Raw genomic sequence first — 141648 nt, 5'->3', positions numbered from 1 at the left:
GTGCCGCGGCAAGCGTTCGCCTTCTCCCGCTCCCTCGCCTGCCGTTTCTGCCGGATGAGGGAGCTGGCGATAGCCGCTGCCCGAGACATGATCCCCCGGTGGAACGAAACAAGGCTGTGTCCCGGGGGTGAGGGTTTGGGGAGTGCGGGGGTGTGGGGCGGGGGGTCTACACCACCCACGGCTCAGTTCGCATCACACACCGGCCGCTGCAGTCTCGCAGATGTCCACGAATGTAAAAACCGACCAGAATCCTCCATCGTTGCGCCCTGGCGCTTCATTTAAGTCGTTAAACAAAATCCCTTAATGTGCCAGTGATGAGCTGTTAACGACACCGCCTCACATTTCTAAAAGAGGGGCTCAACAGCAGCCCGTTTCCCAATTAGGAGAGTCTGATCGTCCCGGGAGAGGGAGATAGGTGGTGCGTAATGGTCCGATCCGGTCCGGGTCCGATCGGTGGATCAACAGCTTAGTTGGGGCGAGCGGGACCGGGGCTTGTTGTTGATCACTGCAGCTGCTGCCTCTTCTTCTGCTGCTGCTCCTGCTGCTGCTGTTGCCACTCTGCACCGCTCCACCGGAGATGCTCTCCTCGATGCTGTCCGTGAGAGAAATGCAGCAAGCGGGGTGTTTGTCAATGAAACAGCTCGGGGCTGGTTCAGTGGGAAAGGGATCATGATGCAGCCGTGCCGTTCATAAAACTGCTGCAGCCCTGCCCGCCCCGAGGAAGAAGAACGGGGAGAGCAAGGATAGAGGGGAGGTGGAGGTGGAAGAGGAGAAGAAAGGGGGGTGGGGGGGCAAGAGCATCTCTTTTCTCCTCATAGGGCACCTGTAGCCCCGAACCCCACGTGGCATGATATTTACATGTTATGCTGAATACTGATGCTTAGTGGGCACAGAGAGAGGGAGAGAGAGAGAGAGAAACAGAGATAGAGGGAGAGAGAGCGTGAGAGAGAGAGAGACACACACAGAGAGAGAGAGAGAGAGAGAGAGAAACAGAGAGAGAGAGACAGAGAGAGAGAGAGAGAGAGAGAGAGAAAGAGAGATTAAATGGGGTGCAAGCACAGGAATAAGAGAAAACCAGAAAGACAGGTGGATAAATGAGAAAAGGAACAATGGAGGGGGAGGAGGAGAGAAAATGACATATTGAGTGTAAGAGAGAGGGGGAGAGAGAGCTTATTAAAAAGGAGGAGGCGTGAGGAAAATACATAAAGATAAATAAAAAAGAGAGAAATATGGATGATTGAATGTGAGAATAATGGGAAAGAGGCAAAACACAGTGAGAGACATATTGAATGTGAGAAAAAGAGGGAGGAGGTGCAAGAGAGAGAGAGGGGCAGAGAGAGATTGGGTGTGAGAACAATAAACAAAGAGGAATAAGATAAAGAGGGACAGAGAGACAGGTGAGTGAATGAGAAAGGCAATGATGGAAAAGGGATGTAAGAGAGAGACATATTAAGTGTGTGAGAGAGAGGGAGAGCAAGGGAGAGAGGAGGGGCTCTCATCTTATTTTGGTGCAGAGGTTCACCACTGCTGAAGAGCTGCAGCATGCAAGGAGGAGGAGAGAGGGGAGACAGCTCTCTGTCTAGATGAGCTCTATACAGTACTATCTCTAGATGTTGCCTATATATGAACTGGTGCCAGAGCTGAGGCACACAGAGCCTCTAGTGATGTGAACACTTCATGCATGTTGGCCTGTGCCTTCTGCCTCCCAGTCCCAAGGGAGAACAGATGCACAGCTGGCAGGGCAAGATACAGCTGCAGCGGCGCATGGCAACTGCAAGTCCAACCAGCATATACCAGGACGCAGCGGTGAAGGAAGCAACATCTGACTGGCACATGCACCTGAGGTCGACCTGCAGCACCTGGCACAGCACAGCAGGCAGCGGCAGAGCATGCTGCTGCTCCCACATGACAGCATTGGTTGGAGCAGGTAGGCAGTAAAATCGATGACTGGAGAGGAGGAGGAGGATGTGGTGAGCAGTAAATTACAAGGCTGAAGAGGAGTCCTGTGTAACTTGGTTTGCCCTCAGCAAACACAGAGAGCTGTGTAGTCCAACATAAGAATGAGCCAGTGGGAGAAAGAGGAGGTGACGGACTGTTTTCAGCCCCGGCACCGACGAGTCCAAAAGCAATACCTGGTCACTGTGTAGTTGTAAGTGGAACCTGCAACTTGGCCACAAGTGAAAGAGCTGAAGTTGCATCTGTACAGCAAGGCCTTCTTGCAAGGTAAGACGCTTACAGGTTGATTAACTGGTAATAATAGTCAAAAAGAGATGGTTATGGCTGCTTTATAACAGAAATGATGTTGATCTTCACATAATTTTTACTTTAATATGATTAATCATGATACATGCATTTACTTTGCTCAGAGGGAAACATATCAAGCATGAGACAAAGACAGAACCAGCAAACAGACAAACCAGCAAAATAATTTTTGGAAGAAAAAAATACGACTGAGCTATTCTATTCTATTCTATTCTATTCAAGTCAAGTCAAATGGAGTTGGCTTTTACTCACTGGGTCAGATTAAGACATGGAAAAAGTCTATTCTAATCTATTCTGTTCTGTCCTATTCCATTCTGCTCCATTCTATTTTATAGTCCAGTCTGGTTCAGTCATGTTTATTTAAATAGCCCTCATTCACATCTGAGACTACCCAAATAGGTAAAACAATAGCCTAAATGAAGCATGAAAAACGAAAAAAAAGAAAAGAAAAGAAACACTGTCCATCAACAACTGAGGAAAAAGAAAAAAAAACCTATCCTATTCTTTTCTATTCTATTCTATTCCATAGTGTTTGGGCTTCCCATTGCATCGCTTCCATGTCTTTAAGTTTGATGTGAAAAGAGAACAGACTTTTGCCAAAACATGAGCAGGCCTATTTGATCTGACTTACAGTATGAAAAATTACATTCCTGAGGTTTGCCTGGGGGTAGATGGCGCCCCCAGCCGCGCTTAGGGACTTGGAGAGGAGAATAAAAGATAATTGAGTGGAGTAACATAGATATATATCTACAGCAATTACGATGCAGTAAATACAACAGCAAATAAAACAGTGTCCTGATATGCTTCTCTCAGAGTATCCTCGACTCCGCACAAGAGCAAGAGAGTCCCAGCAGCAGAGAACTGTGTGAGTGGAAGTGGGCAAATCACAAGAGGGTTAAACACTTTTCAACAAGCCACTGAGGCTTTTAGTTGGTGCAGGCATCCCGTCAAAAGCATTAGTGCTGGGACACTGCGCTAAAGTGTCTCGTTTCCTCTTTTTTTTGCGCGTGTTGACTCATCTACAGTGGAGACTGATATGGATTTCATACTTCAGAGATGAAGCCAACTCACAAGAGGAGACTTAGCTTTTGATTCTGGGTCTCAAAGGCCGTTAGTGTTAAATAATGTTAAACTGATACAGCTCAACAGTGTCATCTACCAAAAAAGAAAAAAAATGCTGTCAACTATTCAGATACGCTTTTGACTGTTTGCATTTTGCAATACTTGAAGAGTTTGTTTGCAAAGACAGATACATCCAATTGTATTAGTTTCCATATGTTTTCTTCTCATATAATATCAAACAAAAAGTACTAGGAGGCTAACACAGGTGATACTGACTTTTGATTTTGAATTCAGAAAGTATGTTGGGGCAGGCTATATGAAGCACTGCATACAACAGGAACGGCATTTATCTTTATTTAATTTCTATTTATTTATCTTTATTGATTTGTTTGTTTGTAGTTGTTGATTTAAATTCACTTTTTAAAAATTCATTTCTGTGTTCACTGGGCAGATTTTCTATGCAAATCTATACATGAAAGTCTGAGGACATGAGTTTGATTACAACCCAGGAAAGATCAGGATCCCAATTCCTGAAATGCTTATGGGGCAATTTCTTTGAAGGCTCCGCTGGATGCAGCACAAAACCATTCCTATGCTGCAAGGCACTTGCACTAGAAACTTATCTGGACTGACATAAGCAGCAAGTTACAGCTGAGAAGTTGTCTATTAAAACTATTTTGTGCCGACTGTGTGGGCTTCTTTTCCCCCTGCCGAGGCAGTTCCTACGAAGGGCGCGTCCTGTGCCCGTTTCAGCACCGCGGACAGCACCCCAAGGGTTTGGATTGTTGACACTGTGAAACGGCAAACTTTATATTCATACAAAAAGATAGCATTATATTTTTCGAGGTTCATGGCATGGAAAGTTAAACATCTAAATATTATAGTGCTGGAAACTAAATGCAGGCCTGTGCACCACAAAAAACATCCCAATAATCCAATAATATCCCATTAGAAACTCTGAAACGAGCGTCTTTGGTGCTACCTGAGTGAGTACAGTCCTGTCACCGGCTACTGAGCATCAATGATTTGACAGCCCAGCTGGTAAAACTGTTGCGTAGGCTATTTTCTCTCTGATTAAATATTTAACTAAGGATCTAAAAAAGTTACACCACACATGCACCATGCATGGGCGAATGACTCAAGTATGATTAGAAATAATAATGGCAATCATAAAAGTCACGTAGACTGAACTAATTACAGTTGCAAGCTCATCATCCCCGGTCCTACCTGAGGCTGATCGGCGGAGAGGGAAACTCATGTTGCGCTCGCTGAGCTCCAGAGCCTTTTGCTCATGGTTTTCTCACTTCCCGTTGTGTGATGCTCAGTGAAAAGAAGGAATTATCGAAGTTCAAACCGAGACAATTCTCTAAGGCACTGGATCCATTAAGGCTGTGCACGTGGCGTTGGCGGGAGATCATTACAGAACATTAGAGGCCATTAAGCCGTTAGAACCGGTCATTAATGATTCATCTCGAGGCCCCGCTGATCTGGCACAATCCGCCGTCACTGACAGGGAGCGAGGAGCCTATTCCCACATCCAGGGATCTGGTGAGGAGGCCAGGAGCCTGTGAGTGATCTGCTGAAGCTGATCCTGCTCTAAGTGTGAGGAGGCCACGCAACTGCTATCACCTAATCCCCCCTTCATCCCTATAGATCAGAGATCAGTAGCAGGGGCAGACGACATTTGTATTACTGTATTACTTTCCTTTTTTTTTTTTTTTCTTGTATCACTTTCCGTCGACTATATTCATACCCTAAACACAAATTCTAGCCCTAAAATAGCCCTACTCTTAACAATTTAACTAATTTCTAATCTTAATCTTGAAGCCAAGGCTTTACCTTAAACTAACTTTAACCTTAACTATCATCCTAATTCTAATCCTAATCCTAATCTTAACCCTTAAACCAAGAACTAACTGTAACTAGGCTCTTGAAAAAGAAAAGTGAGGACCGACAAAGTATTTTCATACTCTTTCTGCCCTTGTGAGGACCACAAACACACACACAGACCTAATGGCTTTGCAGCATTTCTCTCTGTGGGTCTGTGGGCTATCCTCAAAGCACATCATCACATTATAAAAGTAACCAGTCTGAGAGCAAGCCTGAGCCGCCAGTCCAGGATTACACACAGACGGTAGACAGCAACCCATAATTGTATATTATCAGCCCATTACACTATTGTGCTGTTACAGTACTTCCTGTGAAGTAGCCTTACTATACAACAGCAGCCGTGTACGAGGACTATACAAAAGATATTGCTGTTTGCCAGAGCGTTGCCGCAAATAGTAAAGTAGTCAATTAAAAATGTTGTAAATTGTAGTGCAGGATGTGGCTGATGAAGAGAATGCATTCTCAGCAAATGGATAAGGTGAAGAAGAAATGCATCAAAGTTTTGTGAGGAAAAACTTCTAAGAAAATGATGTGGTGGTCAACGTGATTTTCTAAATCTCACAGGGAAATCACAGAAGAAATCTCCAGACAGACAAATTTGCTGTAATTTTGTCCATTGCATCTGTGCTGTGGCCTCCTGTGATCAGAAAATCTATTTTTTAGACCAGACAGAGGAATTGAATGGGTCACAATATCCCCATCTTTGGCTTCTTTCTTTATGTCTTTCTTTGTTCAGTTGACTCATTAGAATTAAATAGCTGCCACATTGCAGTTTCCTTGGTAATGGTGTTGCTGAGACATGATTGCATGGCATATATGCGTGGAAAAATCAGAAGTCATGGATACCAAAAAAGAAAAGATGGCATGAAAAGCAATGCTCTTTGACTGTACCGACAGTTCTGCTCGAAATAGCATCGTAGCCATGGCCTGAAATAGCCAACCAGGAGAAAAGAAACTGTACATTTTGGCAAAGGTTCTCAACTCTGTGATTCTACCATCCTGGGCAGGTAGCCAGCTTGCATCGATCATTTTAGTCTATTCTGAAAACCTCTGTGGCAGTTACGAGTGTCTGGTGATAATATGTAGCCACCAGCCACGACAGCCACTTTTTCATCTCCGCCAAGTAGCAGCCTGGAAGAGATCATGTGTTCGGCCCTGTGTGTCTGGCCGTGGCTAATCTCACAAACTACTGGAACAAAACACTATAAAAAGTGTAAGAGCGAAGGTTAAAATAGGTTACAACATCAGTGCCTCAGGTAACTTTGGTCTGGTGGGAATGCACTGAAGCAAAAAGCATACAGATAATTTTACGCAATTAGAAGAAAAGTTTACAAAACAGACATACCAATTACAATTTGGACAAAAATATTTGACATACGTCATACTAGATGGGACAAGAATCTCACAGAGACCTTGCATGCAGAATTCTGTAGATCCATGTTAAATATCCAAAGAAAAACATCAACCACTCAACCACGACATGCAGAGCAGAATTAGCATTATTATTATTATTATTATTAACATTTAATTAATTGCACCGTACATACTGGATTTTGTTGTGTATTACTGTCTACTTGTTGCTTTTGTTTCGGTAGTATTGTATTGGTTGTCTCTCTTTTAGTGTCATTGTCTGCCGGTTTCTGTTTCCCACATGGATATATTGTATTCTTACTCTAAATTTTATGTTTCCTGTGTTTCTGTTTTTATGTATTGTGACCCTTGGGTCCTTTTTTGTATATTTTAATGGCTCTTTAACATCATGCCAAAGGACTGCGGTTGTAAACTAGCCTCTGGCTAACACTGGCACATTTACAGGAATGTTAATCAATGTGCACTGTTCTCTCTAAATAAATAAACATTAAAAGAAAGAAAGAAAGAAAGAAAGAAAGAAAGAAAGAAAGAACTGCAAAATTTTAGTTACACCTCAAATCATCCCAAGACACAATGTAATTTCAGCAACTACAAACCCAAGAGCTAAACACACCCATAGTCTCTTCAGCTGGTCCTAAGACTTACTGACCAAATAACACCCAATACTGTTCAACCTCAGACCAGCACTGCTTCCCAACAGCTGATCACAGTAAACCAAATTATTAAACTAACACAAGATGTCTGTCTGGAACACTGGACGAATCAAACCAAAACTCACAACAAACCTAATTACTATTTGGCCCTAAACCATGAATATAAATTGGCAGAGCATCTCGTTCCTGACAGAGATACAGAGCAGAGACAGATCCTGACCACATACAGACTGAGTGACCACAGTCTGGCCACAGACAAAGGATGACACCAGAAGTCCTGGCTACCGACAGAGAAAAGAGTCTGTGGTCAGTGCACGACAGTCTGTCACGACAAACTGAGGGACGCATAATTAAAACAACATCACTGACTGTGACAAATAATTATTAACATAACCTATTATACATATGAATAGAGAAGTAAATACTCTATTAACACACACACACACACACACACACTCTCTCTCTCTCTCTCTCTCTCTCTCTCTCTCTCTCTCTCTCTCTCACAAACACACACACATCCACACGGACACTCACACACACACTCACTCACTCACACAATATGGGTAATATGTTGAAATGTAATTGGAGGGTCCGTTTTGGGCCAAGAAAAGGACAAACTATAACCAATCATCTTCCCCTAAACATTAGCCCCTCATCAGCACACACACACACACACACACACACACACACACACACACACACACACACACACACACACAAAGATACATCGAAACACACATTTGGATGGTTTTGCTTGCTGACAGACTGTATCTTAGCTAATGCTGAGTTATTGTTAATCTTGAGTTTGTGTACTATCAAAATATTCGATCAATCTGTATTAATTTGTACTGCATCATACTCTACAAATGATGCTTTGGCAAAATTGATTTAGAAAATTGCATGCCAATAAATCCGTTGAATTGAATTGACCTGAGAGACTTTTAGAGGTAATTTTGAATTTTCTATTTTGATTGAAGCTCTTTGCTCTGTCTAAAGCCATATGACTTCTGACAAAGAGCCACAAATCCAGACCACACTAAAATGTGTGTAATGAACAGAAACAGATACATAAAGAACAACAAAAGCCAAGCACATAGGGTAGCCTGTTGTCCAGAAAAGGGGAAATACACCTGGTGGAGATCTATGCACTCTCCTAGTTTTTTTTTTTTTTTTTTTTTTTTTTTTTAATTTAATGCCCAGATTAAAATGTAGGTTATGATGTGTGCTCTTTAAATATGGATGATGTGTCAGACCAGCTGCTACTGCAAATAAAATTCAGCCCCAGAGGTCATCTGCTCTCAGCACATTTGTTGGCTTCATTACAGCCTCCTTGGGAGGGATTCATGTTGTTCCCTCCTGGCTCACCGCTCTTCTTCCCTTGCAGCAAATCATAATATTGGCCACTGGGTGGCGCCACATTACCAGATTACAGAAAAACTCAGGCAGTCAGAGTGACGTCTTTGCCTAACCTGTGTAAATGGTCTTTGTTTAAATTAATGGCATGTGCTTGTGTCCATTAGAGTTAGTGTATTTAAATGGGTGAATGGGCCATATTAGACCCAGGAAGACCATTGGGTATCTCTGAGGAGGAAGTTCATTGTTGTCAGGTTGCCAGATGCTCAGTGTGAAGGCTTTCACATCAGCAGCAACATTGAAACTGGACGAGCATTACATGTGGCTGTGCATCAGCCTAGTAGCATATTAATCTCATTGTCTCTTCACTCTGATGCCTCTCAACCTTTTCAACCTCAGAGCCAGTGGTGCTCACTTCACCCTAATCCTATAACCCTTTTGCTTTGTGGCCAGTGTCTTCCTTGTAGCCAGTGTTGACCTGTGGCAGGCGCTTTCAGCCTAGCAGCAAGCATGTTCAACACTCTGCCTGTTCCCCTCACATCCCATTTGCCTTGCAGTCTGCTGTCCTTGATATCTAAATACAGACTCCACTCTTCTTAATGGTCCAGCTGGCTTTCTGCACTGCATAGCCCTTCATCACAGCAATTTAGAGTTAGCTTAAAGACATGACTGATGTTAACGGTGATCATTGGAGTTGTATTGGACATCCAGCAGTGTATTATTGGCTGCAAAGTCCTGCACTAGGCTGGAGTCCAGCCCAAAGGATGCATCACGTACAAACAGCTGCTGCTGACATGGATATAGAGCACAGGATTGTGTTCTATAATTGCAATCCTAGTAATGATATAAATGCTACTACCTATCATACTACCACTACAGCTTCTAATGTCAGGATTAGCATTAGCATTAGTAGAATGATTAGCATCATTATATTAATTTTTCCAACAAGAATCACAAGAAAATGAAGAAAAAAATAACAGTGATGGTAAAACAAACAAACAAAACGCTATGAGTAGCAATGATGCAAACAAAGAATAATAAGTGGCATTTGAGTTGCCTAATGTCCTGTCTTAATCACTATAATTTACTTATGCTAATTAAGTCACTGCTTAAGTTAATTAATGCATTAATTAGCAAATATTTCTACCTCAGCTTGCCTTCACCTAACACATCAGCAGTATTAATATGCACTCTGTATCTTTAGCCATTAAGGAGTTCAAACATTTTCAAGAAAACTGTCTTTCTGTTCATCTGTAAAGTTATACAACAAGGAGCTCCAAAGTCTAGTGAGATCATCTCTGTCTAGGGAAGCTGCAGTGTAAGTGTTCAGTTTCTGTCAGCACTGTTCTTGAGTTACTGTGTTCACAAGATTGTGTCCAGACACATAAGTGTGTCTATGACAACATAATGTCCTGCATACCATGTACTGTGGTGGCAGGTCATAAAAATGTTCAAAACTGGGTCTTGGTTATGTGTGACCTTATGTTCAGCGGAGGGCTGGCTGCACAGTCAAAAGGCTATCATGGCAAAACCTCAGTCACATCTCTATTTTTATCTGGACTCTAAAACATCTAGGAGTGCCAGTTTATGACAGGGTAGATCTACGTTTTGATCTAGAGGGCAGGACGGAGCGCGGACAGGAGCGTCACCAGCGGCCAGAACCCTGGTACAACACATTCATCATGAAAATCCCCAATACACTGGTCATTTTTTCTCTTCCATACATTTGTCAGATCCCCTGTTCTTTATTAACTTGGTGTCCTGTGATGGCACCCATCCACTCGCCTGTCTTTTTGGACTATGATTCACAGTATTATGTACAGTGTAATCTCACCCTATGTTTCACAGCCAGAGGCAGTAAAACATAGAAATGGATCTGTCAGCCAGAGACATTCTGTTCTCTTAGTTATTATTAGGGGTCACAAGATGGATGGCAGGTGGGGGAAATACGGGGTGTCAATACCTGAAATATTGGAAAACTATCTCTCAGATTTTGCTCTGTAATTGAGATGCGCTATTGTGATTCAAGTATTTACTGTACTTTGACTCACTCTAACAATTATAGTATTATGTAATGATTATGTAAATCATAATGATGGCACTCTCAAAACCTAAACAAAAAAACATTCAAAAACACAATGGTACACTTTCTGAAGTCTATACTAAACATAAAAGCATGTCATTAATTCAATTTCACCAGTGCATTATTGGCACTACATAAATATGCCAGTACTGCTATATGTGTGAGAAGTCAGTGCTGAATCACCAATATATTGCGCAGGCTCTAGTTATTTAATTATTTCAGTGCTGACCTGTTGCTGTTTCAAGATCAGGGTTAATTAACAACAGTGTCTTTTATCTATGATGAATCCTGCCCTTCTGCTTATTTAATCCATCATGAACAAGCAAACACATGCAGGGGAGTAAACACATACTCGTACATGCCCATAAACACATACACACAAACACACACACACACACACACAGATATAAGCCTGATATAAGCCTCCCTGTTTCTTCTCTGCCTAACCTCATAAGAACAAGATGTTAATGGCCTCCTGTCCCTCCCCAACTTAATCCTGGAAACTATACAGAGCAGCACAAGGTCACATTTAACCCCGCAGGTTTATCCACCACAGAGACACAGAGATAGAGACAGCGAGATAGTGTCATCGCTGAAGATTTTGAAACCAAAGATGTAGCCCTGAGCTTTGTCTAGTGGCAGCTGCGGCAAACTTTGGGGATGTCTCGTGTCTCTCTGTGTTATGCTGATGAGCACGTTCATGGCGGCCAACCTGCCGATACACTGTAACTGCACTGCATTTCCAAGTAGCACATTTAGCCTTGATATTTGCTCAGTCACAGAATCAAACACCTGAAGCCGATAAAATATTCAACCTTTTTTGTCCTCTTGTGGGCCGAGATAACTTCTGAGCACCACAATCAATAGCACAATCAATTCAGCTCAAACTGTAGTTGTAACCGGTTGTAAAAGAAAAAGTGAATTAAGATTTCACACTGATGATCATAACCACCAGTGTAAACAAAAATATGAATTTATTATTCCTTCTTATAAAAGAAGGGATCATATTACATCCCTTAAATCAATTTATTGTTATGTAATAAAATAAGCCTGTACTTAAATTGTATGATGCCTTCTGTGAATTTAGGGCATGAATATTTATGTCAGATTAAACCCACCTAAACTGCATTTAGGTGGGTTTAATATTCCATTAAATCCCTGGTTGTATTATTTAACATACAGGCCTATTCATGTCTGTGGTTCTTATTTCTATTTTTTTTTTTTTTTTTTTTTTTTTTTTTTTTTTTAAATTATGTATTCAGAGTTGATATGGGACAACTGTCTTAATCTCACAGCACTTTAACGAAAATCCCTACAGGCAGCATCTAATCCCTCCTTCCTCATATCATATTATGAATGAGCCTGGGTCTCTAATGTATGCATGGTCACAGCTTGCGGGCAACTCCCTTTTTTGTCTCCATGGCAATGTAGTTTCCCAGTTTCCATTGCGGTGTATCACGCGTCGATTTTATTGCTGTCCAGAGGCGGAAAAATGAATGTGTGTGTGCACACTGGAATAAAATCTGAGAGCCAGAAAAGCCATTAGTAGGCAACAACAACCCAACAATATCACAAGATCGACATATGTGAGGTGCTTATTCCAGGACAGATAGTGAGATAAACACACACACAAACGCACGCACGCACACACACGCACACACACGCACACACACACACACACACACACACACACACACCATGCAGGCTTTACACTCTGCTCTCCTCCCATCTCTTACTGATACAGCCCGCAAGCTGCAAGACCCACATGAAGGGAGGAAATGATTTCATGTTAACACAGGTGTAACAACAAAGGTGTCTAGAGGCATATTCCAATTCAGAGCAAGCCACTTGTAGGCCTACAACTTTTGAGCTTTTTTGTGAAATTTGAACACATATTCCACTGCCCATGTGTGTTTTTGTGCCGTGGGGACAATGGGAATAAGTGGCCAAAGCATGCTGATGTCAGCATCATGACGCTGTAGCCACATATCGCCAAATATCACTTTTTTATTATTTTTTCCGCATAATTAATCTCTAAATAAACTACATGTAATATTGCAAAGACACGTCTACATCTGCCCCACTGGATCATCAGCCTATCACTCACCTTTGGCGGCATGGTCTTTATCCTCCTTGGGTTTGGCCGTTTTTCCGCTCATGGAGCACTACTGGCGCTGGTTGTTGAGTATCAAACTTAGGTAAGATGCAGCAAAGAATATGATTTTACTTTTTCATTATCTTCGTTCTTTCCCACCCGCTGTGGAAGCAGTCCAACTCCCGCTCTCTTTCTCTCTCTGTCTCTCCCCCTCTCCGTCTCTCTCTCTCTCTCTCTCTCTCTCTCTCTCTGAGCAGCCGGACTCAGTCTGAGCTCCCAGCGCTTCTGGAGGAAACTACCCAGTAAGGAGGGCTCCCAAACGTGCAAGCGCAAAATCTGCACATGCACACGCACAGACACACACACACACACACACACGTGCACAGACTCAGACACAGAGAGAAAGAGGGACCAGAAATGCGCAAACGCAAGGAAATTAAAATTAACCAAACATTAACCGCCCATACGAAAAACAACTACTGTTCAACTAGAGAGGTGTAACTGCACGGTACGACAGGAGATTAAAGCCTGGGATTACCATATTCACAAGGATGTTCTGAGCTGATACATGCATGTGCTGCTGCTAACTCAGCAGTTAACACCATGCAAATGTGTCAGTCTATTGATCAATCAATCAATATGAAAAAAAAAAAAAAAAAAAAAATCCAATCCAGGCAGAGTGAATTCACATTTTCTAAATTTTACCAAAGCAGTGACAACAGTCTGTGCAGGAAATTACCAGACCCAGAGTACAGCATACTGTACCAAATCTACTTCTGTGGGGTAAAATGTCTCATAGTCCACATCCCTGATATTGTTTAAGTGACCCTTATGTGATATGTTTGTGAAAAGTAATTTTAAGCAAGCATGCTTTTTTTAGTGCATTGGTGTCAGTTGTGAGAAAGAAAACAAGACTACTTTGTTTGACTGTGGATGATTGGTGCATGGTATTTATCATTTTATTTTATTTTATTTTACTTTACTTTATATTAATATCCAATCAAAGTCTGCGTTCACTCATTTCATCGTTTTAATCTTATTTGGCCTATTTACATCTGCTCTTTATTCTTCTCTGTGTTGTATTTTTCAAATTTTCTGTTTAGAAATGTTAAGCTCATCTGAGCTCTGATAATTCTATTTTGCCTCTCTTCTCTTCTCTTCTCTTCTCTTCTCTTCTCTTCTCTTCTCTTCTCTTCTCTTCCCTTCTCCCTCCAGCATCATTTGGTTCAAGTCCATTTGACAAGACTATCCTAAAGGCTTCTGTTTAGTGTGACAGTCTTGGGTCAGAGATAAATTTAGTTTGTTCTATTAACCCACATCAAGCAGCAATATAGTACATGAGGAGGTGGTGTGGTGATAGTAGCCCCAGTTTTGTTTGTTTCTGCCCCAGACAGGGCCAAGAATACATTGCAAGAGACCTATTTCATACAGACTTTCCGTGATCTGAGAATGAGTTCAAACTTTTAAGAGATGATTACTGTAAATTCATAGATTTCACTATTAATTACATAAAAATCAGAACTTCAGTAAATGGAATGTCAGATAAACAATTATCAAATAGGAAGACATTGAGAGCCTTAAAATGCCTGATACACTGATGCAGTCCGAAAACACCCAGCCACTATACAGTTACTGCAGTGTACAAAGTGCCTCGGCTTATTTTCCATGCAACTGAACAGTGAACGTAGGATGTGTGTATAGTGTATATATGTGTGTAGTTTTGCACTGTCTATTTGCACTTAATGAGAGTTTCTGTTGTCTTTGTAAACTTAGTATGTCTCCAATATGCCTCTGCACCAACCAAGACTTAAATAAGTAACATACAGTATTTTTTGCATTGTAAGTGATTTTGCATGTTTAGTGTAATAGCAATACAAAATGTATATACTTGATGTTTATGCTAATCTTTTCCCAAAGTGTACAGTCATGTTTTAGAACTTCAATATCATGTTCATTGCCTTTAATCCAGACACTGGTTTCTATTGGTTCCACTAAAACTTCCAACTTTCTTCTCACCAGTACAGTGCTCTATTCCATCACCCTAATAAAGTCATCCACATCAGTTTTCCAAAAAGCAGCAGCACTGTTGTGTGGTGATGACTTGAAAATCAGAAGAATGAAACAGTCTGCCCGCCGGAAAATAGTCTCTTGGAAAATGTTTACTTTACACATTGAATGATCAGCTCTGTGGTTTATGAATGGCAACATGTTTATTAGCCACTGAAGCAGAACATTGTAAAGTGAGTGATTCAACCGAAAATTCAAATTCGAAAAGCAAGGTTCAAATGAAAAGCCAAGTTTGATTATATGTTGTGAAATCTTTAGTACGCCTGCATGGTTTGGAAAATGACTTGTTGCAGTATAAAATGTGGGTAAATTGTAGTGGTAAACATTCAGAATCACCTCTAAGGTGATTCATTTTCTAATGTGATGTACAGAAAGTGATGTTGTGCATAAAAGTAAAATTGGAGAACAGACTTATTAATGGAATTCTGACATTTCTTCAGAGATGATCCTAATTGTTTGGTAAAAAAAAAAAAAAAAAAAAAAAAAAAGAGAAAGAGGCCATAGAAATCAATGCACCATTGGTTTATTTTAGTTTCACTGCAAAGCCAACCAACTGAGAAGGTAATTTTTTTCCAAAATGAAACACTACTTTCTGTGGAAAAGAAAAAAAATCCACACTTTCTAGAAAAAACAAAAACAAAAAACAACTGGGACTGACTGCTTCGTCATTAACGAGGGAATAGGTTTGAATAGGTTCTTTTACATATTAAATTGGACTGAATTGGAAGAGAAATTACGCTTTGCCTTTGCGTGCATTTTCAGGCTGTTTTCAAATGTGATTCTGCAATTCCCGATCAGAATAGCATCCGTTTAGCTGTCCCCAAAAGACAAGTTTGTCTAACTCTTGTATAACAGGTCTGTGACGTCAGCTCTTAGTAGCTTTTTGAATCCAGCTACTAAATGAGCCAACAGACCAAAGCACAGCTGGCCCTCTGCCAGAGCCTTCCCTGGAGGATTACTGTTCTGGGACCAGCTGCTCTATTAGAACAAAAAGTGCCACATATGACTGCTCTTGCTCCCATGAGCAAAACCCACTTTGATAAAAATGCTCTCAGAAAAGCAGAAATCCTGCGAACTGACAGGGTCCTCGTGTGCAGCTTACATGAACTTGTATGTTGTTTGTATGAGATCTTTTAATGTGGTCAATCTTTTTTGGTTTATCCTACTTGAAGTACCAGATGTGTGACGTTAATCATGTCAGGACAATTCAGAAACTGTGTCAGTCATTTGAAGTATATTTTATTATACTGACTCTTGTTATTGGCTTAACGTCCTGCTGCTCATTGTATTATTCTATTGGCACCTCAACTAGAACAAAATATAAACAGCAAATATTCAAATATTACTTTATCCAACACTTGGACTTACACTGTCGCTGGAATTAATGGAGCACTTTCAGGTGTCCATGTTATACGGTGACGTCATCAGTCTGAAAAGCAGAAAAGAGCTGCTGTGGTGTGAGCTGGTGTGAGGTCAGCTGTCCACCACCTGTGGTTGTTGGGGGAGCAGAAATGGTGGGGACACCGATTTCACAAGTCATATGCTGAGGCAAAAACAGCTATAACCGCTGTATGTGTCACGGTACACATGTTCCTTTGATTTTTTTATGCTGTCTCTATGCAGCTTTTTTTCGTTGTTCCCTCTCACTCCCTCTGTTCCTGGTTTGCCTCTGTTTCCCTTTGAGTGCCTTCCCAGGGCCTGTAGTCCTGGGCTGTGGCTGAATAGTCTTTTTTTGTTTAGGAAGGCTCCTAACTTAGTGAAATGACCCAGAAGTATCTAAGTGGCAGCAATGATAACAGCTGGTTGAATTCTCAAAATGCTAAGGAAAGGTGCCTCAGCTGCTTCCTGTCCTATCTCCTTTAGCAAAGGATACACTGGAGCATCCTTTACAAAAGGACAGGAGATAATGCCATCCCACAGTAACTGCTTGCACCAGCAACATTTAAAGTGAGGCACCATTCGGCCATTAACATTTCAAGGTGTTTCCTGCGGTTCCTGTGGTTCTTAAGCTATCATATTCATAGGCTGGTAATTATCATGATCAGAGTGCTGTCTGTCTTTCAAGAATACAGATATGAGACATTTTTTGATATTTTTAATTCAACATGTTTCAGACTTAAGAGTTGATATGTACAGTTGTAGATTTGTAAACCTAACATGTTACACCTGTCTAACGATTATTTCCGTACGATCATGCAAATTGGGATTCATGTTGTTGGGTGGTCCTGTAGTGAGACTTTTTTTTACTTGATCCCATGCTGGCCCCCACCTGTGGACACACACCTGCATTTTCCCTCACAGATGAATAAAAAGGGAATGCTGCATCAAATGGTGGCTGTCCTTGCTTAACTATGGTCAGTCCTTCCAACTCATCCCACTGGAATACACACCCAAACTTTCAAGAACAATTTTGAGCCAATTTTAAATACTTTGTTAAGCCCTGGAGGAAATATTTTGATGTCAGCCGCACTTTAAGAAATCCAATGTAACAATGTAACAACGCAAATATTTAATACCCAGCAGCATGGACAATACTGTAATAATTACAAGAAATTCATCTACAACAAGTAGGCCTATAAATAAATAGTTATTTAGTTATTTGTTTAACTGTCAAAAACGCAAACGTGAAAAACTCAACAACAGTTCTTTTCAAACCACAATTAGACGTATCTATGATGATCTTCAGCCCTTCGAAACAAAGAGGCTTAGTGTGTACTATTTTTTGCCACAGACCTCCGTCCAACTGTGTCTACTCTCAATAAGCACCAACTCAGGGCAAACAGGCCTATATGAGTTAACTCTCAGGAAACTGACACGATATCATTTGTATTGATATACTTTTAGATACAGTTTGGCACAATATTTTATGGCAAAGTAAAAGCTTTAGAGGCGATACTGGACATGAATACTAACCTGTTGAGAATGTAATCCTGCCTCTCCATGTGCATTGACGTCTCAGTTACTGGACGTCGATGCCCCCTCTTCACTGCAGCTCCACTGCTCACAGCGGTGAGAGAAATTGGTCCCAGGACAGTAATAAGCAAGGAGTGATTTAATAGTTGTTACCAAAGGGGGCGGTGTAAGCAGTAATTGTTATCTTCCCTCATGGTTTTGTTTTCCAAAAATCTAGTGCGGATGCCTTTAATGAGTTTCATGAAAACAGGGGAGGCAGTCCTCCTTCCTCCTCACTTAAAGCGCTCTCCGCCTGTAAGTCACCATCAGGCCGCTGTTGCCAGGAAGCCGCTGGCTCAAGGCCAGCTAAGCTGCCTGTCAGTCATGGTGATTTGTCCATAGTCACACGACTATAACTCACACTATAATGAAATTCCTTTCAATACTCAAGATTGGGCTTAGACTTTGGCTGCTGTTTTGTGGAAGTCTTGCAGCGTTAGCATAGCTGTGTCACAGTGAGCTTTGTAGTTTCCTCCTCTGTCTGTTTATCTATTTGGCTATCTGCCAATTTGTCTATCTGTCATTTTTTTTTTCATCAGTTACCCACTAGGATGGTGATATATGTGAGATACTGGAGATGTTAGTGTGTGTGTGTGTGTGTGTGTGTCTGTGTGTCTGTGTGTGTGTATGTGTGTGCGTGTGTTTGCACGTGTTTGATGTCCTCATGTACTTCACATTGCAAAAGCTGCTTATCAGAAAAGAAATAACTACATGATTAACAGCTGGTATTATCAGCAAACAAACACACACACACAACTGACCCGCTTTCTCATCAGATATTTGAACAAGTATGACTTTGTAAGCTTCTGATTTTATTTATTCATTTATTTATTTATTTATTCAATTATTTTTTGCACTGTACTGTAATGTATGTATTTTGGTCCTAAAAAGGTTTGTTTAAAAGTGAAATGCAGATTTAAGTTAGAATAAATTAGAATGATGGTTTAAATTAGAAAGGGTTGGAAAAGAGGAAGAAGCAATTGTTTTCCAAGTGTATGCAAAAAACTGAAAATGTGGGAATGTGGCTCAAGTGGGCAGCAGCTAACAAGCTCCAGGGCCGATATTACTGTGCTGCCGGCTGAGTTATCTGATCATGTAGTTTGAGGCAGGGCCGGGTGGAGTGAATGAACTCTCCCTTCCCCTTGAGTAGCACCATGATGGCCGCATCTCCTTGAGAGGCGATTAGTCTTGTAGCACTAGTTGGTGGGTGGAGCAGTGCCCACCGTGTCGGTGGAGCCCCCACTATCTGGGCAGTCCACACACTGAGATCCGCATTGCTACAGTATCCGTGGTGCTCAACATAGTGCCATCTCCCCCAGCATCTGGACAAAGGGACAGTTCACCGCTCCTCTCGACACTCTCTTACGGAGTGTGTCAAGGGGATCACTGGATGGAGACAGGTGGAATAAACTGGTGCCGCCTCTCTCCTGACTGCAGCTGAGCAGCGAGCAAACCTGGAACCACTGTGTCGCAGATGAGATGTTCCTTTACAGTCCATCAGTCGACACCGGGGCTCCCAGTAGATCCTCTCGATCTTTCCTGGCAAAGGCAGTCAGTCCCAGCTGCACGTGGTGTGAGCCTCTGGTAGCAAGGGACATAATACGGCCAGTGGCAATTCCCTGAGTGAGGTGGTTCATCTGGCCAGTGATTCTGACCATGACAACAGCTCGTCCTGTGCAGGGGTCTGGCCTGATGTAATGGTCACAAGAGATATGTCCTACACTCCAGGGTCACTGGCCACTGCTCCCACCTGGGATGCCAGCTGGAATATCTTCTTAAAATATTCCAGGATATCCTTGTCTTGTGCTTGTGGAGGTGTCATGTTAGCTGACCAGTCTGCAGAGCCCAGGATAAAGCAGGCAGCCAGGGCCTGTTCAAGTGGAGGAACATCAGCACAGAGCATCTTAGTGTATTTCTCCATCCTCAGCACATACAGGAAACCCACCACAAGAGTGTGGGAAAGGAAAGCTTCAACCGGGAAGCCTTCATGCAGTCCCAGATGTTCGGGAGTGCTGGCAAGACAAAGGCCAGCTTGGAGGCTGAGGAGGACCTGTAAACCCCTTTTTGCACTCAGCTGACTGAGTGAGGGTGGTAGTAGCTGCAGGCCCACTCACTCTGCTGCCACGGCCATGACTGTCAGGAAGTCATAGTGAACAGAAGGCGGCCCAGAGATGACAGATTTTGGATGAGGTGTCGTCCCAAGGCAGCACAGTGTTGTAGTCAAACTCTTCTTCCAGGTAGGGGACAAGGACGAGAGGGGTGGAGGCTGGAATGGGGGCCGAGGGACAAGGCTCCAGAGACGCCTCACTATCATCACAGCACAGCTCCTGGATATTTTGATGGCATTGGAAGTGTTCCCAGCGCTGCCGATGGCACAAAGAAGGTTGTTCTCGGCAAGACTCGCAGGCTGGTGGGTCCAAGACTCCCAGTGAGGCATGCTCGGCTCCAAGAAATTCAAAGCTCTGCTGCAGCAGTGAGGCCAGGACAGGTGGAGCACTCATCTTCAACAATTTGTCCATCATTCCTCTGGACAATGGGATTCAGGAGCGTTGCCATCAAACTGAAGAAAAAAAGGATGAACAATGCCAGTAGAGAGCATTTTATAGAGAGCTCAAAGGTGCCTCGGGACACGCATGTGATTGGTTGAGCTCATACATGCAAATGTACAGTGAGTGGGATCATTGATACAACTGGAGAGAGACTATTCCCGTAGAGTCCACTAGAGAGCATGTTTGACATAGAACTGTCTCCTGTGTTATGTGGATTTGCTTTTCTGAATAACAGTGCAAATCTGTATATAACATTTCAGCTTACTGAATTTATATCAAGTAACAGAGTTATGCCCACAGTTTAAATAGCAAACATTAAATTCAGACATGATATCCATTGGGCAATACCTAACTTGTTGAGGAAATCGCCTCTCATTCATTTTGAGTTACAGCACTTCCTCTCCTCCTCTAACTATATGGAGAATAGCCTACTGTTCCAGTATTCACCGTAGGCCCAGTTATAATGAGTGGTGGAAAAAAGAGCCCTGTGCCATTTAAAATGCTAGACTTGGTCACTGTGCAGGATATTGTAACCAAACTGGTGACTTCAGAAAGGTTGTTGAAAAAGAGCATATACTGTGTTTCATCTCATTATGCATTAATTTTCTGTTTTTTTTTGTTTTTTTTTTGTTTTTTTTTTTTTGTATCACAATGATCACTGCATTCATTTTTCCTAAAAAAGTATCTTTTGCTCATTCTAAGTATTATAAAAATGAGCAGTGCACCCTGTGCTGAACAGAATTGTTATTTGTCATCATGACTTGATAGTGACCATTTGAGTTTAAAATGCAGCCGGAAGAAAATTCAGCAAGGTATAAAGCCAGTGTTCTGATCCAAGCATAAACTATTTGCATGATCTATTGTTTTGCATACAATATTACATTTTGAGCCCACAAATATGAGTATCAAATTACACAATAAGATTTTTGCACTTTAAAACTGTGAAAACTGAGTCAAAGCAACTAACGGCAACAAGTTCCCAGCTGTACCTATGCGTGTGTGCGTGCGTGTGTGCGTGCGTGCGTGCGTGCGTGCGTGCGTGCGTGCGTGCGTGTGTGCGTGCACGTGTACAGATGTGTCCACTTACATGTCTTGATGTGAAGGATGAGCATTTGCCCAACAATAACAGTTAACTGTCACCACCTAGTGGTTAAATAAGTTTTAGCTGAGTGAGATTAGTCACCTATACTGCTTGTCTTATTTTCTAATCTAGACCAGTAGTCTTCAATTCTGACTCAAGTACATTTTATCTAAATGAAAATATCTTATTGGATGCACTATCTCAATTATGTCTCAGTTTATCATATGTAAAGCTCACATGGTTGGTGGTAAAATGGCGTTTTATATCTAAAACAATCTGTGTCCACGTGAGCATTTTAGCACTGGATCAATAATTATTTTTGTTCACATTAATACATAAAACAGATTATAAAGACCCAAAGACAGGTAGATTAGCAGCAGCAGTAGTAATACCTGAGTTGAATGTTCAGTGTGGGAAGAGACTTACAATATATATGTTTTTGCATATGAAATGACGGCAGTGGTCATTGTCATGCAATGACTAGCAAACATCAGGCCAGAGAGAGCAGTAGCATCAGATTCCTGTGCAGTACTAATGTGTCTAAAACCTTGTAAATCCAAGAGCAGAGAGGATTTAACGTTCATAATACAATCATTATCCAGAATTCACCAAATGCGTTTGTGTGTTTTGTCTGGGTTCCTGCCCATTTTGGAGTTGAGGACAATGAGATGGTGGATAAAGCAGCAAAAAGAGATTTGAAGGGTGTGAGGAGTCACAATATAAACATTTGTAACAGGGAAACTAAAGTGATAATTAAGGAACAAATCAAAATGATGTGGCAGATTGAGCGGAACAATGAAGAGTAAAAGAAGATAACTTGTAAAAATAAACCATTAGGTGGAAGTGCAGGGTCCAGAAGATGAATTAGGAATAACAAGATTAAGGAATGGACATTCTGATTTAAACAGTTCTGTCTATGTGACTGGAAAGCATAATAATGGAAAGTGTCAATACTGTGGAGAGGAAGAAACAATGGACTATGTTTTATGGTGTTGCCGGGAGTATTACTAAAGAGAGAGGTTTTAAAGAATGCACTAAGAGATTGGAGAGCAAAATTGCAAAGTTGGAAAAATACTAAGAAAATCTTCAGATGGTAAGTGTTGGAAACTCCGTCTAGAGTATTTAGGATCAATAAAACTAATGAATAGAATATGAGGAAATCAGTATTTGGTATTTATTTGTTTTGTTTTCATTTGGTTTCATTTTTATTTTTTATTTGTTCCTTTCATGGTTCATTCTATTTATTGAACAATGACTACACTGATGGTAGTTTTTTTCTGTTGGTAGAGGGTAGATCTATAGCCCACACTCCAGATCAGTGGTCAGCAGTAACGCATCCAAAAGCTGTTTGCCAACCGCTAATAAATCCAAAAGAATAAGAATAAGAACATGCCAAAAACGTATATCACATGACCATTCATGTAAACTGGGCATGCACGTGTCGGTGTAAACAGGAAGCAGATTTTCAGGTACAATGGATTCAGAGCTGGCAAATGGAGGCTAGGCTACTGGCTGGTGGCCAGAGCATACTGCACACAGCCTGTGTGGGACATCTGGGGGTCAAAATGACATCCCGCAGTCTGACTCATTTGTCCCATCTTACTGAGTCAGTGACTGGCAGTGGGATTACTTTCAAAGTATCTTTGAACTCTTGGATGATGAGTTCATGATGCATGAGTTGATAATCAGGAATGAGCCCAAAAAGGTCCAAGGGCACACTGTTCAGTGAACAAGTAGGTGCATATTTGCAGTTTGGTATCACTCACTCATAAAGCTCACCATGGGAGAAGAATTTCTGTACAAGTTTTCCATCATGGTCAGTCTGTTTAGAAGAGATAGACTCAATTGTGAGTGTAAAAAATGCATGTCATACATAAGGTCAAAATAATTTTGCTTGCTGAGCCATGGAGGCCCTTTCACACCACACACAGTGCTTTACTTCTTCATTCATGTTCCAAGCCACTTATCCAAATGAGGGTTGAGGGGTACTGGAGCCTACCCCAGCACTCACTGGATGGAAGGAAAATACCCTGGACAGGCCACCAATCCACTGAGGGGCAGACCCACACATTCTAACCTAAGGGCAATTTAGTATCTCCAATTCATTGTGGTGGACAGCGGGAGGACAAGAGCTGCCAGCAAATCCACTCAGACACAGGGAGAACATGCAAACTCCACACAGAAAGGACCACTAACAACTAATCACTGACCTCTGTGCCACAGTGCCACTGTTTTGACTACCTTAAGATGCATTGCATCACTGACTTATCCATAGCCACACCCTATTTAACTCACACCATAATTAAATTCCTTTAAATACAACAGAGGTCTAAAGACCTCTGTTGTGGTAGTCTTGCAGTATTATTAACTTTATGGTTTCCTTCTTGGTCTGTTTATCTGCTTGGCCATCTGCCAATTTGTCTGTCATTCTCCTCATCAATTATCCACCACAATGGTGATATGTGTGAGACACTGGGGATGTTACTGTGTGTGTATGTGTGTGTGTGTGTGTGTGTGTGTGTGTGTGTGGGCACACATGCACACATGTCTGTTTATTCCACTGGACACCATCACGTACATGACATAGCAAAAGCTGCTTATCAGACAAGATCCTGAATTACTACATTATTAACAGCTGGTGTTATCAACAAACACACACACACACACACACCCACACACACACATGCACACACACACGTACTTGTCCACAGCTGGCCTTTTTTCTCTTCAGCAGTCAATATTTGTTGTTACTCAATTTTGATATGACATGGAACTAAACAGAATGTATAAAGGTACATTTTCCTCAAGCTTTCTTGCTTCATTCATTTATCTCTCTGTCACACACACACACACACACACACACTCCATCTTTGTCGCACGCTTTCTAGCCATACATCTCTCTCTATTGCTCTGTTTCTTCCTCTTTTTATCACATAGACAGAAACACACACATAGCCCCAAACACACATACAAACACACGCAAACTGAGCGGCCTCCCAGGTGAGCAAACAGTGTGTTGTTGTACTTTGGAGTATTGGATCAGTCTGTGGAGCGGCAAGTTCAGGCTTCAGCTCTATGGTATAAAATAGAAAAAAACAAAGTGATCGACAGTAACAAGATGGCCCGGGTTTGTTTGCTGGCCTTCACCGCTGGGTTACTGCTGGAGATGTGCGGGCTCGCGGCTGGAGTCACTGAGGAAAACACAGGTAAGTGTTGAGGGAATGGGTATGGATTGAAGAGGCAGGAGGGAGCCAAAGGCCAAAGACATGAGGGTGGGGAATACAGGAAGAGCCTGGTGGTCAGGCAGTGGACTGATTTTTGGATTGATCTTTGGATTGCCCCGTTACCAGAAGGCAGAACTTGGGTTAAGGCAGTTTTTCCTTCTCAAAATCTTTTAAGAGAACATTTGACACCAACAGAGTTGATGTGTGCTTGTTTTCAAAAAAAAATCTCCATCTTCAGTCATTTAGTTTCTATTTTGTCTTAAAATGTTCTTTTTTGCAAAACATGTGAGAGGAAGATGAGATAATCCCATTTGTTTCCCATGCAGTTTCACCCTTTTCAGTAGTTTATTCTGGGCACAGCAGATCAGCATTAGAGTACCAAGAAAATTACACTTGAGCTGAGAAAATTCTGGAAACATGTTGAGTAACATTGGAAAGTTTTGTTTGTTTGTTTTAAGAAACATAAAATTTCAACACTGAATATGACTTTGTTAGATGGAGACACACACCTTCATACCTAGAGATAATAAACTATGTCCATGAGATGAGTGCACTCTGCCCTTCATAGAATATGACAAGCCCTGAGAATATGGCCATGTTGAATGAAAATAATGGCCCCATATGGACTTTTTGTTTAGGGTAACAAAAATCCTTGGGCCAGCCTTGAATATTAGATCTCACCATGTCCATGTTCAAACTGTTTGATATCAAGAGTATGAATGTATTTAAATTTATGATATTATATATCAGCACACAATATCGGCTATCAGCAGTTTCAGATAAAAAAAAATAAAAATAGTGGAATCAGTATAGGTCTTAAAAACATATATTGGTCAAATGCTATCTTAAAGTAACTTGAGGACTGCAGATAGAGAAAAATACCAGAGTACAGTTGTTTAAATCATCCTCCCTTTGTCTTCTGTTTTGTTTTCAGGTTCTGTGTTTGTGTCTCAGCAGTCGGCAGCTATGGTTTTACGTCGTTTTCGGAGGTACAACAGTGGCGGTCTGGAGGAGCTGCCCTTTAAAAACAAAGACAACCTGGAGAGGGAGTGTAAAGAGGAGGTCTGCAATATGGAGGAGGCCAGGGAGGTGTTTGAGAACGACGAAAAGACTGTAGGTGGCGCACACACATGAATTCAGACATGCTTAGTGACATGTGTTAGTGTGTTTGGGCATCAAGCAAAGAGGTTTGTCACTAATCTGTCTGTTTCTCTTTCAGATGGAGTTCTGGGTCAATTACACTGGTAAGCACAACTGAATGACAGCATGTTGTAAAAAATTGAGCTGCATATGATGAATAATGGTCACCCTTAAAGCTGTGTGTGTGTGTGTGTGTGTGTGTGTGTGTCCATAGATGAGGACCAGTGCCTGTCAAATCCTTGTCAGAATGAAGGTGTGTGTGAAGATGGAATCGCCTCCTATGTTTGCTGGTGCACATCAGACTTCAGTGGAAAGAACTGTGAGATAGGTGAGTTTAACACACTGGATTTTAATCCTAGACTGGATCACAGAAATGCTCTTAAAGCTAGATCAAGCAGTATCATAGGATTTTTTTTAACAGTAAAATGACAACTGGCAATGTAAAAGTCATTATAGTAATAGTAATACTACTAATAACATTTATTTGTAGCACCTTTAAAATAGAGATACAAAGTGCTTTACACTCTAGGTCTTCTTTCCTGCATACAGTTCACAGTCAGCATGTTGTTATTTCCTGGTGTGAACTTTCTAAACTTTTGGAGTGGCCCTAAAATGAGCTCCTCCTCTGCCCTCCTCAACACCCCCTCGCTGCTTCAGCTTCATTTAAGTGTCTCTGAAACCACACATGCTGCACACAAATGCATCCAAATTTCTGATCTATCTTACAAGCGCTTCTGTCGCTGCAATCAGCGATGAAGCCACAGCAAAAGTTAATTCCAAGCAGCTATCCTTGTAGCTGAAGGTCTGCAGCTTCATGACATTTCCAAACTGGAGGTCAGAGACAAAATAATCCAAGTAATCTGACAGAAGCCTTGAAAGAGTGAAATGCTTCCACCCAAAGCACACATTATCATCAGTTTTGTGAAAGGAGATGCAGGACTGACTGTGTGTGTGCTCTTAACACCCTCTAGTGGTCAGAATTCGCTTACTGCAGGTTTAGGATAGAGCTTTACTTGTAAAGGCAACCTAAGAAGAAAATTTCGCAAGTTCTTAAGAAGAGCTTGCAAAACATAAAGTCTGATAGAGAACTGGTCTTGAGCTAAGCCATGTAACTCCCTTGTAACATCCCTTATTTATTCACCTGCTCCATGGCAGGTGAATAAATGCTATTTCAGATTCCTAGAGGTATGTAACCAGCGTTGTAAACAGCTTTTATTCAGTATGCAGATGTCCTACACGAGTTGTGTCTTTATCTGCTTCCTGATCCCAGAGTAGTTTGGATGAGCATACATCCACTTGTTTCATCCAACAAAAATTAAATCTAATATTCTTTAAGTGAGAGACTGGTAGCACTGAGCGGTAGCGTCTTCACTTTCATATCAACAACCCAGAGTTTTTTGTGGTTCATGGGGCAAAGACACTTAGTCAGCAAATGAACAACCATATTACTCTTCAGTTCAAGTGTAGATAGAGCATCTATTGATCGATCCGTAGATTAACCTCTTTTTTTCTTGCTTGTTTCCAGAGGTAGCCAAGCAGTGCTCAGTCAACAATGGTGGATGTTCCCATTTCTGTGCTATGCAGTCAGGTCATGTTGTGTGCCAGTGTGCTGCAGGTTACACACTTGGTCAAGACAAGAAGAGCTGTGAGCCTGCAGGTAAAATAAGAGGATCACTGCACAATCCACAAACCACATACAGTTGTATTCATTTTTTATTATTATTATTATTATTGAGAAAGTAGTGTATTTGTTATATTCTTGCCTTCCTGATCACAACTGTTAATGTATTACATACTAAATGATACACTTTATGACGCACATTACGTTTAGGCCGCATACACATTGTACATATTTTATTAATTGTGGAGCCTAGAGAAAAGGAGATAAGCATTCATTAGGTAAGTGTACTACACCCCTTTCATCACATGTGAACGATACAATACACTCTTTATGGCCATACTAGCATATTAAATCTGCTCTAGACAATTTTTAAGGCAAAATTATACACCCATATTATCAGTCTATATCACACTAGATCATCAGTACATTACAGTAGGCTGCAGTGAAGAAGAGCGTCCCACCAACCGCTGACTGAGACCATGTAAATTCACCCTCTTGGCCCAAATAAAATCCCCTGTACACTGATGGTAATGTACAGTATGGAAACTCAAGAGAGAAATATAAAGATTGCTGGCTTCGCTGGCCTCTTGTGCCTTTTATACCCCTTGGTATAAAGCATTACAGACGGGTAAACATAAACATAAGCATGATGTTTACAATTTACTCAAGCATTCCAAACCATGTGTGAATTTTGAAGCCAAGGCAGAGGTAGCTTCGGAAACTTTTCCTCTTATTCCATCTAGTGGCTGGTTCCAGAACAACTCCAAAATACTTCCCATTTCTTTACAAGTCAGTAAAGCCATAATCCAGCTTCTCACCAAAAAGTCCACCTTGGCTACACCATTTCTTTTGTTTTGGTTCCTTAATCTCCAAAATATGGTGGCGACCATAAAAACACAATTTCCTTTCATCCAGTCAAACCTGATGGGTGACACCAGGCTCAGTTTGTCCACTAAAATTACAATGTTCAAGATTATTGCCATCAGGTACCATGATTCCAAGGTATTACAGTCTGTAAAATTCAAAGAATTACCTCTTGCTGCCTTTTGGTACCATCAAAGTGCAGATTTGCCAAGTGCAGCTTTTATGAGTGGGGGCTGACTGTGGTCTTGGAGCTAAAACCGGAGAAGTGCTGTTAGAAGATGCTCAGTGTTCCTCATGTGAACAAGGGTGAAGTTTGTGGCATTGCCATATCTAACCTTACCCTCTTCTCCTGACAAACATAGGCTTCTAAAATTACAGAGATATAGTTATGGCTATGGCAGCAACAACAAGACTGCTAGGTAGTGCTTCATCAGGCATGGACAAGGGTCTTCTTGCTGCAGTCTTTTCACTGTGGAGGGTCCTCTCATTGCAGCTCCAAGGCTGCAGACATCCTCTATTGGATTTTATAAAAGTCTACATATGACTAGGCCTGCCTTTACAGAAACTGTCCATTCAAGGACCACACCAGTGATTTTGCATGTTTAGAGTCATATCTGCTAAATTCATACTTTATGTTTCTGCTAATCTTTTCCCAAAGCAAGCGGTCACATTTTAGAACTCAAGTCAAGTCAAGTCATGTTTATTTCTATAGCACATTTACAACAGCTGACCAAAGTGCTTCACAGTAAAGAACAAATGCACATGCACATATCATGTTTTCTACCTGTTATTCAATTAAACCCATTTAGCCCATGCACCACCCCAAGACTCTTGCATGGCCACTGGAGGGCCAGTGGGTGTGTGCAGGGTAGCAACAACCTACAAGCTACAGCTGTGGAAAAAAAAAAAAAAAAAAAAAAAATTGATATATCTTTGAATCTCTATATTTTATCTCCATTACCCCTCAGAACATTTCTCCTGTGGTATCGTGACCACCTTGAACGTCAGGTCATCCAGCGGGACACACACCCCTAAAATGAAATCCAACGGCACCCTGCAGGACACGCACTTTGACTTCAATGACACATTCTCATATGAAGACTACGACCTCCCGGTCAATGTTTCCAATCCGCTGAACTCCTCTCTGGCCTCTGTACTAGAGCCACGTCTATTAAACTCTGCTGTGAGTGCCACGCCAACCCCAACTGAGGTTCTTGCGAACAGCAGCGAGGTTAGCAACGTCTCAGACACGCCCTCTAGTGACACCACAGACAAAAAGCAGCTGCCGTCCTGGGCTTTCTACGCCACAATGCCTACCATCACAGAACAGCAAAACGAGGACAAGAGGATTGTTGGGGGCAATGAAGCTAGTCCTGGAGAGATCCCCTGGCAGGTAAGGAGGGATGCAGGTCGGAGAGAAGGCAGGGAACGCAGAGAGAGAGAAATAACAAAGAAGGCAAAAGAGAATGGAAAAAGAATGGATGCGGTTGGGTAGGTGAGATAAGGTTATGCTTTTATTTACTGCAAAAGGTGTTACCTGCATCTACTGGCCAAATATAAAGGTATAATGGGAAGCCACTCTAGTTAACAACAGCTACTATCTAAATGTATTCACAAGGCAGAGTCGTCACAGCAGAAGAGATAACCAGGCAGGAAGGAGGATGGAAGGATAGACTGGCATGGTGACAAGATGGAGAATGAAGCACAGCATATACAAGAAAAGAGAAACCGTCCTATTCTCTGTTGTTATTCTGCTTATTTGATTATGTTTTGTTTTCCTGTGTGAATTTGCAGGTAACCCTGATGAGCCTTCAGAAACAGGAGCCTTTCTGTGGAGGCTCGCTGCTTAGTGAGGTGTGGGTCATCACCGCTGCCCATTGTCTGACAGAGGGAAAAACTGCTGCAGGAGGCTTCTTCGTCAGAGTAGGTACGGGAAAAAAAAAATCCTTATCTCATTCTCTATCTCTTAAATATAGACTATCAAGGGCATTATCTACTTACAGTTATTTTAGTTAGTGGCTTTAAATTATTATAGTTGGCGTCATCCTTTTTCTTAAAGGGTAGTTATCTTTTTTTGAAACATCTTTTCACATAAGGAGACACAATAAAGGATTTCACAATTCTTGCACTTGTTGAATATCATCTCCAAATTTTAACACACCTTCCACAATTTTAGTGATTTTCAGTGATCTTGTTGATTGCTTACACCATAACGTACACCTCCTGTCCTTTTCTAAAGTTCTTTTAGATTATGTTCATTATTAAACAAAGATTGTTTCAGCATGTTTTCAACGAAATCACATTGTGAGGCTATTCTGTCAACTCAATCCCTCCATTTAGGTGAACATGATCTGCACAAGTCAGAGGGTACAGAGAAAGACCATTTTGTGGCAGAGCAGATCATCCACCCACATTACAATGACCAGAGGTCACAGTACAACCACGACATTGCCCTGCTGAAGCTCAGCGCTCCTGTGGAACTGTCCAACCAGCGCCGTCCCATCTGTCTGGGCCCAAAGGACTTCACGGAGACCCTGCTAAGGGAGGCCAGTACCTCCCTGGTGAGCGGCTGGGGAAAGCTGAGGTTTCAGGGCCCAGAGGCAAGAAAGCTGCAGAAGCTGGAGGTCCCCTATGTTGAACGGACTCGGTGTAAAGGCAGCAGCCGAGAACAGATCACACGCTTCATGTTCTGTGCAGGTTACCACAGCGAACCGATGGATTCGTGTCAGGGGGACAGCGGAGGCCCCCATGCTAGCAATTACAAAGGCACTTGGTTCCTGACAGGCATCGTTAGCTGGGGGGAGGATTGTGCCAAGGAGGGAAAGTATGGCGTCTACACCCGCGTGTCACGTTACTACCCGTGGATCAGTCAGACCACAGGGATTCGAATTAGCTCATAGTGACAACACAAAATGTGCAAAGCTATCACACACACACACAGCCAGTGCCTTGACTAAAATATGTATGAACAGTACAAGGCCAAGAAATCAGCAGTTCATATATGTAATGTCGAAAAACTAAGCATTTATCTATATCAGCTCAGCCATTTAGAACTTTGTTTTCAGTTATGATTTCTTGTGTTTTTCAATGTTTGTTTTGACTGTCTAATAAAATAGATTTAAAACACCTGTGTACATTTATCTATTCTATTCTTAAAATGATCTACTATCATTGTGCATCGTGCATCATTTCATAGCAGTCGTCAACTTATTTTATGCCATCTGCTACAGTTAATATGTAATTTCCTTTTTCCTGACTTTTTTGAAGCTCTAAACTAATCCTCTGACACTAAACCCGCCAGGAAAGAAATCACACCAGTCAAGCTGAGTCAAATCAATCTTGTGCTTATATTTGGGAAAATAATCATATACAGTATGCATTATAATACATTTAAACTTTCACAATAATTCCAAACATCCATAAAAGTGCAGAATGAGCAGAAGCAGCAAACACTAGTTTCTGGTCTCTTGGAAAAGACACATCTTGAAGAGACCAGTCTGGCTGAACAAAGGCAAAGTAAAAACCCATTCACCATGTTACAGCAAAATCAGTGTTGGGTGGATTACTCCAAAAATGTACTTACGGCTGATTAAGTATGAACGGAACATGAAAAAATATAATGAGTTACTTATTTTATTGCTGATTTTTTTTTAGATGATCACACTCATTTTGGATTGTCTGATCCTGATACTCAACTCGTATCAAATGGCTATTACATGTCACTAAAACATCTGATGAGTTCCAGGTGTACCTCACAATGATGTGAAAATTAGTGACACACTAAGTGACACACTTTTAAACATGTGGATGAGTATCAACATTTGACAACCCACCTAAATGCTATCATTTCGACTACTATCACACTTCTACTTATAAATGTTCAGTGTTTACAAATGGCTTTGGTGATCATGTAGTGCTGCCCTTCAGACAGAAACCCACTCATGACCACTTAACACGATTAATGAAAAATGTGCCCACCATTTGCAATATAAAAACACTTTCATATGGCCTTAGAATGTTTTGATCTTTCAAAAAACAGCTGCTGTAACATCCCGTTCTCATAACTTTAACCTTTCAGGCATTTTTACCAACAATTCATGAAGTAATACCACAATGTAACTGTAATCCTTCAAAAGACAACAATAAATGTTCTGGACCATTTACTGTCATTTTATTTTTGTAATTTTATTATGAGGATTACCTTTACAGTTGCTACCCAACACTGAGCATAGCTGCCTCGCTTGGTGTGAACCATAAATGCAGGCAGAGGTACAGCACCAGGGATGGGTTGTGCAAAGAGCCAGTAGTCCATGCAGAGCAGTGACGAAACAAAAACATAAAGCTTGCTTTGCCCTAGTGGTAGTTACAGCAGCAGCTGAGGAAGACCAGAGTGTGACAGAAGAGTTGCAGCACAATCACCAATCAAAGATTAGCAAAATCCCAAAGAAAAACAGAACAAAAACATAATTGCAGCAGCAGCAAAAGTTAATAGGCAAATCAACTTCCTCATGACGGAGCTCCTTCATAATTATGTATCAAAGCTTGCCACACTATCATCTGAGTTACAACAACCAGCTCCAGTAGGCAGCCAATCTAGCCCACACTGCAGCTATCACACACAAGTACTGCAGGAATCACCTCAGATAATTGCTCTGGGGAGCTGGGAAACAATACTGCAGCAGGACAGCAAGTGTGTCAAAGTGACACTTATACAGTGGATGCATCTGTAGCTGGTAGCTAGCTGCTGGACCATAATGATACATAATTGATTTAAATGCTGGATACTACCAGGTAAAGCTGCTAGCCACAGCAGCAGAGCAGGACAGTGTTATACAAAAGGAAGCCACAATAATTAGCGAAGTAGTTTGGCACATCAACTGTAATGATATGTTGGTAGGCCTACGCATGGTGTCTGTGACAATCACGGTGGTACTGGATAAGAAAATAGAGAACAATAAAACTTGACTCAAAGTCTTAACCAAAACGTCCACATGTATGAATAAAGACCCCGTTCCCATGTCTTCAATTCTAACCCCTAGTCCAAAAGATAATATTGTATAACTAGTGGAAAAGACAGTCTCTAGTATTGTGAGGTCCATGGTATGTAACTTGCATTGTTGCAGTCTTCTTAGGTTCGTTCTGCAGCTTGCAGCCTTCTGAGGTGGTAACGTCACGTTAGGGTAAAATGAAATTATGTTGTTTATGTCGTTGTGCTTCTATCTGACTGGTGGGTGAGTGTCCTGTCAGTCATTTGCCTGGTTTTGATTAAGAACTGAATGTACTATGTGTGTGTAAGATGTAGTGGTGTGTGTGTGTGTGTGTGTGTGTGTGTGTTCGTGTGTGTGCATGAGGGTCCCATTGAAATCAAGGCGAGGAGAGCCAACAATATGAGTAAGAAAACAGAAAGGAAACACATCACGGACACTTAATCACTCATCCTCTGTTCTGATTGGTTCTCAGCACGTCTCTCCCAGAATCCTGTACAGGTCCTCAGGCAGGACACGCCCTTCTTCACCACGACTTACATTCTTCACCATCCTGAAAAAACACACTCACACACACACACACACACACACACACACACACACACACACACACAGTTGCATCTTTACTATAACCTCTCACTAAATGAAGTTTCCTCCAGTTGTATGTTTGAAATTTTCAGAGGTCAACATTTTTGAGACAGGACTCTTACCACATTCCTGATGAATCCTCATGCAGCAGCTGGATGACATCACCGCAGTTAAAGATGATGTCATCAGTACTGGCCATGCTGCTCTCCACCATGACCCTGTACCTACCAGCCACCTGGATTGAGAGACAGACCAGTACAACAAAGGTTAACGGTATATTTATGTTGGTGTAGTGCATCTTTACACACTGGTTAGGCCCACACACATACTTTACCCACATAACAATTACTGCAATAATATTATTACATCAAATCACATATTGCGTGCATCTCCTAAAAGCCCAGCTTTTGTTTGCCACTTCGTCTCACAGATAACGGCTGGTTGTCAGCTGTTGTCCATCAAAATGAAACTCCCTGGTTCTGCAGGCAGGCATCTTTCACAATTTAAATTAGATTTGAAAAATCCTAAGTCACACCAGCCTTGTGCCTACATCAATAACAATTTGGACGATACAAATAAGGTTTAAGTCAGGGGAACAACACACAACAGAGAAAACAAACAAAAAAGTTGTGAAAAAGCATGTTATGTTATATTGTTTTGAAACCATTTAAACCAGTGTGTTTACAACAATTAATAATTAATTATAAATTAATTTCCTTGGTTCAAATGTAATGCTTGTTTCCAAGTCAAGAAGATAAAGGGATCAGATATATCACAGCCATTACTATGAATGCTAATGTAAGTTGGTGTACACCTCATACATTTAAGTGTATGTGTTGATGTTGTTTCGTGCATATTTTAACCCTCCTATTCTGTTCATTTTGGGCTAACACTCATGGGGTTCCCGGTCACATGTGACCGGTAACATTGTATTTGATTATAAATCCACTATGATACATATTATCACCTAATGTTGTGTTAGATCTTTTTATCAACTTCTGCTCTTGTGAAAATGACAAGTTTTGAACTTCTATTTGCTATGTATGTGCTGTAGGCCTAATTTACCTTAGATCATACCATTCGTTTTTTAGGGAAAAAAACATTATATAGATATTATTTTGACTATAACAAATACTCAGATGAAACATATTATAGTATTTATCACAGAGTACTTCATTTCAATGTTTTCCAAGGACACTGTTTTGAAAACATTTCAATTTTCTAAATAGTGGCAAAAAAATAGCATCTTTTGTGTTCCCGTCAGCATTGACCAGTATGATTTAGTTAGTCATCCTCATGACATTTTCACATGGAAGGTGACCTGTAAAGCCTCTGCCTCCTGTAAAGCCTGTACTGGCTCCTCCCCTGCTGGTCACTGTTAGGTCAAAGATGTCATCCAGAGCCTCACAGTATTTATCCTATAGCGCCACCTGACAGGTGTTGGCAGTTCCTGTGGTAGGTTCCCGTGGGGGTTGCCATAGAAGCCAAAAAGGGGCAAAGTTGTGAGTGTCTGTGTGTGTCTGTGTCCGTGTGTGTGTGTGTGTGTGTGTGTCTGTGTCTGTGTGTATATGTCTGTGTGTGTGTGTGCCTGCTCAAAGACACCTACATGTTGGGGTGTGGGAAAGAAGTGTGAGAGATACTTTCCCGTGGGGGTTGCCATGGAAGCCAGAAAGGGGTATAAGGTGTGTGTGTGTGTGTGTGTGTGTGTGTGTGTGTGTGTGTGTGTGTGTGTGTTCACACACATCTGTGTCTGCTCAAAGACACCTGCATGTTGGGGTGTGGGAAAGGAGTGTGGGAATGTGTTTAACTCTGTTTTATACACTAATTGTAGTCTTACCCATTCATTTCTAATGACCGGTCATTTGTGACCGGGAACACAATGGGTGTTTCCAAGTTAAATAAAACATTCAAAAATTAATAAAAATTCTCCAAATTTATTTTATGTGTTCAGATGCCATGTGTGAACAAAGTCATGGAACCTCAAGACAAACAGATGAAATTAACTGCATTTTTCGGAGAGAAAACTTGTCCTCCGGTCAGATTTGACCGCGAACACGACAGGAGGGTTAAATATCTTTTTTAGCATTTAGCATTTTAGCACCATCAAAGATTATTCACACAAATTATAAAGTCGATTATCATTAAATCACTATGGGACTAGCTGTATTTTAGAGGTGACTGGGCTTTGTAGAGCAGCTCCTGCTTTAAACTCATGATTTTACCAGTTTTTAAAGAGCAGCTGAAGGCGCAGTAACATGGCAGCCATTGCTCTGGTGGAGTAAATAAGAGAAGTCTCTTAATGAAGAAAAGTCTCACCAAGGGGGCAGGCTGATCCTCCTCATCTGAGTCTGACAGGTTGGAGAGGTCTGTCGCTGCACCCCAGTCCTCCAGACCCTCACAGATGGCCACTGAGTGGGCAGGGGCGGGCCAGCCTGCAGGTGACAGGCAGCCAGTGACTGACCGGACAATGCAGGGCTCCACTTTGTCATAACTGTGCACCTCTTTCATGATCTATATTTCCCTGTGAAACATTTGTTACTGTATGTTTTTAATACGAGTCTTTTTCACAGAAGTGTTGCAGCAGGGTAAACACAGGGTTTTTGCTCTTAGAATTATCAAAGGTATCAAAAGTAAGGAAAAAAAATACATATTTCATAAGTAGCCATTATTGTCTGTACAAGTGAACTGGCATGCTGAAATGAAACCAACCCAGTGTCAATGTTATAATCTACACTACACAACTATGTTCACCCTGCTAGGACACCTCTGTGAAAAAGGCCCATTAAAGTGATAATTCACAAGAGAGTTTTTTTTTTTGTTTTGTTTTTTTTAGGTAACCAGTCATTGCTGTTGTGTTTTTGAGCAACACATTCCCTAGAAATCATTAATTAAGTAATATAATGAGTAATATATCAAGTTATTATGTAAAGAAAGTTATGCTGCTCTATAGTTTTAACTCACTGCGTCGAGGTGAGCGGACCACTGGGTCTGAGAGGGCGGGGCTTGTGTGTATTGACTCCTCCCCCCGGAGCCTATAGGAGTGGCTTGTTGCTGTGGAGCTGTGAGGAACATGGAAACACGCTGAGCAGCCCGCCACCGACGCTCCGCCCCACGACACACACACCCCCGACACACTGCACCCCGTCACCATGGGAACAAGACATGACAACAACATACAAACAAACATACAACAAACAAAAACAACAACAACAACATTCACGGTGTCACAAAAACAAGCTCATACATCGTCCACATTCTGTAAGTAATTCCAGCATTCCAGTTAAATCACAAGTGCATACATTGTAGCGTCCAGTTTCCATGGCTGTTTGATTTCATAGAGCAAAAAGCAAACGTATCAAGAGTTGCTACAATATATGAAAATATTATGTTGTGTACACAGTATTCACATTCAGTACCAGGGCTGGATCAAAGAGTACTTGCAAATAATCCACAGCATTTTGTTCAACGTGCTCCATGTAGAGGATGGGTGGAGTCTGACCCACGGTACCACTTGTAATAAGTGCCAGAACATGTAGGCAATCACAATATAGTTTCTTTTAAATTAATGAACAACTTGAGCACCCAGGGGGTATTTCACCAAACAGGATTAGCCAGTTAGCCAGACACCTCCAAAAGTATTATCTTCTGATTTTTTATTAGTACTTATCAACATGGATGATTGAATTATAGTCCTAAGCCCGAGTTGTGTTTTACAGATTCAAATAACTATCACACGTAACTTTTAAGCAGCTATCTGGCTTACTTTCTGTCCTGTTTTGTTGAAATACAACCCTGATACTGCCTCAGTTGTCATGTTGTGGTAAACTGCACCCATCTTCTAAACCAAGTAGAAACATTTGTCAATACTGTTTGACCCAGGTTTGTGTTATGAACATATAATCATTCAAAATCTCATACAAGTGACAGACATTCTCCATATCCCAGCCTCTCTCTGCTGGTGAGTATAATAAAGCGCCACAACACAATCATGTATCAAATGTTCCATATATTTGAGTATATATGAGTTTGAGCTTTGTTTGATTCTTAGTGGTGGTAACCTCTAAGGATATTCAAGTGTTAGATATGCACACTGGTACTGCTGACCTGAGGTTTTTCATATATTTGAAACAAAGTAAAACGATTCCGTGCTAAAGTCCATGATATTCTTACATGTTTGTGTTGTGGCACTCAGGAGACTCAGCCAGTCAAGAGTGAGAATCAGTCATAACATGCCAGCATGCCAGTAGCAAATGTTACACCATTATATCCGAGAAATAACACATACACACAGTCCTATGAAGCTAAATGACTGATGAAACTGCAGAGAGCCAGGAGCTTCAATGCCTACAAAGCATCAGACCAACACCTTTTTCATGTAACAAAACCTCTGAGTTCACCCCATTAACTTATGCTGACTTACAAAGGAAACACAGGCTTTAGACACATGCGGCGCAGGTGTGAAGTTGGCGTAATGTCTTACATTCAGGGCTAGTGTACATGTCACACTGATGTAGCACTCAATCGTAGATGTTCATACATTCATCTATTAGAAGATAACACTGCTTTTATAGTTTTCTCCTTCAAACCCGCTGGCATCTGCACTCATTTATTACTGCACTCTTTCAGCAATGTTTAAATAATTACCATAAACTGATTCAAGAAGGTAGCCAAGACCTTAGGGCTTAGTAAATGTTTCTTAATACCTGTTCTTGGGACTTTGAGTCCTGCTATTTTTTTATTTTAGCTATTTAATCAGGAACTTATTTATATCTGAGGTGCCAGGTGACTGTAATTAACTATCTGACAGGACAGAAAACAAGCAGTGCTCGGGGCTCCTGTGGACTGGGTTTGAGAACCACTGCTATTGGGAAATCTTCCAGTGTCTGTGTCAAGGGCCTTTGAGCAGACGCAGCACCGAGCGCTCTCCATGGTGCTGAAACTTGGCACCATTTGCAACTGTAGACAACGAGTGTAAAGGTTCACCTTTATTCTTTGATTTGGATTTGATTTGGATTTTTAGCCAGCAGTTTCATATGTTCAGTTTGGTTTTGGAAAAAAAAAAAAAAAAAACTCAAAATTTTTATTATTATTTTTTCTTTTTTCTTTTTTTTGAAAGACCACCTGTCACCATGAGAGGTGTCAGTTGGTTGGCGTTTGGATCAAGAGCATATCTCAAAATGTATTTCGTCGATTGCCATAAGATTTGGTAATAACATTCATGTGAGAGGATGGAACCTGTCAATTTTGGTGACCCTATGACCTAAAAAAAGTAGACCGGGATTTTGCAAGTCTTTTGCAATGGTTGTACAGGTTGTACACCTCTTACTACAGATATCTTTTGAGGCACTCCTCCAGCATTCAGACACATCTGTTTATGCCAAGTGTTGCACAGATGCTCCAAGAAGGCATTGTAAGCACTGGTTATTCATGATAATGGCAACTTACACACACACACACACACACTCATCAATTCACTTACACATATCTCATTCCTACATAAAGACAACATGAGGCTCTACTACAAGAGAACAAAACGACAATGAAGGGCCACTTGATTCTCAATTAAGTCATTTCAAGAATGCAATTTTCAATACACTCTACTCTATAAAAAAAGGATAAACGACTATGACCAGATCCGTATATGTCTTTAAGACGTTTTCAAGTTTTGCGTTTCTTTCTGAACTGACTGAATTGAAAGTGAGGCGACCCGTTTCCAGCACACATCAGGAGGTGAGGAAGTGACACAGATGGAGGTCATGCAGGGAGCATCACCTGTCAGAGAGAGGAGCATCTGACAGAGGAAGGGAAGGAGCCTCATCTGAGAGAGAGCACACAGAGTTAAAATTCAAGTAAGCTGAAACATGCAAGAGATTAATCCTCCTCGACCTTTCACATGGATGCTCACACATCTACCATTTCTAACTAAAATAGTTACGGGAAGCAGAAAGAGCTACTTTGGCAGACAAGGCAACATTAGCGGTGAAGGACATCGCTTACAGATAACAAACGGGTTCACTACCAGATTAGCATGTAATATTCATTCACTTTGACAAATTAAATCCAAATAAGTTCATAACTTAGACAAAAGAAAGAACTGGAAAAAAAACGGAGAGTGTAACCACACAACAAACAAACAAACAAACAAACAAAAGGCAGTGGAGATAAGTAGAAATAGTAGTAGAGACCGTTGCGCAGTTTCTGCTGGTTGGTAAGAATTTTACGAATCTCCGTCAGCCAAGAAACTTTCACCTCCACTGTGGGAGCCTAAACAAACAAGCAAACACATGTGCACACACACACACACACACACACACACACATTCACAGAGCACAGCACAGAGCAAGACAATCGTGTGTGTGAGAAAAAGTCAAAGGCACAAAGAATGACTGAGTGTAGGGACACAAAAAAGAAAGCACCTGAACGATGTACACCTCTTCCCTGCCGCTGTACCAGATCTCAAACTTCTTCACATCTCCTTTCACATTTTCTGTGATTCCTACTGCACTCATCTACAGACAGAGAGAAAGGTCATCACTGTCCGTAACTCATCACAATCCACTGATTTCATTGATTATTATTGCTGAATATGTATTGCTAACATAATCATTCCTAATTATAACCAAAGCTGGTGGTACACTGAGAGTACTATGTGGGACAAGATGATTTTCATATCCTTACTCTGAGGCAGTGTTTGAAGCTATAGGATGGCGTCCTGTCAAGTGTGTCCTCGTCTCTGCGCTTGCAGAAGAGCAGTGCGTGTTCGTAGAGGAAGAGATGTCTCTGCATGGGTTTAAACCTGGCCAGCTCCTTCATGCGCACCGCCGCTCGCTTATGGCTGATCCACACGCTGAAGCCTCCCTGCAACACCACTCGGCCCAGCTGGCTCAGGTCACCCTGAGAGGCAGACAGGTGGACAGACAGGTAGGGCGACAGCATGCTCCAACAAGCACACATAAACCCATGGAGAAATGGGAAAATGTCTCACAGTGTAAAACTGCATAACAAACACAAAGTACAGTCATACTGCATCCCTATATATGTGATAAGCTACCCACTATGTAGCAACATCAGTCTGCATTCTGCATTCTGCATTCCTCACTCCCTCCAGATTTCACAGGTATACAGTGAACAAAACTGCTTCATTTCTCAGATTTTATTATGTAATGTGAAGCCTTTTGCAGTGTATTTTTAGAAACTGATAGAAATCACATAGAAATGGTGATAAAGTGGTGTAGAGAAGTGGCATAAAGTAGAGATGCCACACTATGGGATTAGACTACTTTCAAAAGGAAGAAAGAGTAATGTATTTAGCACTCGTCTTTTAAGTTACAGAAAATAATTTTAGGGTTTTAGTTTTCATAAATATAGATTTATAACCTTCAGTACAAGTGCAGCAGCAGGTATAATTACTCCATCTGAGTTTTTCAGGAACATAAAATCTCAGCCTCACAAGCCAGACCAGTTTGTCCTGACTGACCAACTTGTGATCAATCGTGTTGACAGATGAAATGAGTTTGATTTAAAAAGTTAGTTTGACTTTGGTGTGCATTTTGTTAAGTCAGCAATACATAAATACTTGATGATAAATACAACGATAAATAGATGATAAATAAAAACTATAACTTTATGCAGATTAAAAGGAAAACATTGAAGAGCGAAAAACTTTGCTGAACTTTCATATACTTGCTATTCGTAATTGTCATCTCAGTTCTCCTTCATCCCCTCCTTCTATGAAATTCCACTGCAGAGTCAAGCTTCATATTTTAAGATCATCAAGGTGGCCATACTTTGATGATACATGTTTGACTGGATCATTTTAGTTGAAAAAGTTGATGACTGGCCAAAAACACAAATGCTCAGTAAAGAATGTGTGTTGTTGATTTGGCTATTAAATGCAGGGGAAAAAATGTGTTGGTTCTGCAAAATTGTAAGTTCTGACAAATGGTTTGGACAAATTTAATGAGCATGAACTTTTGCGATGACAAAATCACAAATTCTGGGAGGGACTGACGCCTGATCCCTCCTGATTTGTGGCTGTACAGTGAAGTGACCGGGATCTTGGTATCCAGTCAGTTTTACCAGGCATTTATTGATTTGACTGGATAGTACCTGATATCCAGTGATGGCTATCTGATGCATGGAGTCGTTGACGGCCTTGAGCAGCTCCAGCATGGAGTGTAGCGCCTCCTGGAGTTCACAGCGGTACTGGTCCTCTGTACAGTGCTTCAGCAGCTCCTACACAGCGACAAAGACAAAAGCTGACAGGTCATCATTTTAAATTTTATCTAATCTGGTCTATCTAGATGTCTGCCCGGCTGCATATCTGTTTGTAAGCCTAAATGGCCGTCTGCCTGTCTGTTTAACTGTCTGCACATCTTCACATCTGTTTTTGTCTGGCTAAGTGGTCTTCTGCCTCTGTGTTGAGTTGTCAATTTGTCTGTCTGCCAGTTTAAGATGTCCCCCTGTTCCTATGTGAGTGTGTTTATCCGTCTGTCAGTGTGCCTGCCTTGTTGTTTGTCAAAAATTGTGTCTGTTTGTCCCTAACTGCCTCCCTCCATGCATCCTTTCTTCAATCCATCTGCATCCATCCTACTTCAAGGGGTAATTTTTCAACAGCTTGCAAAGAGATGAGATGTTTCCACTTGTCGGTGTGGTATATCTCCCTTTCCAGTTTGAAATAAAAAGAAACAGCAACACATTTATTTATTTCATTTGTTGAAACTTATAATAAACATATAAAAAACGTGTTGGGGGTAATGCCTTTCAAAGAAATGTGTTAGGAGCAGAGTACTCATATTACTTTTTTGCGGTTATTAGTAACCCAGAGTATTAGTTTTTCAATTCAAGAAAATATTTACTTTGGTACTTTTTCAAATAAGCAAGCTGTGGCTTGACATTTTTATCCTGATTCTTTTGTTTACACAAAAATAAATTAAAATAAAACCCCTGACCCTTGTTTCTGCATGTTGTATTCAATAATTTAATGAGCTGTAGAAAGAAAACTGTGTCTGTCATTCGTCTCATTATACTGCGGAGTTAATTACGGGCCATAGACATGGGCTAAGCAATACACTGACTCATGTCGATGGCCAGTGAGAATAATCAACACATGAAAGGCCTCGCAAAGGACTTCCATTTTTAGTAACACATTTTTCTACAGTGGACTCCACTACAGAGAAATGTACGAATAAAAAAGTTCACCACTTCAGTTTCAACCACATCAACAAAGAAGCTAGGGCATCTAGTTTCTTGTCAAAGCTGACGTAACTGCTTTTAATTCATTTTTTGATACCAATTAATTAGCATTGGAAAAATAAAGTTTTCAATGTTGGAACAGAACTCATAATTTAAAGTTAAAAAAATAGTTTTTGTTCAACAATCCACTTGGTAAAGACATTTATAAAAAATGTTTTAAAAAATATGAGCTCTCAGATGAACAAAACCTTGAGTAGCAGCTGGTACTTGGTGAGGCGCTGGACTGGTTTCAGTAGGTAAGAGTCCAGACCCAATTTATGGTCCAGCTTCTTCTGGCACTCCTGGGAGAGAGAGAAAAGGGGGGAAGAGAGAGAGAGAGAGAGAGAGAGGGAGAGGCAGAGAGAGTGAGAGAGAGAAGAAAAAGAAGAAGAAGAAGAAGAAGAGACAGATATTATTTTGGCATGTTACTGTAAAAAATAAACTCTTAAAACAACAATTAGACAATATGACAGCTAATAAAAACTGCATTTTCATCCTATGATGAGAATATAAAAACACTATAATTGTTCATTCTGTGCTGACACTTAAACAAGCTAACATATGAACTATGATGTAATGGTAATAATGGTAGGTTATTACCATTATTATAATAATGGTAATGCTTGAGGTGCTGTGTCTGCTCCTCCAGGTGTGTGGTGAATTATCTGGAGGGAAACACTGCTATGCACACATGCAAAATTTGAAATTTGTAAACCACAGTACCTGAAAAAAGGGCGAATCAGAGCACTGTCTCCATAGCAACTCAGAGCGAGGCTTATTTTGGCAGTAGCGCTCGTACACCTGGAACTTCTCCTTCTACAAACGCACACACACACACACACACACACACACACACACACACACACACAGACACACACAGAATTAAGATACTGGATGTTGCAACTTTCTTCACATAAAGTCAAAGTATTGCCTCTCACCTCTTGCTGCACCCTCTAATCCCTCCCTCCCACAGTTCTTTACCAGCCCTGTCTCACCCCCCACATCTCCTTACCCGCTGCAGGAAGCAGGCCCCCACCCTCTCTGGCGTCTCCAGGCAACCCTGCAGATCTTGGAGGAAGATCCTGGATGGAGATTCCAAGAAGGAAATGAAAGGATGAATGGATTGGAGGGGGAAAAGATAGCATGCCAGTGAGTGTGCATGTGTGTATGTGTGTGTCTTGCCTGCTATGGAACTGGTAAATCTCCGGCATGTTGCCAAACAGAACGTCCTTCTGGCTGCAAAGAGCTGAGGGAAGAAGACTGGACATGGCTGGGTCCTCCATTTCTGCCCTGTAGCCCTGATTAGTGAACACAGGGGAGAACAAGGAGAATGGGACAAGAGGAGAAGAGATACAGTGTCTTTGTATCTGTCAGACCCTACAGAGGAAGAGAATGTCAATCAGTTTGCTGGAAGCGCTAAGAGACTTCTTCGTCCAACGGTTTCAGCAGCAGCATCTGCATTATCGTAGGTGTTAACTCACCAGCAGGACCGAGAGCAACTCATCCACATAGATCCTCTCTGTCGCTATCAACTCCTTCATAATATGGCTGGAGAGAGGGAGACAGAGAAACACATGGACAAATAAGAGAAAAAATATCCAACCCTGAAAAGGCTTGTACATGAGGTCTAAACATTAGGACTGGAAGATATATTGTTATTATATCAGTACCATGATATTAGATAATATAAAGCCTGGGATTTTAAGATGTCATATTATCATGATATGACATGTGTTGTCTTGCTGTTGTGTTCATCTTTTCTTTGGTTTTAAAGGCTGCATTGCAGCAAAGGGACTTAATAGACTGTCGCAGCTGTCCCTTTATTTGCCTTTACTTGCTTGGTCATCATATCCACATTACTAATGACCGTTTATCAAAAATCACTCATGTAAATATTTTGTGAAAGCACCAGCAATTACTGCTACAGTACTGTCACAATATCCGTACTGATGTATTTGGTGAAAGGCATCATGTTTAACAGGGAGGGATTGGGAGTGCTACACTGAACAAGTGAAAACAACCAGGTGCTCTAACAGTGTCATCCTGGATCATCAAAGATGCCATGCTTTTTTTAGATTAAGATTTTTGACATTTGCTAAGATAGTTTTGAGGATACTATAGTAATATAAGCAGTTATTGCATCTCTTAGATGAACACAGGCGGATACTATAATTCGCGATCATCATGTGCCCACTGTGTCCAGGAAATGCACCTGCATGGGCACGAGTGACCAAACATTCTGGTTTCAGAATGATGAAGGATAAAAGGTTGTCAGTATTAGGACAGCATTATGCATTATGACACTGAGAATCTGTATAACAAAGATGGGAGATGATGATCATTTTTAGACAAAGCATTAAATATAACACTATTACACTACACTTTTAAGAAGCTGTAAAGCCAAAATTCTTCTAGACGTTTGATTGGAAGTGCTGGGGTGCAGCATGAACTGCTGTATGTTTTTGTTTTCAGTCTTAAATTCAGAGACCCAGAAGCAAACAGGTCACACCATGATCTGTTGCATTCTATGCTTTGTTTTTTCTTCCACCTTGAATAAAATAAAAATAAAGAGAGAGTATGGATTCAGGGTCAGCGCAGCGATATAAAAACTGTCAAACAAAAATATGACACCTTATAAGTGAACTGAATTTTTCCCTAGTTGGAGATGAGGAGCTTGGCATACCGTGTGACCTGCTCGGGGTTATCTTCTGCCTCAGAGTCAGTGTCGGGGGCCGGGCCGTACAGACAGCTGCGGTTGCCCTGGTAATCGTGCATCACCTCGATCTGACAAAACACCAACCAATGACAGGGTAGCTCGGTCAGCTAGGGCAAAATAATGATACAAATCCCTCCAGTCTGACAAACTCTCTCACACGCACACACACTCATGCACACACACAAATGCATGCACAGACACACACCTTGCGTTGGCTGTTATTTCTTCGGGAGGCTCTCTTGCCAGGAAGCAGGTCAAAGGAGAACTTGGAGTTCAAGACATTAAAGTCCACACCTGAAGAGAGAATCACACACACACACACACACACACACACACACACACACACACACAAATATAAATATGATAGAGGAGAGGGCAAAAGAAATGTGAGCAAAAGCCTGGAGGATAAATGTAAGAACTACTTATATAGGATATATTTACTGTGCTATGCTTTGGGAAAAAATGAGAATTTTTCACAGAAGAAGAAACACACACAAAAGCTATACAGAATCCAAATATGAAAAAATACACAGCAATAAATCTGAGTGAAATCAGTTCTGTCAGTGCAATGACATTTCACTTGTTTCCAGATTTTTTTGAATCAAGAAGCATTAAGAGGCATAAATCTCAAGATGTGTTCTATTTAGCAGAATTATTCCTCCTCACTGGAAGATTTTTTAAAAACTTTTAAGGACAATAAGATTTCAAGACTGAATAGAAAGTGAATGCCACATTATTTTTAGGATGTTAATAAATGTATGCACCTCTGAATCAGACTACAATGAGATTTTTGTTTCGTGAGAAGAGCTTTGTGCTGTGCTTGGAAAAGAAAAGAGGATGGAATGGATTGTAATGTTCATGGGGGGAGAGGGAGGGTTTGAGAGGCCCGTACCATGTTTAGGGGAGAAGAGGGGTGACTTGCAGCGTTGTGAGGTCTGGTCGGGCTCAGGCCTCGGGGCCACCAGCTGGATGGGTCGGACCTGGATGTCTGCCAGCTTCCTCAGACACTGCTCTCTGTTCCTGATCATGGACTGGACTGAGCTCAGCTTCTCCGTTACCATGGAAATTTGGGACTTGGGAAGAAAGAAAGAAAGAAAGAAAGAAAGAAAGAAAGAAGGAAAGCATAGATACAAAGACCAGTTAGATGAATGATTATAAAGGCCCTCATGCTGAACACATAAAACCCTTGGCAGTTTTGAAAGCCGCAAGCATAAAGACAGCTTTCCCAGAACGTGGGACCTGACAACAATCTAAACACCAACAGAGGCAGACGACCAGACTCATCTGGCTCCGCTTCACCTCTCAAGGAACTCAGCTCTGACTGCCTGCTGCAGCCTTCTGCTCTTGAAATCAACCCACAAATCTTAGTGCTTGATCAGGACCCCTGCAGATGTTGGGTTGTAAATATCTAGGTTGTTTGATATCATCGGGGCGGCTCGGATCAGTCTGCAAAGCACAATGGGGAGTGAAGATTAAATCGGTAAACCCCTCACACCATGAACCATCAGTCTCAACCGAGCCTCTGATTTCCTCTCCAGCTGTCAGGATGGGAAATCTGGTGTAAACTGGCCTGATAATCCTTGAGTGTGCCCACAGCCTTAGGAGGGCTGACGGCCAGAATAAAATGTTGCCATTTCGCATTGCTGTAAACCAACAAATACGTTCAAATGTCAATGTCAGCTTCATCAGAATCCAGTCAGGAGCTGGACCTGGGTCAGACACTATCTGCAACTAGCTGTTTACTGCAGCGGTTTACCACATCAGAGCAGTTTAGATTAGAAATGCATTGATTCAGTCCTGGGTATCACACTGAAGCACATCCATGTTATCATTGTCAAATTTAGGCTCTAAGCCAGGCTAATCACAGCAAATGTGACCTTTCTATCACTGACAAATATTACTAGCCATCTTAAAAATGTTTTGAGAAGGCTACCTATACACTCTAGTATTCATTGCACTGTCCTGTGTGTAAGTGGATTAAAACCACGGGGAGCGGGTGGCAGTGAACTACGGCCCTGAGGAGTGAGCTGAGCTGTGAGCTGAGCTGTGGGTTGGTATCAGTAGAGGTAGAGGTTCTTCACCTGCAGCTGCGGGGTGAGTATGGCTTCAAACTCCAGGCTCAGAGTGTCCTGGCTGTTTTTCAGGTAGGAGGGCGCCCTCTCCTGGTGACAGCTAAGGCACTGCAGAGCCTCCTGTGCTCCCTCTTTAGTCTGGAACCTGTCCACCATCTGGCTCGCCAGCAGGTAAGCACCCTCATCGCACCACCGCAGGGCCTCCATGCACACACACACACACACACACACACACACACACACACAGTTATCAATTCTTGTGACATGTCTACATCTGTGTGTATGCGCGTATTCTGCATGTGTGTGTGTGTGTGTGTGTGTGTGTGTGAGCTTCTACCTCTTCAAGACGCAGCAGCAGGTCCTTTGCTCGAGTGAGTGAGGCTCTCTTGGCGCGTATGGAGGTGGTGAGAACATCACAGTGATGTCGCAGCTCGTTGCAGCGCTGGATGATGAGCGCCAGGGCGTAGTGGTGGTTGGCCGCCAACTGGTGGCCATGCAGGATCACCACCTGAGCACGACCCATCTCCTCCTGAACATTTGAAAAAGTAACACCAACTCCAATGTCATCACCACTAGGACACAACTAAACACTTTTTAAAATTGGTAGTGCTGAATAAAACTCATTATTTAAATGAAGTAAAATAACGATCTCACCATAGATAGCAGTAAAGTGATAGTAGTTAAACATCTCATAACCATAATATATGATTTTGGAATGGAAACCATAAATATCATCATAATATTGCAGTTAGTTACAATGGATAGCAGTTATATTAAAACAGTGAGGAAAAAAAATCACATTTCATATACTCCCTGGAGCCATGTCAGACTGTTACTCAATGGATGTGTCCAATCTGCATGTGTAAATTGAACACTGCACAGACTCTGAGTCTCTGCTCCCACTGGTTATCTGCGGGCAACATTCATCCAAAAATAGATTCTCAAAGTGTATGGGAATCACGAGTTTCCATGCTAATCATTACAGCGGGGAAGCAGCTGAAAAACACGCAGCACAGCAGCTGAGATACAGAAAAACTGATAATTAGACTATTATCAAATGGTTTATAATTATGTGGGGAAATTCTTTAGAAAGCAGAGGTGTGTGTGACCTTCAGTAACCTGCGGATCCATGAAAGCATCTCATATGGCATTCTCTCCATTATATAGAGTCACCTGTTGCATTATAACATCAGGAAATCATTACCACATTTATTTTGAGACACTATTATCCCTCCTTAAAAAAATACAAATAAGATTGGCAGCATTTACTGGCCTCTTCACTGCCTTCTGCATTGTGTGATAAATCTGATGGACTGCTTTACAGCACAAAACAGGAAAAGGGCGCTGTCCCTTTTGCACAGAGTTGAAGTTGTCATAGTTTCACGGTGGAACGAGTACAGGGCAAATGGAGAAATCACTTCCAACATCTTTACAACATCCCTTCTGGTAAAACAATTAAGAAAACAAACCCATGTCGAGCCACAAAAGGGAGGGGGAGGATGGATAAAAAGCAACATCGTCTGTGTGACAAAATCTTACCAAGATTATTTGTCTTATTTCAAGTCAAAAATGTCTTATTCCTAGTCAAAATATCTCATTACACTTAAAATAAGACATGATCACCTCAGAAGTAACTTGTTTTTAGACAACTGTCTCTTGTTTCAAGTGAAAATTTGCTTGAAACAAGTTAAAATCTGCTTGTTTCATTGGCAAAATTTGTTTCTTGTTTCTAGCTAATTTTCAAGTGAATTTTCACTTGAAACAAGTGAAAATTGTCTACAAACAATTTACTTCTGAGGTGATCATGTCTTATTTTAAGTGTAATGAGATATTTTGACTAGAAATAAGACATTTATGGCTTGAAATAAGAAAAATAATCTTGCTAAGATTTTGCGTTTTTGCAGTGATTGTGTCATGATCCATCCTCCATGACCTTCTGTATGCCTGCTGTGAGAGTGTGTTTATGGTTTATTTCAGCATTCCAGTATGTGTGACTGTGTGCTCGATGTGTTCTTGTTCTTTTCAATCCGCCTGCCTGTTTCCCCTCCCTGCTTGTGTCTCTCTCTCTCCTCTGTACTCCCTCACTCTCTCACTCTACCTGCTTGCCTGCTACTTTACACACCTTATCTATATCCTGCATTCACACCCCTGCCAGCCATCAGCTCATCACGCCCTGCACTACAAGCATCAAACATTTAGTCTCTTGTGGAGCTACACATGGTTTGTTGTAGATCCACGCCTCTAGCCATGTTTGACCTACAGTTATTGCCTGTGAGTCTTCTTTAGTTCTAGTCATGCAACACCTGTCTCTGTCTCTACAGTTCATCCGTCAGCCAGCCCGCTTTGTCCTCTCTCCAAGTCCACCGGTCAGCTCATTCAACCTGGACCCACCTGCCAGGATTTCACCCACCGCCACCACAGCCTGCACTCCAGCCTGCCTTTGTCTCATCAACTTTTCATTATTCAAATAAAACCTTTGTTAACCCCTTACAGCCCACCTGGTCTGCTCTTGGATTCAGCCTGCATATGTGACATTGTGTGACATTGAGAAGCGCTCACATAAACAATACCATACACCAACTTGGTCTCATTGTTTACAGTAATTCTACAAATGAATCCAAGGTAATTTGACAATTATACACTGACAAAGGCAAAATGAGCAGGATTTTCCTAAAAAAAAAAAAAAAAAAAAAAAAATGTATAGGCTCACATAAAAGTAATCCCTCTCAATCATCCCTTATGATCCACTAGAAGTGTGTGTATCTGCAGAGGCCCTGCCCTCTGCCTGGTAAGCTCAGGATGTTTTCTGGGTCAACCTTTGGGTGTGTAGCTCCCAGCCAATAACAGCACGCAGTGCCATGCCAACAGCACAACATCCAACAGGAGGCTACGAAAAGTGAAGACATGGGAAAAAAGCAAATCTAGTCAGGCGAAACACCGAGCGTACAAAGCTTGTTCCTCAGGTTGGCCTTCACCCACTGGCAAATGATGAGGATGAAGTGTCGTGGTGTTGGCCTGTTTTCTGGTGGACAGGTAGGTGCCGACGGGCCATTTTTTCCTGAGACTGCACTGGAATGTTTTCCGTTGGCCAAATTTGAATGTTGTGTTCACAAACTCATTCTGCCGGTAAGAATGTTAAATGTAGTGCCTTTAAAACTTGTCTCTTAGTGAACGATGTGACATTTCATCATCAGTCTGATTTCTAATCCTGCTTATGAGTCAAGAGACATCTGAATGAATGAATGAATGAATGAATACTTTATTTCGAACATGTGCGACTAACACAAGAAGTAAATTGAAAAATCAAACAAGCAAACAAAGCCCATGAGAATAGTCAAAACAACAATAATAATATGAACCCAACATGTCCGAAAAGGAGTAGGATGAAGCATAAGCTTATTTAAACCCCTTCTCCACTACTCAATTACTATCAGTCTCCCCAAACATACATATTTACATCTGACCTGAGCGTGGCTGTCCAGCATCTCCAGGTCTTTCAGCAGCTGCTCTGTTTGAACCACCGTGGACCCCACGGAGGGAATCTCCTTCTCCTGGTCAGAGAGCCTCTCCAGCAACTCGTCCATCTACAAACACACACACACCCAGTAAATCGTCACAGCAGTGTGACTTCAGGTCAGGGGTAATGTGAGAGACAGAGACACAGAGTCCGCTCAGTGTACCTGCTGGAAATTGATCTCATAGCGGAGCAGCTGGAGGTACTGCTGCAGTTTCAGGTGGTGTTTTTCAAAGAAGCCATCGAACGCCTCCTCCATGTCTCTGAGCTGGGCCAGGAGCCTGCATATACACAAACACACCGCCTCAACAGACTGACGTTTTGGGTCCACTCTCTTGCTACTATGCATATGCAACACCCCAGTGACTACGAGGCTACACTACAGGTCATCCATTTTCTTCAAGTACAGTTGTCTGCTTTATTTTTGGGATATTTTAGAAATTTAAATCCTAATTCTCTCAAAAGTTCCAGCTTTTCCTATAAATAACAGTTAAGAGAAATTATTCTGTGAAAAGCAATAGAGAATGCATACTTTCACTGATGTATAACATTTGCTCCCCAAATGATTTAGATTGAGCACACATGTTCGCTCAAAATGAAGCAAAACAGATTCTGACTATACATCGGCAAGGGAAGGATTCAACTAATGACATGTTCTGTCAGTGTATCTTTGTTTTTTCCAAGGGGTCACTGTGATGGAAGTGAGTTTCTAAATTGAGCTACCTGGTTATATAAAGGTTTAATGAGACAGGTTAAACAGCGTCGACCTGAGTATCAGTTTTCTGTGATCCCACAACCCTTTATCTATCCATCCATTTTAAGGAACACTGGCAATTCCCTGTGCAAAAAAGCAAAAACTCTCAGTTTTTTCTCCCCCATACCTCTGCACTGTGTCCATGTCAGCTTGTATGTCTCTCTCCTCCACTCCATCTCTCCTGGAGGCCTTTGCAGTTTCCAGGTTGGACTGCAGAATGCGCCCCTCCTTCAGCACACTCCGAATGTCATCCTGGAACATCAACACAGTGTTAAACACACAGATGCATTCATGCAGCCACACTCAAACCCAAACTGCAACACATCTGTGCAAAGACATGCATGTGCATAAACAGAGAAGCACAGAGAGAGAAAAGAAAGAGAAAAGCAGAGGTAGAGAGACAAAACCAGATAGGTGAGAACCTTCATTTGTCGGTATCGATGTGTGTGTGAGTGCAACAGGAACTCAATGGCATTAGCTTCATCGGGAAGCTCAGTCTCAGACAGCTCTGACCCAAAGCCCTGCAGCAGCTGGGCTATCTCCTTCACTGTCACCGCAAAGCTCTCAATGGCCTGCAAACACACACATACACACACACACACACACACACACATACACACGCACACACATAAACAAGCATGACATGCACATCTAATTCATGTGGGTTTGACAAGTTCATTACTCTTATCCTAATTCTTTAGTACAAAGACAGTTTTAATCCCTTTAGGCAGCTTAATTTTATCCATAGAACAAAATGAAACTAGTGCATTAGAAGAAATTACTAAGATTCAGCAGATAACTGAGATAGAATGAGCCACTTCATAAACCAAGACAGACGCAAAGGTTTATGGAGTAAAGGGACAAATCCCTTACCTATAGAATTATATTTTTATCCAAAGCCCAAGAGCACCTTCATATTTTAGTGTGGCTGAATCCAGATGGGAACATGGCTTACATGCTTAGTGCTAACAGCAAGATCTACCAATGGGGCTAAATTGCATACATCCAAATATTGCATTACTATTCCCTTTGCAATATTACAGCATTTTTAAGCTTGCCATGTGCTGATGTTAGTAAGAGACTGTGGGATTTTCATGAGGTCCCTGCTGAGCTGTGCATGTCTGAAATGCCCTTAGTTGTAACTAAGTAAAAACTCACTGATTGTTGGCCTTTTTCATTGCACGTAAAATTAATTCTTCACAGATGATGTAACATTACTGTGGCAGACTTTGCTAAGTATAGGTTGACAGTATTGACAGTTGCTAAGCTGTAGTAAACTCTTGTTGGTGGCACTCACAGCTGGCGAGCATGTAACTAGCACTACCCTGGTTTTCACTTATTCATGTTGCATAAACCGCCATAGTCTGACAGCCTGAGCGGCATTGAGGCTGTATACCGTGCGAAGGACGATCCAGTCACTATGGCAATACTGCACTGTTCCAGTGAAGTCTGAGGTCAGGTGGTGTTCGTCGATGTAGCGGAGCAGATCACCCACTGAACGCAGCATCACCACCTAGAACAGAAGGCACAACACGTCTGTAGCAGCCGGGGGCAAATCTATGTTGCCATAGATATTCCCTAAAAGTTTTTTTATTATTATGATTATTTCTTATATACAATTTTCAAACATTACACCATTGTGCTACTTTGGAGGGAACATGGGATTGTGTATGTTGCTAATGGTTAATGTTGTGTATGTTGCTAATGCTGTTCTTGCAAATGCAAATGCAAACTTTGTTAATGTTTGGTAATGTAATTAAAAAACAGAGTATCTTTGGAAGCAGCTTGACAATAGACACCATTTCAGATATTATTTACTGAACATACTGTATACCATCTGATTATGCAACATTAACATTAAAAGTTTTTCTCACCCAGCAGCAGCCGTCCTACTAGAAAATGGAGAAGCTTATTCTACTGTGTTGGTACTTTTAGCAAATTCATGGCTCCAAGAATACAACAACATATTTCAGCTTGGCATTAATTGGCTTTAATCGGCAGCCATAAAATGTGTAAAATGTTTGGGAAGAACATTTAGGAAATTGTTCAAAAATCATATTGCTATCAGTTTTACAGACTATATACAGCGATTGTGATATGATTCAATATTTTAGTAGGAATGGTAATTGTTGCATTTTCATTTTCACTGAAACCCCTATTGAAATGATGGTGTGATTTTACCAGGATCTGTACCAAAAAAAAACAAAAAAAAAACAAACATGTTTTCTTACATCTGGAAAATATAATTTGTAGGCCAAGGCATCTCTGTAGCACCATAATACTTTATTTACAACAAAATTATTAAAAAATAACCTCTACTGCAGTTTGGATATTACACTTGGCCTTATTGCAATTTTGATTCTGTTTCAATTAACTGTTCGACCCTAGTTCAAAACCAGCTATTAGGCTGAATTATCAGTGAATCATCATAGTGAAGAGAACAGAAGAGAATCTACCGACATGCGGAGGAAGAAAGTGTTTTCTATATTTAAAGATAGTGTGATGCTCATCACTGTAAAGAAACTCCAGCAGCTTGCACTGAAATGAACCGGACATATATGGGACAAAGCAGAACACTCAAATTTCCTTTCTCCTCTCCTCACTTTTCTGATCACTCATCCCTCCTTCTCCACAAACCCTTCTCACCGGCATCTTTAACATGAAGTCATCCTGGCTGAAGCGGAAGCCCAGGTCGGTGCTGGAGGTGGGACTGGGGGCGGGGCTTAGCAGGCTGGAGGGGCGGAGAACCAGGACCAAGTGCAGGTTGCCTGGAAATGAGGTCTGGAAGAGAAAGAAGTGAAGCAGAGAGGAGGAGGGGAGGCGAGAAAAGGAAAAAGGCATGATTCATCTCTATTTTGTTTAGGTACCACTACGATGCCCATATTTAGGCTACATTAGGCATGATTAGGCCCAATAAATGAGAAGACAGGAGAATAAAGATAATGTGGTGAAGGAGACAAGAACGAAGCAGGAACAAAAGCAGGAAAATAGAAGGAACTGGAAAGAAAAGAGGGGAGAGGAGAGGAGAGAGGAGGATCTGTGACCAAACTGTGACCTCCAGTCAGGGATCAAGGCAACCATCAATATCAAATGAAAATCAGTGACATTTTCAGGAAATTATTCTTTTTTTTTTTTTTACCTTACAACCCCAATCTGCATATAGCGTCCACTCTTTACGATGCATGTGATCTGTGTCAAATATGATTTATATCAAAAAAGAGTAAACCGTTATGCTGTATATAAAAATGGGTACTAACTGCCTTTAACTGGGTTTACCTTCCACCACATCCCTGGGTAGGACAAGACAGGGAATAAGAGGCATTGAGCCAGTCCGTCAGGAAGGTTGACAGGTGACCTATGTTGTTCACCAGCCCCCTCAGACGCTCCAGCAGTCAACCTCAGCTGTCTGGAATCCACCAAATCCCTACCACAGCATCAGCATCCCTCACTGTCAATCTCTTTAGCAGTCTTCGGCTCTCTTCAGCACTTCAGCTGCTCTGACAGTCAGCTCCTCTGCCTGCTTCTCCTGTCTCATCGCTGTTTGCTAAACCCCCTCTCCCGTTTCTATCAATCCGCTTTCCCCCGGCTGGCTTTGTTTTTCTTTTCACCGACAAACACAAACCTCCCCTGTCCTTCCTACTGTTAACACCATCGCTCCTGTCAAGATATGAGTTGGGAAATATAAATGCAAACTTGTCGAATCCACCAGTTCTTAGATTCAATTATTCCTTTTGGTCATGCCTACTTTCATTCTTTTCTTTCTCTCCCTCCCTTTAAGTCCTCTGCATTTCTACCCATCTGCTTGTGGCTTGTCTGTCTGTCTCTGTGGTTTTCAATCACATGCTATCATAACCCAGGAGTATGCAGGTTTTTGTGGCTTCATGGCATACAGGTTTTGAGCAGGACTGAAGCCCACTGATGTGTCTTATTAGTCCCAGCTTGTTCAAAGTCTTTCAAAACTATAAGTCAAGCAAAGACCCACCAATCATTTGGTAAAGGACTCCTGACCAAGTAAGTCAGGTGGTGATGAGTCATCAGTCATGTGGTAGTAGACAACAAATCACATAAGCTACCAGTCATGCTGAATGCACACCTTTTCTCAATCTTCTCCATCTCCTCAACTTAACACACCTCTCCTCCCCATCTCATCCTAGTCAATGCACAATACTAGCTGTGTGTGTGCAGAGCAGATAACTTGGCTTAATACCAGTCATAAATCAGATCCTTACACTTCAATAACAACTTCTGAGGTGCCATGGTGGTTGTGCAAACTAGTATGCTTCATGGGGAAAGTGTCTGTGTTGTGCTGAATCTGCTGCCATACTACTTTCTCCTCTTTTCCTGCGCTGAGTCCCCACTCTCCTGTGAAAAAAAAAAAAAAAAAAAATCTGCCCCAGTTGGTAGATTTGCTGTCCATTCTGAAAAAAAAAAAACACAATGCTACAAGATGGCCACAGATGTTTCCTAAGAGGGTTGAAATCTGGGCTAGGATGTTAAGCAAAACACTAATTAGGATCTCATCCGGGACCGGCTTTCTGCATGTGTCCAGAGATGTTGTAATGGCTTTTAGACCTTTGCCTCCAGAGACTGCATGCTGCCCTGACACAGGTTTCTCTCCTATTTCCTCCCCTGTGCAATATTATTCTTTTGTCCTAATGTGCAAATAAAATACACAAACAAAATATTTGTTTACTTAGCTGTGCCTACAAACTCAGGCTTGATATTTATGCACATCTGCAGACTTGTGAGCGGATTTGCATTCCATGCTAACTGCATTTCAATTTAGAGAAGCATCCAATATTTATGAGAATAGTCTCAACTGTACATAGAACAGGAACACACTGCACTCAGATATGATAGACTCCAATAGCATGCTGATATAACCTATTGCAGTTATGCACCTGCAGCTGCTGTCCAAATACAGGAAACACACACACATACACACACAAACACACACACACAGGTTTGTCATTGGCCTGTCCTGGTCCCGTACACCTATCATTACGCTGGCCTCTAAACCACTTCAGTCCCTGCTACACTGGAACAAATGCACACGAAATTTTAAGTATTTATGTTTGCTGCAGTTTGCATTGCCCCGAGCACACATCCCAACGCCATGCCGCAGTACTAGACAGTCTAAAGAGGAGCTCGCCTGCCTCTCTCCTCATCCCTCTTTGCCTCCTCTCTCTGCTGCAGTATCCTCGCCGCCCCGTTTGAAACCTCCCACTTCCCACCTCCCGGCGCTGCTTACCGCGGCCCGGCGGAGACGGGGGAACCCCCGCAGCGGGTTGGACTCCGCCATGGCTTTACTGTTTCCCTCTCCTCTCCGCTGGCCGCCGCGCAACTCCCGGCCCGGTAAGTCTGCAGCGGGACGTGGTGTCGGGAGCGAGCAGCCGCAGCGATGGCACGGTAAAGCCACACTGCAGTGACCGGGCGGGCCGAGCGGGGAGCAGCGCGCTGAGTCCACACCTCGGCAGCCGTACTTCTCCTCTGTACCAGGATGGGGGGGCGCTACCTGACGTCAACCCCAAAACAAGTTGGCTCATTCGCTGCACCTTATGAAATACACACACAATACACATCACAAGGCATCTAACGTGGTTTAGAGTTTAAAATTCGTCTCAGTGTTTTCTAATCAAGAGAAAATATATTTTCACATCATAAGCGATGTAAATACATTTGTTAGAAAAAATAGCATGTGTCAAGAATTTTATTGATAGGCCTATAGTTAAAGGTGCTGAATACAAGCAAAATAGCTGAAACAAGTGAAACTACAGAAAAATCTCCATCTATTAGGCTGCATAACCGAATCTTCCCTTGAAACAAGCTGATAAAACATATTAATAAACTAAACGACATTTTTTAAGAGGACACACCCGAACGAGAATTTAATAATTTGTTGTCCTGACAGCATGCGATGCATGCTCACAGTCAACTAGGTGAATTCTCCAGCCCCATATATAACAGGTGTGAAAGCATAGTCAAAAATCTTGGCGGCGACTGAGAAACAACTTCACCCCTTGGAAATGAATTCAAAGAGAACAGCATAGAAGTCTGGTATTTTTCCTCCCTCTTAAAAAGAAAAATGTATTACATATTACAGCATTACATAAATCTGCGTTAATCAGTCATAGGCTACTAAAACGAGAGAGAGAGAGAGAGAGAGAGAGAGAGAGAGAGAGAGAGAGAGAGAGAGAGAGAGAGAGAGTTTGTATTTGAACGTGTAATTTCCATTGGATCCCCTAGATGGCGCTTGAAGCTCAGGAGACATTTAATCTGCTGCTGTTCCCATGTAACCGTAGCTCTGGCTTCCTCCATCTGTATTACCTACAGCCTGTAACTACAGTTTCTGTTTGGCTTTCTGTCCAAGTGCAGTACTGTATGTCAGGGTCTGTGTGATTTATAGAAAATATAATTATTAATTATTTGAAATCACCAAGTCTTTAAAGGATCTGTTGTTTATCTGTGCATTGCATCTGTTGTGGCTCTAGCGCCATATTTTATATCAGAGGAAAAACACATATTTCTTCTTATTTTAATGAATAGTGGGATACTTTCGTGTATTAACTATTTTACCTCATCTCACTGCTTCTTATCTAATCTCATTTCATCTCATCTTTTCTTCTCTCACCTCACCTCACCTCACCTCACCTCTATATCCCTTTACTCCATGGATAATCTGGTCTCATGTTTTATTTTATCTCACAGTCTGGTCCATTATCACATAATAGCTCATATCATCTCACCAAACCAAATTTGTCTCATCTTGCTTTTCTATTTATCTAATCTATAGATTGTATAGCTCATATCACATCATATTATATCTTATGTCCTCTGACCTCTTTGTCACCTCAGGAGGTTTTGGTTTTGCCCTGTGACTGGCTTTCCACATGTAACGTTTCATGCCAGTTAAGTGTCTGGTCATGGTTTGGGCCAGCATGGACTCAGGCCAGCTGGATAGAGCCAACCTGTTCCTGAATAAAACCTCTTAGTAGATGGAAACAGTGCTGCTGGGCCAAGACACTTTTGGGCTTTAGTGCTCAGGGACTAAAATAAGTCTCTAACACTGTACCTTCTAAGAATCTTAACTTTTTTGTTAAAATGTTTATACTGGTAAGACAAAACAAAAAAAAAAAAAAAAAGATTGTTGTTTTTTTTTATGTCCATTGATTGACCCTTCCCTCATTCATGCACAAAATTATGATAGGCTTTGGAATGAAAGGAGGCCATGTTGTGTTGAGAACTTCTAACTGCATGAGGAAATGAACACGTGAACAGAATCGAATGCTGCTGCTCTTGGAAAAAATGGCAATCATGGCACAGGAATTTCAAAATTATTTGTAAAACAAAGAAAAGTAATTTAATAAAGAAGCTAGAATTGGAGGGCACCCAAGTGGCACACCATGTAACTGAGTTTAACCTAGCTGCAGCAGCCTGACACGCAGACCCTTTGCTGCACGTCATTCTGTCTCTGCCTTGTCCTCCCTGTCTGTCTCTCTCCTCTGTGACTGCCTAATAGAGCAGAAATGCCCAAAACAAATCTTAAAATGAGCTATAACTGACATCTAATGTCTCATCAAGAACAGTACACAGAGTATACCTATAGCAGCTAATTTTCACCATTTCCTTTTCATTACCAGGTGCCACTCAGACAATGGCAGCTGGCAGTTACTAAATAGCTCTTATAATATCTGTGTTTTTTCACGCCGCATAAATACTCCATGCATAACACTCTGACAGCTCAACACACACTGAAAAGACCCATACACATCTAACCCAGCTCACACACTTGTTGTCTGGAGATTTGAGCATCTATATGAATTTACTGTCGTGCACAGTATTTTAAGTAGGCCTACCCGTACCTGCACTGCACAGTATTTGACTTCTGTGACATGTATCATGCAGTATTTTTTTTTTCTTTTTTTTTTCTTTCCCGTTACTGGAAGTTTGTCAGTTGTTTCAGGTCACCCTGCAGGATAGTATTTTTTCTTCTGTTGTGTCCACTACCAAGGCCAATGACCACTGACTTGGTCTACAGCGTGCCCTGTAGTCTTGGCTCTGAGTGAACCCCAACAATATCTCCACATCAGCTATTTCAGTAAGAGCTTATGAACAAAGTGGATTAGGTACAGAAGGCAGCGAGCCTCTCCCTCTTTCTCACCCGCTGTCTCTCTCTGTCTCTGTTAATTAGTGTGCTTCCTTCAGCAAAGCAATACTTCTTTGCTTCTAACTTTTTAATTTATCCTTCTGCCAAATTTTTGTCTCCGTCATAACTTTTACAGTTTAAGCTGTCAGCACCATTCAAACTTTAAAATATTCAGCCTGTTCTTACTTAAGTTGCTTGCATTTTAGCTTTTTGATACGATTTATAGTTTTTGCTCGAATTAAGTTTAAAAGTCATTATTAAATCCAGACATTTTCACTGACTTTAAGCTGATTTATCAGATTATTCAACACTTCATACTTTTAGATATAAACTTCACTCAACTTTTAAAATTTGCAGCATACTTAGCACATTATTTGTCTTATTTAATTTTTTAACCGTGCCCTTTTAGAACTCAAACTCCTCTTTCATATTTGCAGCTACATCTTTAATTCAAACTTTAAGTGGGTCAGCACAAGTTGGATTTGATGACTCCTAAGCAACTTTTAGATATGTTTCACAGTTTTTGAGAAATTGTTTATGTTTTATGCAGCTTTATGCAGAGATTATGATGAGTGTGTTTTGTGTCTGTGTGGAGTGATGATGTCATCATATACTCTCCCTGTCCTATACGCTCACTAGCTCAGTAATTTCACAAAACTTAACTGTTGTTTTTCTGTGGAATTCCCCAAATTTCAGACAAACATATATGTCTATTCACTATAAAAACACAGAGTTTTTTCTGCTCTCTCTACTCATACTATTTTTGAAGCAATTCAAGTTATACTTTTTAGGTTTTTAGCTTTTGTTTCTGCTTATTCCCTGTTTTCAGCTTAGTGTAAGCAGTCAATCTGCGCTGATTTAAGCTATTTCAGACACTTACTGCATGTGTTTAAACTGTCACTGCTCCCACAATTTTATACATATATACACATAAAATATAAGAAAATTTAAGCTTACAGTTTTTGTTTTATTCTGCTAACACACACAGCTGTCCCTCCACCTCTCAGCCATTCTACAGAACTCTCTCTCTCCCTCTCTCTCTCCCTCTCTCTCTCTCTCTCTCTCTCACACACACACACACACACACACACACACACACACACACACATTCTTTTCAGTCTATAGACTTTTTGACATGTGCAACAGAAGCTTAAGTGTTAACTTGCCATTTCATTTCAAAACAACTATTGTTAAAACTGTCTAATATATTCCTACACAGATAGACTCCACTCTATATGTATTGATAAATTGTCCAGATTGTGCCCCCATGCTGTCTACACCTCACCGAGATCCAAACTCAGCATGAGCCAGGCCAGCTCAGCATGTGGTCTGGCTGATCCGATCCAAATGAGAGCAAGATGCAATCTCAGAGTGTGCAGACTTTAGGGTTAATGATCGGATGGCACAAGTCACATTGAAAAGACAAGTGTAACCAGTGTCATTTTGTACACTTTTTGCATTTTTAATGGTCAATTCAAATGAAATACTCAATGTTTTTTATGCTCCTCAAGTTATCTTTGACTCAAACACTTACTTTTTTCAGCTACTACCACATTTAGTACTATTTTAAGTAATTCAACCCTTTCAACTATTACATTTTGTACTTTTTAAAGCACTTCAAGCTGAAGAAAGCACACTCAGTTTTTCTTCAGAAAACCGAGCCTTTTCTAGTTTCAATTTCTTTTCATTTTAACTCCAGACAACCAATTAAATTTTAAAAACATAAATGTAAAATGTAAAATATCAGTAGTATTGTCAGAGATAACATCTTAATCAAGGGTTTAGATAGTCATGCACAATCCACTGTCACTACAGACAATCATCCATATTATTCAAAAAAAACAACAACAACAACAACAACAACAAAAGTAACACTTTTTGTTTGGGTGAGTGAACCTGTCATGTTATGTTCAACTTAATGATCTAAAGGCTGCTGGCCAGGTAAGCCACACTTTTTCCAGGAAAGAACTGTATAGCAGACAAAACATTGATTACTCCCGATGCAATGTGACTTGTTAAAGTCTGGCCTGAGTCTGTTCCACATGGTTTGTTTTAACCAGCTTAGATACAGTTGGGTGGAGTTGACTGTGAGTACTGTTTGATGCAGCACATGCAATAAAGTTTATACAGCCAAATCAAACAATGTGCCTGTAGCATTCTGAAATAGCTCACTTTTTCCACTAGAAGCTGTATATTCTCCTTATAGCATTCAAATGAAAGCAGCCTGCACTTGCAAGAATTACAATATTCTAACAAAGCTTAGCAACGCTTCACCTCCACGGCTTCTGTATATTAGATTGGGTAAACTATAATGTCACTTGGTTCAAATAAGAGTTAAGTCATCATTAAAACATATCAACCTTGCCTAGTGATCTAATATTGAAAATTAAGTGTACAAGCCATTATATATGATCGTGGCAGAGGCAGTTAAAGGCCACCGCAAAACAAATGGCATACAGGAAAGTTCAAACAGGAATAGATTTTATGTTACAACAAACACTGCAGATACACCTTGAATAAAATCAGGGATGATTTCACGACCAGAATCAACATACTCAAATGAGCAGTTTTAAATATCATTTTAAAGGGGTAAATAATTTGGCGATAACTTCCTAATCTGCGGCATGTTAATGAGGTGATGTTGAGTAAGACAGCTTACTCTGGAATAGAAGTCAGTGCTCCCATCATCATCAATGGGATGGGACTGGAAGGCCTGTAATCTCCCCAGATCAGACAGACTCAAATACCTAGAAACTCTACACTGCATCACAAAGGTCTAAAAATACACTCAGCATTAACTGTGAGAACCCAAGCACATGCTTGAACTGCTTAGAAAGGCTCAATCCAAAATTTTGTTTAGGTTTGTAGTTTCCTTGAAAGATCAGTACCATGGATTAAAGCATTTGCAGGAAAAAAAAGTGCAAATGCTGTGCCTGGTTTGTAGAGTTGGGGGCCTTTATGTCCTCCTTGTGAAAGAGAAGAGGGGGTTTACCGCAAACAAAAACTTAAACTCTAAATCAGCTCTTGCATTTGTGAGCAATTGTGTGCACCACTGGGAAAACAATAATCTTGCAGTAAGCATGAAACCTTTGGATAGGTGATCTTTGTTAAGCTAATGAAGTTGTACTATCATTTATGTTTTTTGTTTTTTTTTTAATTTGATTTTGTTTTACGATTTCTGCATTATAGGGCAGTGACAGCACAGACAGAGAGGAAAGACAGGACAGAGAGAGGGGATGACATTCAGCTAAAGGGCCGAGCTGAAACCGATCTACTACGACACGGATTAGCCTTAATGCCAAGCGGTAAGCACTCTACCAGGTGAGCCACCAGAACACACTGTTATGCCCACTATTTAAATCAGAATCAGAAATACTTTATTGATCCCAAAGGGGAAACTGGGTAAAACAGATTCAGGGTTAAAACGGATTCATCTTGCAGCTAGATCATGCAAATAATAGTGGGGCCGTAGGCTATGCCAGTGAACCAACATCCATCCATTTTCATACCCACTTATATCCAAACAGGATTATTGTGGGGCCACTGAATGCATTGGGTGGAAACTCTCTGGGCAGGTAGCCAGTCCATCACAGGACAGGCCATCTGCATCAGTGGTAGCCTGTGCAATTACAGTGATCCCTCTATACTTCAACCCTGATTTAAAAAGCCTTGAAACCTTTCAGCCATCATTTATTCTTCTCTCTGAATAAATTGAGATGCCAGTCAGTGGTTTCTTGAAGTGCAGAGGGGATTATAAGCCCACTACTACCAAAGCCATGTGGTGGCTACGTGGCTGTGCCTCTGCCCCTGTGATTCACTTGGCTGGTATTTTTAAACCCTTTGTAGTCAAAAAAAAAAAAACTCCCCTGATTGCTTAATTGGATTATGAAGCAGACAACGACAGCTATAACGAACTGGTTAAGCTGAAGGGAGGGAGGGAGCACCTGGGTATAAAAAGGGACAGCAACTGTTGAAGATCGCCCTCTTCACTTACTCTGACATACTCTACCTGCATCAGCTGACCTGGAACTTCTCTACGACAACTGAAAACAGGTAAGACTTCCTTAGGTCCAGACTGATGGATGGATGCATGGTAATTGTAGAAGGATGGACCATTGGGTGTGGGAATAGGAGGTAAAGGACTGGCTAATCCCAACCCAAGCAATTTGAATCATGTCTATTTGCTACCAACCTGCAACAATGATGATAACCATGATGAAGAAAGCTCTTGCCTGAGGTTTTCAGCTGGGGTCATTAAGCATGAGTTTGCCCTTTGAATAGGACAGCTTGATAGATAAATGGGTTCACGTTTCAAAGGCTATGCTGTCTGACGGCTCTGCTTGCCAGGGTTTATCAGTATCACTGCCGTGGCTTATTAGTGTCATTGGGAGAAGCCAGGCTCCTCCTGTGATCTCTCCTCGAGCCACTTAACACTCAAAGGGCAATGATCTTTATTACACCATGGCCTTAAGTAGGAACGGTAGCTGCCATCTTATTGTATCACAGAGTACAGTATTTTACATGCCTGACAACCTGAAGGGCTATAAAGTAAATTTTAATTATGGATAGATGGATGTGAGAAAGAAGTGTGACGCATGGTTTGGCTTAATCTATGTCTTGATGCAAGAGTCACGTCAGGGGGATCAAGGTTTTCCATTATTGGACAGTAGATTATAGTGACATACTGTTATTGACAGCAGACATGCTAGCTGCCATTAAATTTTGTGCTAATCGCACATGATTCCTTATGTCGTTCAGTGTAGCTTTGCAACTCTAATACAGAGCCTATGGTGTCAGGAGGCATGCAGATGAATCATAATGTCAGTGCTTTGTGGCTCTCTTGTCTAATGATACACTTTGCAGGCTTGCCACAGGAGGAGATGGGATGCTGAGCAATAATAACATATCACTCGATTATAATATTGTAATATATAATGTATATATAATGGAATAATAATGGAATATTATATCATTCACCCAGAAATATACTGTAGTTGTTAAGGGTAAAATAATCAAAGTCTTCGCTAAGATACTCATAAGTAGCAGTTTGAGTGGTTATTTCAAGTTGGCATATGAATATTTAAATTAGCTGTGTTATGCTGTCACAGATGTGCATTTATTTATTTATTTATTTGACACAGTCAACCAAAACTGAGGATTGCAACCCTGCCCAGTAGACTTTGCCCTGTGTTGAGACCCTGACTCTGTCCGTGGTCCTGAAGCCACACGGTTGCTATAGTTTCTTTCTCAGTGTAACAGGTCACCATCGTCCTCGGTCTCCACACAATTACTCGCTGAGATGATCTGCTTGGTTCATAATGTTGGTCAAAGTTAATCAATAAGAAAACCGCTAAATGCTGGAGGGAAAATTGAGGTTGGACATATTCCTAAGTTGACTACACTGTCTGTCATCCTAATGACAAGCCAGAAATGAATCAATATATAACTGATCTTCAGTGATAGGAAACACAGCCTACCGTGTACGGTGCTGTGTGAATGGCTCCAATATCCAGCCACCAAATTGAAAAACACAGTCAATAGCCTGCACTTGTGGAATATGCACTGTATCTTTTCCAGTTACATTCATAAAATCTGTACAGCACTTTCCTGCATGATGCTCAACCTACATATCATGTTTTTGATTAAATGTAAAATGATCAAAAATGATCACAGTAGTTTGTGACAACTGAGATACTAGCAATCCTATTTTAACAACTGTAGTTAACTGTGAGAGCTTTAAAGGACTAAAAATACACAGCAACTTGTGGGCATCAGCGCTGCTCCCTCTGACCCTTGTGGTAACTATTTCTTGCGCTCATTACAAAGCTATAGAGGGCTACAGTGAGGACTCGGTATCTCATTACCTTCAGGACCACTATTGAACTGACTGACTTACTGAATGGGCTTGAGCCATTTAACTGTCCTTGAATAGACTACTAAAGCAACAGCTTTAGCACTACAGTTAATTTTGAGGGGAACAGAATGTGACATTGTGGCGTGCGGCGTGTAAATCCGGCCAGGGATCTGTTGTGAAGTCTCTGTCTATTGGCTGAGGATCAGAGAGCAGATGCAAAGGGGAACTTATCCTTCACAGCCAGCTTTGACTCAGGAGCCCCTAAAAGTGATGGTGTAATCTCATCCCAGCAGCTTATCCTTCCTCACCCTCAAGACAAAACATCACTCTACTCTGGAACAGAGAGCTAACAGTTGGCATAAGATCAGTGTGTTTATGAAAGCAATTGACCTTGTTGTGAACCCCTAATAGCTTTAAGTCACACACCTCTTGAATCTTACTTTGTGTCTATTTCTTTTCTCTCATCAGAAATTGTCCTAAGATCTCCAAGACATGACTAAGTAAGTGTTATATTGAAGTCTGTAGTTTAGAAGAGAAGTTTAGAAGAAAAGAAACAAATACAAACTGGAATTACTCTTATATACATTTCTATCCCAGTGAGTTTTGCAAAATTGGTGCAGATGAAAACACATTTTGAGGTCTCTAGATTAACTCTTACTGTGTACCTTTTTGAGCTGTAATAATAATAAAAAAGTGTAAAACATCAGGAGGAGGCTGAGGGCATTCTCTTTTATTGAAGAAAGATAATTTAAAGATGCATAGCTGAGATCAAAAGTCTGAAAGCGGTGCCTCCTGAAAATGCAATAGACCGTGCCAAGGCTGTCTTTACTGCCGGGTCACTATGTGATACTGGACGTGTTTTTTTTCTGCCTTGGAGCAAAGGTTGACCAAGGGTCAGCTAATTTCTAAACTGACCCCTGGTTTTATAAGGGTTTAGGAGGGGTTTGCTCAGGCTTATAAAGTTCATGCATTGGTTCAAATATATTCTCACACCTTGACTCCAAGAATGAGCTATTTGGGAAACCTGTTGCACCAATTGTGGCTTGCTCACCTCGGCTGGCCTCTCAATCCGGGCACGGTGAGGTAAAGCTGCTCCTGCTGTGCATAACCGGATAACAGGGAACAAGGGATTATCGACCCTTATGCTCCTTATGGAGCCACCTACCTCCGCAGTCTAATTATGATCATTATTTTACGTTGTTAATCCAGACTGTTTACCTGCACACACCTTCTTACACAATCTTACCTCACCTACAGCATACAACTTAAGTCAAACTCTGACTTAACTCTGACATAAACAAACCACTTTGTTCACAACATTATTGTACCTCTAGGATATGTTAGCATCCCTTATTGTTGCTAAGCCAACTGATTTCATTTGGGAGAAAATAAAATCTAAGAATGAAGGGAGGAAGGAAGTGCAAAGCAAAAAGGCAGGTTGGGGAGAAAGAAGGATACATTTGGATAATGTCTGAAACGGGAAAAAAATGAAAAGGTAAATAAGTTGCATGTGGCAGATAACAGTGCTGGTAATAGAGAGTCTAATCAGAAGGAATTCAGTATGGCAGGGGTAATGCATAGTATGTGAGTGATGGTAAAGTATTTTCGATAAACAGTTTGGTGTTTCTATTCCTTTTTTCGCAGGGTTTTCAAGAAGACCAGTGGGCACGGAGGGGTAAGTCTTTATTTCATAATTTCTCTCCTCTTCTCTTCTCTTCTCTTCTCTTCTCTTCTCTTCTCTTCCCTTCTCTTCTCTTCTCTTCTCTTCTCTTCCCTTCTCTTCTCTTCCCTTCTCTTCTCTTCTCTTCTCTATTGTACATCAAAGAGACCAGGTTCCTGCAGGTCCTGTTACAGGCCATCTACTGTTTTATTTTTGAGCATTGCTGTTGCAATGAATTTTTGAAAGAGGCTGACTCCAAACTTCAAAACAGAAGATGAATGAAACTTTATTTGAAACCTGTTCATTATCTGCCTGTCACTGACCCTCTGGTGTTTTTCCTTCCTTTTGTCTGACAGCTAACCCTCTACCTGGGGAAGAGAGACTATGTAGACAATGTGGACAGTGTGGAAAGTGTTGGTACGTTCTGCAATTGTGTGTGTGTGTGTGTGTGTGTGTGTGTGTGTGTGTGTGTGTGTGTGTGTGTGTGTGTGTGTGCAGGTGCATAGTAGGGAAGATAAATAACACCTTTTGCTATGCTTGTCATCTTCACAGATGGTGTTGTTAAGTTGGACACATCACAGTTTGGAGACAGAAAAGGTAACAGCAAAATCATGGGATAGTGCGCATTATAACTGTTCTTTTTATAAATCATCTTAAATAGACCACTCTGATAACTCAAGCATTTCACACAATCTTAAGAATCTAAGTCAATAACCATCAATACATTTGCCAAAATGCCCTTTCAGTATTTCCAAAATCTAAAAGCTTCCCTAGTCCATCCCATCAGGGTATTTGAAGATACAGGAGAGCATAGTCAATCAATTAATTTGGTTTTATTTTTTACAGTGTTTGTGCAGCTGGCATGTGCCTTTCGTTATGGTAGTGAGGACCTGGATGTGATCGGCCTATCGTTCAGGAAGGACATCTGGTTCAAGCAGATCCAGATCTACCCAGAAAGCCACAAGCCCACACTAACGCCCATGCACGACACCCTGCTGAAGAAGGCTGGCGACAATGCTTACCCTTTCACATTTGAAGTAAGACAACATTATGCAAGATATTTACATGTTTAAGTCCCCGATTTTTTATTTATTTATTTATTTTTGGTACCTGGGCTCTTTGCAATATCCACTGTTTAAAAACCCACTTTTTTGCTGACCTTAGCCTCTGTGTGGAATATTATATCATTCTTTAAAACTACAGAGTGTTAAATATTAGTTTTTAGAAAACTTTGTGAATAAGTGAGTATGCTGATTTGAGGTGAAAACCTTTAGATTCATATACAACATATTTCCCATTGCTCTCTGACGTGTTTTAACAACATTTCAATTGCCTTTGTCTTTAATAACATATTTTGCAAATCACGCTACTCACCCATTTTTTGCATTTCATGACAGGATTAAACAAATGAAAATAAAAAAAAATTAAATACATTAAAATATGTTTCTAGATTCCCACCAACCTGCCATGCTCAGTCACCCTGCAGCCTGCACCTGACGACAAGGGAAAGGTAAACCTCTCGCTGATCTCCCAACATCATACACAGAGTTAATAACTACTACAGATTTTACCCCATAACTATACAGTGGATACTTTCCAGCCTGAGGAAAGTAAGGTTCACCTCTGCTGTATATGCTTTGTGAGTCTGCTGTGTGAGTAATCTTTAACTTTTGCTTTGCAGGCCTGTGGAGTCGACTTTGAGGTTAAAACCTACCTGGCCATGGAGGCTGACAACCCTGATGAGAAGATTGAAAAGAAGTGAGTTCTGTCCATTCACACTCTATATTATTAGCCATGTCTCACTGTAATGCCAAACTGACATTTTCTTTATTTCTCTTTTTACCATATCCCACTGCTCTCTACTTTCCTCCCCCTTGCTCCTCTCTCTGTCCCATTCTGCAGGGACACTGCTCGTCTCATCGTTCGTAAAATTCAGTATGCCCCCAGTCAGGTGGGCAGCGGACCCAAGGCTGACATCTGCAAAAGCTTCATGATGTCCGACAAGCCCGTTCATCTGGAGGCCTCAATGGATAAAGATGTACAGTAGCAAAACTTTCTTGTTGTTATGTCTCATTAGACATTAGATTTTGTTTTGTTTGTTTGTTTCCTTGCACATATCCAGTGTCTCTGATTGCTTTGGTGTTCAGGGTGAGTTTGAGTGTTTTCCCAAACAATTCATACAATACAATACAATCCCCAATCATTAATTGGTAACTGAAAACAAAAAACAAAAAACAAACAAACAAACAAACAAAAAAAAAACAATATGCATTTTTATGCAACCTCATCTCTCTGTCTGTGTTTTATTGGGGGAGTTTTAATTCTAGTAATTCTAACTCTATGGTGAGGCTGATGCTGTGTCATATGATATTTACACCTATACTACCCTATAAGGCTAGGTAGTGGCAAGACCCTTACCATACAGTAGGTGTCATGATATATGAGTCATGATAAAATTTGCATGGCAATACACTGCAATGCAGAAAAAATACTTGATAAATCATGCTGTATAATACCAGGATATATTAATACAACATACTATATGATAAATTGGGTGACAAAACAAATTAAGTCAAAATTTTCATTGCATCTTACTAAGACAGAATTAGCACAGTGCACAAAATCATAGGAACATTAATTGCATAAACAATAAGTATCAATACAAGGATTGAGAGTTTCTACAGCATTGCGAAAAATAGTATGGCAGTACTCATCGGTATCAGTTTTTTTGTACAATCCAACTAGAAAACCATAGCAACATGTAGACTTATACCTGTTTCCTGATTCTGATTGCAGCTCTACTTCCATGGTGAATCCATTCCAATCAAAATCAAAATCAAGAACGAGAGCAACAAAACTGTCAAGAAAATCAAAATGACAGGTTTGTACCTCTGATGTGAGAAACATGTCTCTCTAATTTCTAATTTGAAGTCCACACTTGTTACTACAAGCACAATACAATAAATCTCTCTCACTCAATTCAGTTCAATTAAAAGGCTTTATTGATATGAAAGTTACAAGAACAACTTTGCAAAAGCATCAAAGAATAATTTCTATCACAATTTGAAATTTCTGTTAAGTTTCCATTGACACTCTCATTCCCTTTCACTCTTTGTGTCTCCACTCCTGTCGTCTCTCAGTGGAACAGCTGACAGATATCGTCCTCTACTCAGCAGACAAATACACCAAGGTTGTTCTTAGCCAAGAGTTTGGGTAAGTCAGAAAGGAACTGAAACGATGGCACTACGGTGCAGAGCAAAAAATCAAATATCAAGTTTCACAGTAACAAGGTGATTTGATGTATATGCGTGTGTATTTGTAATCTGCCCTTTGCAGGGAGACAGTTGAGTCCGGTAGCAGTTATGACAACACCCTGTCCATCACTCCCCTGCTGGCTGAAAACAAGGAGAAGAGAGGGCTGTCGCTGGACGGACGACTGAAGGACGAGGACACCAACCTTGCCTCCACCACCATGTAAGTGCACGTAGAGCTAGTACAGCATTCAGAAATAATTCATATAATTTCTTTAAGCTTGGATTACCAGATGGGTGAATTGTGCCACCTAGGGTGACATGAATGCCGGAAAGTTCAGAAAAACAGGAATGTTACTCAGTAAGCAGTATAGTACTCTTCAACTGCAGCATAAATGTAGTTTGTCTCTGATCCACCACTTTTTCTGTTTAATAAAGGAGAAATGCCTTATTAAAAACACAAACTCGCACGCACACACACACACACCACAAAAATAAATCTTCCATTCCCCAGAATAAATTTAATCCCCCCTCTCCCTAAGGCTGAGGCCAGGCCTGGATAAGGAGGTGTTGGGTATCCTGGTCTCCTACAAGATTAAGGTGAACCTCATGGTGGCTGGAGGAGGGTAAGTGTGTATCCTTGCTTTTTAAGTTTTATCATTATTGGCATATAGAATCAAATGCGGCCAGTAATTTAAATCAATAAAAAGCATCCATATTTTGTCCCAGCAAGTGTTGGATACTTTGGGGTGATGTAGTGTAAACTGGAGGTTGAATTAATGAGATGTTTTAAAAAAAGAAAATACAAATTGAATGGCTTATTAATACCTAAATAAAAGCTCAGTGAAATTATTACCCTATTCTCTGAATTTAACTAAATAAAAATAGACTGACTTGTCCCACTTTTTCTTCCTGCAGCCTGCTGGGCGGCCTCACATCCAGGTGAGCAGCCTCGATTACTGATGACATCACTGCTCACACAGCCAGTCAGAGCCAATCAGCAGCTGTCATTATCACTCTAACCTGTCTGTTTGTCTCCACAGTGATGTCACGGTGGAGCTGCCATTGAACCTCATGCACCCCAAGCCCCAAGGTATTTTTCAGTCAAACGCATAAATGCTCAATTATCTGAAAATAGTGACAAATCCTAATGTAAAATATATACATGTAAAGACCCAGGAACCTTTTAATATTAATGAGTGTTAATTTTATATACCATTTTTTGTTGTATATTGTTTGGACCCAAAAATTGTATCTATTTGTTTTAATAACATCACTAACAAGCTATTGCCACCACCAATGCACTTTCTGGCATTTTGTCTTCGCCCTCTAAACTTTAATCTTTCCTTCCTTTCCCATCATCCTTCCAAACTGAGCAGAGGAATAACTGCACATCAGTGTGAGTACAAAAGAGACAGCTTCATATTTTGATTGTTAGTGTTATTGGAATGACTGGAAATCATGTTCTGGTGGTTTATACTGAAAATCGACCAAGTAGGAGGTCCAGGTTAGTCTCTGAGGTTTTTCTACTGTCATCCTGCAGGGTCCTGGAGTAAAACTTGGAGTAGAGTCCCCATAGTCAAGGTGAGGCTGATTCACAGCAGACTCCAGCAAAGACTTATTATGTGTGTAGTGATTCTGTGAGTGTGTATGTGTGTGTTTGCATATATCCTACTTAACACATGTTTATATGTAGGACAGGAAAAATTCAATATTATCATTTATCTTTCAGTTGAATCAAACCCTGATATAATTAAGATACTTACTTGTCATGATACATTATTCCAATGTCAGAATAAATGATGCAGAGTAAAAGCCAATTAAAGCCTTTTACAAAATGACATCTGAATTCTATGCAGTTCAACATCCATTAGATTATTTGATAAATGTAAGCAGATGTCATTATAAATCAATGACAAAATATTATCATTTGATTTTTGTAATATTAATTTTATCCACAACTCTCAGCCCTTTTTAAATGTGTGGTAATTTTGCTCCTTTTACAGAGATGATGTTACACCAGAGGCTGAGAAGAAATCCACACAAAAAGAGGAAGACAAGGAGAAGTGAGATGACAAAGAGGAGGAAGACGGGTGTGACTGGCACACAGGAATGATATCACAGGAATGATAGCCCTCTCACCGATTCTGTTGTTCTTGTTTTTGTTGTGATTTTAGAGGGAGTAGGTAAGGAGCATATAAACTGCAAGATAGATCCAAAATCTAGAGACCAAAGCTAGACTACAGTAGACACACACACACACACACACACACACACACACACAACCATATGCACGTGGATGTGACACCCTACTCCCCCTGACCTCCAGCTGTGGGAGTGAGATAGAAAATCTGTTTGAAACCCATAAAAGCTACTCGAAACCACAGTGATTTAGCTTTTAGTGCAATATCGATTATTTTGAATGACATTGTTTTTTTGTTTTGTGTTTCTTTCTTTCTTTTTTCTTTTTTTTCTTTTTTTTTGTTGTTGAAATGTATTATCCAACTCTGGTTTTGACTGACCATGTCAATGACCCCAAATCCATTAAAATAATTCTAAAAACAGAAAACTGATGGTGTGGATTTTATTTCTCTTTCTGTCTCTGCTGGATCAGGATGGCTTGGAGTCTTTTCACTCGGCTGTCACTGGGTCACACTGGTGCTATCTAGTAGTGCGTTTAAATGTAAAGACAAATTATACAGAGAATAGTTTTTTGGCAGGACAGCAGTGTTACCCAGTGCTGATGTAATGTATTTTCTAGTGCCATTGTTGAATCAGTTCCCAGTATTTAAAGCAGTTTGAGTGTAAATTTCCCCTTTTTCTGCCCAGTGTAAAAATTTGCAAAATTTAGTGGGGAAAGTGTGACTCAATATAGTACAGGCATAACAAAGACATTGCACGGAATGCCATTTGCCAGCAAAACTCAAAAAAACTACTCATATTGATGAAGTATCAGGAGACATGGGAAAAAATGAACCATGACAGACAATATATTGTAAATTATTTGCCCTTGGGCAAACAGTTTACAGGCAACAAGTCCTGATGCTCACCTGTGCTGATTGCTTTGCAAAGTTACTGACTGCAAATGTGTTTAATCGCTTCCTCCATTAATGATTAAAACTACAAGATCAAAATTTGGGGAGCTGCACAGTCATACCAGCAGGCATGACTGCACATGAAGCTGAGGAGGACCTGAATCGTCTTGGATAGATCTGTGATTAAAATAAATAAATAATAAACAAATACTGGACATCTGGATTCTGCAACAAGTAGAGATTAATTGTAGGTTAATTGTAAATTGTGCTCAGTGAATGTCTAAATGCATAAACTGAAAATGTATATACCATTGTGGTGCATGTGGTGCAATCGGGTTTGTTAACTTCAGTCTGCAGTAGAACTACATGGCGACACAGATTAGAGATACTGCATATCATATCATGACACCTTTACATTGTAACAGGCCAGCTCTCAGCAACATGCTTGAAGCGTTTCTAGTCTGGTGCACAAATTCCACACAACACTTAACATTCTTTCCCATTGTATTTTTTTAATTTGAAAATATTCATCATAAAGCAAAAGCTTTATATGAAGAAGATTCAGTAAGCAACATTTGTATTTAAAAAATGTGATGAAAAAAAAAAAAAATAGCACTTCCAAACTAAAACAAGCAACCGATGTAAAACCTTTGACTTGCCTGTGAACAATACACCATGTACACTGTTGCTTTAGGATAAGGACTTAATATCACCATCAGCAAATCAAGGATGATCTTGTTCGAATTGGCGCTGCATTTCTGAAGATAAAAGCTTTATGAAATCTTAAAACTGAGATAAAACTACCTAAACCACCAAAGAACTTAAAACCTTTTTCACAAAACAGCAGTTAGAACACACACACAAAAAAAACTAGTAGATAAGAGTAGCAAGTCATGTGGGCAGTATGCTTTCAGATAAAGCCATAAATGCTATCAATTTTCCTCCAAACCCATAACACCTGAACAGAACACACTGGCATAATTTTCAATTACTGGAAACAAGCCACTGCAAGGGCTGTTTACTTTGCTGCACCACAAATGAAATTCCTTTAACTTTTCTTAACACTGAAACCCAAATCTAATTAAGTTTGGTTTGACCCAAGCTCATTAGAACTTGATTTTGCATTTGAGAAACCTCCATAAGCAGGACGGGCTGTGAATTAGGAAACACTACTGTAAAATAGAAATGGCTACTGAGTATTAAGCCATATAAAGCCCTAATCCTCATCATGGCACACAGCAGATGGGCAGCACTGCTCTGAGATGGTATAACAATGGGAACAAATCCATTGTTCGGCAGACCATGAGGACCAAATGTGTTGGGGGACTGAGGAGGGGGCATTTTCTGCCTATGTTGGCCCCTGGTAGTGCTATGCCATCTCCTGCTCCACTGTGCTCTCAGTCTTCATCAGTTTAATGGGAGTCCCCCCACAGTCCTCATCCTCCAGTGACGGCTGGTGTGTGTCGGTGGAGCCTGAGCAATTCTGGGAGTCTGGGAAGTCGAGCTCGATATCAATCACATCATCAAAGTCCAGATCATCAGTATCCTTTGTGTCTTTTTCTTGACCCTCCGGTGCGGGGGGGTCCCAGGCATGCAGTTTGATCTTCCAGAGTTTAATCTGCTGGTCCCAAGAGCGGCGACTGTACTTCCTGAACTTATTTGGGGTGTTGGGGTGGACGCCCGGCTGGCGCAGATGTTTGGGGACCTCTTTGGTGTATCGGTCATAGGCCAGTGTGTTCTTGCCATAGTTGATCTGTTTCTGGCGCCGCAGCAGCACTTCCTCATTTGTCTCCATCATGTCGTCTCCCTCTCTGGAGTCACTACTCGCAGAGGAGCCAGAGGAAGCCGTTCTCTCTCTCTGGGTGGCCTGTGCAGTCAGTATCCTCCTCCTGTAGCGCTGCATGTCTCTTTGTACGTCTCTCTTCATCTCCTCCTCATTCTCCACCCGGGTGCCCCAGTCTGTCGCTCTGCCGGATACCCGGGCTTCGCTCTCTGGAGTGGTGAAACTGGCATGCCTGCTGTCGGTGTGCCGGCGCGTTTTCCCTTCTGTCTCTCTCCTGGCACTCGGGCTGATGTCGACTCCTCTCTTTCTGCAGTGGGGTCGCCGGAACCGGCTGTGGCTCCTGTCTTCATGCTCGCTGCTGTCCGCAAAGTAAGACATTTTCCGTTTACCGACTGAGCGTCAAGTTCTGTGGTGCACTCCCGTGTTGGCGCTGGTTTCTTTCTGCTAGCGGAAGTTGGTAGCTGCCCGCCTCTTGTATCCTCTTGTTTCTGCCGCTCTGCTAAGCCCATTCCCGCCAAACGCGAAGAAGAACACGCTGACGCACGGCTCCCTTCCTTTGCGTCATCACGCACAACGTGCTGTGGTGCTGGTACGAGAGCGGTGAAGAAACATGGCTTTGAATGGAGGTTTGCGAACTTCATATCTTATGAGTTAACTTTGTTATTTAGTTCATTCGGCACCGTAACCCACACAGAATGGTTTTGACACATGACGTGGAAACTGGTGCTGTCTTTAACCGGTTTTTAGTTTGATTTGATATGGCTGTTTAGCTAACTACGTAACGGTAGCTAACATTAACCAACGTTGCTTTAGCAAGGCTGGCATTCACTTGGTTGGCTTGGAGGCTTGCTGTTGTCTGGCTGAAACTCTTCGTGTAAATATCGTTAAATTGCCGTCAGCTACAACTAACATTGACCAATTTAGTAATCTAGTACCAACCACTTACCGAAATAACCTAAACGGGACACATGGTAATGCTACTAAACGCTAAGGGGAGAACCAGAGTTCAGTATTGTTGATTTGAGAAACTCATGTCTAGTGAGAGAGCATTTATTTAGGTGGCTCTACGTAATTTCAGGCTCTGTTGTGTTGTTTAGCTGTGCAGATGTATTCCTGCACATCTATGATGCATAGCGACATGGAAATATTATCTAACATAACTGTTTTCTCCAGATACCACGACGGAAATACCAATAACATTAACCACATTGTGAAGATGAGTGGCCCCTATGTATTTCTAATGCAGTACTGTCTTTGTGATCCCAGATGATGGGGACTATGACTGGGAGCCTCCAACAGAGGCGGAGATGAAGGTGATCCAGGCTCGCAGGGAGCGGCAAGACAAAATCAGCAAACTGATGGGAGAATATCTACTCAAAGGATACAAGATGCTGGGAGAGTGTTGTGAGCTGTGTGGGGTGAGTGGTATGGAATTTGACTTTGTGCTCAAGTGAGTGCCAAATGCTTACTGATACTTATACTGAGAATAGGAAGAGTTATGTAATATGCATTTGTGTGTTTCCAGACAATTCTTCTCCAGGACAAGCAGCAGAAAAACTACTGTGTGTCGTGTCAGGAGCTGGACTCTGATATTGACAAGGACAACCCTGGTAAATACACCGAACACAGACAAACTCAGTGTGCATCTGTTTTAAATAAATCAGTTGTGGTTCATTTGATCTCATCTTTTCTCTGGTGTTTTGTCCCTTCTTTTCCCAAAATACCTTCATTCTGCTATCATCTTCATTGTTTCTGGCCTTTTCCTCATGCATTATCTCATTTTTTTGTTTTTTTGCTGCTCTTGTTGTGCTCTTCTTGTCCTCTTCTTTTCCTGTGCTCTATTCAGCTCTAAATGCTCAGGCAGCACTGTCTCAGGTGAGAGAAAGACAGCTTGCAGCCCAGCCCCCTGCACCGTCCCAAACCCATACACTGAATGGAGGCCCCAGCACCAGCCAGTGCAGCGGGTCAGTTCCTCAACCCAGACCAGAGCACTGTGAGGGGGCGGCTGCAGGGCTGAGAGGCCCCCTGCCTGCACCTGCTGTCCCTGCTTCTGCAGCTCCTGCCCCCAACAAAGTCCTGGCCTCCACCTACCCGCCTACTGTCCCCTCTGGCTCCCTATCAAGCAGCAGTGCCCAACATTCTGTGTTAGATGATGCCCAGGACGCCATTCTAACCAAACTTCGTTGGGCCACTTCCCAACTACAGAGTTCTGCCTCAGTGGAGGCAAGTATCCAGTTGTGCAGCCTCATTGCCAGCTGTGCCCAGTCACTGCGCAGCCTCAAAGAGCTCAACCAATAGCCATCCTGGACTGGCTGGGCCCACACGTTAATGGGAACGCTTGTCCCGCCTGTCTGTGTTTTGGTTAATAACTCTGGTCTGCTGCTTTGCAACAACTCTCTTTGACTGAACCCATGCATAGAGTTGAATGCAGAATTGGGCAACAATGCACTTGAAGTGGAATTAAAATGTTAAAAGTGTATGTCAGATATCCTCTTGTCAGTAGGGCAGGTGTGAATATCACTTTAGAGGCATTCACTGGAGTTTATGAACATAACTTTGAACATTTGTCCGTGTTTCCCCCCCTAGGTGATAGAAAAAAATAACCTGCAAGCATTCATTGTTGTGATACGTTGAAAACCAATTGTCATAATATTATTTTAAAAGGCTACAACTATATTCTATTGTAAAAAATAAAGCTAGCATGTTAGGGGCAGAAATGTTCCTACTAATGAAAGTTTGATATTCAAACTCAGCACTAAACAAATGGATGCTTTGAACCTTTTCATAGTTTAGACCAGCCCAGGGTGACAGAAACTTAAAAACCCTTTGAAGTTGACAAACACCTTGCTAGCAGAGATGAAGCTTCAGGTTTCTGGGAGCCACATTGATCTGGGTGACTATTAGCCTCCACTCAGAAATTTGGCCATAGAGGAATATTTTGTATTAGTCTGGTCTAAAATCACCTGTTTGGGCATGTTGGGTGTAAAGCCTCCATCCCTTCTTCCAAGAAACGTAAATGAAGTTTCATTTCATACTCAAGTGCAGTATAAGCCCCATAATACCACTTTCAAGGTTACTGATACTATTAAGATTAGTAATTATAGTATTAATAATGCCATTGTTATTTGCCCAGCTTTTTCTAACTGCATAAAATGAGTTGTTATTCTATGCTGTGAAATTCATATTGGATCAAAGTCTGCACACTTATACACATGTATTGGGAGTGTGTATACTTACATGCAACACACCCACGGTGTAGTTGACCCATAATTACAGACATCATTCACATCTGCCCTGGTATATTTATAATTCGACCATCATCATCACTTGGAGGACAACTGGTGCTAGAAGTAAAACAACTGATGTAATGCACATTTTCTATAAATCAGTAGTTTCAATTCACGGGACAAGAACATGCAGATTTTTATTCGAATCACACACAATCAGCTGGTTTCAGTGGCACAACTTCAACTAGAGAGGGACTGGCTGTTTGAACTGGTTGTGTTTGGTGGAAATGAAACATGCATGCTCATGTCTCTTGATGGCATGTGATGTCTATTATAAAATTTTGGACTTGCGTTATGTTCCTGAACGCCTGTTATTTGATCTGACACTGATTCTGCACACATCTTTCAGCCTAGCTGTTATTTCATGCTCAAAAACACCTGTTCTCTGTGGGTGCCTCTCAGGTGATGGAAGGTTTGGTATTTTTATGTCGGCTCCTCCGAAGTCCTTTGAAGTAAAGAGTAATTGCATGATGATTTTGGTCATTTGATTCAGTAATGTGCAGGATGGGAAGGGCATTATTGAGGAGTTACAGACTTGGGTGCATGGTTCAACATACGCCTGCATGATCTGATGGAAGAATGGCTTGCAGGGATAATTAAGTCTGTATAGAACAACTGAACTGTTTGTGTATTGTACAATATTAGACACTTTGTATGGAAACAACCTATCTCAGTGTTGTAGAAGGCAGAGTCTGAGTTCTTAATTGTGTACCAGAATAAAGCGTTGCCTGAACAGTCAGTTTGTGGTGTCTGTCTTCCACAAGAGATGCCATATGCAAGAAGTCATCTCCTAAACTTTGCCAGCGAGGAGATATTCAAGCAGTCTATTTAATACAATTACAGTATACTTATAAATATATTTTCATTTGAGATAAATCCTTGCCACCTCGGATGAAAATCCACCAGATTCATCAGTCATATGCATTTTTGTGCACAGGCTTCCTCTGCTGCACTAGATTGGGCTTGGTTGGTCGTCACAACATAGGTGCGCTGTCCCTCCTCCCGTTAATTTTCCTCCATTTATCTTAAATCTACCAAAGATATAGCCCACATATGGAGAGCTATCAGCGGTACTAAGCCTAGCTTAAACACTGTATGCTCTACCTGCCCCTGGAACAATCGAGTTTACACTGTACAATGAAACACTCCTTTGACAGTTTCCCTTTTCCCCAAATATAGACTGTTTTTGACTGGAGCGGGGCGGGGCGCGGTCACCGCCGGGAGGAGCCGAGGGATGCCAGGGAACTCTCCCAGACAAAGGAGAGGAAACAAAACAAAGCCAGGAAACCTGATATGAATTCGCCAACGCTGGCATCTAAACATTAGACCAAATCCATGCCCCAGAAACATCTGTGATTAACTCGCTTGCGTCTCTGAGGAACTGTAGGCTATTTGCACCTTTACGGATACCGGTAAGCTGCCGCTGCTGCGCACAGGGAGGGAGTAGCACCCATAGGTGGTGGCTGAGACGTCCGTGCGGTGCTAAGATTGATGTAGTGCCTTTGACAGTTTTTCCTGAATGGACATTGTTTTGTCTGACTGAGACGTGCATCCTGGTCATACATGCTCGCCAGACGCCTGTGATACTGCGGCGTTTCGGTTGTCTGCCGTGTGGTGCTGCATCCAAAAGACGGGGTCTGGGATGAACGGGACTCAGTGCAGCGCCGCTGACTGTCCGGCTGCGGGTGTTCTTGCAGTCGAGGGGCTCCCACCGCTGCCCAAAGGCCTGAGCGGCATCCTCAACTCCAACGGCGGCTCGTGGCGGGACATCGAGAAGGTGCACAGCAAGAGAGCGCGCATCCAGGCGGACATCAGCCGGGGCGACGGGGGCGCGCCTCGCCGCCACAGCAAGCCGGCCGGCCTGGACGCTGCGCTGGCTCTGCTGCGCAAAGAGATGGTGGGTGATCTCTCTCTCTCTCTCTCTCTCTCTCTCTCTCTCTCTCTCTCTCTCTCTCTCTCTCTCTCTCTCTCTCTCTCTCTGTGTGTGTGTGTGTGTGTGTGTGTGTTTGTGTGTGCAGCATGTGCTTCCAGTGTGACTGTAATTTCTCCACCAGTGTAAGAGCTGCATGTCTGCACCATTTTCATACAGTACCCTCTGTGGACATGGCAAAGTTTGATCTTGTCTTTATATGTGTGTGTGTGTGTGTGTGTGTGTGTGTGTGTGTGTGTGTGTGTGTGTGTGTGCGCGCGCGCGCGCGCGTGCGTGCGTGCGTGCGTGCGTGCGTGCGTGCGTGCGTGCGTGTCCCAACAGGTTGGTCTGCGCCAGCTTGACATGTCCCTGCTGTGTCAGCTGTGGTCTCTCCATGAGGCCATCCAAGACTACAAGGGTTCCTCACTTCTCTCTGATGCCTCTTACAATGGAGACAATGGATATTCTGAGGAGGAGGAGGAGGAGGAGGGAGAGGAGGAGGAAGAGGAGGAGGTCGCAGCAGCTCCTTCCTCATCCCTGCCTCTGCCTCCAGCCACCAGCAACTCCAGGGATCAGTGGATCAAAGACTCCTTTCATATTCCCTAATATGTTTTACTCTTTATGAAAAGGATTTGCAAGGCACTTGTGCTCTTTTGCTGTTTTACATTCATACAGTACACACTGGTGACCACTGAGCTGGATGTTAAGTGCCTTATTTAAGGGCATCCTAGACTGTGGGGGAGAGTCTTATTCATTGACTTTTAATTATCAAAAATGTCCAGACGTCTGCTTCTCTAACCTGTAGTCTGCAGCTGTCTCCTTACTGAATATACAGGGTGTCCACCAAAAAGTCTGGAACCCAGCATTAGGCACTGAAATACACTGCAGTCGTATACTTGAGGGCACATGACCTCTCAAAAACATAAGTGCTAGCAATCAGTAATTTGTGTTCACTTTACGATAGGGCTGGGCGATATGGACAAAATGTCACAATGTCAAATGTCAGTATTTTTGACTGAATACCTCAATATCGATATTGTAATGATACTGTGGGGCTGACTGTTGGTGCTTTCACAAAATATTTACACAAAGAATTTTTGGTAAACAATTATTAGTGATGTGAATGTGATGACCAAACAGGTAGAGGCAAATAGAATAACTACAACAGTGTAATAAGTTAAAATTGCATCCCTTTACTGTTATCATACACAGGCCGTATCATGATGACATTATCCAAAATCCCAGACGATATATAGTCTCATATCGAAATATCGATATAGCATCAGTATATTGCCCAGCCCTACTTTAAGATTAAAGTAAATCATGAGGCAAGAGAGTACTCAGTAGTGAGAGCCTTGATCAAGAGATCCAGTGCCTTCTACTCTGTGAGCCTTTTCATACCCAAAGATAAAGTGGTGTTCTTCAGTGGAATTCACCTTTAACCTAAAAGACGCCCCTGCACTTAAGGCAAATTAAGCTCTCATTAACTGCGCTCAAGTCATATGTGCCTATATATATGAGTTGAGCCCCAGCCACAGTGTATACACTGTATGTACTATATCACTCCATATATACTGTCTGTTTACAATCTTTGGTGTGGTTATTAGGGCTGGAACTAACAATTATTTAAATTGTTGATTACTCTTGATGTTTTTTGACTAACTGACTAATCATGTTGTCTATAAAATGTTAAAATGACTGTTTCCCATCACAAGTTACCAGAGCCCAAAGCACTTACTTAGTCTGACCATCAGCTAGAAAAACAATGTATTCATTTTATACAAATATGGAATGGAGAAAAGCAAGCTTTTATGAAGCCGTATATGGATGGCTATACTTACTTGACCAATGATTAAATCAATTATCAAATTTATAATCAATTAATTTTTTGTCAAACTGCTGACCAACTAATCAACAAATTATTTCAGCACTAGTTATATGTCAAACCAGCTCTACAAGGCTAGATGTTTTATAATTCCACATTAGGAAATGTCACTCCGCTCAGCAAACAAACAAAATGTATTACAGTTTGGAAATTCAATGTTTTGACAAAGCCGTTGAATTAATTTGTTTAACTGTTGGGCTCTTTTGTATCTTAATCTTATAATAAAACTGCATTGTATATCCTACCGATATGAACAGTATTGTTCTTTTTCAACTAATGAATGCATGATATTACAACATATGGCCAGCAGGAGACACTCTATATCAGATTAAGAAAGCTCCCTCATCCCTGCAGCCATCCTGCTTTTATGTCCTTAAGAAAGCAGCGTGAGGGAAAGCATTTGGTGTGGTGAGGGCAGGAATGAGGGGAGTGACGTTTCAGTAGAAAGTCCCATACTGTTCTCTATTTATAATCAACACATGTTGTGGATATTGTTAGATGACTCCTTGCCTGTTGTCTGTCTGTCTGTCTGTATAATTTGACTTTCAGTCTCTGTGTGTTTGTCAGTTGTCCCGGCTGTGTCGCAGCTAAATGCCTCAAATGTAAATGAGCATGTAACTCCTTTTATTTTATTTCTGCTGATTGTCTGTCCCTCCCTGGCTGCCAACTCAGACTGTCTTTCCTACACCACTCTGTCTTTTTTGTGGCAGTCTCTCTTACATGCCTGACCTATTTGTCCGTCAATCTATATGTTGTATTGATTACTAAGTAAGAAAGTGTGATCAGGCTAAAGGTCAGTGCATTGGGTTCTAGTTAGGGGTGCTGGGCGGGAAGATGTTAGTGCAATCATTCACACAGGAAGCTGCGGGACAGTAAAACAAAAGGCAAGCTTGGCAAGCTGCAAAGTACAGTTGGTGCTAATTGGAAGAACTAGGAAGCAGAGGAGACTGAGTGCTTTTAGGTGTGTGTGTGTGTGTGTGTGTGTGTGTGTGTGTGTGTGTGTGTGTGTGTGTGTGTGTGTGTGTGTGTGTGTGTGTGTGTGTGCGTGTGTTTGGACCCAGAGACCCAGAGAGAATTCCAGGCCAACTCTGAGTCATGGGAGAGTTGTTCACCTGCTCTCTCTCTCTCTCTCTCTCTCTCTCTCTCTCTCTCTCTCTCTCTCTCTCTCTCTCTCTATCTCTATCTATCTCTCAGTCCACTCATGTCTAGCCCAGCTGCCTCTGTCCATCCATCCATCTCTCTTCCCTCTCCTAAAAATACACTCCTGCTCTCACTGAGGAAAATCCCTGTGCTCTAACCCAGCCTGCGCATACACACACACACACACACACACACACACACACCCTGACCCTCGTCAAGTCTGCCCTCTCCATGGAAACTATTCCTCCTTCTTTAACAAGATGAAACATACTTTTCTGGTTAGGGCTCAGTGACGCAGCTGGAAGTCAGGAAGTGATTACAGTTATAACCATGAACTTAATAATAAAAATACAAATAAAAGTCCAGGAGACTTTCCCAAAATATGTCGAGGCACAGCTGCTCTGGGTCGGGGGTACAGGGCAGCCTCTGACGAGGTTTTGCCACATGCAATAGATCTTCAGAGAGGGTTGTATGTAGAGTTAGTTAAGTGAAGTAACCTTTTGTCAGATAAGCCCGTTCCAGTGTCATAGACAGTCAGGATCAAAGTCTACAGGTAAGACTGAGGCTGTGTCTCCACACACACTGCCTACAGTCCAAGATAAAGAACTTTGCATACTGCTGCATCACCACTCTCTTTGCATAGTCTCTCTCTCTCTCTCTCTCTCTCTCTCTCTCTCTCTCTCTCTCTCTCTCTCTCTCAGTGGAGGGAGGAAAGAGGGAGGGTAAAGTGATCTAATTCTGAAGCCAGTAGGTCTATATTATTACAGTCCCAGGCTGAGTAAGCTGCGCTGTCTCCATGTGGATTACTGCCAGAGAGCAACAGAAAACTCCTCAATGAGAGCTGCGAAGTCGTTTCGTCTGGGTGAAACTTAAGGCTATATAGCCTCTAATAACTCTAAACTGAACGGATTCGGTTCCTCTTTACTTGTAGCCTACTCTGTAATTGCCCGACTCTCTACAGGACTCCTTCCCTTCGGTACATGGCGACATTTCTCATTTTTTTGTGTGTGTGACTCAACTTATTGCCAATGAGCGCAAGTCGAAGCTTGTGTGAAAGCGAGGCGGTTCATCACCAGCGGACCATTTAAGGAACGGAGAGAGCGGACAAAGCTGGATTGCTGCTGTTTTCTTTCGTAACTTTCATATATCACCCGGCTAAGCCGAAATCATGACTTCAGTGTGGAAGAGACTGCAGCGGGTCGGCAAAAAGGCGTCAAAGTTTCAGTTTGTTGCCTCTTACCAGGAACTGATTCTGGAGTGCACCAAGAAATGGTGAGTATGGTTTATACGTGATATGTTTAATGTCGGGAGACAATGTTTGATATTATAACCTTTCATAACTTTCAGCTCTGCCCTGTCCGGAAAGTTGTAAATAACCTTCCAAAGGCGTATACACCGTGTTCACATGTGAGCGGTATTATAATAAGACTCCGTTATAAATAAAGGGCGACATATTAACCCTCTGGTGGGTCGTAACATCAGCATGATCATGTAAGCACTTCCGCTATGCAGCCTGTCCAGAACACTGTCAGGATCACGTTTGACTGTGAAGGATTGTGAGGATGGCACTGATGCGCCTGGGCCGAGCTGTAACGGAGGGGCCGCGAGTTTGATTCCCGGTCCCGCCCATTGGCCAGGCGTGTGTGTGTGTGTGTGTGTGTGTGTGTGTGTGTGTGTGTGTGTGTGTGTGTGTGTGTGTGTGTGTGTGTGTGTGTGTGTGTGCGTAAGACAGAGAGCTGTGTGAGGGGCAATTGTCAGAAGACAGGCGTAAGACCATGTGGTATCCTCTATTGTGTACTGAAGCCTCATTCTGAGTCACTAAGTACTATTAATGTACAGCAGCTTGTCCTGGTCACAGTGATGCAGAGCCATTACAATAAGCTCAGTCTTCACAGTAGGACTGACACACACTCTGCTCCACAAACACAAGGCCTGCTATGGACACTGGACATACACAGTGCAATGCATATCACTCTACATACATTCAATGCTCCATTGTGCTGTTAAGTCTCAATTAAACAATCATTAATTAAACAACATTACAAAGCATTTAAAGGTACATTTGAACAGGATTTACAGGTTTACATCAATTTTGAATAATTTGGCATAAAATGCTACCAGTAGATTCAATTTTCTCATTGTTGTTTCATTTTCAGACCTGTGGTCAGCTTGGATTATTTGTGTTCAAGCAACAGGGATTTCTTCACTTGTGCAATTTCCTGTTGAAAAAACACATAAAACCTGGTCATGAGATGCAGACTATGGAGCACTATCTAGCTCTGAGACACAGTGAAGAAACAGGACACTAATCAGGGAAAAGATAACTGTGGCGATTCAGGGGTTCAGGCTATATGGGAAAGTAAAGGCTTGTGTCACCATCACATCACAATTTCCATTGTTGAAGTATTCAGTAGCCAGTCTCATGCCATGTTTGATGAAAACCGTCATGTTTTGAGGTGCCAGTTTGTTCCTGAGAAGTTGCTCCATTGTTCCACAAGCCAGCCCTTGATAAAGATGCTCTCCTTGTTTCTCTTAAAAAATATATTAAAGCCAGCAAACATTTTGATGAAACAGGTGACACCTGCTTTGCTCAGATGTGGTTATTAACACGTGATTTTCACATAACCTATTTTGGGCAGAAAAAAGTCATTACTATGGTCACAAACTTCACTTTTAACTAAACTCAAGCAGCAGTTGATCCCCGTGAGCCTTCAATCTATCATTTTTTATATGAGTTGAAACATTGTGCTTTTTCTTTTAACATTCAAGTCAATCTCTTAACCTTTGATGACCTTTTGACTAGGATTTCTGATCGGCTATATCGAATCGGCCAATATTTTGCATTTTATGCAATTTGTGTGATCGACTATAATGTCTTAATTCACTGATCCGATCAATGACATCATTGTTGTGTTGTGGTGTGGGACTTTTTCTTGTGATTTTGAAGGTTTCTCATTACCTTTTTTACCTACCTTCAGCCCCTGGCCCTAGCTCTGATGATAAATAGTATCTTCAGACTTTTGCCCACGCTTCAGTATGGTCCATTGGTCCATACATCCTTATCTTTCCAGGTTAAAGGATGAGATAATTATGTAAGCAGCTTTTCAGTAGTGTGATAAGATAAATGTCTCTGTCGCTTACGCATCAGTTTTTTGTTGTGGTGTCTGAAGGCTCGCACGAATAAAATTTGGGGATTTTTGGCTATAGCAGTGGGATATCCCTTATGTTGTATCGCTTCAGATAAACAGACTCAGGAGAGAGAAGGAGAGGGAGGGAGGTAATGAGACAACAGAGATGATTTTGAAAGAGTGATTAGTCACACACTCATGATGAAATCAGACTTTTTAAACCTCCCCCTAGCTTGTTGATGCGATACAGAGGCAAAAAGGAGGCCATGGAGACAGTAAACACTGGGGATTTATCCAAACTTTCAGGCTCAAATGGACAGTGACATCACCTCAGACACAAGAGAGCAGGCAGTCCAAACCCCTGATGTGTTTTCTCCTCTGTAGTCAGCATCAGAGGATATGGACACTTATGGATCACAGCCAGGAGCTGAACTCTTGGCCACGTGGGGAAGTGGGGGATGTTTATATCTCACAAGTCATATGCTCTGTGCAGAAGTTTGTATCACTGAGTGTATGAGTGTGTGTGTGTGTGTGTGTGTGTGTGTGTGTGTGTGTGTGTGAGAGAGAGAGAGAGAGAGAAGTTGGGGTGTGAGGTTAAGTTTAATGTTATGATTTGAGAGGGTTGCTTCCTTGGAGCCTGTCACCCACACAGACTTGTTTCTCAGATGCGTGCTTAGCATATGCGTCATTAAGATGATTTGCATTTGCGACTACACTCCTGATATCGCAACTATTGAGGAGAAGTGAAGTCAGAGAAGTGTAAACAGTTTATTGGCTTTATTCTGGATGTTTAAAAAGAATATACTCTTTGCCTACGCTGTACTTTCTGCATCCACTGGCATTGGGTTTAAAATTAAGGCCTGGCATGAGACAATCAGATGTTTTGATGGGGCGTTGGGAAAAGAGAAAGAAAAACAGAAGGAAAAAATACAAGAAGTCTAATGGTTCCCAAAGGACAGCAAAAGCAACTAAAACAGTAATTTTGAAAGAGAAAGCAAAGCAGCACATACATGAGCTGGATGGAGACATGTAAGGACTTGGAGACAGTGATCAGTATAACAGGTAACACCAGTAATAACTAGGCCACCGCTAAAAGCAATTAAAACATAAGAAATGCATACAGTAGCACTGAGAGAGAGGCAGATAATGCAGTGTGTCTCTAAACTGTGTCATGCCAATTGTTACATTGCTCACTTTTTTCCCATTCTTGTAGTGTAAACATATCACTGGAATTTTTTATTTATTTTTATTTATTATTTTATATATATATATATATATGTGTGTGTGTGTGTGTGTGTGTGTGTGTGTGTGTATTTTTTAATTTTCTCTTCCCTCTTCTTTCTGTTCTTCTTTCCTTTCCTCCAACCACTCTCTCTTCACCCTCCACCCCACCAACCCCTTGCTCTGTGCTTGCCAGTCTATTTCTGATGTCACTCCTGACCCCCTAACACACATACCACACACACACACACACACACACACACACACACACACACACACACATAAACACACTCCTTATTGCTATACTTAACCTGCAACCTGAGACAACTTACTGGTTAGTAGCTTCAGCTAGCTCCCCTCTGTCTGATACAATCAGATGTTTTACTGTCTATAAACTATTATAACAAACATGCATGTGTGATATGATAGTCATAGTGATTGCTGTGTATTTGGAGTTAGCTTTAAAGGAGTACTTATTCTAACAAGAGGCCCAGGTGTATTTGTGTGTGAAGTTGTGTGTGTGTGTGTGTGTGTGTGTGTGTTTGTGTGTGTGTGAATGTGCTGGTGAAGGGGGTTCCTTCTTCCTGTAGAAAGGAACGCCTCACATTCAGATAGATGCAGGTCACATGACCTGGCAGCTTCCTGTTTCACTTCCTGCACTGCAAAGGCCTTTAAAAAATACAATGGAGGGCACTCACACAGACATTTCCCAGATACACACATTTAAATCTTTGTAGATGGGTACAGAGAGGGGGAGGTACAATTTACCCACATGACACACATATGCCATGTATTCACAGATAAACATACACTCAAAAAGATATATGCACACAGACACACATTTACATCCTTGTCAATATATACAGACCAATTCACAAAATACATGTATTTTCATGTTTCATACATAACACACATGTACATGTACATGTACATGTGCACACCTGTCAGAGTAGTGTATTCATGTCTGATGCCCACAAAGAAAAAAGGACTTAATTACTGGAGGCACAAAAGGAGCAGATGCACTTAAATAAGAGGTGACAACACCCCTAAAAGTTGCCACCACATCTTCATTTTGCATGCACCACACTAACAGGAGCACTTATAGTTGCGCCCCAGTGGCTCATCTGGTAGAGTATGTAACACGCATCAAGGCTAAGTCCTTGCAGTGCCCGGGTTCAAATCCGGCCTGGACCCTTTGCTGTGTGTCATTCTCCCTATCTTTCCCCAGCTTTTCCTGCCTCTCTACTGTCACCATTAAATAAGGCAGAAATGCCAAAAATAAACACAGTTCCAATGAGTGTGAGTTGTTTTTAGATGCACAGACACACACAGTGGCTCTTGTCTTTGGCTGTCATAAGACTTGTAGCGTCCTCTGGTGTGTACAATATTCAGTTTGTTAGCCAATGTTTGTAACATATCATTGGATTCAGATTGTGAGATTTGTCCAGAATTAACCTCAGTTAAATTTGGTACCATGTTTATTAATGTGGAGAATTTCCTTGGCCATTTTTGTGTTCTTTTGTTGAATATAATGTTGAAAAAAACGGCCATCTAAACAATACAAAGATACATTTGCGTGTTGAGTCTTTGCCTTGGTTGGATATGAGCTGCATATATAGTCAGTGTAATATGTGTTTGTCATTCAGTGACTTGAGGCAACTGGCAAGGTGTAATGTGATGTGTTTGATGTGTTGCTAGGCAACCAGACAAGTTGAGGGTGGTGTGGACCAGGAGGAACAGACGCATGTGCTCCAAGGTGAAACTACACTTCACACACACACACACACACACACACACACACACACACACACACACACACACACACATATAAACACACAGAGTCTCACTAACATGGTGTTTGTTGTGCAGCTCCACAGTTGGCAGCCAGGAATCAAGAATCCGTACCGGGGCATGGTGGTGTGGCCGGTACCAGAGAACATCGACATCTCTGTTACACTGTTCAAGGTACTGTTATGACAACCAGGACACAATACAGGCTACTCTATATTTTCATATGTACATAAGTGTTATACAAAGACTTCACATTAAAAATATACAGCTTTTGCAAGCCATAATGATTTTTGGCACTGGCTTCTCATTTTTCGGACATTATGAACTGCTCCTTGAGCGTCCAGCGGGCTGCTGCGGGGCTTTTTTCTTTCTTTTTTTTTTTTCCTTTGTTGGGATCTCAGCCCAGTTGACCTTATTCCCACAGCAGCCATTTTAAACACTGAGCATGGGAAATCTGGGAGATTGGCATGTAATTAGCATTACTTCAACACACAAGTGAGGGCTTCACATAGACCTAACGGGCATCAACTTAACTAAAAGCAAGCAGGAACAGCAGCACGGTGACTGTTTTTAGTCAGCGCCTCGAGAAGCACTTTGTAAACACTGCTTTTTGAAAAGTGACGTATAACTAAATGAAGTTTGTTATTATGCAGAAGGGCAGTTAGCTGGCTCACTAGATAGTTAGCTGGACTCACTCGTATATGTTCCCAGGGTCCAGTGTTCCCCATATTTTTATGCACATGATGGGAACGTGACAAAGGGTTTTATATTACCTAGTTCTACACATGTGCTCTCCCAGGGTCCCATTAACACAGGCTCCTATGTTCCCAAGGTCCTATGTTCACAGGGTCCTATGTTCCCCAGCTCTATCTATGCACATAATGGGAACCTGAAAAAAGATGTTCTCTAGCTCTGTATTTGGGGGGTTTGGGTTAGTGTGTGTTAATAGAATATTGAGCTGGGGAGCACAGGGCCCTGGGAACATAGATACACTCTCAACCGCCAGGTAGCCACCTACAATGACAAAAACACTAGCTAATGTAGTGTTTTTCTGGACACTGTCAGTGTTTTGCTCTTCTAAACTGGGTAAACATGATCTGATGTTGGTTATGGTGGCAAAGTGGAGGTATACGGGCTGTTGTATAAATATAGAAGAATACTGGTACTGGTAGATCAACAAGAAAAACCTTTAAGTACCGAAAATATACAGTAAACTAATGAGCTAAATCTGTATTTGTCTAGACAAGCTGGCTGGTCTAGACTGGTTTTGTGAGCGACCTGGGCCAAAATATTACCTTAATATGTGAACTTATATCCCTGTGGATTTCTGATGTTCATTCATTTCTAATATGTTTTTTCACTTGGTAATCTGTGAAATGATAAATGTTTGCCCATTTCCCAGTGTTTACATGATGTCTCTTGGCACACCTGCGGAATCTTGGCAGACAGCAGTAGGAGTGTGGCCGCTGTGGGAATAATGTCCATTTTCCCCGAAATTAGACAAGACCTCTGTGACATTAAAATAATTAATTATATTCATATTACACAATTAAAATAAACACTAATACGAGGCAGTATAAAAATGAAACCACTTGTTCAATAGATGATGAATCATATACTGATTATGGTTTTGTAGCCTGTCAATGACCTGATGGTGTGTTCTTTACCTGGAAAAGTTGTAATGTGTTAACAATGTATTCACTAGAAATTTTGATAAAGTGATGTCTAACAAATAATGTGTTCTTTTTTTGTCATAATAAATGTAAGACAGACAGATGGATACATGGATGGATGGTAGATAAATGAACATGTTGTTCCACTCTGCAAATCATATAGAGTGATGTTGGCTGTTTTCATTTTCACAGGAGCCCAATGCAGATGAGTTTGAGGACAAAGACTGGACCTTTGTTATTGAGGGAGTAAGTGTTTCTAGACTCATCCTGCAACCTGGAGGTTATCTAACTAGTCGATTAATTGAACTAGAGCCCACACTTTAGTGCTGTGTTAAATAAATACATTTTTTTAATGTGATCAAGCACATTAGAATTTAACATGTTAAACATGTTGCATATTTTCTGTTATAAAATGCTCATCATTCAAACATTTAAGGCTGTACTAATAGTTACCATTTTTTAATACCCTTCCACCTTAACTGTCTTCCATAGGAAAACAAGGGCCATCGTAAGGTTTTGGCGTCAGCGGACATAAACCTGAAGCGGTTTGTCAGCCCGACCCCGACCCAGACTGACCTGACACTGAAGCTGAAGCCGCTGTCGGTCAAAGTGGTGGAGGCCACGCTCAAGCTGTCACTGTCATGTGTCTTCGTCCGTGAAGGAAAAGCCACGTGAGTCGTGTATATTTTTCTTTCTCCTTGGACTCATAACAGTAGTATGTTGTGTTTATGGTCTTGATTACTGTGATGAATATTATGGCTGTGTCAATGTTAAATGTCCATGTTGTCCCATGTTTTTGCCACTTCAAGATGATGTCATACCATTTATCTGTCTATTGTTGATGAAGTGATATTGTCTGTGTAGCCCAGACAGTAGAACTTCATAAATTATAACCTACATACAGAAAAATGCACAGAGAGCATTTAAACTCTTTTCCCCCTGTATTTTTCCTCATTTGTTCTCTATCAGATAGTGTGGGATTAAAAAAAAAATCATCACAAATAATATTGGCACAATAGTGATGATATTTGTCATTGTGAGTTTTTATCCACTAGTGGTGATGTCATCAGAGAGTGAATAACATTGTCATATATATAATTTTTGTATTGTAATTTGGTTCACTAGTGATGAAGACATGCAGAGTCTGGCCAGCCTGATGAGTGTCAAACCCACTGATATCGGTAACCTTGACGACTTCAATGAAAGCGATGAGGAGGAGGACAAGAAGGCTATCATTTCTACATGTAAGCACACACACACACACACATACACACACAAACACACACGAACATTGTTCGCTAACGGTAAAACTCCTCCTGCTTCCTCTGCTTGTCCTTCTGCTCTTTACAATGAAATATTCTCCCCTGTCACTTTTCTGACATCGCTTCTTCCTCCATTTCCCTTCATTTTTCTGTCACCGCCTCTCGTCTCACGTCCTTCCTGTTGTGGCTGCCAGCTACACACACCTTAGTCCGGCCCAATCGCCCCGCTCCTCCTCCTCCTGACAAGAGGAACTCCATTGGACACACTCTTCCAGCCTCAGGTAGCTCCCTCTTTCTCCCTGGCTTTTATTCTGTCTTTGTTTCTCTTGCCTTCATCAAAGAGAAAGAGGTGCACCCAGGTATCCTCTCTCTGTCTGGGCCCTGTTCTCCTCCTCTCTTTGTTTTTCTGCAGCTCTGTTTGTACTATTTCACGCACTCCTGTCATTTGTTCTTCCATGACTCACTCTGCAGCCCTACCCACATTACTGTACAGTAACACTTAACTAAGCTCTTTGCATACCACATACTTCTCAGCTGGACCTCAAATGCATCATTTAGAATAACATGACAGTGGGCATGTGACATTATGTGGTATCTTGGATGTTGGCTTGAAAAATTCCAGATGCAAACTTGTCACATGGAGGCAATCATGTCCAGAGTGATGTTAACTACAAAATAAAATGGAGAACACTGTGTGACAGAAGATCACTTGTTGAAAATGATCCTTGTTTGGAAGTGCAAATGCATTTATTTGTGAAATTGCCAGGTTTTAAGGATAATATTCGTGCTTTTTTTCAAGTTTGTGTGTGTCGTCTAGGTTGCACCTCTCCATTATGTTAGTTTTGCCGGTTGTGCTCATTTTCCTACTTTGATAGAAAGCTATTTGCTGTCATTCATCCTTGTGCAATATGAAAACCAGTTTCCACAGATTTGAAAATCGCCTGAGCTGGATATTCCATCACAGTAAACACAAAACCTCAGTTTACACCAATTGCATGAGTTACTAGTATACTGTTGTTTTATTTTGCCCAAGTTGAGAGTTTTCATACTACTGTGGCCATGATGTTCAGCTCTGCTTCCCGTTAGTTACCTGACGGGAAGCACCTTATTTTATTGACACCTTATGACACCTTATTTTATTGTCCCATCCATGTTTATTTATATTGAGGCTGTATTTATTAGCTGGGACAGTGGTTACTTTCAGGCAAGGTTTGATACTGTCAAGTTTGCATTATATTAAAAACAAGTATATGTTTAAAATATCTCACTAAATACAGCATGCATTGTAGAATGATTGGGGGAAATGTAAACTAGGGATAGGCAGCTGTAAGTAGGCCATAACTCTAAATGACAGTGGTGTTCTCCTTTAAATAAGCTGGTTCATTAACTCAGTCTACAGAATGATACTGACTTCATACCCCTCATGCACATAATGTCAGTATTCACAATCATGTTAACAGCCAGTCATATTCAGAGATTTTCACAGCTTCACATTTTGTTGTTGGTGTCAAACCAACAAGTAATATGACTAACAAAGGATCTTCATGACAGTAAAATACGTAACGGACATGAGATCCTTGCAAGCTGCAGCTGATGTTTAAGTCATTTCATTTGCATTACTCAGCTCATGACTTTTCTTTTGCCCTCTTTCTCATTTCCTCTTTCTGCAAACATCAACTCCATCTATTCATCCACCCATCTATGCATATCCAGCTTGTGGAAAAGAGGGTGGAAAACCAGGATCTGGTCCTCCCAGTCCTGCTCTCCACTCCCGTCCTCCTCTACCTATCGCTCCTCGCCCTTCCCCTCGCCGTTGCAGACACGCCCTCTCTACCACCCCCGCCCAGTCAGGGACTCAGCCTTCCCCAGGTCCATCCCCTCAACCCTCTCCCCGGTCCAAGCATAAAAATTCACATGTCCCTGTTCAGTCTGATGCTCCTGCTCCATCTGAACCCCTCCCTCCAGTCTCTGCATTACTCAATCCTCCATCACCCAAGAGCTCCCAGAGTTCCCAAAACACACCCTCTGATTTGGCACCATCTGCAATGGCTTCCTCCCCTCCTGATCCTTCATCAGTCACATCAGCATCTACTTTACCTGCTGCCCCATCCCAGCCATCTTCAGCAATGCCGTCCTTGCCGCATCCTTCTTCAGGCATTAATCCCCCCTCAGCAGAGCTCTGTGAAGCCGCAGTGCCCTCAAATACTGCCTCCACACTGCCCTCTAAGATTCCCGCTGCCTCAGAAACAGGCATTACCTCATCAGCCCGCAAACCTCCCTCCCTTACATCATCATCACCCGAGTCTCCAAACCAGCCTCCTATCCTAACACCTTCCTCCTCTGCCCCACAAAATCCCCCTCTCTCTGTTTCCACTGGGCCTACTCTGCCCCATGTCACCTCCGCTACTCCCTCCCAGCCTCTCTCCTCCAAATCCTCCTCTTTTCCAAAATTCACCCAGTCCTCTGAGACCCCATCCTCACACTCTCCATTCACCCGGACCCTCTCTCAGCCTCCAGCCCTGCCTAGAATCTTCCACCCGAGTTCAGGAAAAGGTATCCTCTGGCTGGCTGTCTGGCAGACATGCATGCTGCATTTCCATTGACCAACGCGTTTTACGTACAGTTGTCTTGTTGGAAGTTTCTGCATGATGTAGCTTAATGCACATGGTACGTTGGGTGGAGCATTTATGTACCACTTACTTCTGTGACAGTGTGAGGGCAGTCTCTGCATGATGAGGATCATTTTTAGTGTTGTCATGATACCACAAGTTTGACTTACACCAGTATTTAATAGCTAAACATTTGTTAATACCTGTCATACCATATCTATCTATCGATCTGTTCTACTCCATACATTCACCTTCTGGACTGGGGATGACTGAAATTCCTTTTGCACTGGTATTGAAATTTCTGTAATTGTGACAACACTGATCATTAGACTGTAGACTGCGCCAAGTGTCGAGGTGCACTGCCCCAGCTTGCTTACATAGTCATCGTTGCTGAGAGATGAGTGAAAGAACGAAGTAAAAGTGCAGTACAGGTGTACATCATTTCTGTCGTGTGACATGGTGCTAGTTAACCGCATGCTGTAATATTCTGAGCACTTAGCCACGTCACTCACTGCTTTCTCTTTTTATTTCCTCTTCTGTTCACTTCTCCTTTTGCCTCCTCTCTTCTGCTTTCCTCACTTCAAATCCAGTTTCATATCAGCGGCGCCCCCCGGAGGCAGAGGAGCCACCTTCAGCCGCTGGTCTGTATCTTTACCTCTCAGATGAGTCCAAGTTAAAGTTATGTTTTCATCATCACATGGTCCAGTCTGTTCTACTAATCTAGCACTGATGTTTGTTTTAGTCCTTTAACTGTGTCCTTTTTTCCGCTGCTGTTTCTTCTCTTCCCTCCTTCCCCTCTCTGCTCTTTGCTTAAATGTCTTCCCCCTTGTGTCCTCTCCACCAGTTCGCTCCCATATTTTCAAACCTCAGATTGTCAAGTCAGTGGCTCGCCCCTCCTCTCCCTCACCCTTCTCCTTTGATGCCCCTCCCTTTGACAAGGCAGTAGTTAACAGGGCTACAGCACCACCTCTTCCCCAGTCTCGCCCTTCTAGCTCACAGTCAGGTAACCACTGTCAGTGAGATGAGCGGTGCCAGTAGTATGCATATGTATCAGCATGACTTGTATGATGAAAGCTCACAGTAGTGTGCATTGAACCCACATGGATACAGTTACTCTACACATGTTTACCAAAGAAGTATCATTTTCTATGATTCCTATAAGTGTTATTGTTGAAATGAGCTATGTTTGATATCAGTTTATGTACAAGGCAGCTCATGGAGGGTGCATTAAGTAATTGGTCACGTCTAGTTATTGGAAAGAATACTGGCATTATGCAGCTTACAATGCATTATTACTGCTCTGCTGCATGGCATCAGTTCCACTGGTGGCTATGCTTATCATACTGTTTACATTACTTGTTTTATTCTTTTCATGAAATCCTCTTTCCTTTGCTTTTTTCCTCTTCTACTCATCTTCTCGCTGCCACATTTGCTGTCACACCCATCCCTCTCCTCCTTTGCTTCTGTGCTCTTTTGTCACTTGCTTTCCCTCTCCCAGCTCCCTCTCATGTCCCCCCTCAAGTCCAATCATCCTAATCTTTTTCTCTCCTACTACTCACCTTTTCCTTCTTCACCTCATCTTTCCTCCCCTGCCTTTTCTCCTCCTGTGCTCCTCACCACTAATACTATCCTTCCCCATGTCTTTGTTCTCATCATTTTGTTTGTGTTCCTCGTTCTGCTCTCTTCAGGAGGCCAGGAGACATGGCTGAGCTCTGACATCACTATTATTGGTGGAGACGTCAGCCCGGTCCCTCTGTTGACCAGTCCGGACCTTGATGCTCTCTGTGACCCCGAGGCTACACCCCTTTCCGCCTCCCTTCCCTGCTCCTCACCTCCTCGCTCCTCTTCTCTTTCCACCTCTCTTCTTTCCTCTCCTTCTCTGGCCGGCACTCCCTCTCAGCTGCCTGCCTCTGCCCCTGCTCCTCCTGCTAAGCTCAGCTCCTGTCAGTCAGGTACACCAGCCAGCCACCCTTTCTCAAACATTCTCCTAACAGAGATTATTTCAACCTCGCCTGACTCCAAAAGTTCCTCTGATGCTGTTTGTCTTGTAGAGATGTCCCATGTGGAGGCAGGTCTCTGGACCCAAATAAACATGCTGTCCTCACACACTTACAGAGTGTAACTTATGCCCCGATCTTGAATTGCTCTTTGTAGGGTCCAAGGAATCCCCTGTTACCAAGGAAACAACTCCAGTCACTCTGACCCATGGCGAGGAGTCTCCCCGAAGCAACAGGACGGTCGCCAGCATCAGAATAGCCAACCAGCCAATCAGACCAGGCCAGGACTCTAAAGAGACAGTCTCAGAAAGCACAGCTAAACCAGGAAGGATCAGGTGAGGTCATGGGATGATGTCACATGAGTGTACAGTCAAATTAATCTCACTTGGTTTACAGATAAGTTTGGCCTCAAACCACTTTACGGGAAGCAAACGTGTCAACACACCCCACAGCTTAAGGCAGAGGGCATCTCAGGCTCTGCACTGAGTCATAACCGTGTGTAGACTGGATTCAGCCCCAGTGTAGCTCAGAGAGAAGGCCTTAGACTGCAGCATGAGTTTGGTCATTTTCCAAAACAGAACGGTGGCTGAAGAAGTGAAATTTCAACACCTGATGAAGCAATCGGCGAGCCAAGAGGTTATTATCACATCCAAGGACGCCACATAGATATGTGTATAATGTCCTCACGGAATCCATTCTTTCCGATTTGTGTTGAGGATAGCAAACCTCTTAAGAAAGAAAACAGTTGTCTTTCCCATATTGAATCTTGGGGCATTCCAGTCACTTTCTTTGATCAAGTCGCCCTCTGATGAATCGTAGGATGACATGCAAGCTTCCAGGGTCTTTATCTGTCCTCCATCATTGCGTCCTTTTTCTTTGAATCATTCTAGATTCATTAGATATCACAACAAACATGTCATGGAGGAAGCGATAATGCACAAAAAAACACATCTTGAGTTAGACCCAATGGTACTGATCAACAACTCAAACTCAAACAACATTTTGGATTACAGAAAATAAAATTTTAAAAAAAAAAGCAAAATCTTACTTCTTGCACCTTAGTCTGAGTGTCCTCAAGCTAACACATCTAAAAAGTAAGACCTGCTCCAGCTTGTTGACGTGGCTGTTCCAGGAGAATGCAGTAACACTGCGGTTGAGGTGGTTGAGGTGTTTATCCTTGCTGGTTGATCGGGGATTTTTTGATTTGTTTATCGACCGCCGTTGTCATGACTCGTGGCTGCTTTGTGTGTGGCCTTTGTGCCGCCTTGATGCTAACATGTGCTAACGGTTACAGAGTGTTTTCTGCCCTGCCTCCGCTCACTGACTGTAGAAGCAGACTTAAAGCAGGTCTAGATTATGCTGTCTGGCTTGCCCGTCACCCCCCATCACCTCCCGCACGCCCAGCCTTGCAAAACCTCACCATGCTTTGTGGCCCACTGCTGTGTGACTTGCAAGCCTGACCTGCAGTATCTCTGTCCCCAGTCCTGGCCAATCCACTTCAGAGCTGATCGTAGCCCCTCCCCCTCCATGGCCCTTCTCTTGCTGTGAAAGCTCCGCCCCACAACAGCCCTCCACCAATGTCGTGGCAGCATTTATCACACCTAAACAGTCAAAGGCCGAGGAGGAAACTGATTCACTTAAAAAGCCAACCAGTGAGCTGGAGAGCCGCGTTAACCCGTTTAAGATTGAAAAGCCGCCATTGGCTCAGCCCGAGCCTGACCTTGATGACATCGTGTTTGAGTCCTTTAACCCGAGTCAAGAATCAGGAGGCTTGTTCTCAGAAGAGCACGACTCCAAACGGGATACCATCAAAAGGTGTCCTCCTGGGTAAGTGTCACACACAACATAATACATGCATTCATGCGCACAGGCACACATGCACAAACACATGCAGACATTTTATTCATTTATTTATACCCACATGGATAACATAAATAATAAGGTCCCAAAAATGGATGGAATCATATACAGTTGGTCCTGACACAAGTATTACATAATCCTGCAGTTGTGATTATTTGAGCTGACCTTGATCGTTTTGCGTAATTGTTAGTTTGCACAATTTTGTATTGAAATGCCAAAAGTTAGAAAAAATCACAACAAAAGAATAAAAATCAGGGGCACTTCCATCAGTTGAGCTGCAGACATTTTTTTTTTCCCTCTGGTCATATGACATCATTCAAAATGAGACGCTCACTCGTGCCTGTATTATGTAAGTTATTTAAGGGCCTTTTCACACCCATAAGTCCAAGGCTCGAGGCTCATGTTTTTGTTTCATTGTGTACATTTGATCCGATTAGATTTGGTTCCATATTAAAAGAGACAAAGTTCATTTTACTCATTGCGCACAGCTGCCTGACAGGTGCATGTCACTTGAATCGGTCCAAAACTCTGAACATCCATATTTTCACTCGAGACACAAACCGAACCATGGTTCACTTGGATCTGGACCAAGATCACCTCTTTTCATCAGACCAAGGTCTGGTGTTTGGTCTGGAATACGGTCTGGGGGAGGTTTCACACCTGTAATTTGGTTAGGATCAAACTGAAAGTCTGGAAGTCCAGATTAAATGAGGCAGGCATGAAAGGGCTCTAGATCAGTTATGCCATGTGACATTTTTGTTAACAATGCCTAAAAGCCAAAAAGAAATTTTTCATTTTATTATAATAAATGACTCTTCCTCTTTATTAAGTGTGCTGTATGTGTACTCTTATTAAATTTATACTATAATTGTGGTGAACAATGAGCCAAAAAAGATAATTAAATCATTATTCTTTATTTGTATGACAATTAATCATCAGCTAAAATATGATGACTGTGACAGCCCTACAGACAGTACAGCACTCACAAGTGTGATCACGTACACATGCATATACGCAGGAGCACGTGCGCACACACACACACACACACACACACACACACACACACACACACACACACACACACACAGATACACACAACTAGGAATAAGGTGTGTTGTCTATCTGTCCTGTAGTTTTCAACAGAAAATCAGTGAAAAGGTCCCTGGAGGGTCTGCAGTGACAGACCAATTAGAGGGAGCAGCAAAGGTGAAGAAGGAGGAGAGGAGCACAGAGCAGGAGGAGCGAGAGGAGAGGAGAAAGTGGGAGGAGGAAAAGAAGAGACTGTTAGAGGAGGAGAAGAAAAGAGTTTTGCAGGAGGAGGAGGAGAAGAAGAAGGAGAGGGAGAAGAGGAAGCAGGAGGAGGAGAGACTCTTGAAGGAGAAACGAGACAAACAGGAAAAGATGAGGGAGGAGGAGAAGGGGAAGAAGAATGAGGAAGAGAGGAAGAAAAGAGAGGAGGAGAAGAGGCTTTTGGAGGAAAAGGAAATACAAAGGAGAGAGGAGGAGCGGAGGCTTGAGAAGGAGAGATTCTTGAAGAATATGAAGGAAGAAGAAGAGAAGAGGAAGGAGGAGAGGAGAGTGTTTGAGGAGCAAAGAAAGAGGAGGGAGGAAGAGAAAAAGAGGCTTCTGGAGGAAGAGGAGGAAAGGAAGGCAGCTGAACTCTTGAAGGAGGCAAAAGAAAAAGAGAGACTGCTGAAGGAGCAGCGTAAAATGAGGGAGGAGGAGGAACAAAGGAAGCGGGAGAGGGAGGAGAAACAACGCCTAGAGGAGGAGAAGAAGAAAGAGAAGGAAAGACTCTTGAAAGAGGAGGAAGAGAGGAAGAGGAGGGAGGAGGAGACAAGAGTCAAAGAAGAGGAGGCAAGAAGAAAGAGGGAGGCGGAGGAAAAGGAGAGACTCTTCAAAGCAGAGAAAGAGAAGGAGGAGCAGAGAAGGAAGGAGGAGGATGAAAGGAAGAGGAGAGAGGAGACGCAACGTCTTGAAGAAGAGAGGCGGAAGAGGGAGGAAGAGGAACAGCAGAGACTCTTGAAAGAGGAGAAAGAAAGAATGGAGCAGAGGATGAAAGAAGAGGAAGACAGGCAGAAAAGAGAGGAGGAGAAAAAGCGCATTGAGGTGGAGGAGCGGAGGAGGCAAAAGGAAGAGGAGGAGAGGAGGAAGAGGGAGAAAGAAGAAAAGGAAAGACTAGCCAAAGAGGAGCTGCAAAGAAAGGAGGGGGAAGAGAGACTTTTGAAGGAGAAAGAGAGGAAGAAAATGGAGGAGGAAAAGAAGAAGAAGCTTTTGAAGGAGAAGGAAGATAGGGAGAGAAGACAAGAGGAGGAGAGGAGACTCAAGGAGGAGGAAGAGAGGAAGAGGAAGCATGAGAGAGGCGTTCCTCCCTGCAGTTTGGAGGCCAACCGGTCAGACGAGGACAAGGAAAGGATGAAATCTCTGGCCGGGTCTCGTTCCACTTCTCTTTTCATTTCCCAGCTGGAGCCAAACACACACACACTTCCTCCGGCTCTCACACACTCACCCAAAGCTCCTAGCGACATGACACACCCTCCTCCTATCGGCCAATCACAAGACAGAAGCACCAGTATCCACCAATCACAGTCCAGAGAAAAGGCCCTTTCATCGGTTGAGAAACCAAGCCCCGCCTCCACGAGAATGAAAGCCAATGAGCGGTGAGTTACAGCACTGAGATAAAGAGTAAAGTCATCAGTCAATCGATCAATTAGTCAATCAACAGCTAACCAATTACGATTTTGATAATTGAGTAATCTTTTTAGTGGAGATACCAAACAGTTTCCAAACACACCCTCACTAAAATCACTAAGATTTGCTTAATTTTTTTTCTTTCTTTCCTCTTTAAAAAACTTTGTTGATTTTTTTGGCTGCTGGTAAGACTAAGGACACAATTTCAAGGCATCACTTTGGGCTCTGCTGACTGCCAGAAACCATTTGTCATTATTTTTGATACTTAATCAACTGAATGATTAATCAGTTGATTGAGAAATAGTCTATAGATTCATCAACCCTAAAGTAAAACAGCATTTTCATAAACATTTGTGTTACATCATAAAACAGACGATATCCTCTATGAATGAAACCGTGGAGTTGGATGACGGGTTGACAGAACCACAGTGTGTAAAAGTGTCACAACCCAGTCCATCAAACAGCTGAAGTTAGTTGAATTTGTGGTGGAGTGCACATGAACGTCATCTGCAAACAGACTTCATCAGCCAAAGAAATTTGCATGCACTCCTTCAAATGGTTTTGAGACCCGCCCGTGACAGCACAACCTAAGCTGCTTCACTGCCATCTTGTCTTTGAATGCGCAGATGACCCACGTGAACGCTGCCGAATAATGATTTTAGAAAGTGCTTTACGCTGTGGCTTTTGACTGTACTGGTGTTTGATTTTGTTTTTGATTTTTTTTTTTTTTTTTGGTTTTAATTCCAACAGCACTTTGCATCTGCTATCATCTGCTTTTTTAAATCCTTGAATAAATCAATCAATAAATCATTGTCAATCAACCAATATAGGAGCACATAGGAACATTCTGACTGAGATTTCAAATGTTTTGAGTCGATTTAAATATCAGTCCAGGTTTCTTTACTCTAACTGTGTGAAAATGGCGTCAACACGATAAGGGTGTCATCCAAGTGATTTTACTGTATTTCTGTTAACATTACTGTTACCGCTTTATTTTTCTGTGATTCTTTGTGATTCCCTGCTGATCTCTTTATTTAAATATTTGGAGAATCTGTTTGGTTTCCCTGTTGCTTGATCATCTCATGCCCTTACTTTCCTCCCTGTCTTCGTTCTCTCTCTCACTCCTCCCTGTCCTGTCCCCGGCTTTCACCTGTGGTCTCCCTCCTTGTCTGTTTTCCTCCTTCTCTTTTCTCTCCTCTTTCAGCGTGAGGCAAGCCTCTCCAGTAAGAGAAGGTTCATTTTCAGATGTTGTTATCCTAGAAACAAATATGGCTGCCACATCCAGGACGCCTGGCATTCACTCAGGCCACATGTCTCAGCCCTCTGCTCAGGATAAACCCATGACATTAGAAGGCTTGTCCCTGATCCCACCCCCAGAGAAGCTGCTGGATGCAGAGTTTCCCCTATGGAATGTGCTAGAAGGGAGAACTGGGAAAAATAAAACTGAGCAGATCTCTGTCAAGGAGGTTATTACACAGCAAAACACAAAACCTCAGGGCGGAGGGTAAGAATGGACAGGAGAACGCCTGCCTGTCTGCCTCTGCTTTATTTTCTGTCTGACTCTCTGTCTGTCTGTCTGTCTTGCTGTGATCTGGTTCAGTGGTTTTCAAAGTGGGGTTCGGTGGCCCCCAAGGGTCCTTGAGGGGCTTTGATAGCATCCTCAGAACATTTTGAATTAATGTCAAGATAATTCACTATAAAGCGTTATGATAAAAAAGTATTGGCAGTTATTTTAACATTATGTTTTAATCTCACCACTTTGATTCTATTTGTCAGTACTCATTTATAACATCTCAACAGTTTAGTACATAACACAAGCCAAAATATCTTTCCACATCAGTGTCTTGCAAAATCTCTTCAAATGGGGATCTGCAGCTTAATGAAAGTTAACTCGAGGGCCCAGAACATGAATAAGTTTGAAAACCCCTGATCTAGTTTGTTTGGTAATGGTGTTATTAAATAGCAAAAACTGTGTAATAATCAGTGCTTTACCTTCCATCTGCTCTTTCTCTCAGCTCTCACAGAGAAGATGCTCCTGAAGCAGACTCCTCTAACAGAGAAGAGCATCAGCCGGACAGAGCAGAAGAATCAGAAATGCATCATATTGTCTCAGCGCCTGGCAAGCCCTGCCTGTCTCCAGTTGGAGAGGAGCCCACAGAGCCAGAGAGACCCAGCACTGAACCGGCAACCTCACCGGAGGTGTGCCCTAAACAAGGCAGTGAGCTTGTGGCTCTGGAGCTGGCGCCACTGCTTCCCTCAGAACCAGAACCAGAACCAGAACCAGCTCTCCAGCCGGCAGGGAAACCACAACAGGAGGGAGCGGATAAGGAGGAGCCACCCAGCAGCGGCAGAGCTGGTGGTCTGGAGAGTTTAGTCAATAAGGAGCCGGAGTGGGAGGCAGAAAAGACACTGTGGGCAGCTGTGGAAGAGACCACCGGGGAGACACAAGTGGAAAGAGGGATGGAGAATAGTCAGAGCACTGAAGAGAAGGATGAAAAGAAGGAGGAAGAGGGGAAGCAGGAGGAGGAGGGTGGTGTAACAGGGGGGTGAGTCAGCGATAGTTCCTTGCAACCCTCACAGCATGGTGTGATTTTTCTCCCTGTCACTGTCAAACCAGCACATACACAGATCCACACACACACACACCACACACACCTGCACATGCACATGCACAAACACAATCTCCTCTGTGGCACTTGAGCTTTACCACCGCTTACTTCATAGCAGCCATTAACCCGCTCTGCTGCCGTCCTGTTCATCTCAAATTTCCTTGGTCTGTCTATGCTGTCAGATTGATCTTTTAAGTGGAGTTAATTTTGGAGAGCACGGGAGAGGGATCTCCAGGCGTTAGTAGAGTAACGTTTGTGCGTCTGTGTATGCGTGTGTGCTTGTGCGCGCGTTTGTGTGTGTATGCCAGTGCCCATAAATGTGTACTCACAGAGGCAGAGCAGCAGAAGGAGGTGTCTGCTGGCTTCATGTCAGCAGTAGTGGGCGTGTTGTATAAAGGGTGAGTCTCGGTTTGCCTGTGTGTCATGATTATACACCCTTTATGTAGTAAGAAAAGCTGATTAATAATATAATTTTATTACAATATCACCACATTAGCACATACATTTTCCTTGATTTTCAACCCAATTAGGGGGATTTTTTTTTTATATATATTTTCATTGTTTAATACATTATCTGGCAGCCAATATCAGGTATTGTCCGTTGCTGTATTGCCACTGATATATAATTTCCTGGTGCAGCACTTTTGGAGTAGTTTGGTCCTGGTCCTATTAGTTCAAGGAATTGATTCACCAACTGAACAAGACATCATTAATTACATTGCCGTACTGACATTTTGTCTTGTATTTATTCATAAGCAAGCTCTCTATTTGTGTCTGTCAGTGGGAAAGCAGTGCTCTCACTTGCATGGCAACAGAAATGGTTTTACTTATTCTTAATTGTTCCCAAAGAGACACTTAAATACTAATGTAGTGTGACGCATTGGGTAGAAGACAGATTCAGGGTGGCACTCACTGTAACCAAAAATGAACAAACATTTCCTCAGTGTGCTTTGGCAGGGCCATTTGGTCAAGCACCAAAACAAAGTCTGAGTAGGAACTAATGAGTCAAGCATGCTGTCTGGTTTTCTGTGACACTGATCACAGAGCCTGGTGTGGTCATGACCAAACTTCAGGGTGAGTTCTGTCCCTGAGTTTTCTTTCCTGTTCCTCCTGTCTGTCCCTTAGCTATGAGACAGTGGCCTCCATCCTGCATTCACCTGGATCTACTGATGCAGGTCAGCCATGGCCCACTGCAGACCAACCATGCCTCCTTATGGCAAATGAAAGTCAGCCATGTGTCCCTAAGGTAGATGCAGACCTTCCATGTTCCTCTGAGGCAGATGCAGGCCCGCTGCTTCCCTCTGGAGTGGATATTTCACCACCCACAGGCTTCTCTGACACAGCAGATGACCAGCCAATCAGTGCACAGAAGCTCTCAAGGGCTGAACTGACATTGGCTCAGAAACCAGAACGGCCAACCCGTGAGGCAACACATGGGCTGAGTCTGGTGGCCAGTCTGAGACTGGCTGCCAGCGAGCAGGAGAGAGAGAGAGAGGAGGAGAGGGAGAGAAGGGTAACGGAAATGAGGGAAGAAACTGAGCGGGAAGAGAGAGAGAGGGCAGCTAGGGAGGAGAGAGAAAGGAAAGAGAGGGAAGAGATGGAGAGGAAAGAGAGGGAAAGGAAAGAGAGGGAAGAGGTAGAGAGGAAAGAGAGAGAACAGAAAGAGAGGGAAGAGATGGAGAGGAAGGAGAGAGAAAGGAAAGAGAGGGAAGAGATGGAGAGGAAGGAGAGAGCAAGGAAAGAAAGGGAAGAGATGGAGAGGAAGGAAAGAGAAAGGAAAGAGAGGGAAGAGATGGAGAGGAAGGAGAGGGAAAGGAAAGAGGAGGAAGAGATGGAGAGGAAGGAGAGGGAAAGGAAAGAGAGGGAAGAGATGGAGAGGAAGGAGAGGGAAAGGAAAAAAGAGGGAAGAGGTAGAGAGGAAAGAGAGAGCAAGGAAAGAGAGGGAAGAGATGGAGAGGAAAGGATGAGAGCAAGAAAGAAAGGAAGAGAGGGGAAAGAGAAAGGAAAGAGAGGGAGAGATGGAGAGGAAGGAGAGGGAAAGGAAAGAGGGAGAGAGGAAAGAGGAGAGGGAAAGGAAAGAGAGGGAAGAGATGGAGAGGAAGGAAAGAGAAAGGAAAGAGAGGGAAGAGATGGAGAGGAAGGAGAGGGAAAGGAAAGAGAGGGAAGAGATGGAGAGGAAGGAGAGGGAAAGGAAAGAGAGGGAAGAAGTAGAGAGGAAAGAGAGGGAAGAGATGGAGAGGAAGGAGAGGGAAAGGAAAGAGAGGAAGAGATGGAGAGAAGGAGAGGGAAAGGAAAGAGAGGGAAGAGATGGAGAGGAAGGAGAGAGCAAAGAAAGAAAGGGAAGAAATTGAGAGGAAGGAGAGAGCAAGGAAAGAGAAGGAAGAGATAGAGAGGAAAGAGAGAGAAAAGAAAGAGAAGGAAGAGATGGAGAGGAAAGAGAGAGAAAGGAAAGAGAAGGAAGAGATGGAGAGAAAGGAGAGAGCAAGGAAAGAAAGGGAAGAAATTGAGAGGATGGAGAGAGCAAGGAAAGAAAGAGAAGAACTTGAGAGGAAGGAGAGAGAAAGAGTGAAAAGGGAAACTGAAGAGAGAAGGAGGCTAGAAAAGGAGAGGGAAGAGATGGAGAGGAAGGAGAGAGAAAGGAAAGAGAGGGAAGAGATGGAGAAGCAGGAGAGAGAAAGGAAAGAAAGGAAGAGGTAGAAAGGAAGGAGAGAGAAAGGAAAGAGAGGGAAGAGGGTAGAAAGGAAGGAGAGAGAAAGGAAAGAGAGGGAAGAGATGGAGAAGCAGGAGAGAGAAAGGGAAGAAAGGGAAGAGGTAGAAAGGAAGGAGAGGGAAGAGGTAGAAAGGAAGGAGAGAGAGAGGAAAGAGTTGGAGAGGAAGGAGAGAGAAAGGAAAGAGAGGGAAGAGATGGAGAGGAAGGAGAGAGAAAGGAAAGAGAGGGAAGAGGTAGAAAGGAAGGAGAGAGAAAGGAAAGAGAGGGAAGAGATGGAGAGGAAGGAGAGAGAAAGAGTGAGGAAGGAAACTGAGGAGAGAAAGAGGCTACAAAAGGAGAGGGAAGAGATGGAGAAGAAGGAGAGAGAAAGGAAAGAGATGGAGAGGAAGGAGAGAGAAAGGAAAGAAAGGGAAGAACTTGAGAGTAAGGAGAGAGAAAGGAAAGAGAGGGAAGAGATGGAGAGGAAGGAGAGAGAAAGGGAAGACATGGAGAGGAAGGAAAGAGAAAGGAAGAGATGGAGAGGAAAGAGAGAGAAGAAATAAAGAGGGAAAATGAGAAAAAGAGGTTGGAAAAAGAAAAGGAAGAGATGGAGAGGAGGGAGCGAGAAAGGGAGAGAGAAAGCTTTGAAAAGCAGAAGGAAGAGATGGAGAGAGAAAGGGTGGAAAGGGAAAATGAGAGAAAGCGGTTAGAAAAGGAGGGGGAAGAACTAGAGAGGAGGGCAATGGAGGAGGGAGAAAGGGTAGAGAAAGAGATGGAGCGGAGAGCAAGAGAAGAGATGGCTGAGAAGAAGAAAAGGATGAAGAAATGCTAGAGAAACAGAAGGAGGAGAGGATAAAGGAACAGGGGAAGGACAGGTGGGAGGAGAGGGAGAGGCAAAGAGATGCAAACACCAAGAAAGAGAAACCAGAACAGAGACAAGAGACTCCTCCATCAGCAGCAAACAGCCAATCAAATGCCTGGCCTCCACTGAGGGAGGCAGAGCTGGAGGAGATCGCATGTGAGGAAAGACGACAGGGCGACAAATCTGTTTCCCAAACTGTGAATGACACTGAAGTCAAAACTGGTCTAAACAAAGCTGTGATGCCACTTCCTGTCTCTCAAGTCAAACCGAAAAGCAAGCCTGACTCCACATCAGCCAAATCCAAGACCCTCATATCGCTGTTAATGAAGTGCTGAATAAACCTGGTCCAGGGTCAGTTAAAAGAGGAAACTCCAACCTTAAGTCTAGTGCCGTACCAGTGTGGATGAGAGAGGACGAGGAGGACGAAGAAGTGGAGTATGAGACAGGGCAGGAGGATCTCGGCACTGTCTGGGCCGCTGAGCTGTACATGGACGGGGAAGGGGGGTGAGTAGAGGGGTGAGAGGGGTGAGTGGCAGGATGATGAGAGGTGAGTAAGAGGAGATAAGGCAGAGATCAGAGGGTCAGAGGCCTCTGCCTGTGCCTGTGCTTTTGCTCTCGACAATAACTACGGCTTGAATTTAATGCAGTTGGGATACTTGGTATTTGCAAATACTTGAGTGTCCTAAGGGTTTGGCCTTTTGCTGGATGCCTTCCTGTGTTGGCATGTGAATCATTTACATCTCTTTCCAAACAATCATCATCACTGTATTGTTTGTAAAGAGAACCACACTTCCCTGGCTCTCATATTGCTTTGGACTATGTATAAAGCATTTTGATTGGTGTTTCAAAGGCATTATGAAGCATTGTGACTGATGGTGATGAAGCCCGACGACTGATCAGGAAACACTGCTGTTCAGGGGCATTTGGACACTCAGGGGCACTGTTCAGGACCCTGTTTGCATTTGTGGTTAACATGCATCTCAAGGGATCTGATCACAAGCAGACCGCTCGAAATACAGGTGTTTTAATGTGCATTTTAATTTGGTGTCACACTGTGACTGATTACTCAAAACACACATCAGAGGTGGTCAGGGACATACTGGATCACATACCTTCGTAATGTGAACACTAATGTGCCCCAGTGAGTCCACAACAACAGGGAAAGACTGTCTAGTCAATTTGTGGAAGGAAGGGGTGCTTGATAGAATTGATTAAGATTAAAGGAAAGGAAAGGAAAGGAAAGGAAAGGAAAGGAAAGGAAAGGAAAGGAGTAATTCTGATTACAAGTCAACCCTGAAGATGTATTTGAGACAAACGATAATTCCACACATGAATGGTGATCTGTCTAGGCTGTCCTGTTGTGATCGCATCATCCAACATGGATATTAAACCAATGTTACTGTGCAACTGCTGCAGCTATTTCAAACAACGTTTCCGCATATCTGAGCACCAGTGCAGCAAGTGTAAAAAAAGAGGAACTACCACAGTGGCTACATCTGTATCTACAATGTTGTCAACGATAATCACTTGCTTCATAATAGCTGAGCTGCCGTCATGGAGCATGGCAAAGATCCTGTTGTCAAGTGTCAAGTGACATGAATTAATGGTTCAGGTGAGCAGATATTGCTATGTGGAGAAGGACGTTGCGGCATGTTTATACTGGGTATTTTTCTGTGGTTGGGTCAGAGTTGATGATCCTGTGTTAGTTCATGTTAGTAGGGGAAAAAAGCACCTCAGTCTTGGTTTGGGTCTGTAACCTCCTTTTCTGTCTGCAGCCCACATCATTTGCCTCCTTCATCCTTTGATGCTACCCAGACGCCTTCCTCCCACTCTGCCAGTGAACCCATTCTATACCAGGGCTCTGCTGTCAAACAGCCAAATCTATCTGGAGACTCTCAAACCAATCAAGCTGCAGTTCCACATCCTGGCCCTGCTCCATTGCCTAAACAAAAGGAGGGAATCAGTCCGGCAACCAATGCCAAAGCTGTTCCACATCATGGTGACACACACAAACAGCCAATGACAGGAGGGAGTGATAATGTTATAGTCATAAAAACTAATCTGGTGGATCAGGCCAATCAGGGGAGAGATGAACTCGTCCACTCATCTGTAGTCCCATGGCCCCACCCATCTGAGATGCACACTACCACAACACACACAGACTCAGAACACACCAACATCGACACCGACACACACATCAACAAGATACAGGACACACAAACTAACAAAATAGGCCCAGATTCATTCAATGAAACATCTAAGAATCTCAAAATGAGGGACGGTAATGACGTGGACACAGACATCACCGAGAGTGTCAGTCCGCACATTTCTGACACAGATACAGACAAACACACCACCAAAACAGTTAACCTTCACACACAGACACACACGCCTGAGGCCAGTCTTCTCACCAAAGACCAGCAGCTTCAGGTGGAGGAGAAGATCTTATTGGCTAAAATCCAGCTGATGACAGGTGACACATCGCCTGCTCCTCGTAATAAGAAACGCCTCATCCCCGACTTTTGCAACATCGACACTGACACCATAGAGCCCAAAAGCCAATCAGAAAATGGCATTCAGCCTGGCAGTGAAGCTTTTTGGAAGACTGCTGATCAAGGTCAGCATGTGATGGCTTCCTGTTGCACTGTACTGGAGGAAATATCTTTGGATGAGGCAGAGGAGTCAATGGATGATAAGCTTGGTGTGTCCACTGCTGTGCAGGAAGAGGAGGGGCAAAAGCATGAAGTAATGGAGCAAGTGTAAGTCAGCGGGGCCTGGCAACCCATGCTGCTCTAGATAATACAATTCCACCCCAGTTGCGTTTGTACATATGTGTGTGTGTTTGTGTTTATGGGTGTGTATGTGTGTGCCTATATTTCTGAGTGCATGCTGTGCGAGAAAAGTATATCCCAGTCCAACACCATACGGGACTAGCTTCTATCCAAAGACTTAAAAAAGCCCAAATACAATCAACACAACATAGACAAAAGTTTGCTGCATCTGCTTGGTTCTTTGTCGATAAAGCATTTGCCAAACAGCATGGAGGCTTCGTATGTGTATCTCTGGCATGTTCTCAATAAAGCCGTTTGTTTCCTGTCGTACTCTCTAACATTGAGTCAGTGCTAATATCCACTCGGTTGCCCTCATCCTGTCAGGACTTGCAAGCCATTTAGCCATTCAGCGAGCTTGCACGTCTACATCACGCTTACTCACTCAGCTGTTGCTCACTTTTACGAATCAGTCGTGATGACACTTGCACTAATCCGCTTGGATGAGCCTCTTTTTTCCACAAAATGACGTCTGTTGAGCTGTTTTTCCCGTCTCATCCATTGTTTAACGTCTTCTCTCCTAGGCTGTATAAGAAGAAAGTAGAGAAGCAATCGCAACTCCCTGCTGAGCAACCTCCAGGACAGCCTGGGGCTCATCCGATTTCAGCCAGACACTCCAAGAAAGGCATCTCTACCACACACACCAGCGACGTTCACATTGACACACACACCTCAAGCGCCTCAGCAGACAGCAAAGGGCAAGCTCTGCCCATCAGCCCTGAGTCCAGTGGAAAGTCAGCTGTACCAGAAAGTAGCATCACTCCTCCGCAAAGCAGTGAGAGGAAGAGTCCTTCGAAGGAAGTGACCTCTGACCTGAAGACTGCTGATGCTGTAGCAAGAGATGTGGCTGATGGGAAGGATGATACAGCGGAGGTACGTGTGCAGCATATCAGTGTGCAACCAAATAGTGATATGCCTATAAAAACGCACACATGCACAATTCCACTTGTTTCCAATGTGAATCAACTTGTTTCCAGAATTTTCTTGACAATCGTGTCATTTTTGTGCCTCTAGTGGCTTCAACACTGAATAACGATTTTTTTCCTCAGTGCTAATGAACTCCATTCTGTCGTCTGTCCTCCCATCCCTTCCTTGTCTCCTTCCCTCCCCCACTTTAGGACTTGGTGAGCTCCAGCCAGTCTCTGCTCCAGTGGTGTCAGGAGGTCACAAAAGGTCACCAGGGGGTAAAGGTCACCAACTTCAGCACCTCCTGGAGGAACGGCCTGGCCTTCTGTGCCATCCTGCATCACTTCCATCCAGACAAAATGTACGGCACACAATTATAAGCTTTCTGTCTCTTTTTGGAGTGTTTGCTACCACTGCTACATTTTGATACTTTACTTTAACAGTTATGCTTTTTCTAATAATGTTTGTGTTCACTGTTGCAACTAGTGTTAGTTATTCTTGAGACAGCATCATCAAGAGAGTTAGATAAAAGCCTAAACTGTAAATGTATAATTTTACAAGCTTCCTGTAGTTATCGCGTTCTAACTTGTTGTTCTGTCTGTTTCCTATCAGAGACTTTGACCAGTTGGACCCTCATGACATAAAACTCAACAACAAGAAGGTAAAGACATTCATTTATGATGGTTAGATTTGCGTTTTGGGTCAACAGCTCTTTTTTAATGCAGTGTGCTATCAGCAGTGCCAACAGTTTGCTGCTTATTGAAAAACATTCTGAAAGGTCCTGAACTTATACATTGAATTTTCAATGGCATTTTCTGACTCCTGTATTTTTTTTTTTTTTTTTTTTTTTTGGTTATATTGACTCAGTGTTCGTAATGTTGTTCCTGATGCAGTTGCTAATCTTTCAAACAGTGTTGCAAATCATTGTTCAGGGAAGCTCAAAGACATAAACAGGACAGTGGATCATGTTAACATTCAGTACTCATATACCCAACTAGGGGTAATAAATCAGTAATGCAGTATACTGTGATACTTCCTTTTGTGAGGCATAATCAATACACTTGTGCCAAGTATTGATATTTGAATTTTCACCTTAATTTGCCCAGATAACACCTCTGGAGCACTGTGTGTTACTAGGCATCGTGGTTTCCTGTCTTTGGGTCTTAGGTGTTTTACTTGGAGCTGTTCTGTCATCTACGCGTTGCAGTCGCTGTAAATATTAAAAACTGAAAAACAAAAACTGTTTCCTACTTATTAGTCAATTAATTTGCCTTTTCCTGAGTATTTTTTTCTTCTTCCATTACAGATATTTTGATGCATTGTAGCTGGTCATCTTGTTATATATCAATATTGTAGAATAACAGGCATTGTGATACCATAGTTATTTCTGGTTAAAATATTGTGATAGTATTGTCTTGTGGGTTACTCAGTGATTCCCACCCCTATACTTGACCTGGATCATTTAATATTTTGAGTATTAATATTTTGAGTGTGTTGAGTTTTACTGCATCTAGACAGTTCAGATTGTGTCAAGCAAGGCGTCAGCCACAGAAAACATCAGGCAATCACAGCACTTAAATTGACCCTGATGTGGTACATATAGTTCTGTTCAGTGTTCAGTTGTTATTTTATCTTCGTTTATAGCTGTTGTTTGCGATGCTATCTTCATAATGAAATCCGTTTGTTGCTGATGATGCATGGCCTTGTGATTCCACCAGGCGTTTGACGGCTTCGAGGCACTGGGCATCTCTCGTCTGCTAGAGCCGTCCGACATGGTCCTTCTGTCCGTCCCTGACCGGCTCATCGTCATGACCTACCTCAGCCAGATCCGCACACACTTCACCAACCAGGAGCTGAGCGTGCTGCAGATAGAGCACAACAGCAGCCAGTCCTGCTATGGCCTCGCCCCCGCTGGCCCCACCCCTACTGAGGTCGATGCTGCTGCGTTCTGTATGGCCAGGTTACATGAAGGAGCGGGAGTAAGTCTAGAGGAAGGGGGAAGCAGTACGCTGGTCGTCCCGCCTCCCAGGACCAAACGATTGGCTAAAGGTATGGGCCTCACTTGCATGACTCATGTCAGCCACTTCTTCTACTCTGATTCTCTTGAAGAAAGATTTAAAATCGACTTTTTCATAACTGCTCTCGTCTGTTTTTAGTGGAGGAGTCAATAACACCAGTCCCACCGCCAAGGTCGGTTGCCAAGGCAGCCAAATCAGGCCCCACTCAGGTGACACTTTCTCTCTTTTACTAATTGACTAGTTTGCCAGATCGTTTTTCAAAATAGCATTTAACTAAAAAACAATTTTGGCACTTTCGCTATTGCCTGAAGCAAAATCTCTCACGTACCCTTTATTTCTTTGTTGGTGTTCTGACATGTATGTGAATGCTTCATGTGTTCAGGGTGAAGGAGTGAAGGCTGACTCCACAGCAGGAAACACTAACACAGGTGGGCACCTCGAGCCTGAGCCATACACCGATATATTTATATGATTAGAGGCATCACTGGAATCATTAAAAGCCCCATGCAAATGCATAAAGAAATAAGATAATACTGCACTATATTAACCTGGTTGAATACTGAGTGATTACAAGTAACTCTCTCACTTTCTGTCTGTGTGCAGACTCGCAGAACGCAGCAGATCAAGTCCCCAAACAGGAAGAAGAGACCATGGTCAGTTATGCTTCCTCTACTTTGCTTTTCCTCTTTTCTGCTTCTTTTGTTCCTCTTCCACTCAATCTCCGATCACATTCCGTTGGGCTGAATGCAGAAAACAGTAGGCACATCTCGTCTTTCCAGAGAAATACACTGTCTCAACGAGTCCAGGCAAGGGCACTGTAAAAAAAAAATATATATATCAGCTTAATAAGTCAAGTCTTCAGTCTCAGTCTCATAGTTAGACTTTAACTCATATTAATTGAGCAAAAACATTTCACATAGGAAGGTTTTTTATTTGCACTGGAAACAAAATGAATTATCCATGGTTACTGTTTGGCTGTTGAGAGGGACTGCGTCATTCATGTTTGCTGTGTCTTTGTTGCACTTATAATAAGAAAGAAAACAATTTCAAGGCTCAATACTTAAATAACTTATTACGATGAATATCATTTGCATTAATGTCACTTGCGGTTAAAGGAGGATTTCACGGCTTTGCGACAGCTGACTGCACAAAAGCAATGTGCTGAGTTCAGTTTTTGGAAAAAGGCGTTCCCAGTATTTTCCCAGTACTCTGCTTGCACCACTTGTATTTTTCGATCCTTCTGACCTTCTCTAACACTTTGACCCTCTGCTTGTTCTTGTCTACTTGTTTACTTCCCTCTCTCTCTCTTTCTCTCTACTTCCCTACTCCATCCTTCCCATCTTCTACTCTTCCTTTGCCTCTTTTCTTTTATCTCCTTCTTCCTATTTTTGTTGGTGTCATTGTCTTGTGTATGTTCATGTATGTGTGTGTTTGTGTACGTGCTTTTGTGTGTGTGTGTGTGTGTATGGGGTTGTGGTCAGTGTCTGCAGGACACTAGCCAGTATGTGCTAAGTGAGCTGGCAGCGCTGGAGACGGAGCAGAAACACATCGACAGCAGAGCGGCTGTGGTGGAGAGACGACTACGACGCCTCATGGAGACAGGTCAGTCTCGCGCACACGCACACACACACACATAGACACACACATCAAATGTTACATATACCAAAAACAGGGATTAAGTACTGGGGTGTTACTGAGAGAGAATTGAATTGAACTGAATGAAACTGCACTGAATTCAGTTTTAATACAGGACAGTTGTAGATTTAGGACCTAACTTTGTAGAGTTATTCTGGAAACCAATAATGTTTTTTTCCGCTTTGACTTTGCCGTTTGTTTTGCTAACGCATACATGAACCGAGGGGCTATTGTGGTGCTGCTGTGACACATTTCCTGTTTGTACAGGAAGTGACCGTGATGCAGAGGAGAGGCTGATTCAGGAGTGGTTCACTCTGGTCAACAAGAAGAATGCTCTGATACGCCGGCAGGACCACCTGGAGCTACTGTAAGACCACACACACACACACACACACACAGTATACAGTCTTTATAGAAACACACACATACTTATGCATGCCTCTTTCATCTACATTGAATGAGACATACAGCACACAACCTCATTATTGTGTGTTTGTGTCTAGGCAAGAGGAGCAGGATCTGGAGAGGAGATTTGAGCTGCTGACCAGAGAGCTGCGTGTCATGATGGCTATTGAAGGTCAGTAACAGGCTAACCATCACAGACTGATGATAAACAGAGTTTGGTCTCTCTGCTGACTTGCTGATATGATTATATCATAATAGTTACCAGGTGGGAAAACCGCAGAGCAGACAAAGCAGACAGGAGGCTGCTTTGATTGTATTTGTGTCAGTGGGAAAATATGACAAACCTACAGTGCTCGTTCAGATATTTTATGGTAGAAATATCTAAAGCCAATAAAAGTCAGATTTTCCAGAAGCTGAAAGTGTTATCCATGCACTGGACACAAGTCATGATGTTGTGATTAATAGTTATTGAGTTAAATTGTCAGTCGTGTAGATCTGTTGCCATGGTAATATCCTGCACATGTACACACACATCAACAAGATTATTAGAAGTAGGAAGAGCGTCAACAATGCTTTCATGTGGATTTCCTCCAGCAGCAGCAGTTACTTTAAACTGTCCCCAGTGAATTCCTCTCTGAGGACTTCCTCACATGTTAGAGCTGTTAAACGTAATGTGCTGTTCTTTCATGAGCCACACTGTGAAGCACTGATGTGTTTTTTTTTTTGTTTTTTTTTTCCTGCAGACTGGCAGAAGTCATCCACTCAGCAGCAGAGGGAGCAGCTGCTCCTTCAAGAGCTGGTGTCTTTGGTCAACCAGCGGGACGAGATCATCAGAGACATCGACGCCAAAGAGAGGGGGTGTGTGTTTTCATTTGTGTGTGTGTGTGTGTGTGTGTGTGCACATACATGGTGCGAAAGAGAAAACAAGAGAGGGAGAGAAAGAAAGAAGACTTTTGGTGGGAAGATATAGACAGGCTTGACCACAAATCCTATATAACCTTAAACAAGCAGTTGCCGTGTGTTACCGTGCCATTGCAGAAAAGAGGAAAGTTATCCAAACAATGCTTATTATTTAGTTTTTATGATGAGATTGTTTCAATTTACACCAGAAAGTCCATTCTCATTATAATGTTTACTTGTAGAGAGAAAAATACAAAAAGTAGCGACGGTTCCACACCCAATCTCTGTTTTTTTAATGTCCCTCCATGATGTTGTTCATTATATTGCCATGGTGATGTTTGTATGTCTGTCTGTATGTCTGTCTCTCATAGTCTGTCTGACCCTGTATAGAGTAAATGAAATGGTATTTTATAGCACCAAGACATTTTGTATGTATTGCTTTTGTTACATATTAAATTAACTAGATGACCTACTTGACCACTGAGTGGAGAGAGCAACACAACATCTTAATAAAGTAACCACTTTTTCTGTATCATAACAGTTTCTCATGAATGAAATTACAGTGAAATTAAATTATTCCTCATTTTGGTGAGGTACGCCCTAGAAGCCACTTAAAGACCCATTAGGTTCCCAGGACCCCACTTTGAAAACCTCTGCTTTTTCATATTAGTACCACCTGTTTTGTTACATGGCAATTGTGTTTACAGAGAAGTATTTGCAAGTTAATGCATTAACTTGATTATTTACTGACATCATAATTTTACAATTATGCAGTAATTGATTTTGATGGATAATAGTGCCAGTGTGGATTTCCAGGCGATTCTTTGTAGTCAGTACATTCTAATGTGTGTGTGTGCGTGTGTGTTTGTGTGTGTTTGCAGGGCACTGGAGGAAGACGAGCGTTTGGAGCGGGGTCTGGAGATGAGGAGGAGAAAGTACAGCACCAAAAATGCAGATAAATGTGTCCTGCAATGAGAGGGGACACCAACACACACAGAGAGAGACAGTTTTTGGTGTTTTTTTCTGTGATTGTGCCTTTTCTTTGTTCCCAGTTAACTTTGACTGTTGAGGACGGGGACGGATAAAAATGCTTCAGTAGAATCCAATACAAACTTCTCAGGTGTGGACCTCGTGATAATCAAAACTTTATGCAGTTTTCAGTCTGACTGTCATGCCAGCTGCCCATCACTGTTTTCAGTCTGTCTTAACATGGTAGTATTATTTTGATTTAATTCACCTAGTTTTATTTATTCCAGTGATGTGCCAGAAACTTGTATACCAAGTGTGCCTTTGTTATTTTGAGTGTATGTATATTCCTCTGTGAGTTTGTTCAGTATTTGACTACTGATTCCTATTTTAAAAGGAGAGCTTCCTCTTGTGGGCTTGTCGGGATCTGTTAAAAAAAAAAGACTTCTGAAATTTCCTCATACCTTTTTCCTGACATTGCTCATGTTAAGCGAGACTGAAGAAAAGTTAGATTACTATTGCTTACAATGTAAATGTAACCAAGAAATGTGTTTTCTGAATTCAGTCAGTCCAAAGTTTAAGATGTAACTACTTTGTGATAGTGTTGAATTGAGTTAGTAGAATTAGTAAGTGATGACTTGAAGGTTTAAGAGGTATGCACAATCAATACATTTTTTTTCTTGTATTCATGTTTATGAGCAATTTCAGCATTTAATGCACTAGGTCACCATGTTACATGCTGTGTATTTTGAGAATGAATGTGTTATGTCTCGTTTTCATCACTTGCATTACAAAACGTTTTTTTTTTTGTTTTTTTTTTCTCCAGCCAACAGACCACCATGCCGGTACATTTTCTCATGCCAATTTAAACATTACACAGTGGAAATCAGTGTTTTCTCAACCACTGGATAACCCTGGTGGGCAGAGCCATTCAAGATGGTTTCAGTGGAGAGATTTAATTTCATACGGTCTTATATTGCTGTTTTCGTGGCAAAAAAAAAAAAAAAAAAGTGGGTAAAGTGCCAGGAAGCGTGAAACAGAGAGAATGGCATGCGACAAAAGTCATGAGCAGGACTCGAACCCACGTTGTTGTTAGTACAGGGTGTTTGTTTTTAACCCTTTGAAATCTCAGGATGACTCCCACCAGCCTGTTCTGATAATGAAAGTATTTCTGACGATTTGATATTTGATTGTGTTTGTAGTCACCAAAAGTGCTCTTCATATGAGGGGTTGTCCCACCTCACACGTGGATTTAAAGGCTGTTTAAGGTGCTTTCCAGCTTAAAACGTTTATTTTAAGTTAGACCCTGAGTGCCTTGAATCAGCTACCAAATAATATAGCGCTGTTCTCGGGTGGAAACCATATATCTGTGGAGTGTCAAATTTCAGGAACTAAAAAAAAAAATAGTCATATTTTTAGCTTGACTATAGTGTGTTTTCCAATTTATTGAACTAGTTTGAGTTTTATAGAGCCATGGGCTGATCAGAGGAGTGGGTAAGTCCTAAATGACGTTAAAAACATGAAAATCACTAAAACTGGAGATACAGGGTTTTCACCCAACAGAGACAATAGTCTGTATTTCATTGTGATGTTGCCTGTTTGATTCATAGGAATGAAACTGTTTCCTCATGTCTGTATTGTTGGACTGCTGTATGCATGCTTTCTGAGGTGTGTTGATAAAGTGGTACGCCGCTCTGCAGCATATCACATGTATCTTATGTTGCTGTTTATATTTATAAAGTGAAGATGATGATGTATGATGTTGATGATGTAGATGATTAAATATTGGTTGATTGCCTACATTTGCCATCATTGGATTCGTTATCGTCTTGCTAAATTGAAATATTATTACTTTGTTGGGATTTACAATAATCAGTTCCATTCTGTTCTATTCTAATCAGGATTCTGCTTCCAGGTTTCTTCCATTCCTTTGTCTTGTGAGACAGAAAATTGCTCTACACAGCAGCGCAATGCTGCGAGCCAATACTCTGCTCACATTACCTTTATTCAAAATCAAAGATGCTGGTGGCCTTCATCGGGTCTGGAAATCATACCATGGAGTATTTATGCCATTCAGCAATCAGTTAGTGTGGATATAGTCAGCCAGTGTCTGCTGAACACATATACAATCATCTTAACACATGTACAAAATGAAAAAGTATAAAAACTCAACAGCCTACGCATCCTATATTACCCACAGCATCTGGAAAAAATGGAGTAAAATGCACAATCCAACTGTCTGTTCTACAACGGCGGGCCTGTTTCAATAAATGTTGCCGTAAATGCATTTCAGAAATGCAGTCAAATTCTCAAATTCAAAAACATCTCAAGATTTTCTGCAGAACATTACACCACTCATGACTATAAGGACAGTTACCAGTAGGAGTCAGTCAGTGTGTATGTGTAATGTGTGTGATTGTGTGAGTGAGTCCTTCTAGTAGAGTATTAAGAGATAATGAGCTTTGTTAGGACCTGCTAATCTGAACTGACAGAGTGGACTGAGCCAATCCTGACCGATAATAAATCTGTGCTGTGTTGGTCGAAGCTTGGCTGATGTCGACGCTCACCTGTAGCACCTCCCAAAGTTGTGGTTCCACACACTCTCTCCCGTCATGTTGGAGTCAGAACGCAGCCTGATAAGGCAGGTGGAGCACGTCCATATAAGGTGCTGGGTGTGTGTGCTGAGCTGCCTGCTGCTCGCCTGTCTGTACGTTGGCAGTTTGTACGTCTGGAGGAGCAGCTTACCCAGGTAAACTACACAGCAGTAGTCCTGTGACGGTGCTGCTGAGGACCGGGCTGCTAAACTGCTCTGTGTGTGTGTGTGTGTGTGTGTGTGTGTGTGTGTGTGTGTGTGTGTGTGTGTGTGTGTGTGTGTGTGTGTATGCAGGGATCACCCCAGCATGATAAAGCTCCGCTGTATCAGTGTGCTGTTGGTCTCTGCTCTGTCACCTGCAGTGGTGAAGGCATGGACACACTGGGCTGATGTCAGGGTGAGTATACACACACAAATGTATACGCATGTACACACACACACACACACACACACACACACACATAAGTACATGAGGGTGTACCAGTCTGGCACAAGATACACCACCAAATACCCCCTTTACATCTCCCTCTCTTCCTCTCTGTCTAATTTTCTCTCTCTTGATCTGCGTCAAATATTATTTGCCAGTAATTCTTAGAATTAAGTAAACCTGGTTGAAATTTTAGATGGAGGATACTGTATGACAAATAAGTAATAAAAAAGACTCTGTTCTCTACTAATGATGACAGTTTATGCATCATTTCTGCTTTACATGTAAATGATGTCTGCATGAGACAGAAACAATATTTTTACGAAATGAATGGAACCAAATTCTTCCCATTTGCACAGTAATGGACTGAGCAGCTGTGTTTGTTCTGGTGTAAATTTATCACTTGAACAGAAAACAAGAATCAGGATTTGGCTTTGTGGTCTGTGAGTCCACATTGGCCAGGTGGTTTTACGGACCTGCTCGCTCAGCTGGGAATCTCACTCGGGAAGTCCGGGTTAGGGATGAGGGGATTTGGATAAAAGCATGCACCCATAATCCATAGCCATCATCCATCTGGTGCTCCAGGTAGATTTAAACAGCTACTCTTTGACCCAGGTCCACAGGGAGGTCAAAGGTCAGCTACAGAACAACACCATGGACCCGCAAGAGAGTCAGTGTCATCTTCAAGGACACTTAGATTGAATGCCTTGCAACACAGAGGATTGAACCCAGACACTCTAGGTGAAGAGAAATCCCCTCAATCCTGATGCAATGTGCATAAGGTCTTCCAACAGGTTAAGGTCGGGGTTAGGTGTAGCCTTAAAGGAAAACTTCACCCAAAAACTGTATAATTCATATTATTCACTTACGCCTAGTTCTCTTGATTGTCTGATGAGAAAAAAATTTTACTTGCATGCCTCATGCGAAAACAAAGGTTCCAAAATCGGTAGCGATTTCGACAAATACCGGCAAAATGGATATGAAAAAGTTTGTTTCAAATTCTCCTACTTTTCAGCGCAAGTCTTGACTCTCCTTTTATATGTTCAGTATGTCCAAAACCAACTACTTCTGCTGAAATATTGCAAAGAGTGCATGAAGAGTTGGAGAATTTGAAATGGAAGCCACATCCTTTATGCTGCCATTTGACAAAATCACCAATCAACTGCATTCTAACAGCTAGAGTTTTGGGAGCATTTTTTCTCTGAGAAACATGTGATTAAAAACTGTTTTCTGAACATTCTTCTTCTGACTTAACATTCAAGGCACCTCGGGGTTGATGAATGATAGAAAATATATAGTTTTTCTGTGAATAAGTCCTTTAATTTCAATCAATTCAAAGTGGAAATTATGACAACTAGCTTCCCAGCTTGGTCAAAAAGCCAAAACCTTCTGCCCTCCCAGGTCAGTGCGTCTGTGTTGGAGTTGATGGGTGTTCGTCTGGAGGGTTTGATTCCTGCAGCTACACTGCCACTACTGCTAACCATGGTAAGTCAGGGATTCTCAGATTTCATTAAGATTGTAGTCTGTGTGCAGTCCGGTAAATCAAAAAGACTTGTATAATAATCACTTGCAAACACAACTTTCTTTTTGCAAACTCAACACGTGACCAAGAGAAAAACCTTTTGATGTAAAGTGAACTTCAAGTAAATCTATAAAGTGTTTCTTTGCATTGTAAATGTGACAGTAGGGCAGGACCACCAGAACCAAACACTGTTCCAGGGTTTCATTTTTCCCTTTAGAGCATTTTATTTATACTGCGCCGAGGCTGTTTTGACATTTCAGAGGTTCCAAATTCCCTTTCTAAAACGACATGGAGCAGCTTTACAGCCTCCATTAAAATGATGCATTTTGCAGCGACCTTTCATGCGGACCCAGGAGGATCCCTGAACCACACATGGACAAAAAATGCGCGGTAGCCTTTCACGTTCTCGTTCCTCTTCCACAGCAAATGCATCATCCACTACTCTAACCTTTTATCTTTCCATGGAGGGGCTTTTGTTGAGTGCACGTGCTCTTATTCACCACCACCCTGCCTCACAGTCATACACTTACATTCAGAGGCTCCCCACTATAACCAACAGTCTTTTATTGATGGCCACTGTCCAGTTTCACTGGAGAAGCTGAGGTTTAAGCACGTCAAGGGAAAGTTGGCAGGGAGTAGGGACTTAAAACAAGCTGGGCTTTCTATCTAGCCCTCTGGTTGTGTTACGGTAAACTCAGACCAATATTCAGTTGTTTTGCTGTCATAAATATGGTTTCTTTTGTCTAACTGCTACAAGGCCTCATGAAATCCATAACACTTGGTATCAGACCACTCAAATAAAAAGTTTCTAGTCAAACCCGGGTGGCACAGAAACTGTATTAGTGATACTATCAGTCAGATTTGACCACAAACACAAATGACGTAAATAAGTCAGGACATTACAAATTATGGTAAAGTTTCAAAAATACTGTCATTGGTAAACTATGTTAAATCCGAGGCTGTGTTAAAAAACATCATAGTTTCCTGTAGTGTGTCATACATTCATATTAATTCATTGATTGTTTTTTTCAGTTGGAGTAACATAACATGAGGTGGCCCTCTTATGTTTTAAGGTTGCTAATAAAGGGCTGCCTGAAAAAAGGGCAAAGCACCAAAGTGGGACTGTGGTGTTGACACAACCAGAGGGTTAGATTGACTTCCATTGGAGGCAGTGAGTTATTATCTTTATTTTACACATCTCAGGTTTTCTATCTTGGTCCTCTGGTTCACTCTGCCATGGATAACCCCAAAGGCTTCATGGGAGAACTACAGTCTGTACTGGGTGAGTGAAACTGCATCCGTGTCTTTGTGTGTGTGTGTATGTGTGTGTCTGTGTGTCTGTGTGTGTGTGTGTGTGTGTGTGTGCTTTGAGAATTGTGTGTTGTGGTTGAATGAACTGGGATCGGGAAGGTGTGCGTGCATGTATTCATGCATTTTAACATGTGCATATGTAATCATGTAGTCTTTACAAGCTTGCGCCTGCGTCCTTTATTTCCCCAGATGTTCAGTCGTGGAAATTGTGTGTAGGAGATGTAATGTGGCTGAGAAACCAAGTGGTGGCGCCAGTCACAGAGGAGCTAGTGTTCAGAGGGGCCATGCTGCCCATGCTGGTGCCCTGCACAGGGCCCACCGCTGCCATCTTCATCGCGCCGCTGTTCTTTGGTGTCGGTATGAAAACCAGATTTACTTTCCCAGCCTGAAAACACATCAGTATCAGGGAGTGTTCACAATTTGGAAGTAACATCAGATGTTGGACTGGGTGATTTGAACAAAATCACATGTCATGATATCTTTGGGCAAATACCTTGATAACAATATTATGATGATATTGTAGGGATGACTGTATTATATAAAATTGTAAGGGTGACTACTTGTGAATTTGACAGACACTTAAACCCAAAAGATTTTTAATAAACAGTGAGTAGTAATGTGGATGTGATAGCCAAACAAGTAGGGACAAATAACAGAGCAGCTAAATTCCAAATCTTATATCCCCTTAAATTTTTTGCAGCCATTAAAGCCCGGAAAAAACAACACTTACACCCTGTCATGATGCTACAATATCCAAAAGACAATACCAAACAACATCTGGACTCATATCATAATATCAACATTATATCAATATATGACCCAGCCCAGATCTTTAGAAATCAATGAATGAATGAACGAAATCAGCATTTACTTACTCTGAAGAAGTTATAATGGTAAAGAAATCATCTTTGAAAAGGAGTTGGAAGAAGTCAAACTTATGTGATCCCATATCCCCGTTTTTCAGACTCCATAATGAAGCAGCCTTAAGTTCTTCACTTCAGCATGCACAACTACACAGCGGACAAAACATATTTTATCTTTACTGAAGAAGTTGATCAGCTCAGGCTGTACACGCTGCACTTTTTATCTGGATGGAGCATTGAGTTTTGCATTTTTAAGTGAATGCACTTTGCACTTCATACTTCTAATGCTTCCATTTTTACTATGTTGTGTCACTCTTACTCCATCTGTTGTATAGTTCAGTCTGTCGTTCAGTTCATATGCTATTTTTATTTTTTATTTTTATTTTTTTTTTTTTTGGTGAGACATGACTTTGGATAACAGTAGATGTAAACCAGAGTCCTTTTACCTTCTTTACAATGTGACTTGCTTCTGTCTTGATTCCTGATACTGTCCTCCTAGCTCATTTCCACCACATCATAGAGCAACGGCGCCTCCAAAAGGACCGTATGAGCACCATCCTCCAGGTGGCAGGTTAGTTGACCCATGCGACTCACCTGGTGGAGTTCAGCCATGTAAAGTTAATGAATTCAAATTGATTTAGAGAAGGAGAACAAACTTAAAACACAGCAAAATATGTATGATCATAGTAAACATGGCATAGCGCATGTCCAAATTGGCTAAGCACACATCATACACCTTTTGAAATATATAGCACCAAGGATGCAGATGTTAAAGGTAAAATTAGTTCGCACACCTTTTATTTGTTAACCACAATTTAAACATATTTTCCAGCTAGCGGTAACTTTTATTACCTAGATCAGCAGGCTAAATGATAGGGAAAAATCCTGTTTAATCCATTTAGCAGCTGTTACAGAGTAAACACATTCATTCTGGTTCTAACTGGAAGATCATTTGCATGAAGCATTATTCCTATTTTTACTCTGTCTTGCTCTGTTATAGGGATTCAGTTCTTGTACACAACTGTGTTTGGTGCGTACACTGCCTTCATATTCATGAGAACAGGTGAGAGAGAGAATGAGCGAGTGACTGACTGAGGGAGGTAGAGAGAAAATGGGGGTGTGTAGCAGGGTTTAATGCATGTTTTTGCATGTTTAGCCCACCTGTTTGTCTACATGGTTGTTTAATGATCCACTTGTTAGCCACCCACATGTCATACCCAAAAGTATCCCAAAGCACCCTAATAGTCATTTAACACTTATGTCAAAGCAACCAAAGTACCCCAAATTGATCAAATTACCCTGCTACCTAAGCCCTTATGGGTACTGCTAGGTCATGCTTTGAACATTTTGGGTAAAAGAGCAGTTTTGGGTACTTTGGAGGAAATGATAACTCACTGTCCCTCTCTCTCTCTCTTTAGGCCATGTTGTTGGTCCAGTCCTGTGCCATTCATTCTGTAACAGTCAGGGACTACCTGATATAAGCTCTGCCCTCCAGCACCCTGAGAAACCAGCACTGCTCTTCTCATACCTGATGGGGGCGCTGCTCTTTCTTGTGCTGCTCTTCCCATTGACAGACACCTTCTTCTATGGTGCCGTCCCAGCGTGCAGCCTGGCTCCCTCTCCCCTGTCTGTCTGCCATTGATCAGCAGGGAGAGCGGAGAGACCTGCAAGAATAGTGAAGACTCAATGAACTCACATTCTCAACTGCTGCTTTTTATTGTGGGTTTGGTTCAGCACTGGTGTTTCAAATAAAAAAGGTTCTTTTGTTATAAAATTTGCGTGCGTGTGTGCGTGTGTGCGTGTGTGCGTGCGTGCGTGTGTGTGTGTGTGTGTGTGTGTGTGTGTGCGTGTGTGTGTGTGTGTGTGTGTGTTTGAACAAGAAGAGAAGGATTCTAGCAGTTCTTTTGCAGCAGACATTTCCTGAATGGCAGAAAATATTTCCTGCTGTATTGAAATTCAACGCCAGTACAACTCTCCCTGGCTGAGAGGGAGAAGAAGAGAGACAGAAGTGTGTGTGTGTGTGTGTGTGTGTGTGTGTGTGTGAGTGTCTGTGCACATATTGTGTGAGGGATGGGGTGAAAGAGGGAGGTGGTGGGAAAGACAGAAAAGAGAGAGACAGAGGCAGACAAACAGAAATTTGGACACTGAGGCCAACAAACACACTGAAGGAACCAGGCAAGACATGCAAAGTGCAGACAGACAGCTATGCAGAAGTGCATTATTGAGACAAATAAGGGTAAGAAAGTCAGACGCGGAGAAGAGAGGGCAGGAGAAAGTGAGAAAAACATTTGGAGCCAGCAGAAGGAGGAGGATCATTGCCAATTCTGTAAATAGATGCTGGCTAATAGCACAAGGAGGAAAAAAAACAAGAGAAGAGAAGAGAAGAGAAGAGAAGAGAAGAGAAGAGAAGAGAAGAGAAGAGAAGAGAAGAGAAGAGAAGAGAAGAGGGGAAAAAATAAGAAATGAGATCAGAGGCAGAAAAGAAAAAAGGGGAATGGGAGGATGGAGTGAGTTTAGTGAGACATTAGTGCGTCCCTGGGGATGCTGGGAATGTGAGGTAGCGGGGCTGAGGTGAAAAGAGGGAGAGACAGGATGGATAGAGGAGAAGGGAAGTGGAGGTGAGCGCGGTGAGAGGGGAGTCATTCAGGGTCACTGGAGATGATGGAGGGTAAGAGGTTAGGACCCAGAGGTGAGAGGTTGAATCTGAGCTTGAGGATTTATGTGGCAACTGATTAGCTACATCAGTCAAAACGCATTTACTTTGACATCTCCCCCTAGATAAACACCCATCCCTGTGTGCACATGCATCTCCATGGAGAACGTTAATAGTAACAATCCCCCATTATTTGAAACCTCCAGTCACACCCTCATAGCAGGAAATTATCCTCTGATCAGCGCTGAAAAGGGCTGCAAAGATTTAGAAAGGAAGACTGGGTTCAAGAAGATGGGGGAGGAGTTTTTCTTTTTTTTTTTTTAATCTTTGTTTATTCAAGGAAAGACTGCTGACTTTGCGTGCTCTTTTTTTTTTTTCAAACATTCGAACACAGTTGCACTTGGGAGCCTTCCAGTGCAACAGAGTCTCCAGCTGTTGGCCTCTGAGCAGTTGGGGATTCGGGGGCTTTAAGCTGCCTTGCTTAAGCCTGACAGCTGTTTCTGAGAGAGAGAACTGTGTTAGCCGCTCACTTTTCCCCTCCCAGGTTTTCCTGCAGTATCATGAGATTCAAATCAGCAGCTCTTCAAATGACTAGCACGCTTGCTGGACTTGAAAACGTCCGCCTGCCTCACAAGAGTTGAAGTTGAGAGACAGAGAAACAGGCAGTGAGAGAAAAGAGGCTGTTTGTTTATTTTTTTTCCATTTCCCCCACGTACAACCTTTTTTTCCAGCAGATTTCAGCATGAGGGGGATCATTTACCTTCTTCTGCTGACGTTGCATCCCAATTGTTTTCGACCGCTGTGGCACTGCTGGGGAGAGTCTGGCAGTTTGCTGTTGACTGGAATCATCACATATGTGGTGTGTTGGTTTGATTTGAAGCTGCAGGCAGTGGAAATGGAGCCCAGGTCAGAGAGGGACGAGGAGGTGGGCGTCCAAATCATGAAGTTTATATTGGAGAAGAGAGAGGGTAAACTGGTGTGTGAGTGTTAGAGTGAGGTTTTGGGTGTAGGCGGAAATCAGGTGTGTGGAGGTTTATCTCCAAGGTCCCACAGATCAGAGGCCTGTCTGTGCTGCTGCCTCTGTCTGTCTGAGGCTTCGGTGCCTGACACTTTCATGTGGAGTCCTCCTGCATCTCTCCCTATTGTTAATGCATTTACCATCACACACGCTACACACTCACTACACACGCATACATGCATGCACATGCATGCACACACATATACACATCTCACAGTTCCTTTGTTGTGACTTACTGTCATATCTTTCCTCCCGAGAGGCAGTGTGTGTGTGTGTGTGTGTGTGTGTGTGTCCGTGTCTGTGTGTCTTTGTGAGTGCACATAATGTGTGTGTGTGTGTGTGTGTGTGTGTGTGTGTGTGTGTGTGTGTGTGTGCGTGTGTGCGCATGGCTGTGATCTATGGAAAAGCTGAGCGTATCATCTGGTAAAGGAATAATCTGTCAGGAATTAAACTTTCCCAACTCTCTCTCTTTCTCTTTCTGACTCAAATTCTAAGCAGTTTGCTTTGTTGATATTATAGCAGTGTCTCTGGTTATCGAGGGTTTGTTTAAAACTATATATATATATATATATATATATCTGCATATACACCTCCAATTGCATTCATTTCTATAAAGCATGTTTTTCCTGGATCATAAGTCATAATTGTAGGCTTAGTTTATTTCAGAAATTCCATTTATCTGTTTTGCAGATAACTATATACGTGTGTGTGTGTGTGTGTGTGTGTGTGTGTGTGTACCACACATGTGTAGAGCAAACCACTGCAGCCATGTCAGTCTATAGTGCTGCCCAAGTCTCTGTTAACCACGTTGCTTCCCTTTCTCCAGGGCTCAGAATAGTTTATGGACACGTTTGGTCCATTTTCATTGCCAGCCATGTCTCCTTTAATCTTGCATTATGACTAACCCAGGGCTCAGTACCAGCTGTTTTCATCTTGGCGATGCCACAGAGGATATTATAATTTTTTTTCCAGCCAATATTACTTCGTTCAGAAAAGTAGGATGCAACACAGAGTCCATACAGTAAACCCTGGCCAACCTGTGTCGTATCGGCTGTTCTTGTTTGGAAGATTATATTTAATGCAGCCGTAACATCATTGCCAATTTCCTATCTTTCCAAAGATTAGTATTATACTCTGGTTACATTTTTATGGTAACTAGATTTTAACTTGAAATCTGCTAATTAAAATTTGAATGTTGTTACTTTCACCTTTATTTTCTCTATAGTAATATTTAATTTTTGCTAGTCTATCTGGAGCAGAGTTGGTTAGTGCATGAATGGCAGAGGGGATTGATGAGCAATGCCTAACAACAAGAACTGAAAAAAAAGAACTAAATGTAAATCCTGCAGCATACCTCACTGAGAACATCGTCCAAATTGGGGAAAAAAAAAAAAATCTAAGTGTGTTTGAGATAAATGACATTGACGTTTACTGTTAATCAATCTATAGTCTTGCATTGCATTCTAATAAAATGATTTGCAATTCAGTTCATATTGCTGTGGTATGTTTTGAAGTGGACAGCATAAACGTCCTCTAGGTTTAACAGACTCTGACCCCTTCAACTGTTTTTCCCTTAAATTCCACTTTAGCTTCACAGCAGATTTGGGGAGTAACTAGTTTCATGTAACAACGTAACATAATTAAATTACAGAATAAATGTAATTGTAATCCATTACAGTTCCTGATTAAAAAAATATATTAAGTGATTACAAAGGGGTTACATCCTGTTCTAGTGGTTCTAGTTTATGCAGTGGTTTGACTGGGTTAATATTATCTGATTGTGTGGCTGTACAGTATGTGGTTGTACAGGCACCCATCAACACTGACTGTAAAACTGTGGGCTTGCTCACTCTCTGTTATCTGACTTATCCTTGGTTGCATGCCCTGCAGGTCTAGTCTGCCCGACCAATTTATCCCTTATCTGACGGAAATGTGTGCAGGGATTTCGCAAAATCCATGGCACCGACCACAGATCTTAAATATCAGCAGCCTACTTAGCCTTGCTAGGATGCTGTTTGTCTTTGCACTTCTTTTTATTTTTTCACTCCACCATTTAATGCCCATTCCTCACTCTCTGCTTGTATGAGGGCCCACTACAGCCATATCGGCTCTGCGCCTTGTTACATACAAATATATAGTCTTCTCAGTCATAAGCTTATATGTAAAATATAACATTCATTCAGTTGCTTTGCATCTTATCACCTTACAAAAATGCCTTTTTTTTTCTTTTTTTTTTTTGCCATCTTTTGGAAAAGAGTCCTCCAGGAGCCGGTGTCCAAAAATTGTGAAGACCACCCAGCCCTCTGCTGTCACCACTCAGCATGGGGCTGACCTGAATGTGGATTTGGTTTGAGGTTAGGGTTACATTTTGCCTCTACTGCAGGCAGGGTTTGTTGCTAGTGATATACATACTTGTGATTTGTTTTGGTGGTTGTGTTTTAAAAGCAAAACATTTCAACCTTAATTCAAGTTACATTGAAAAACGTTTAATAAATGTTTCACAATAATCACTGTTGAATTCTGCTGCCAGGTTTACACTGCCTAGTTTGCATTTAGTGTTTAGGACTTTTCAGCTTTATTGCCCAGTTTAAAAGAGTAGTTGCAATGTTTCATTAAAGCTACATCATGCCTTTATTTGGTGAAATGTTTAAATGCAACATGCCATCATTTTATGACTGCATTACATCACATAGAAAATATCTAGACGTTTTGTCCACCATTTGAAACCCATTTCCCCGCAGTTCTGCAGGACATATTTTGGATCTTTGGAATCTTTGGGATTTCCACTAGAATTTAAAATAAAGTCTTGTGGGTTTGAACAAAGCTCAGCCATGCAGCATGCATTTATAATGATGAACAGGCAGAGTCGAAGAGATGAAAATGTAACTAGTTCCTGCAAAAGGTAAGTAACAAAAGTAAAGGAAAAATATTTTCCCCAGACGCTGCTTGTGACCAGAAGGTTGCCAGTTCAAATCCTGGACTGACTGGACAAACGAATTTGTTCCACTGGAGCTGCTCAGTGGCAAATGTCTCGAGGCTGTGGTTATATTGGGCAGCTCCCAGGTGTCAACATGAGTGTAACTGAGCATGAAGGAGGATGTTTCAGAAGGGCATGCTCAATCAACTTTTCCTGGACAGACAAAGGTTGAAAAAGGTCAGCTGGCATCAACCTCTCAGTTACTTAGCAATTGCAGGCATGCCGGGTTGGCAGCAAAGTCCAGTTTCCAGTCTTAACTGATGGCTTTTATCTCTTAACTCTAAACTCTGCAGATTTTAATAGGTAGGAAATTATTCTTGCATTGTACAATTTGCCGGAGACCCCAGTTTGCTCACATGTTTGTGGTGAGGGACTTGTTGACAGTCTGGGTGTGGAAGAAGGGCATTTATGTCTGCTATGAAGAGATGAAGCATATGGACCTCGCAGATGAAGTGGATAAAAGTATCGTCTTTTTCCTCCACTCCACAGAAATCACCAGGAATGCCCACCCTCCATTATTTGACCACAAGGCCACAGCTAATTGCTTCAGTGTGTGTGCGTGCGTGAGTGTGTGTATGTGTGACACACGACACCAGTGGTTGGGAACTCTGAATAACTGACGTGTCCTGCTCTATTTGATATGTTATATACCAAATGCTTCAGTAGAGCTGAATAGTGTAGATCTACGCTACACTAGTACAACACAACAGTGGCAAATGATCCAGTTTCCTTGATATCAATGTGGAAATTTAGTAACCGTGCAGCCAGAGATGGATCAAGATTTAGCCAGCTGGGACCCCAAAACAGGGCTTTGTTTCAATAATTACAACAGCAATGAGTCAGAGAGGAAGTAGGATGCTAGTAGGGTGAGTTATTTACATCTGCAAATCTTGCCCAAACTGTATTTTTAGTTTTACTGGACTGCAGTGGGTCTACAGAAAATCAAAACCATGAGCAGCTAGACACTGCCTACGCATACAGATTGTTGCACTTTTGAGACAAAGGAGAATTAGGGTTTGAAATGACATGGAGAGGGTTTGGAAAGGTGCAGTTCAGCTGCTTGGAAGCAAGGAGACAGGAATGTAGCTAAGCCGCTGTGGATATGCGGCTGGTGGCTATGAGTCAAGGAGGTTCAAGGTAGTCTAAAAGTTTAGAGGCTGTATCTGGGATATAAAATCACAATTCCTGTCTGATCCATTACAGGTCTTTGGGTTAGGAGATAGAGGGGCTAGGAGGCACTGTAAGTAGATTAATGTGAAAAGAGGGAATTGAGGGCGCAGGAATATGGAATAGAGAAGTCTGCCTGTTCTATCAATTACATTTCTGGAATGTGTCTCTGGGGGGCGTGGCTGTCTGAGCCAGAGGAGGGGTCAACCAGGCACAGTGATAGAATAAACAGACTCTGAGTGGGAGGTTTGGGGTAAATGCAAGGGTTTGGGGGGGGGGATGAAGGAGGAGATATTTCTGGCTTGTGAGCCCAAATGAAGAGGAAAAAAGAAAAGAAAAGAAAGGAGGGGAGTGGAGATGGGGTAACAGAAGGATGATAAGGGAAGGGAGGAGATCGAGAAGATGGAGAGAGGCAAGGAAGGAAATGAGGGAAGAGGGCGACAGAAAGCATGATAATGAAAGGGAGTGGGGTGACTGAGGAACTGAAGAGGAGAGGGAGGAAGAGAGGCAGAGGAAAAGGAGGAAGAGGAGCAGTCCAAAAATGATCCAAGAAAAAGAAAAGCAGGAGGAGGAAAGGAGGAGGATGAGGGATGGAGAGGAGGTGGAGAACAATCCCTTTAACACCAAATGGCTCGTTAGGTTCTCTGGGATCCTGAGGTTTCGTGTTTGTTCTCTCGCTGGTGCTGCACAGCAGCTAGACAGCGGTGGACTGCTCATGGTGGCAGACGATTGTTGTTACATAACTGGAAAGACTGCTGAATACATAGACTGTATATATTCTGTCTGCCAAAGCCAACAGGCCTCAGCCGGCGGACTCATCTGCTGTACACAGACAGAACACAGGCTGCGGCTCACAAAGGGCTTCTCTACACAAATGGCGTGACTTTTCCATCTTATTATTCAGTGTGAACAAGCTGGAGTTGACTGGGGGACCACCAAGTGAATGTGTCCTGATGTTTTGAATTTTGTGAATAAATATTAAACAGCTAATTTTATAAAATGCATGATAATGCATAACATAAAGCCACAGAACTTGAGAGGAGGTTTTCCCATTCACATCAGGCTGGTTGGCACAGCAGCCATTTTAATGTCTATCATTCTCATGATACAGGGCTCACCTCTGACTGACTTGAGAGGTTAACCCCTCAAATAGCCTGCTACCAAAGCGGGCTATTTAAGGACTAAATACTTATTATAATCCCATTTAAGGGGCTATAATAAGTAAAAGGTGTGCTAGATAGTGGCTAGTTTGCCGATGTTGGCTAAAGGTTTCAGCAAGAGAAGCAGTCTTCTTGAGGGTTTTCACCGTGGTCTAAACGCTTGTGCATCACAGCAGGGCACAAATATTCAAATGTTCACAATTCTTTACTTAATTTCTGCTTTTGGACGACAGCCACAGGGCAATATATCTGCAGTGCTCAAGTAAATGTGACAGATTTGCATTGTAAAAAAATGCAAATCACCATAATTACCAGGTTGTTACTTCTCATATTGAATCTGAAACTTTTGTCTTTCTTCAAAGAAGTGAAAAAAAAAAATCTTCCAGATCAGGTAATCCTACATGTTGGAAATGCAGTTTGACTTGGAAGAAAATGACACAATTCAAGAAAACTCTGGAAACAAGTTGGCAACTCATCTAAAATGCACATTTTTCCCCCTTGATTTAAAAAGACCATGATTTTAAGACTGAATATGAGACTAGGAGAGTTGGTAAAGTGGAGATTTTTTTTTTTTTTTTTAAGTGCAACCGCCTACGGAATTACATTGTCACCAAAGCAACTAACCATAATTGCCATTTCATGCCGTGCTCGCCAAATGATGACAGCAACAGTGCAATGACCGCTCTGCTCCTTTCAAGCTCTGTGGATAAAGCTGTATAAACTGTGTGGTGGCAAGTAGCTTCAAGTTATACACACCTGATGAGCCTTGGTGCAAAACACATCATCTGCCTTTGCACACCTCAGCCTGGGTGTGTATGGTGGGCTTCACTTTATTTGCTCATACACACGTCTTTGCCCTTGGCTGGCTTAAATCTATAACATTCCCGTAAGGGCTTGAACCCCAGAATCACAGTCATTGGCTTAGCTTAATATTCTTTGGCTTGGCTCACTGCATAGCTACAAGCAAAGGAAAAAGACCCTTTTTTTTTTCAGTGGAAAATCCGATCCCAGTCTTTGACTCAGGTCCAGAGATATCGGTCACGGTGGATGGATTGTGTGATGCTGGTGGTAGAGGTACCCCCAATCTCCACTCCTGTTCCCCCTGCAACTGGGTTGAGAGGTCAGGCTGATGCACATCTGGCATTTCCTGTTTCCTCTCCTCCATATGCCTCGGAGTAGCAGCCACACACACACACACACACTGAGAAATATACACACATATACTCACACAAACACAGCTGTACTCATGCAGTGATTTAGCATAATGACAGTGTAACAATTGGCACACATGCACAAGCATAGACAGACAGACACACACACACACACACACACACACACACACAGCAGTCTTAGAGTCGAATAGGTATTTCTGTTCCATACTCAGAGGTTTCCATTGGACCATGCTGGTGTGGTAGTTGGTGGAGAGAGAGAGAGAGAGAGAGAGAGGGAGAGAGAGAGAGACAGACAGAGCAAAAAACAGAGAGGAGCTCGGCAGAAAAAAGAGAGAGGTTAAGAAAAAAGACGAGGAGAAAGAGAAAGAGAATGAGATAAAAGCAGTCAGGCAAAAAAAAAAAAAAAAAAAAACGAACGACCAACAGACAAAAATGATGTGACAAAGAGAACAAGAGAGAGAGACAGAGACAGAGAGAGAGAGAGAGAGAGAGAGAGAGAGAGAGAGAGAGAGAGAGAGAGAAAAGAGACAGACGGATGGAGAGGAGGGGGGAAGGACAATCTCTGCATCTCTCTGGGCTGACAAACACTTTCCACTCCTGTGGATGCTGTGTGCAGCATACAGTACTTGCATATGTGTGTGTGTGTGTGTGTATGTGTGTGTGTGTGCGTGCATGCATAGACGAGATGGGGGGACGGAATGGTGCCGTATGGTTTTCATAACTCTCTGAGGGTTTTCAATTCAGCTACCCCCCCCCCACCCCCCCAAATCTCCCAACCCCTCCAGCCTGCCCTTATACACTCACACACATTACCAGCCCCCTCTTCCAAAAACACACAATTCTTTTTCCTCTACGTAGCCTTCCCCCCATGCCTCCCTCCCTCCCCCTCTCTCTCTCTCTCTGTCTGAGGTTCAGTCAGAAAGCCAACGTTGCAGAGGCAAGGGAGCCCAGGCAGGATCAGATAGGGTAGAGAAGGTTTCTGCAGCTGAAATCCAAGAGACTCATACTGGACTCCTGTGAGCCCTAGCACACTCAGCAGAAGGGCTGACTGCTCTGGTCAAATACATTGACCTCTGTGACCCTCTCCTTTGTCTCGACTGGCACTTTGCTGGACTTCACTGGACTCTTGCTGGACTCAACTGGACTTCAAAAGGATTCTATCAGATTGCATTGGATTGTGCCAGTTTCTGCTAGGGTCTGCTGAGTGCTACTTTGCTGTGGCAGTCCAGTCTGCTTTGCTTGGTTATGTCACAGTGCTGATAAATGGAGGCTGATTAAAGCTGCACTGCCGGGCTACTGGTCTGAGAGTTTGGTCAATCCAAAGTAAATGAAGGTAAATTAGTTTTGGACCGGTTTGTTAGCGTCAGAGGATAATAATACAATTGTATTAATTTCAGATTGAAGAGAAGGTTTGAAAAAGTCTGGGTTGGCAAGTTGAAGTTTGGAAAAGTAATTAGAGTGGGTGGGTCTGGGTCAGACATTGCAGACTGGTTAGCAGGGGTTAGAAAAGGTGGTCAGGAAGTATCTTTAGTTAGTTTGTTTGCTTGGACGGTAAGCCTGGATCATTCATTTGAATGTTGGCCTAGTTCAACATTCATGTCTTGGTGGAGGATGAGAAAGATAATCAGGAGCAGGAGCAGCAGCAGCAGCGGTAGCATGAGTCTCCTGTGTGTCCTTTGGCTGCTGATGGTCTGTGTGGCCCCTGGGAGCCGAGGCCAGAGACTCGGAGAGACGGAGGGCGAGCAGCCAGCAGCCAAGGCTCAACTGGCGGAGAAGGACGTACTGTGCCACCAGAGGGGATGCTACGCTGTCTTCCTCCAGAGGAGAATGTTCCGGGAGGCTGGCCGCAGCTGCCGTGAGCGAGGTGGGACCCTGGCAACCATGCATAACAGCGAGGCGGCAAGTGTGGTTCATGAGCTGCTGTCCTCTGTCGAGCCACAGGGGACGAGACCTCGGCTTCGCCTCTGGATTGGGCTGCACCGACTGTCACGCCAGTGTTCCAGCACACGGCCCCTCCGAGGATTCGTCTGGGTCACAGGCAAAGTTTTGACCTTTGATCTTTTGCTCAATCTGTTGCTATTGTTCCCCTTTATCACATAGTCACACAGTTTGTGGGATGTATTCTTAAAGTATGTATTTTGGTCATTTTCAACTAAACTGAACTAAACTAAAAATAGTGAAGACAGACTGCAGAGAAGCAGATAACAGTTTCCCAGACGATTAATCTTCTAAGTTTGCCCACTAGTCAGATTTTTAAGATCAGAGCATTCCAAGGTAGCCACCGAGGACAACATAAGACTTTCCAGAAGACTCATCTTCTGGAATTCTGTGAGACACACTAATTGGGGTTAATATGGTCGAAATTTTTTTAGCCATTTAATTAACTAATTGACTAGTTTGGTTCTTTCAGCATGCTTCCAACCTGACCTACCCCAAACTCAAGCTCAGATGCTAGATTTATTGCAGCACACAACATTTAATAAATACATGTGGATACTCAACATGGAAACATGCAAACTCAATATTTACATGTATTTATGCTTTTGCCAAATGTATACAAACACTGTTGGGGGTAGATTCATATACTGTCAGCTTAGGTAATCATGGCCCACTCCACCCCCTAAATCATCCTTCATATCTTCGTCCCCAGGTCTGCTTTCAGTCTTCTGCACTGGATGGATAATGCATTAAGTCCTTTCTTTAACAGTTACAGAGCAGGCGAGACAGGGGAAATTCAATCGCCTCTTGACCTCACTGCTACCCCTAAATCTGATTTAGTCATCAACCAAACTAACGCAACAAAGAGCAGATGCACACAATCACTTGTATGCCTCAAGAATCTACCTTGGCCTTCAGTTGTAAAAGGAAATTTCAACTAAATCAGAGTGACAAGGGTTAAGTATAGCAACTTAAGATTGCTGGTTGGTTTCATCATGCTGAAAATGTGGGGAAATCATTAACTGCAGACTAATCCTAAAATATCAAACTATGTGTGTCGTATAGACTTGATGTGATACCTGACATGCGAGAATTAAAAAAAACAGACAGATTAAAATAAAAAGAGAGCAGCAGAGGAAGAAGAAAATAGAAGAATGAAACATAAAGAGAAAGACAAAGCGTTCTTGGTGCTGACTGTAGCTCTTGTTTTTATTCTCTAACAGGAGACCAGGATGGCCAGTACACCAACTGGCTTCGTGATGAGACCCCTGGGCCTTGCCCGGCCCCCCGCTGTGTGGCAATGACAGTGCACACCACTGAGAGTGCACGTGAGAGTAATGACAATTTTGGCTGGATGGATGGCTCCTGTGGGCTGGCCCTCGACGGATACGTTTGCCAGTACAATTACAAAGAAATGTGTCCTCCTCTGGAAAATGAGGGCGGAGGCCCTGCAGTATACACCACACCGTTTCACCTGGTCAGCACCCTGTTGACTCATGTTCCTTTTGGATCAGTGGCCACTCTGCCCTGCCCTGCCGACAGCTCGGACCCAGAGGCTCCTGCTGAGCAGACCGTTCTGTGTATGGACAAGGGCGATGATACAGTGGGCTGGTCCAGGGAAGCACCCCTCTGTTCATCTGATGCAGCTCCACGCAACCAGGACTGGTGTAGCGGGGACCACGGATGCGAGCAGCACTGCCAGAACACAGACACAGATTATTACTGCTACTGTTCTGAGGGCTTTAAACTAGATGAGGACGGGTACGGCTGCAAGCCTGACCCCCTAAGCCAAACTGATCCTCCGGACTCCTCCAGCCCCACCAGCCAGCCTCAGATCAACCCAGCCTGTGTGGCGGCGGGGTGTGAGTACAACTGTGTGGACACGCCTCGGGGTGTCCGCTGCACATGCCCCCCAGGCTACCAAGTAGGTCCAGACGGCCGTGGGTGCTCTGACGTAGATGAGTGTCGCCAACAACCATGCCCGCAGCTCTGCGTCAACACCGCAGGGACTTTCCACTGCGCCTGTCACCCCGGGTACCAACCTGACGACGAGGGCGAGGGCGAATGCGTGGATGTGGATGAGTGCCTCGACGCGGCCACCTGCGAGGGCATCTGCGAAAACACAGTGGGGTCTTTCACCTGCCTGTGTGCTCCTGGTTATGAACGTGGGAGCGGCGGGGAGTGTGTGGATATCGACGAGTGTGTAGGGGAGTCGCCCTGTCAGCAGCAGTGTCTCAACTACATGGGAGGGTACCAGTGTTACTGTGACAACGGATATGACCTGCAATCAGATGGACTGTCCTGTCAGCCTTCACCTGAGGATGAAGAATATTCCACGTTGACCCCTGACCCCACTGATACCATCCGCCACCCTAATTTTGACTCCAACCTTAACCACGACCTCCCCTGGTCCACCTCATACACCCCTGACCCAAACTTTGAAAATGACCCTGACTTTGACTCTGACTGGCTGACAAAGACTCCCAATGAGCTGACCCCTGATGTGGCTCCACCGCCTCCTGCCTCAGATGACCACCTGAACCAAATGGACACCCTCGCCCCCAGACAGTATCACACCGTCCCACCCCCGACGCAAAAAGACAGCACCGGCAACCAGCTGGATAATGAGGCGGAAGCCAATAAGGCAGGGAAACGAAAGCATGACAAAAGCTGGCTGCTGGTTGCGCTGCTGGTGCCGCTGTGTGTGTTCCTGGTAGTGATGCTGGCTCTGGGCATCGTCTACTGCACTAGCTGTGCGGTTGACAAGAGCCAAAGCTTCTCAGACTGCTATCGCTGGATTCTCCCCGTAACGCCTCCTGAGGGGAGGGACAGCAAGCCCCAAGCATGAACCATAAAATAAATAAATACACGCACACACTTATGCACCCACATGCAATGTCTGTTAAAAATTCCTTAGCAGTGCTGAACCGGTCAGTAAATCTACTATTTGGATCTAAAGTACAGTTGACTGGCACTGCCAATTGTTGAGGAAAACTTTATAGGTCTGCCAGATTTTTTTTCTACTTTCTGTTGCACATCCTTGTAAATAAATCACTCTCTGATCATGTTTTTTTTTTTTTTTTTTTTTTTTTTTTTTTTTTAGATTTCAATAAAACCAATAAACTGATGAAATACTGTGTGGTTTATAAGACTATCAAGATTATATCAGAAAAAATATGTCTACCATGCACAGATGGAACATTTGTGTCAGCGAGTGTTTATGAGTGTGTTTATGAGTGTGTGTGTGTGTGTGTGTGTGCGTGCGTGCGTGCGTGCGTGCGTGCGTGCGTGCGTGCGTGCGTGTGAAAAATACAGTAAGACAGATGGAATTCATTGTCATAAGCCTAAGGCCTCTTTGCACAGATGTGCTGAGGTCCTGTTAACCTGTTACGAAGAAGACGAAGAAGACAGAGCAGGAGAAAGAGAAGAAGAATGTTCAAGCACCAGGAACTGAGTGAATTAGTTGGTTAGGCTGCTTGAAAATAGGAACACATGCCATGCATTACATGTGTAGCGCTGTATTATCGCGAGTTTTCAGCACGGTGACGACGGCGTGTGTTATAAGCTTGACAGTGTGCGTCCCCACACTGACCCGTCTTCTCTCTGCGGTCCAACACGCTGACACACACACTTACCTTGTTCCCAGGATGTTGCGGAACATCCGAATTTGGAAAAAGCTGTCGACGAGGATGGGATTCGAACCCACGCGTGCAGAGCACAATGGATTAGCAGTCCATCGCCTTAACCACTCGGCCACCTCGTCAGCTGCTGTCACCGTGTGGAGAAATTGGTAATTGTATACAGTCACACCAAAAATTAACTTCAATATCTTAGTATTTGGTCTAAAGTTGTGTACTTCCACTGTTATATACTTAATTTACACACGACATTGTTTTCGTAATGCCATAACTAGATTTTGGGTTTAAGGAGAACTTAAGGCACGACTGCTTGGTGATTGGCTAATTTTCCTATCAACTATATTATACGCTGTCTGATTGGCTGCGGGGCGGGTCTTGCGTTGAATGAATACAGGAAGTGTGTAGAGCGTGAGACTGCAATTTGACATTCGGTGCTGCAAACGAATACCAGGTAGCAGTATGTTGACTTTATATTCACTTTTATGCCTCTCGATTTGTTTTTAATCGCAGCTGACCAAACGCAGAGATTACCTGCACAGTATGTGTGTCTTTATGGGACGTGTTTAAGTTCTTAGCATACTTACCAGCTGGTTTAGCATGCTATGAGCTAACGTCATCATTAGCTAGTTTCGGTAGCCTAACATAGTTTTATTTAGTTGCCGACACGCTTCTGTTTAGCGCGGTTGCATTACTCCTAATTGCATGGGGGGTACAAACATGCATAGGGAATGAAAGCAGTCTCCAACGTGCTAGTTATCTTTTTTATTATTATTATTATTATTATTATTATTTTCATGTTATTTAGAGCCATAACGCTACAGAATATAACTCGTTGACTCCACTGTTGCTAGCTAACCGGCAGCTTCCTCTTGAATTAGTGCCATGGTCAGTTATGACAGGCTAAAGGTCAATGATTACAGAGGTTATTCCTTTATGATGTTTGAATTTTGTTCGATACGGTCAGTAACAGCTGGGTGTTTCAGCTTTGTCTGTGTCTGTGTCCTAGTTTCACTTTTAAGAAGGCAGAAATGTTAACAGTGTGACTACAGATTAAATCTCATCCTCTCATATAACCTGCT

The 141648-nt window shown here is 42.4% G+C and overlaps 11 protein-coding genes and 1 non-coding gene across 21 annotated transcripts in view; 8 read left to right on the top strand and 4 right to left on the bottom strand.

The window, feature by feature from the left end:
- Positions 1-12943, bottom strand: part of fgf13b (fibroblast growth factor 13b) — a 21333-nt gene extending 8390 nt beyond the window's left edge. Inside the window, exon 1 of one of the 3 annotated variants that reach the window (XM_030068741.1) lies at positions 12782-12943. In XM_030068741.1, coding sequence (XP_029924601.1) covers positions 12782-12833 — 52 coding nt within the window. In that variant the 5' untranslated portion in view covers positions 12834-12943. Of the gene's footprint in view, positions 90-4551; positions 4583-12781 lie in introns of those variants that run through there. The other 2 variants (XM_030068742.1, XM_030068740.1) reach the window with 2 other exon arrangements.
- Positions 12944-24518: 11575 nt separating this feature from the next.
- f9b (coagulation factor IXb) lies at positions 24519-31186 on the top strand. The gene is made up of 8 exons (XM_030069038.1): positions 24519-24624; positions 25577-25755; positions 25862-25886; positions 25997-26110; positions 27308-27439; positions 29236-29660; positions 30062-30194; positions 30608-31186. The coding sequence occupies exons 1-8, from the start codon at positions 24537-24539 to the stop codon at positions 31165-31167; spliced, it is 1656 nt and encodes a 551-aa protein (XP_029924898.1). The 5' UTR covers positions 24519-24536; the 3' UTR covers positions 31168-31186.
- A 431-nt stretch (positions 31187-31617) lies between these two features.
- On the bottom strand, positions 31618-57435 carry mcf2b (MCF.2 cell line derived transforming sequence b). The gene is made up of 26 exons (XM_030068761.1): positions 57382-57435; positions 54777-54911; positions 53527-53643; positions 52553-52702; positions 52258-52382; positions 51543-51657; positions 51327-51446; positions 48200-48391; positions 47872-48063; positions 46683-46863; positions 45996-46084; positions 45758-45858; positions 44556-44622; positions 44257-44372; positions 44087-44156; positions 43798-43890; positions 43284-43376; positions 41950-42075; positions 40519-40734; positions 40257-40349; positions 40026-40104; positions 39613-39658; positions 36802-36899; positions 36157-36272; positions 33963-34075; positions 31618-33805 (listed from the first exon to the last, which is right to left on the bottom strand). The coding sequence occupies exons 1-26, from the start codon at positions 57430-57432 to the stop codon at positions 33724-33726; spliced, it is 2976 nt and encodes a 991-aa protein (XP_029924621.1). The 5' UTR covers positions 57433-57435; the 3' UTR covers positions 31618-33723.
- Positions 57436-64214: 6779 nt separating this feature from the next.
- arr3a (arrestin 3a, retinal (X-arrestin)) lies at positions 64215-73610 on the top strand. 2 transcript variants are annotated; one of them, XR_003929397.1, is made up of 18 exons: positions 64215-64329; positions 66599-66630; positions 67775-67805; positions 68147-68207; positions 68343-68387; positions 68637-68827; positions 69241-69300; positions 69472-69548; positions 69693-69828; positions 70587-70671; positions 70931-71003; positions 71127-71264; positions 71584-71667; positions 71960-71983; positions 72085-72134; positions 72421-72440; positions 72585-72625; positions 73048-73610. XR_003929397.1 is itself a non-coding variant. In XM_030069393.1 (17 exons), exons 2-16 carry the CDS (start codon positions 66623-66625, stop codon positions 72426-72428), a joined length of 1071 nt encoding a protein of 356 aa, XP_029925253.1. In that variant the 5' UTR covers positions 64215-64329; positions 66599-66622; the 3' UTR covers positions 72429-72440; positions 73048-73610. The 2 variants fall into 2 exon arrangements, 1 of the variants encoding a protein (XP_029925253.1); XM_030069393.1 differs by lacking the exon at positions 72585-72625.
- Positions 73611-74568: 958 nt separating this feature from the next.
- Positions 74569-76347, bottom strand: LOC115371475 (histone RNA hairpin-binding protein-like). Its single transcript, XM_030068879.1, has one exon. It carries the CDS (start codon positions 76235-76237, stop codon positions 75446-75448), a length of 792 nt encoding a protein of 263 aa, XP_029924739.1. The 5' UTR covers positions 76238-76347; the 3' UTR covers positions 74569-75445.
- Positions 76348-79885, top strand: znrd2 (zinc ribbon domain containing 2). Of its 2 annotated transcripts, none has more exons than XM_030068880.1 (4): positions 76348-76485; positions 77126-77277; positions 77385-77469; positions 77706-79885. In XM_030068880.1, the coding sequence occupies exons 1-4, from the start codon at positions 76470-76472 to the stop codon at positions 78155-78157; spliced, it is 705 nt and encodes a 234-aa protein (XP_029924740.1). In that variant the 5' UTR covers positions 76348-76469; the 3' UTR covers positions 78158-79885. The 2 variants fall into 2 exon arrangements, with proteins under 2 accessions (XP_029924740.1, XP_029924741.1); XM_030068881.1 differs by lacking the exon at positions 76348-76485 and adding an exon at positions 76510-76733.
- A 608-nt stretch (positions 79886-80493) lies between these two features.
- On the top strand, positions 80494-83131 carry fam89b (family with sequence similarity 89 member B). The gene is made up of 2 exons (XM_030068967.1): positions 80494-81043; positions 81398-83131. Exons 1-2 carry the CDS (start codon positions 80789-80791, stop codon positions 81659-81661), a joined length of 519 nt encoding a protein of 172 aa, XP_029924827.1. The 5' UTR covers positions 80494-80788; the 3' UTR covers positions 81662-83131.
- Positions 83132-84824: 1693 nt separating this feature from the next.
- ehbp1l1b (EH domain binding protein 1-like 1b) lies at positions 84825-119159 on the top strand. 3 transcript variants are annotated; one of them, XM_030069486.1, is made up of 20 exons: positions 84825-85352; positions 90128-90185; positions 90299-90394; positions 92086-92139; positions 92386-92564; positions 93019-93137; positions 97919-98096; positions 104328-104858; positions 111825-112173; positions 112419-112567; positions 112819-112867; positions 113925-114255; positions 114363-114433; positions 114607-114652; positions 114828-114877; positions 115715-115826; positions 116127-116226; positions 116363-116436; positions 117008-117122; positions 118046-119159. In XM_030069486.1, exons 1-20 carry the CDS (start codon positions 85249-85251, stop codon positions 118137-118139), a joined length of 2859 nt encoding a protein of 952 aa, XP_029925346.1. In that variant the 5' UTR covers positions 84825-85248; the 3' UTR covers positions 118140-119159. The 3 variants fall into 3 exon arrangements, with proteins under 3 accessions (XP_029925346.1, XP_029925345.1, XP_029925347.1); XM_030069485.1 differs by having other exon boundaries at positions 115706-115826; XM_030069487.1 differs by lacking the exon at positions 104328-104858 and having other exon boundaries at positions 115706-115826.
- Positions 119160-120654: 1495 nt separating this feature from the next.
- On the top strand, positions 120655-126620 carry LOC115371903 (CAAX prenyl protease 2-like). 2 transcript variants are annotated; one of them, XM_030069513.1, is made up of 8 exons: positions 120655-120879; positions 121018-121120; positions 122552-122635; positions 123876-123954; positions 124173-124340; positions 125346-125417; positions 125847-125909; positions 126265-126620. In XM_030069513.1, the coding sequence occupies exons 1-8, from the start codon at positions 120743-120745 to the stop codon at positions 126486-126488; spliced, it is 930 nt and encodes a 309-aa protein (XP_029925373.1). In that variant the 5' UTR covers positions 120655-120742; the 3' UTR covers positions 126489-126620. The 2 variants fall into 2 exon arrangements, with proteins under 2 accessions (XP_029925373.1, XP_029925374.1); XM_030069514.1 differs by lacking the exon at positions 125847-125909.
- Positions 126621-136029: 9409 nt separating this feature from the next.
- LOC115371570 (endosialin) lies at positions 136030-139959 on the top strand. The gene is made up of 3 exons (XM_030069023.1): positions 136030-137031; positions 138155-138692; positions 138747-139959. Exons 1-3 carry the CDS (start codon positions 136590-136592, stop codon positions 139777-139779), a joined length of 2013 nt encoding a protein of 670 aa, XP_029924883.1. The 5' UTR covers positions 136030-136589; the 3' UTR covers positions 139780-139959.
- A 617-nt stretch (positions 139960-140576) lies between these two features.
- Positions 140577-141648, top strand: part of dpp3 (dipeptidyl-peptidase 3) — a 13845-nt gene continuing 12773 nt past the window's right edge. The window contains exon 1 of one of the 3 annotated variants that reach the window (XM_030068939.1): positions 140577-140721. In XM_030068939.1, the coding sequence (XP_029924799.1) occupies positions 140579-140721 (143 nt within the window). In that variant the 5' untranslated portion in view covers positions 140577-140578. Of the gene's footprint in view, positions 140722-140930; positions 141024-141648 lie in introns of those variants that run through there. The other 2 variants (XM_030068940.1, XM_030068941.1) reach the window with 2 other exon arrangements.
- trnas-gcu (transfer RNA serine (anticodon GCU)) lies at positions 140613-140694 on the bottom strand. Its single transcript has one exon. It is a non-coding gene; the product is annotated as a tRNA-Ser (tRNA).

The sequence above is a fragment of the Myripristis murdjan genome, chromosome 14 (assembly GCF_902150065.1).
Source record: "Myripristis murdjan chromosome 14, fMyrMur1.1, whole genome shotgun sequence".
Lineage (NCBI taxonomy): Eukaryota > Metazoa > Chordata > Actinopteri > Holocentriformes > Holocentridae > Myripristis > Myripristis murdjan.
Note: the sequence above shows the minus strand (reverse complement) of the source record. Positions and strands in the feature narration are given on the sequence as shown.

Coding starts and splice junctions, on each gene's coding strand:
- f9b (XM_030069038.1), top strand. CDS start 24,537: ATGGCCCGGGTTTGTTTGCTGGCCTTCACCGCTGGGTTACTGCTGGAG. Junction 24,625..25,576: donor AGTCACTGAGGAAAACACAG/GTAAGTGTTGAG, acceptor TTTTGTTTTCAG/GTTCTGTGTTTGTGTCTCAG. Junction 30,195..30,607: donor AGGCTTCTTCGTCAGAGTAG/GTACGGGAAAAA, acceptor CCCTCCATTTAG/GTGAACATGATCTGCACAAG.
- mcf2b (XM_030068761.1), bottom strand. CDS start 57,432: ATGGCGGAGTCCAACCCGCTGCGGGGGTTCCCCCGTCTCCGCCGGGCC. Junction 52,703..53,526: donor ACTGGATCGTCCTTCGCACG/GTATACAGCCTC, acceptor GTGTGTTTGCAG/GCCATTGAGAGCTTTGCGGT. Junction 43,377..43,797: donor CTGATTCGCCCTTTTTTCAG/GTACTGTGGTTT, acceptor TCTCTCTCCCAG/GAGTGCCAGAAGAAGCTGGA.
- arr3a (XM_030069393.1), top strand. Junction 69,301..69,471: donor CACCTGACGACAAGGGAAAG/GTAAACCTCTCG, acceptor TTTGCTTTGCAG/GCCTGTGGAGTCGACTTTGA. Junction 71,984..72,084: donor CTGGGCGGCCTCACATCCAG/GTGAGCAGCCTC, acceptor TTGTCTCCACAG/TGATGTCACGGTGGAGCTGC.
- LOC115371475 (XM_030068879.1), bottom strand. CDS start 76,237: ATGTCTTACTTTGCGGACAGCAGCGAGCATGAAGACAGGAGCCACAGC.
- znrd2 (XM_030068880.1), top strand. Junction 77,278..77,384: donor AGTGTTGTGAGCTGTGTGGG/GTGAGTGGTATG, acceptor GTGTGTTTCCAG/ACAATTCTTCTCCAGGACAA. Junction 77,470..77,705: donor TATTGACAAGGACAACCCTG/GTAAATACACCG, acceptor TGCTCTATTCAG/CTCTAAATGCTCAGGCAGCA.
- fam89b (XM_030068967.1), top strand. CDS start 80,789: ATGAACGGGACTCAGTGCAGCGCCGCTGACTGTCCGGCTGCGGGTGTT. Junction 81,044..81,397: donor CTCTGCTGCGCAAAGAGATG/GTGGGTGATCTC, acceptor GTGTCCCAACAG/GTTGGTCTGCGCCAGCTTGA.
- ehbp1l1b (XM_030069485.1), top strand. CDS start 85,249: ATGACTTCAGTGTGGAAGAGACTGCAGCGGGTCGGCAAAAAGGCGTCA. Junction 92,565..93,018: donor GTCCGTGAAGGAAAAGCCAC/GTGAGTCGTGTA, acceptor TTGGTTCACTAG/TGATGAAGACATGCAGAGTC. Junction 114,434..114,606: donor CCAAATCAGGCCCCACTCAG/GTGACACTTTCT, acceptor TCATGTGTTCAG/GGTGAAGGAGTGAAGGCTGA.
- LOC115371903 (XM_030069513.1), top strand. CDS start 120,743: ATGTTGGAGTCAGAACGCAGCCTGATAAGGCAGGTGGAGCACGTCCAT. Junction 120,880..121,017: donor TGGAGGAGCAGCTTACCCAG/GTAAACTACACA, acceptor GTGTGTATGCAG/GGATCACCCCAGCATGATAA. Junction 123,955..124,172: donor AGAACTACAGTCTGTACTGG/GTGAGTGAAACT, acceptor TTATTTCCCCAG/ATGTTCAGTCGTGGAAATTG.
- LOC115371570 (XM_030069023.1), top strand. CDS start 136,590: ATGTCTTGGTGGAGGATGAGAAAGATAATCAGGAGCAGGAGCAGCAGC. Junction 137,032..138,154: donor AGGATTCGTCTGGGTCACAG/GCAAAGTTTTGA, acceptor ATTCTCTAACAG/GAGACCAGGATGGCCAGTAC. Junction 138,693..138,746: donor TTTAAACTAGATGAGGACGG/GTACGGCTGCAA, acceptor GGACTCCTCCAG/CCCCACCAGCCAGCCTCAGA.